Source organism: Rhinoderma darwinii, chromosome 3, assembly GCF_050947455.1.
Source record: "Rhinoderma darwinii isolate aRhiDar2 chromosome 3, aRhiDar2.hap1, whole genome shotgun sequence".
Lineage (NCBI taxonomy): Eukaryota > Metazoa > Chordata > Amphibia > Anura > Rhinodermatidae > Rhinoderma > Rhinoderma darwinii.
Window position 1 is genome coordinate 101,069,069 of NC_134689.1, and position 144,179 is coordinate 101,213,247.

Consider the following 144,179-nt stretch of genomic DNA (forward strand, 5'->3'; position numbering starts at 1 on the left):
TCCATTCCAGAATGCCGCCACCAGAGCTTCATTGCTCCACAACAGTTCTCCCGCCAGGGTGCGGAAGTGGATGGCGTACTCACTCATGGAGGTGTCTCCTTGGAGTAGTTTAATCAAGGCAGTCGCTGCAGATGAGGCCCGTCCAGGCTTCTCAAATACCATGCGAAAGGTCCAGAGAAAGGCTTGGAAGTCACGGGTCTCAGGTACTTGTCTCTCCCAGATAGGGTTCGCCCATGCAAGAGCCTTTCCGGTGAGGAGAGAGATGATGAATGCGAACCTTGCGCCGTCAGATGAAAATGTCCTGGAGCACATGCTGAAATGGATCTGGCACAGGTTCAAAAATCCACGACAGGAACCTGCATCTCCATCATAGCGGTCCGGAAGTGGCAAAGAAAAACACGGGTCGACACTGCCAGGAGGTGTAGTCTGAGGATCAACACTGCCAGGAGGTGTAGTAGGAGGAATGGCAGCTCGTGCCTCCTGCCGATGTGCGAGAATGTTCAAAGCCTGGAGGAGTTGGTCCTGTCGAGACCGGAGGTCTAGCATATCCGCCCGCATCTCTTCTGACGTCGTCTTGGTCTTGGATCGACCAGCGGGGTCCATGGCCTGAGCTTACTGTCACGTAGGGTTCATGGACCCACTGGGCCGTACCGCCTTGGCGGTAAAGCAGCTGGCCAACAGGACGCAGGTAAAAGTCTATAGTTCGTATAGGGTACCTGTGGCAGCTCAGACAGTAGCAAGGCTGGCTTGGCTGGAACTTGGCAGCAGGTGAACGTCAGGCGTGGAGAAGCAGGACAGGCGTGGTATATGCACAGCACGGCTACAGCTCAACACGGCACTAGATCAGGATACAAGTATAGGATACAGGAAGACTGGGAGCAGGAAACACTAGGGAGCCATATACAAGACAGACTAGGAATACACAACAAAGCTCAGGCGTGGGAGGATGGGCTGGAACCTTCTTATAGCCCAGGGTACTCTGGACCAATTAGCTCAATCACAAACATGCTTGGGCTCTGGCTTCTCAAGTCTGGACTGAGCTCGTGACCGCACCCTGGTGGTCACTGTGGAGCAGGACGGCCGTATATGCAAACATCTCTTGAGAGAAGGGCGTCGACTGGATGGAAGGATTTTGTGGTCAGCGACCACAGACATTACAGAGGGCACCATTTCAATTTTCGCTTCAGGCAGCAGAAAAGCTAGAATCGGCCCTGCGGACAGTGGTGAACACAAGCGCCAACATTACCATAATTGCCATCTCCTAGTGTTTGAAACCACATCTTTCCGAGATTTCTGGGTACTCTGCAATGATGGGAAGGAGCACTGCAGAAATGAAATATAGTGCTTGTTGGCCGAGCCACAGCTAATCAGCTCTAGACTTGTTTTCTGCACTGATGCCTCGCTCATTAGCACACGTCTCCGCGCTGCAGATGAAAAGGAGAATCAGTACCTGCCCAGTCTGCATGCACAAATCAAACCTAACGCTGGTTGGCTGAGCATCAGCCAATCAGTGATGGGCTTGCTCTTTCTACTGCCCCCTGAGCACAAATATGCATTTGTGTGAGTTTTGTGTCTACTTCTAAAGTATTAGTGGCATTTGTGTGCGTTTTGTTTTCAGTGTGAGTGTTATGTGTGGTATAGGTCTAGTGTGTAAGTGTTATGTGAGGTATGTGTTTAGCATTTGTGTGGTGTGTGCGCTATGTGTCCAGTGTAAGTAGTGCGTGCGGTATGTGTCTAGTGTCTGGTACGTGTCTAGTGTGTGAGTGGTATGTGTCTAGCATGTGAGTGGCGTGTGCAGTATCTGTGCCGAGTGCGAGTAGTGCGTGTTCAACATGTGTCATTGGTGTGGCTTGACAACGTGCGGTATATGTCTTAGGTGTTAGTGGCGAGAGTGGAGGATATATCCTAGATGTGATTGGTGCATGTGTGGCATATATCCTAGGTGTGAGTGGGGGATGTGTTCTAGGTGTAAGAGTTGTGCACACGCACACCTAAGGACACATCTACACGCATCTGTCCTAGGTGTGAGTGGTGTGCGTGCGCATGAGTCCTAGATGTGAGTTGTGTGCGTGCACATGTGTCCTAGGTGTGAGTGGCACGAATGCAGCATGTGTCCAGCTTCTGGGTTGCATCTGTGCATCATGTGTCCAGCATGTTAGTGTGTGTGTGTGTGTGTGTGTGTGTGTGAGTGTGAGTGTGTGTGTGTGTGTGTGTGTGTGTGTGTGTGTATGTGGCTGAAAATAAAATATAAATCATACTATTTAGTTATAGTATGGTGATATTTTAGCATTGTATAATGGTATAATTTGCAATCTTTATACGTCAGTATTAGGCCGCAAAAGAGCAGTAAGATGTTCCGAGCCTCCACTCTCTTCTCGCCTTGTGTACAGACACTATATCTGTCACTCTAGTCCCTTGCAAAAATAAAATGTTGGCTTCAACACAGCCTAGAAAATTAAAGGCCATAAATCTGGCCGTATCTGACTTACTGCTGGAAACATTAATACTTGCCAGCATCAACAGAGTGGGTACCACCATAATAAGTAATTGAATTAGACAGCAGTTTTCTTACCACCCCCTGTAGGGACATCAACGTTTGTGGGCTCTTCTTCTATACCACGCTTAAGGCAACTTGACTAATCCATATCTGGAGATGTAAATCCCTCCCCCTGCACTTGGGGTACCCCTGCCCCCCGACTACCTTCATGTAATGATGCTGTTACCACCTCCCCCAGAGTGGGGGAATGGCCAGCACCGACACCGTACCCCCATCCACCTCCCCTCCAAAGAGGAAGAGATATAATGGGAAGCCCGGTATCGGCTCAAGAGTACTACCAGACAACCCTTCTTTTGGTATCTGGCCGGCTCTTACAGCACCCTTTTTCTTTTTCTATTGCCATCTGCCACTACCCTCGCCCGAACTTTCCTCACACAAGGTGCTTTAGGAGATGGCTTCCCTTTCATTAACTAGTCTCCTGATCTCATCCTCCAAGTCGCTATGCAATGGGGCCTCAGCTGATACATTAGCCTCCTGGAGGGCAACAGTCTGAACCCCCTTTACAGAGGGCCCCCCCTGCTCGCTCTCCCAATGGTGACGTTCCTGCCTCCTTAATTTGGAAGGAGACAGGGTCTTTTCCCCCACCTTCCTCAGTCCTCCCACCAGAGGGACCAACTCCACCGTTAACGGCAGAGCAAATTCTACCTGAGGATCCTAACTAGGTTGGCAAAAGTACATGCATAATGAATGAAGGGGTGTCCTAGGTCACCACACAGGTTATACCAAATGACCCCACAAGGTGCGGCAAGATGGCCCTGGACCTTTTTGCTGTCCCTGGTAGAAGACCAGGGTCCTATCGCTCCCCAGTAATGCTGAGGAGAGAATGCGTGTAGCTGTGTCCCCCTGAACGTTCAGTTTTACCGAAAAAGTCCAGGCACCAAACCAAATACCATGTTCATCACGGTTCTTCTGCGGCATCCCCATGATCACACCATACCTTTCTATCCATGCCATTATGTCAACACAAGTGAACGACTCATTGGATGTTAGGACAGTCACCCTCTTGATGACATTTTGATGGGATACCGCAGAAACCACAAAACCCTGCCACTCAGGCAGTACCCACGCTAACTCATAGCGAGACAAATAGAGGGACACGTCTCACTGCTAGCCCACCATCTTAGGGCCACATTCCTACGGGACACTCCAGGTCCTCTTGTTAGAGGGGACCCTGTCACCTGTCACCTCCCCTGCTCTCGGAAGGCAGCAAGTTTATGCCTCTGCGTCCAGAAGGACAAGTCAATCTGCTCACCCCCTACAGTGATAGTACTCTCACCCTTTCTTATAACCATTGCAGCTCATTGTTCGCAGCATCCAGTCCCGAAGTCATATTACTAAGACCCGTGGTCGCTTCAGCGTAGCTACTCACTCCACCCCCAAGACTTTTTTCTCCTTCCGGGAGAGTTGAAGGCTCTATTTCCGTTTAAGGCCCCACTTCTCAGGTTCTGAGAACAAGCGAGTGGGTATAATTATGTCCCGGCTCCAGGACGGCCCCCAAAAATGGGCCTTCTCCTTGGCTCCTGACGCCTCTGAACTTTCCTCTGTTGACCTTTTCTTTTCTGCTCTCGGGCTCATCTATGACGAGACTGACAAGACTGCCTTTGCCGAGAGTCAGCTGGTGACCTTACGTCAGGGTAAGAGACCCGTTGAGGAGTACTGTTCTGACTTTAGGAAGTGGTGTGTAGCTTCTCGGTGGTATGACCCTGCCTTGAGGAGCAAGTTTAGATTGGGTCTGTCGAACGCCCTGAAAGACCTATTAATTAACTATCCCTCTTCTGACTCTCTTGATCAGGTTATGGCTTTAGTGGTACGTCTTGAGCGACGTCTCAGGTAACGACGACAGGAAAGTTTTTGTGCCTTCTCCTCTGGCTCCCACATGATGGCTCCCGAGGTTCCGTTGCTTCGTTCTTCCACGGAAAACTCGGATGAACCAATGCAACTCGGGGCCTTCGTGTCTCCCCAACAACGTAGAGACCTCCGCAGGAAGATTGGTCTCTGCTTCTACTGTGGGGATGACAAGCATCAAGTGAACAACTGTCCTAGGCGTAAGAATACTCCAGCCAGAAAACTTCTGCGCCAAAGTTACCATCGGGGAGGTCGCTTGGGCGCACAGGTATTTCCCGTAAATATGAAACATAATAAGGTCTTGCTTCCCTTTCAGGTTTCGTTTGAGGGTAGGTCTGCCACCGGCAGTGCCTTCGTGGATTCAGGGTCTTCTGATAATATTATGTCTGTGGAATTTGCTATGTCTCTAGCTATGCCATTGATTGATTTGCATAAACTTGTCCCGGTAGTGGGTATCGACTCCACTCCACTTGCTAATGGTTATTTTACGCAGCATACCCCTGTTTTTGAACTAATTGTTGGCTCCATTCATTTGGAGCAGTGCTCTGTACTGGTGATGCAGGGATTATCGTCCGATTTGGTTTTAGGCCTTCCCTGGTTGCAGATGCATAATCCCACGTTTAACTGGAATACTGGGGATCTTACCAAATGGGGTAATGAATGCATGACATCATGTTTTTCTGTTAATTTTATCTCTCTTCCTGATGAGGTGAACACTCTACCTGAGTTTATTCAGGACTTCGCTGATATTTTTTCTAAAAAGGCCTCCGAAGTGTTACCTCCTCATAGAGAATTCGATTGCACAATCGATTTGGTACCAGGAGCTAAGCTCCATAAGGGTAGGATATTTAATCTCTCTTGTCCAGAACGTGAAGCCATGAGAGAGTATATCCAGGAATGCCTGGCCTAGGGTTACATTCGCCCCTCTACTTCTCCGGTAGGTGCTGGCTTCTTCTTCGTAGGGAAGAAGGATGGTGGTCTTAGGCCGTGCATTCACTACCGAAACTTGAATAAGGTCACTGTAAGGAACCAGTATCCCCTTCCTTTGATTCCTGATTTCTACAATCAGGTTCAGGTGGCCCAATGGTTCTCTAAGTTTGATCTTCGGGGGGCTTATCCGAGTCAGAGAAGGGGATGAGTGGAAGACTGCGTTTAACATGCCCGAAGGTCATTTTGAATACCTCGTCATGCCCTTTTGGTTGTGTAATGCTCCCGCGGTCTTCCAGAATTTCATAAATGAGATTTTAAGAGACTACCTGGGGGGAATTCTTGTAGTGTACCTTGATGACATACTTGTGTTTTCCAAGGACTGGTACTCCCACATTGAGCATGTCAGGAAGGTGCTCCAGGCCCTTCGGGAAAACAAACTATTTGCTACATCCGAAAAATGTGTGTTTGGGGTGCAGGAGATACCATTTTTGGGTCAAATCCTCACTCCTAAAAAATTCCGCATGGACCCTGCCAAAGTTCAGGCTGTGGCTGAATGGGTCCAACCTGCCTCCCTGAAGGCGTTACAGTGCTTTCTGGGGTTTGCTAATTATTACAGGAGATTTATTGCTAACTTCTCGGTCATCGCTAAGCCTCTTACGGATCTTACTCGCAAAGGTGCTGATCTCCTCTACTGGCCTCCGGAGGCGGTCCAGGCTTTTGAGATTCTTAAAAGGAATGTGTTGCCAGCAAAACATATTTTTTTTTTTTAGTTAAACAATTAGGGTATGTTCACACGGCCTATTTACGGACGTAAATCGGGCGTTTTTGCCCCGAATTACGCCCGAAAATAGCGCCTCAATAGCGCTGACAAACATCTGCCCATTGAAAGCAATGGGCAGACGTTTGTCTGTTCACACGAGGCGTAAATTTACGCGCCGCTGTCAAATGACGGCGCGCAAATAGACGCCCGCGTCAAAGAAGTGACCTGTCACTTCTTTGGCCGTAATTGGAGCCGCTATTCATTGACTCCAATGAATAGCATCGCTAATTACGGCCGTAATTGACGCGGCGTTCAAGCGCCTGCACATGCCGGTACGGCTGAAATTACGGGGATGTTTTCAGGCTGAAACATCCCCGTAATTTCAGCCGTTACGGACCCCCGCCGTGTGAACATACCCTTAATGTGTAGGTGATTAAACAGTGTTCTAATTTTTTTATTTTTTTCACGAGTCAGGAAATATTATAAATTGGATTCCATTTATAATATTTCCCAGCACTGGTCACTAGATGGAGCAATTCCCAAAATTGCAGCATTGCATGTGGTAAAGCAACCACATTGCTTTATGCTGCAAAATTGGGAAAAAATCCCTCGCTCTAGTGAGCTCTCAGAATCCCCCCCTCCTTTATCCTGGCTAGTGCCGGCAGAAACGAGGGGTTTGAACGGTCTAACCTCCTACACTGTGTGTCGCCATTTTTTGAGCTAACACACAGTGTAGAAGGTTTACATACACTAGTAAAACACACTGAAACACGAACATACATAGAAATCACTTACCTGCTCCAGTCGCCGCCGCTGCCTCCGGTCCGTCCGCTCCGTCTGCTGCTGCTGCTCCATGTGCACAAGTCCGGAAGCCGCGACCGGAAGTAGTAATCTTACTGCCCGGCCGCGACTTCCGGTTCACAGGAAAATGGCGCCGGACGGCGCGCATTTCAAATCGGACTGTGTGGGAGCGGCGCATGCGCCATTCCCACACACACGGCGTACACCATAGTGGATGGAACGGGCCCCGTTCGCAGTCCCTATGGGACTGGAGCTGCCGTATTCCATGTCTGTATGTGTCGTTAATCGACACATACAGAAATGGAAAAAAAAAATGGCAGCCCCCATAGGGAAGAAAAAGTGTAAAAATAGAAAAAAGTAACACACAAACACACAAATAAATATAAAAGTTTTTAATAAAACCCTAACATAAAACTGATATATAAAAAAATATGTTGGTGACACTGTTCCTTTAAGAAGTGATTTATCTTTGCCCCAGTGCTCATTCAGCCTAACCAAATGGAGCCATTCATCGTGGAGGTTGACGCCTCCGAGGTGGGAGTGGGTGCTGTTTTGTCCCAGGGTACCAGGTCTCTCACCCATCTCCGTCCCTGTGCCTACTTCTCCAGGAAGTTCTCGCCCACTGAGAGTAACTATGACGTGGACAACCGCAAACTCTTAGCCATTAAATGGGCATTTGAAGATTGGCGCCACTTTTTGGAAGGGGCTAGGCACCAGGTAATGGTCATTACCGACCACAAGAATCTAGTTTTTCCTAGAATCTGCCCGGAGGCTAAACCCGAGACAAGCTCGATGGGCGTTTTTTTTTTACCAGATTCAACTTTGTGGTCACCTATAGGGCTGGGTCTAAAAATATTAAAGCTGATGCACTATCGCGTAGCTTCATGGCCAGCCCTCCTTCGGAGGGAGATCCTGCTTGTGTTTTGCCCCCAGGTATAATAATATACTCTGTTGATTCTGACTTAGTCTCTGAAATTGCGGCTGATCAAGGTTCAGCTCCCGAGAACCTTCCTGAGAACAAGCTGTTTGTTCCCCTGCAATTCCGGCTAAGGGTACTCAGGGAAATTCATGACTCTGCACTATCTGGCCATCCAGACATCCTGGGTACCAAGCACCTCATCGCTAGAAACTATTGGTGGCCTGGGTTGCCTAAAGACGTTAAGGCCTACGTCGCCGCTTGTGAAATTTGTGCTAGGTCCAAGACTCCCAGGTCCTGACCAGCGGGCTTACTATGTTCTTTGCCCATTCCCCAGAGACCTTGGACCCATATCTCCATGGATTTTATCACCGATCTGCCTCCATCTCAAGGCAAGTCGGTGGTGTGGGTTGTAGTAGACCACTTCAGTAAGATGTGCCACTTTGTGCCCCTCAAGAAACTACCCAATGCCAAGACGTTAGCTACCTTGTTTGTCAAACACATCCTGCGTCTCCATGGGGTTCCTGTCAATATTGTTTCTGACAGAGGGGTACAATTTTTTTCATTGTTTTGGAGAGCTTTCTGTAAAAAGTTGGAGATTGCTCTGTCCTTCTCCTCGGCCTTCCATCCTGAAACTAATGGCCAAACTGAGAGGACTAATCAGTCTCTAGAACAATATTTAAGGTGTTTTATCTCTGACTGTCAATATGATTGGGTCTCCTTCATTCCTCTTGCCGAATTTTCGCTTAATAACCGTCAGGGGTCAGGGTCAGTAACTCTTCAGGGGTCTCCCCGTTTTTCTGTAATTTTGGGTTTAATCCACTGTTCTCCTGGTGGTTCCAACAATCCCGAGGTAGATGTCGTTCATCGGGAACTGTGCACAGTCTGGGCCCAGGTTCAGAAGAATCTAGAGGCGTCCCAGAGCATACAAAAGGCTCAGGAAGATAGAAGAAGTTCTGCTAACCCCTTGTTTGTGGTCGGGGATCTGGTGTGGCTGCCTTCCAAAAATTTGCGCCTTAAAATTCCGTCCAAAAAATTTGCTCCCCGGTATATAGGGCCATACAAGTTCATTGAGGTCCTTAAATCTGTCTCCTTCCGGCTGGAGTTACCCCCGTCTTTTCAAATACACTACGTGTTTCATGCCTCCCTCCTGAAACGCTGCTTCCCGTCCTTTGTTACCTCGAGGAAACCTCCGGTCCCTGTTCTCACCCTTGAAGGGGTAGAATTCGAGGTGGCCAAGATTGTGGACAGTAGGATGGTCCAAGGCTTCCTCCAGTACCTGGTCCATTGGAGAGGATACGGGCCTGAGGAGAGGACTTGGGTACCCGCCCGGGATGTTCACGCTGGGGTATTGCTCAGGAGGTTCCATCTTCGGTTCCCAAATAAGCCAGGTCCACCTAGGAAGGGTCCAGTGGCCCCTCATAAAAGGGGGGTACTGTAAAGGATCTGCCAGACACAGCTTCTGTGTCGACGCCCGTCGTTAATCAGTCTGCACCTGCTCCTAGGTCTGATAGAGTGACTCGATCTGCTACCACTCAGGCTGGTAAGCTTAGGAGTGGGAGAACCTATCACAGCCTGGCCAGACGGTTCTAGCTCCCGCCCTCGGTCTATTTATACCTTCATTTCCTGCTTGTATTTGCCTGTGATTCTTTCTTGTTTCCTGGCTCTGCAGTTCCTGCTATAACTATTGACCTCTGCTTCATATCGACCCTGGCTTTACTGACTACGCTCCTGCTCTGCGTTTGGTACCTCGTACACTCCTGGTTTGACTCGGCTCGTTCACTACTCTTGTTGCTCACGGTGTTGCCGTGGGAAACTGCCCCATTTCCCTTAGCTTCTGTGTACCCTTGTCTGTTTGTCTGTCATGTACATATTGAGCGTAGGGACCATCGTTCAGTTGTACGCCGTCGCCTAGGATGGGCCGTGCATGTAGGCAGGGACTGAGTGGCGGGTAGATTAGGGCTCACATGTCCATTTCCCTACCCCGACATTACACTTTGCTTGCATGATGACTCTTGCCTCGCAAGGACCTCCACTTGCGTCCTTCTGCTTCCTCCCTGGCATTGGAGACTTGCCCTGGGACCCCACTCTCCCCGTGAAAGGTGTGGGGACCCTAGAACCAGCACTGTTGCTGGGATCCAGCAAGTGCCTCACACAGAAATACCAGCAGCACAGAGCTCACTCCAGGCATGGCCAATCCCTGCACACGATGGAAACAGACTGCAACCAACAGTGGGCCTTCCCACCCTGGTAATTCTAGCCTGCTGCTGCTGCTTTGTTGTATCTGGCTGGTTATGAAAAATGGGGGGGGACCCCACGTAATTTTTTTAAATAAATAATTTGAAAAAATGATAACTAGCCAGATACAACATAGCAGCAGCAGGCTAGCATTACCAGGGTGGAAAGTGCCAAGGTTTCTGGCATTTCCCATTCTAATAATACCTACATGCGGCCGCCCCGGTGCCCGACCATCAGTACAGATGGTCGAGTACTGGATCGCACCCGGCTCTTCCCGGTACTCCTGGTGGCGGTGGGTATCGGGGTAATAAAGTGGGTTAGTGCTAGCCTTTTCACCGGCTAACATTAAGCCCCGCATTTCGTAATGGACGCTGTCAATCAGCCAGCGGCCATTACTAAGGCGATAGTAATAAAGTTTAAAAAATACAAGGACATAAAAACAATATTTTATTGAAATAAAAAACATAATCATCATTAACCATTTTATTAAAAATAAAAAAAGCAGTCATCTAAGTAATCCTCGAATCCGAAGTAGTCCTACAACTGAACCTGTGAAAAAACACAAACACAAATTTTTTTTAGTAACACAAAAAAGCAAACCAATCATTATTTTACCTTTCCTGGGTCCAGTGCTGGAGCTGCAATGTCAGCCCTTCCAAGCCTATCATATGTAATAAATTTTGCTGAGCCACGGTATCTAATCCTATCCATAGCTATAGGGTCTTAGTGCTGTAGATATGCTGTCTCCCCTGATGTTTTAACCACTTCCCGTCGCAGCCATTTTTCAGATTTTCATTTTCGTTTTTTCCTCCCCACCTTCCAAAAGCCATAACTTTTTTATTTTTCCGTCGATATAGTCCTATGAGGGCTTGATTTTTGCGGGACGAGTTGTAGTCTTTTTTAGCACAATTTATTGTGCCATATAATGTACTAGGAAACGTTAAAAAATTATTTGTGGGGTAGAAAATGAAAATAACAGTGATTCCTCCATTGTTTTTTGCGCTTAGTTTTTACGGAATTCACTGCGCAATTAAAACAGGTTTTTTTTTTTACTTTTAATATTATTATATTTTTTTTACATAAAAAAACCTTTGTTTTACAAATTTTTACTGTTTTTATTAGTCCCCCTAGGGGACTTCAACCAGCGATCGTTAGATCGCTTGCACTATATACTGCCATACTAATGTATTTCAGTATATCATGATGCCAGAGGCAGGGCTTAATAGGATCACAGGCGCCCAGGCAGCCATAGAGACCATCGCCACCCTGCGATTGCATTGCGGGGGGCGCGATGAGCTTTCAGAGGGGGTCGCCTCCCTCTTTCTAAGGATTTAAATTCCGCGGTCGCCATTGACCACGGCATTTAACGAGCTAAACAAGCGGGATCGTGCTTGAGCGTGATCCCGTTCGTTACTCTGAAGTATCGGCTGTAACATACAGCCGTCACCCACATCGTATGGAGCGGGTTCACTCCGTGAGCCCGTTCCATACTTCCCCTACCTGACTATGACGTGTGGATACGTCAAATGTCGGGAAGGGGTTAAAATCCTAGCGACCCCCCTGGCTGCTAGTCATCGTTGGTTCACTTAGGAGACCCAGCTGAAAGCTACGGGCCGTCGGCCATGAGAAGAAGTTTGGGGGGCAAAAATAACTATTGCATCAGGGCCCATTGTCTATGGGTATGTTGACCCACTAGGCCGCACCACCATAGCGGGGAGGCAGCTGGCCAACCAACAGGGCACCCAATCAATACAAAGTCTCGCTCTAGGGTAACTTAATAGTCCAGAACGTGGCCGAGGCTTTAGAATGGATGGAGGTGGGTGCAGCAAGTCACGCCAGATGTGGCGGATGACTGCAGGTGCAACAGGTTGCACCAGACGTGGCAAATAACACTGGACGTGGCAGATGACACTAGACATGGCAGATGACACTAGATGTGGCAGATGACAGCAGGTGCAGTAGGACACAACTCCAACACTAACAGGCTCAGGGAACAAGGACAAGACACGGGATACAGGTAATAAGGCACGGGTAACAACAGGAACAGGATGACACTAAGGGACCATTTGCAAGACTGAAATGGGAATACTAACAATGCTCAATCAATGAGCAAAGGGACAGGGCCCTTCTTATAGTCCAGGGAATCATGGTCTTGTTGATGATGATGATTCCCATGTGCGCGTGCTGGCCCTTTAAGGCTGGGCACGAGCGTGCGTGCGCACCCTACGGGACACAGAGGACCGGATCAGAAGAGAGCGCTGGCGTCTCCTGGGAAGGAGATGCCAGCCAGTGCTCACAGATCCATGGCTGCGGCCGCCGGGGTGTGAGTAAACCCGATGGTCCGTGGCCATGGACACTACACCCATTAGCTACGCCCCTGCACCCAGGCCCACCCAGCCTCCAGCCGCTGCCTCCCTCTCCACGGTGACCTAGGGATGTAATGTGATGCCAACGTTGTGCCTGTAAAGGATTTGCCTACCACACAACTTCTGTGTCGACGCCCGTGGTTAATCAGCCTGCATCTGTGCCTAGGTCGGCTAGATTGACTCGATCTGCTACCACTCAGGCTGGTAGGCTGAGTAGTGGGAGAACCTATCACAGCCTGGCCAGACGGTTCTAGCTCCCGCCCTTGGTCTATGTATACCTTCATTTGCTGCTTGTCCTTTGCCTGTGATTCTCTCTGGTTCCTGGCTCTACTGATCCTTCTTCTTACTATTGACCTGCTTCATATCGACCCTGGCTTGATTGACTACTATTCTTCTGCTCTGCTTTTGTTACCACGTACTCTCCTGGTTTGACTCGGCTCGTTCACTACTCCTATTGCTCACGGTGTTTCCGTGGGCAACTGCCCCACTTCCCTCTCTTCTGTGTACCATGTCTTGTGTTGTCTGTCGTGCACATATTGAGTGTAGGCACCGTCACCTAGTTGTACGCCGTCTCCTAGGACGGGCCATGCAAGTAGGCAGGGACTGGGTTGCGAGTAGATTAGGGCTCACTTGTCCGTCTCCCTACCCCGTCATTACATAATCACAGGCCCAAATACCTTTTCTACCCTGGTCCCTGACACACTATGGACCCCATTGTGGCCCTGGCTCAGCAACTGCAGGGTCTCTCCCTACAGGTCCAAGACCTGGCTCAGAGGTGCAACCAGCGTGATGCTACCCTGGTAGTGCCCCCACCTCACCTCTTGAACCCCACCTCAAGTTGCCTGACCGGTTCTCAGGGGACCGGAAGACTTTTTTCTCCTTCCGGGAGAGTTGTAGACTCTATTTCCGTTTAAGGCCCCACTCCTCAGGTTCTGAGACCAGCGAGTGGGTATAATTATGTCTCGGCTCCAGGACGGCCCCCCAGGAATGGGCCTTCTTCTTGGCTCCTGACGTCCCTGAACTTTCGTCTGTTGATTTTTTTTTCTGCTCTCGGGCTCATCTATGACGAGACTGACAAGACTGCCTTTGCCCAAAGTCAGCTGGTAACCTTACGTCAGGGTAAGAGACCCGTTGAGGAGTACTGTTCTGACTTTAGGAAGGGGTGTGTAGCTTCTCGGTGGAATGATCCTGCCCTGAGGTGCCAGTTTAGATTGGGTCTGTCGTACGCCCTGAAAGACCTGTTAGTTAGTTATCCCTCTTCGGACTCTCTAGATCAGGTTATGGCTTTAGCGGTACGTCTTGAACGATGTCTCAGGGAACGACGACTCAAATGTTTTTGTGCCTTCTCCTCTGACTACCTGTCCCGGTAGTGGGTATCGACTCCACTCCACTTGCTAATGGTTATGTTACACAGCATACCCCTGTATTTGAACTCATGGTTGGCTCCATGCATTTGGAGCAGTGTTCAGTGTTGGTGATGCAGGGATTATCGTCCGATTTGGTTTTAGGCCTTCCTTGGTTGCAGATGCATAATCCCACGTTTAACTGGAATACAGGGAGTCTTAACAAATGGGGTAATGAATGCATGACTTCCTGTTTTTCTATTAACAGGTTCCCCACCGCTGGCCGTAAATATACGGCCAGCGGTCAGGGTCTCTAAAGTCCGGCGTATAGTATATATACGGCCGCGCTTCAGAGACTGTGCACGCGCGATCGCGTGCACACAGCTCTATGCCCTGGCTGTTGCTAACAGCCATGGGCACTGGGCAGAATGTCAGGGGTCAATCTTTTGGCCCCTGAACATGTGATCGCTGTGACAACCAATCACAGCGATCACATGCATTTCTGCATAGAAAACAGTGTGCACGCGATCGCGTGCACACAGCCCTGTGCCCTCGCTGTTACCAACAGCTCTGGGCACTGGGCAGAGTATCAGGGACCAATCTGATGGTCCCTGAACATGTGGTCGCTGTGACAACCAATCACAGCGATCACATGCATTCCTGCTTATAAAACAGTGTGCACGCGATCGCGTGCACACAGCCCTGTGCCCACGCTGTTACCAACAGCTCTGGGCACTGGGCAGAGTATCAGGGACCAATCTGATGGTCCCTGATCATGTGGTCGCTGTGAAAACCTATCACAGCGACCACATTTGTTTTATTTTGACTTTTCTGGCAGTAAATCTCCTGCCTCTTTTCTTCTCCTCAAACATTGTTTCAGTTTGAGGAGAAGAAGAGACTCGGGAGAATTGCTGCCAGAAGAATACAGTGAAAAAAAATACAGTTACACTAAAACATTCTCTGTATAGATAGATTTCTATCTATCTATACAATCTATCTATCCATCTATCTTTTTTTCTATCTATCTACCTTTCTTTCTTTTATTCTATTAGAATAGGCAGGTAGGGAGTATATAATTATATATATATCCACATATATATATAATATATATAGCAATAGCGGTTTATTTTTTTGTTAGCGGTAGTGTAGATATATATAGCAGTTAGTTTGTGTGTTTTATAAAAAAAAAAAAATAATTTGTTTAGTTAGTGTTAGTGTTAGTTACGTTATGGCGAGGAAGTTGTTTAGCGCCGAGGAGGCATACGCCATGCTGTGGTCTGAGTCGGAGACCGCATCAGAGATGGCGTCCGAGATGGAACCTGTTTTAGGTAGTGACGATGACAGCGTCACTTCAGGTTCATCTTCAGGGGACGTTGTCCCTGATGCAGTCGAAACTGCAGAACATGAAAGCGCAGGGCCAAGTAGTGCTGTAGCACGGGACAGCCTGGTCCCTCCAGTCCAGGCTCTTGTATGGGCACCTGCCCCATCTTTTGGGCCTAGAATCCACGGATTTACGGCCACTCCTGGCATAACCGTGGACAATACAAATTTTGTCCAAATGGATTACTTCCATTTATTTATAACGGACGACATCCTAAATCAGATTGTCCACGAAACAAATTTATATGCCACGCAATATATAAGGCAGAAACCTTCATCCACCCATGCCAGAGATTGGACGCCCACCAATTTGCAGGAATTAAAAATTTTTTTGGGGCTCACCCTAAATATGGGTATTGTCAAAAAGCCCTCCATTAGGTCTTACTGGTCAACAAGACCCGCCCAAGCCACCCCAGTATATTCTGCAGTAATGCCCAGGTCTCGTTATGAGACAATAATGAGGTTCCTCCACTTCAATGACAACGCACAGGCCCCCCCAAGTACCGATGCAAACCGGGATCGGTTGTTCAAAATAAGACCGCTAATAAATTAACTGAATAATTTATTTCTGCAACTCTACACCCCTGAGCAGAATGTAAGTGTGGACGAATCCCTCCTCAACTTTCATGGCAGACTTAGCTTTCGCCAATATCTACCTTCCAAAAGGGCAAGATATGGCGTTAAGCTCTACAAATTGTGTGAAAGCGGGTCAGGATATACCACCGCCTTCAGGATTTATGAAGGGCGGGACCGCACAATAAATGTTCCTGGATGCCCCCCTGATCTTTCCACCAGCAGTAAGATTGTGTGGGAGATAATGCAGCCTCTGCTTCACAAGGGGTACCACCTGTACTGTGATAATTTTTATTCGAGTGTGCCCCTGTTTAGGCATTTGCATGCTGCAAGGACTGGGGCATGTGGTACCATGCGCAAAAACAGAATTGGTTTTCCACAGCAATTAGTGGGGAAGCGCATGGTAAAGGGGGACTCCTGTGCTTATGCATCTGAAGAATTGCTGGCGGTCAAGTTCAGGGATCGCAAAGATGTGTATGTGCTAAGCACGATTCATACCGCAGGAACAGTGGCAGTGAGGGAAAGAGGGGCAACATCGGACAAGCACAAACCAGTGAGCGTGTCCGAATATAACAAGTACATGGGGGGGGGGGGTGGATTTAAGCGACCAGGTTTTACAGCCCTATTTAGTAAAACGCAAAACTAAAACCTGGTACAAAAAGGTGGCCATTTATTTGTTACAGGTGGCAATCCACAACTCATTTGTGCTCTACAAAAAAAACAGAGACAGAGACACATACCTGGATTTCCAGGAAAAAAATATTGAAGGCCTCATTTTTGATGTTCAGGACACCCGAGAATGCCCCCAGTCTGAGGATGTCACGCGACTGACTGAAAGACACTTCATCAGTCGGATTCCCCCAACACCAACCAGAAGCAACCCTCAGAAAAAGTGCCGCGTCTGCAGAAAAGACGGGCACCGCAAAGATTCCCGATATTTCTGTCCCTCATGTCCCTCGCAACCAGGCCTGTGCATTGAGCCATGTTTTAAAAAATACCACACTGTTCTGCATTATTAGATTTTAGTTAATTTGTTGAAAATATATTTGCCCTACATTACGTTTTTATTTTTCCCCTGATTTTACTCCAAGGGTGAGGGAGGGAATGGGTGGGGGGTGGATGTCTTGTTTGATGTTTTCTAAAGTTCATCTGCTGGAGAGCTCCATTTGCATTAACCTGAAATTTCTTATTTTAGAAAACCCCAAAAAATAAATTCCCATTATACCCCTAGATGAATATTTTGGGATCTCTGCTTCAAGAGCAGATATTTTGGAAGTGTTATAGAAACTCTGTTGAGTTTTGTAAAACCAGCTTTGAAAAAAAGCGATTTGTGAAATAATCTTCTTCTATCCTCCGCCCTCCTACATCTCTATGTGATAAATAAGGCCACATATTTGGTATCCCCGTGCACGGGAGAAGTGGCAGAATGTGAACGGAGATTAATTTTGACCGTGGTCTATACCGTGTGTGAAAAATGCTGGTATAAACTGACGCATTTGCTAAAAAATTGCTAATTTTATTTTGATCCATCTTATTCAAGAAACTTTCAGAAGAAAACTGGACTGTCTAAAAATATGATAAACCCCTTGAAGGAAACCTTGTGGGGTCTACTTGTGTGAATGAAGTCATTTATGGGGTGTTTCTAATGTTTCAGCAGCATTACGCCCCCCAGAAAACAGTATGCGGCTATAAAATCAAGTGCAGAATTCCTGGACCGAAAAGGCCAAAAAGCCTCCTTTTATGCCAAGCCCTGGCACATGCCCGCACAGCGAATAAGGCACACATATTTGGTATCCCCATGCACGGGAGAAGTGGAAGAACGTGAAAGGAGATGAATTTTGGCCGTGGTCTATACCGTGTGTGAAAAATACTAGCCTAAACTGACGCATTTGCTAAAAAAGTGCTGATTTTATTTTGTTCCATCTTATTCAAGAAACTTTCAGAAGAAAACTGGACTTGCTAAAAATATGATAAACCCCTTGAAGGAAACCTTGTGGGGTCTACTTGTGTGAATGAAGTCATTTATGGGGTGTTTCTAATGTTTCAGCAGCATTAGGCCCCCCAGAAAACAGTATGCGGCTCTAAAATCAAATGCAAAATTCCTGGACCGAAAAGGCCAAAAAGCCTCCTTTTATGCCAAGCCCTGGCACATGCCCGCACAGCGAATAAGGCACACATATTTGGTATCCCCATGCACGGGAGAAGTGGAAGAACGTGAAAGGAGATGAATTTTGGCCGTGGTCTATACCGTGTGTGAAAAATACTAGCCTAAACTGACGCATTTGCTAAAAAAGTGCTGATTTTATTTTGTTCCATCTTATTCAAGAAACTTTCAGAAGAAAACTGGACTTGCTAAAAATATGATAAACCCCTTGAAGGAAACCTTGTGGGGTCTACTTGTGTGAATGAAGTCATTTATGGGGTGTTTCTGTCAGGGATCATTACTATGTATATTGTCTGAAAAATATTATCCTCACATATATGTATATACATTTCAGTTCTTTGTGTAATATACTGATATATATAACAAGTTCTTTGTTCATGTCGGACACACCTATGGAAGACACCGCCCCCTGGAATGCAAAGAGGAGTGTGCAGAAGAATGTATAGCAAAAGTTACAGCAGAAGAGCCAATGGAATTCAAGCAAGTCACACATCTATAGGGAGGGGCATGTGTCTTCTCTGTGTGTGTTGCTTTGTTCTGAATAAAGGGCAGTTCCTCCTGGCTGACATTGAAGCTGTACCTCAGACATTTGTGTGGTGTACTTCTTTCCAGGCATGCCTTCAGCTTTCAATTTACAGAGGTGGTTATTCGGTGTGAAATACAGACCTGACATTTGGTGCCGAAGCCGGGACCTCACTCGAGGAAAAATCAAAATCCGGACAGTCGACAATCACAGGGTGAAACAGAGGACTCAAAGTTGCCCACTGAAGGAATTTGATCACCTCCGCAATAACACGGTAAGCGAATTGATTTTATAAATCTTCGTCTTATCTGTGTTAGTGGGCAGTCTTGTAGCGATCTGTAGAACCCTTTTGTTGATTTCCTGGATTATCTCAGGCGACAGAGGTGATATTTTCCGCTGTGAGGTTGAAAACCTGTGAGACCCTAGTCGCGCCCGACTAACCATCCTCTGGGTAGTTAGGGACTAGATAAAGTTATATAACATGACCAGAGAGCTGCAGACTGTGGAATTTTTATATTTCCAGCGAGGCCAGAGAGTCTAAATAGATAAAGTTATATAACACGACCAGAGAGCTGCAGACTGTGGAATTTTTATATTTCCAGCGAGGCCAGAGAGTCTAAATAGATAAAGTTATATAACATGACCAGAGAGCTGCAGACTGTGGAATTTTTATATTTCCAGCGAGGCCAGAGAGTCTAATTGAATATTTTTGAGAGTCTAATTAAAGATTTTTATAATTCTAGTGAGATGTAATGATAAATACATTGCAGACTAGAGATTATGCTATTTCGGCGAGACTTAGCGTTGGAGACTGTGAAATTATATTATTTCCTGCCAGACCAAGAGTTGCAGATCGAAAATTGTTATATAAATTACGTGTATAATATAGACTGTTAGAATGGATGGTTTACGGTCCATATTCAAATCTCCAGGATCGTGCGTAAAATGAAGAAATTGATGGAAGTGTGTGGGATCCATAGAGGAGGGCGGCTCCAAGCCGCAGATTGGGCAAAAGGTATTCTGGAGAACAAAGGGAAGTTGGAAGGTAGAAAGTTGATGGAAAGTGCTTTAGAGGGATTTGCAGAAGAGGAAGTTAGGAATAAGAAAGGTATTGTATGTTGTATGTATTAGAAAACACGACCAGCCGACGCCCGGTAATGGCGTCCGTACCTCATGTTGAGTGTGTCCTCATTGTGGGTGGGAAACCACCCCCCCTTCACAGCTGCGCACTGTGTTTCCAATGGGAGAGGCTGCCCCCCCCCTGCCCCTGATGTGGCCACGCCCGGCCCAACCAAATCAGTATGAAATAATCACCTTGTTAATTTTGTCATTTGTAGTGTTTTTTTCTATTTACAGAAGTTCCAGTCTAGTTCACAGATGAAGCAACACGTCATCATAATATAGAGATGGTGGCCGACAGATTGTATGGTTAAACATTAACGTAGATAATTCCTATACAATGGTGTGATGAATGATTGCAGATACGTATGTTGTTTTGCCGGCATTGAAAGTGTTAAGATTGTGAGAAGCTGTGAGTTTGTGACCCCCCCTCCCTCCCCTCTAAAGTGTGCTGTGTTTGGGAGGAGGAGGAGGAGGAGGGGGGGCTGACTGGGTGCAGTCTGCAGGGCTGATGAGACAAAGGGATTTCAATATGCACTGCTGAGATATATATATATATATGTAATGTGTACAAACCGAAATAAATTTCTTCTCTTTTGCGCATGCGCTGTTGTTGATAAAAGTTACGATATTTATGTGTTATGATGTGATCAGATTTCATGTGTTTTGATGTTAATTCAGATGTATTAAACTACAGATACTGTGAGACACGGGGTTTTGAAAATGTATGTGCCCCCACCGTTCCCTATATATATATACAGTTTATTGGTTTGCAGTAATTAATGTTATCAGAGATAATATTTTTTTTTGTTTTATTGAATAACTAACTACAATTGTTTTGTTTTTGATTTCACACATGAGTTATGTCATTGTAAAGATCAAATGTATTTTCGTCAGGAAAAAGTCATTTTTGTTTCAGGCTGTTGCACATTACAGGGGGTTAAATTAGTGTTATGTTGAGATGTAGTTTTGAACTCTGCTACATCACTCTCGCAGAGTCCACAAAGGGGGGAAGGGTGAAGGAACTGATCAGGTACAATTTTGGTTTGTTTTGAGTTAATTAATTTGGTTTCAGAAGATCTAAAAATGTGTAAGAGACCCCAATGAGTAATCCAGATTAAATGTGTATGAGAGTAACCTACATTTTGAGGTTTGTGTAGATGGTTGTGTAAGAGACCATCCCCCTCCAGCAAAGTTACACAGGAGGCAGAGGTGACATCACTCACACAAGTCTTTATGGATTTAGATGAGGGAGAAGGCAAAACAAAAATTGTCTGGACATTGTTAATTTGATGTAAAGTTTTTAGGAATGTTTTCTTTTTATTTGTTTTTGTATTAATCAAGTATTTGCAGAACCTGATAAAAGTGAGATTCTCAAAGTGCTCGTGATTATCAGATGAGTGTGGAGAAGTGTATAACATTTGGTTTTATTTTAGAGAATGAAGACGCCACCCCTTTGAGATGTTCTATCTATATGTGACATGGGTTTTTAATGTAAATTTGTAATAAAGAGATATTTTATTATACAGTATGTACAAGCCGGGATACGAGGCACCAGGTAAATTACCCAGAAACCACTCTCACCTTCTTGTTCATCTCAAGGAGCGGAGCTGGAGGTGCTCGCTGAGGCTTGTAACCTGGCAGAAGGTAAGACGGCCGACATTTACATTGACTCTAGGTACGCTTTTGGCATCGCCCACAATTATGGGCCCATTGGTAGTAGGAACTTTATTGGATCATCGGGTAAGCCAATTGAGAGAGCGAGAGAAGACAGACCTGACAAAAAGAGTATGTGCGGCCAGGTGTCAGTAAATTGGCTTATCCCTGGATACAATAATGCCACCACTAGGTTTGTAGCAGCCGGCATGATGTGCGCACGGCATGACATAGGTAAAACAGCAAAGGTACCTGTGAAAAGTGCAGCCCGGCCAGATTACCCGTCCCAGCGACTGCAGAACATACAACTACCCGAGGTAGAAGTGTATGACAAAGTGCTCATGTGTGTAGACCTGTTCTCGGTGGGCCTGAAGCCCGGCCTGTATTTTCCCCACTACAGACGTTGTGTGTAAGTGACAGGGGAACAATGTTATCCCAAGTATTGAACTGGTGTTTGTACAATGATAAGATGTCAGCAGTTCTCTAGACATTGTCCCAAAGTTAGTTTGTTTAATAACTGTATTTAAAAAGTTTAGTGGGAATATTAAATATTGAGGTTAAGTTTTATGTAAAGTTCTGGACCAGCCTTAGCATTGGACTATTAGAGTCATGCGTCAGATAAAAGGTACAGAAGTGGGATATTCCCATTAGAAAACATTTTTATTTATTTATTTTTATTTTTGTTGTGAAAGGGAAATTTTAGAGCAGAGAATTCTGTGCAGTGTATATGTGTATGTATAGATATGTATATAAAGAAAGAGAATCAGTTTGTAAGTTTTAGTTACTGACCAGTGTGAACGTTTAATGTAAAGATGTAATTTGTTAATGTTTTTCTTCAATTGAATTATCTGATTAAGATCAATTAATGTTTATGCAATGAAAAAGCTTGTTCTCCACAGGAAGTGTCCAACTGGGAGCGGAAGGCGGGAGAACCAGATTCTAACAGAATGTGAACGGATAAAGGAAGGTGAACGGTGGCACCCAATTCACTCTTGATGGCACTTGTTTTGATGGTGTATGACCTCACATATGCCCCAAGACTGCAAGGATCGATTTGGTAAGATCTAATTGGTATGTCCCAGGTTTTACAGCTGTCGCTGCTAAATTCTGTTAGAGCTGTTTGATTTGCCTACAGAACAGTCCTGGCAGACCGGTGCCAACCTTATCATACCCGCCTCCCACGAAGAGAACCGACCTTGAGAGGCCTTCCCAGGTAGAACGAACCAGGTTAGAGTAAGAAAAATAGGTTTAAGACGCTTGTCAGATAAACATGTGGAATCTGTGTATCTTTCTGTGAGGTGGAGATGTTCCAGGCAATCAGCTGAGATCAAGGTACAAATCCTGCTGAAAGGGTATCACCAAGTCCAAATGAAATGTAACCAATAATTACACATCTTCTAGGTGCCCTGTCCATTGGAACAGAGAAGTTTTTCCTTATATAAAGGTTTTTGATGTCATTTAAGGGCCTGACATTATTGTATGTACTTAGAACAACGTTTATAGTGTATGCGGATGATGTTATCACCAGATTAGTATTTATTTTAACAATTGACAAGAGTTGGGGGTCCCCAGCAAGTGCCAGTAAATATGAACTAAAAGACTTTTAACACGATGAACTTAATCACTGAGATGCGGCAGGCACAGCCTGAGCCAGTACAACGCGTTTATCATGAACTGACGGCAGTGTCACAATTCTAAGCGGCCGCCCAGACAAGTAACTTGCCAGAGGAAGAGTACAGATGCGGAGGGTTTGATAGTCACAATACAACTCCACTAATCCGCCTACGTGGGATCTCACCCCAGGCTCACAACATGAGGTGCTATGTACAGCCTGATGACGTAAACTAAAGGAGACGTGTCGGACAGATGAGAAGGACCAAACCAAGTCCTGATGACATCAGCAAAGTAAAGACCAAAGACCTGAGTGAATCCGTCAGCAGGATCAAGTGTTTTGATAAGTAAGTGACCAGGAGGGGGTAATAATAACTCCCCCACTGGACACCAACGTAGTCTGACTCCACAATTGTGTGGGTTACCCTGAGGGTGACAGTCAGTGAAGAGCAGAAGACAGGAGAAGAAGAAGACGATGGTGTACAGGACTGGCAATGAACTGATGGGACCCGAGACCTGAGGGTGATAGCATGAGATTGGTGATAGCATTATGTTATTAGCTGAGGCCCTATTGTTTATAATGTCTGAGGTTTATAATTATAATGTGTGTAAATATGCCACGGTGCTGCAAATTACAATCTGAGGAGTTTTATGTGAAGGTCACTGTGCTGCCCATGACCTGTCATATCTGCAGGGGTAAAGTCCCATTAGGACAGTAAGTGACAGTGCGACAATTATTACTGTTAATAAAAATGTAGACCGGATTAATATATATATATATATATATTACAACCAGCAGCGGTTTGTAGATTATATCAAGACAACCATCCTGTATCCAGAGGAGAATAGGGAAAATTAAGACCACTCCGACACCTTGGAAGTCCAGGTACAAAGGGGGGTTACTCATCAGGAGTAGCTCGTCTCAAGCTGGTGAAGAAATCCAAAACCCCTACCCGCCTGGTTCGAGTGGTCAGTGGTAGGTTGCTAGGCAAGACTCAGGGATAGAGTAATAATATTTTTAGGGGGGACTGTCAGGGATCATTACTATGTATATTGTCTGAAAAATATTATCCTCACATATATGTATATACATTTCAGTTCTTTGTGTAATATACTGATATATATAACAAGTTCTTTGTTCATGTCGGACACACCTATGGAAGACACCGCCCCCTGGAATGCAAAGAGGAGTGTGCAGAAGAATGTATAGCAAAAGTTACAGCAGAAGAGCCAATGGAATTCAAGCAAGTCACACATCTATAGGGAGGGGCATGTGTCTTCTCTGTGTGTGTTGCTTTGTTCTGAATAAAGGGCAGTTCCTCCTGGCTGACATTGAAGCTGTACCTCAGACATTTGTGTGGTGTACTTCTTTCCAGGCATGCCTTCAGCTTTCAATTTACAGAGGTGGTTATTCGGTGTGAAATACGGACCTGACATTTCTAATGTTTCAGCAGCATTAGGCCCCCCAGAAAACAGTATGCAGCTCTAAAATCAAATGCAAAATTCCTGGACCGAAAAGGCCAAAAAGCCTCCTTTTATGCCAAGCCCTGGCACATGCCCGCACAGCGAATAAGGCACACATATTTGGTATCCCCATGCACGGGAGAAGTGGAAGAACGTGAAAGGAGATGAATTTTGGCCGTGGTCTATACCGTGTGTGAAAAATACTAGCCTAAACTGACGCATTTGCTAAAAAAGTGCTGATTTTATTTTGTTCCATCTTATTCAAGAAACTTTCAGAAGAAAACTGGACTTGCTAAAAATATGATAAACCCCTTGAAGGAAACCTTGTGGGGTCTACTTGTGTGAATGAAGTCATTTATGGGGTGTTTCTAATGTTTCAGCAGCATTAGGCCCCCCAGAAAACAGTATGCGGCTCTAAAATCAAATGCTAAATTCCTGGACCGAAAAGGCCAAAAAGCCTCCTTTTATGCCAAGCCCTGGCACATGCCCGCACAGTGAATAAGGCACACATATTTGGTATCCCCATGCACGGGAGAAGTGGAAGAACGTGAAAGGAGATGAATTTTGTCCGTGGTCTATACCGTGTGTGAAAAATACTAGCCTAAACTGACGCATTTGCTAAAAAAGTGCTGATTTTATTTTGTTCCATCTTATTCAAGAAACTTTCAGAAGAAAACTGGACTTGCTAAAAATATGATAAACCCCTTGAAGGAAACCTTGTGGGGTCTACTTGTGTGAATGAAGTCATTTATGGGGTGTTTCTAATGTTTCAGCAGCATTAGGCCCCCCAGAAAACAGTATACGGCTATAAAATCAAATGCAAAATTCCTGGACCGAAAAGGCCAAAAAGCCTCCTTTTATGCCAAGCCCTGGCACATGCCCGCACAGTGAATAAGGCTCACATATTTGGTATCCCCATGCACGGGAGAAGTGGAAGAATGTGAAAGGAGATTAATTTTGGCCGTGGTTCATACCGTGTGTGAAAAATGCTAGCATAAACCGACGCAATTGTTAAATTCTTGCATTTTTTTCCAATTTTGCCCACTTTAGAGAAAAAAAAAAAAATGATATATACTGACAAATGCCACTAAAACAAAGCCCTATCTGTCCTTTAAAAAGAGTGTAAAATTCAAAGATGAACTTTATTCACCTGCTGAGTTATAGTCATCTAAAGAAGCGCATAGCAAAATTGTGAAATTTGCTCTGGTCATTTAGCTGTAAAACAGCCTAGTCCTTAACCGGTTAATTTGGTTTCTCTCGCTGAGGAGGTGAATACTCTACCTGAGTTTATTCAGGACTTCGCTGATGTTTTTTCTAAAAAAGCCTCCGAAGAGTTACCTCCTCATAGAGAGTATGATTGCGCAATCGATTTGGTACCAGGAGCTAAGCTCCCTAGAGGTTGGCGTTTTTAATCTCTCTTGTCCTGAACATGAAGCCATGAGAGAATATATCCAGGAAAGCCTGGCCATGGGTTACATTAGCCCCTCTACTTCTCCGGTAGGTGCTGGCTTCTTCTTCGTAGGGAAGAAGGATGGTGGTCTTAGGCCGTGCATTCACTACCGAAACCTGAATAAGGTCACTGTAAGGAACCAATATCCCCTTCCTTTGATTCCTGATCTATTCAATCAGGTTCAGGGGGCCCAATGGTTCTCCAAGTTTGATCTTCGGAGGGCTTATAACCTTATCCGAATCAGGGAAGGGGATGAGTGGAAGACTGCGTTTAACACGCCCGAAGGTCATTTTGAATACCTCGTCATGCCCTTTGGGTTGTGTAATGCTCCTGCGGTCTTCCAGAATTTCATAAATGAGGTTTTAAGAGACTACCTGGGGGTATTTCTTGTAGTGTACCTTGATGATATACTTGTGTTTTCCAAGGACTGGTCCTCCCACATTGGAAGGTGCTCCAGGCCCTTAGGGAAAACAAACTCTTTGCTAAAACTGAAAAATGTGTGTTTGGGGTGCAGGAGATACCATTTTTGGGTCAAATCCTCACTCCTAACGAATTCCGCATGGACCCTGCCAAGGTTCAGGCTGTGGCGGAATGGGTCCAACCTGCCTCCCTTAAGGCTTTACATTGCTTCTTGGGGTTCGCTAATTATTACAGAAGATTTATTGCTAACTTCTCGGTCATCGCTAAGCCTCTTACGGACCTTACTCGCAAGGGTGCTGATTTCCTCCACTGGCCTCCGGAGGCGGTTCAGGCTTTTGAGGTCCTAAAGAGGTCCTTTGTCTCTGCCCCAGTGCTGATTCAGCCTAACCAAATGGAGCCATTCATCGTGGAGGTAGACGCCTCCGAGGTGGGAGTGGGTGCTGTCTTGTCCCAGGGTACTAGGTCTCCCACCCATTTCCGTCTCTGTGCCTACTTCTCCAGGAAGTTCTCCCCCACTGAGAGTAACTATGACGTTGGCAACCGCAAACTCTAAGCCATTAAATGGGCATTTGAAGAGTGGCGCCACTTCCTGGAGGGGGCTAGGCACCAGGTAACGGTCCTTACCGACCACAAGAATCTGGTTTTCGTAGAATCTGCCCGGAGGCTAAACCCGAGACAAGCTCTATGGGCGTTGTTTTTTACTAGATTCAACTTTGTGGTCACCTATAGGGCTGGGTCTAAATATATTAAAGCTGATGCACTGTCGCGTAGCTTCATGGCCAGCCCTCCTCCTGAGGTGGATCCTGCTTGTGTTTTGCCCCCAGGTATAATCACATCCTCTGTTGATTTTTACTTAGGCTCCGAAATTGCAGCTGATCAAGGTTCAGCTCCCGAGAACCTTCCTGAGAACAAGCTGTTTGTTCCCCTGCAATTCCAGCTAAGGGTACTCAGGGAGAATCCTGACTTTGCACTATCTGGCCATCCTGGCATCATGGGTACCAAACACCTCATTTCTAGAACCTATTGGTGGCCTGGGTTGCTTAAAGACATTAAGGCCTACGTCGCCGATTGTGAAACTTATGCTAGGTCCAAGACTCCCAGGTCCCGACCAGCGGGCTTACTATGTTCTTTGCCCATTCCCCATATCTCCATTTATTTTATCACCGATCTGCCTCCATCCCATGGCAAGTCGGTGGTGTGGGTTGTAGTAGACAGCTTCAGCAAGATGACCCACTTTGTACCCCTCAAGAAACTACCCAATGCCAAGACGTTAGCTACCTTGTTTGTCAAACACATCCTGCGTCTCCATGGGGTTCCTGTCAATATTGTTTCTGACAGAGGGGTTCAAGTTGTTTCATTGTTTTGGAGAGCCTTCTGTAAGAAGTTGGAGATTGATTTTTCCTTCTCCTCGGCCTTCCATCCTGAAACTAATGGCCAAACTGAGAGGACTAATCAGTCTCTAGAACAATATTTAAGGTGTTTTATCTCTGACTGTCAAGATGATTGGGTCTCCTTCATTCCCCTCACCGAATTTTCCCTTAATAACCGGGTCAGTAACTCGTCAGGGGTCTCCCCCTTTTTCTATAATTTTGGGTTTAATCCACGGTTCTCCTCCGTTTCACCTGGTGGTTCCAACAATCCAGAGGTAGATGTCGTTCATCGGGAACTGTGCACAGTCTGGGCCCAGGTTCAGAAGAACCTTGAGGCATCCCAGAGCATCCAAAAGACTCAGGCAGATAAGAAACATTCTACTAACCCCTTGTTTGTGGTCGGGGATCTGGTGTGGCTGTCCTCCAAAAATTTGTGCCTTAAAGTCCCAAAAATGTGCTCCCCGGTATATAGGGCCGTACAAGATCATTGAGGTCCTTAACCCTGTCTCCTTCCGGCTGGAGTTACCCCCGTCCTTTCAGATACACAACGTGTTCCATGCCTCCCTCCTGAAAAGATGCTCCCCGTCCTTGGCTACCTCGAGGAAACCTCCGGTCCCCGTTCTCACTCCTGAAGGGGTAGAATTCGAGGTGGCCAAGATTGTGGACAGCAGGATGGTCCAAGACTCCCTCCAGTACCTGGTCCATTGGAGAGGATATGGGCCTGAGGATGATCACGCCGGGTTATTGCTCAGGAAGTTCCATCTTCGGTTCCCGAACAAGCCAGGTCCACCATGGAAGCGTCCAGTGGCCCCTCATAATAGGGGGGTTTACTGTAAAGGATTTGCCTGACACAGCTTCTGTGTCGACGCCCGTGGTTAATCAGCCTGCATCTGTGCCTAGGTTGGCTAGAGTGACTCGATCTACTACCACTCAGGCTGGTAGGCTGAGGAGTGGGAGAACCTATCACAGCCTGGCCAGCCGGTTCTAGCTCCCGCCCTTGGTCTATGTATACCTTCATTTGCTGCTTGTCCTTTGCCTGTGATTCTCTCTGGTTCCTGGCTCTACTGATCCTGCTACTTACTATTGACCTGTTTCATATCAACCCTGGCTTGATTGACTACTATTCTTCTGCTCTGCTTTTGTTACCACGTACTCTGCTGGTTTGACTCGACTCATTCACTACTCCTGTTGCTCACGGTGTTTCCGTGGGCAACTGCCCCACTTCCCTCTCTTCTGTGTACACTGTCTTGTGTTGTCTGTCATGCACATATTGAGTGTAGGGACCGTCGCCCAGTTGTACGACGTCGCCTAGGACGGGCCGTGCAAGTAGGCAGGGACTGGGTTGCGGGTAGATTAGGGCTCACTTGTCCGTCTCCCTACCCCGTCATTACTGTGACACTACGTAATACAAGTTTTTTTTAAAAAGCTAAGTGGGAGTCTTTAGGGCTCGCCACACTATTAAAATATGTTTGCTATGTGCTGCGCTTGCATGGAAGAAGAGACAGCTGACAAGGGTAGCCAATACATTCTGCTCTCAATAGCAAGATGTTGTGGACTGGTCGAGTGGTAAGTGATAACTAGCTCTAATATATGTATGTATGTATGTATGTATGTATGTGTGTGTGTGTGTGTGTGTATGTATATATATATATATATATATATATATATATATATATATATATATACATATTCACACACTGTACATAGTTGATGTTGTTCTTTATGATTAAAGGGAATGTGCCTATCGCAGGGCAGCATAAAGTATTGACAGACAACCTAATTTCAGGGGTCTGTCACTTGTCAATATAGTCTAGTTTTCATAAAATTACTGCTTACCAGTTGCAGCACAAGCTGAGCGCAGCTTTCTCTCTATTAGGGCATGTTCAGAGGTGGTGGAATTTTTCCGCTGACAATGTTGCTGCAAATTCGCAACGAATCTGTGGCAACATTTTCATATTTGACAGGTAATTCAGACGTTACGGATATCATAGCAGACATGCAGCAGATTTCAGCCTTTGCGTTACAAAGGCTGAAATCTGCAGTGAATTCTGCTGCCTCTCCGCAACAGAATGTGCATGCTGCGGAGTAAAAATTCTACACCACAGGCTAAATTCTGCACCGTTATTTTCTGCAACGTCTGGCCTAAGTTTCCTAAAAATGTATAAAGAATGGCTACTGCAGATTTCAAATGCGGACAGTACGTAGCGGAATTCAACAGCAATTCCACCACATCTGAATGTGCCCTTAATGTGCATAGAGAAGAAAGCTATCAACCAGCGGTGGGGGGTGGGATTAGCCTGCATATAATAAATATAGAGGACTCCAGAATTAGAGCGTGCACATCATTTAGAGGACTGCTGGCACTGAACCTGATAAATTGTGATTTTATGAAAACGACACCATATTGACAAGTGACATATCAATGAAATCAGGGGTTCAGGCAATACTTTATGCTGCCATACGTTAGAGCAGCATAAACCCGGTGACAGATTCCATTTAACCCCTTCCCGCTGCAGCCACTTTGGAATGCTTTTCCCTATCCAAGTGATTCTTAGAGTGTTTTCTCGTGAAAAATTGTACTTTATGTCAGAGGTAAAATTTGGTCAATAAATTCATTGCTTATTTGTAAAAAAAAACTAAATTTGGAGAAAATTAGCATTTTTCTAAATTTTAATGTATGTGCTTGTAAGGCAGGTAGTAATATCACACAAAATAGTTACTAGTTAACATTTCCCATATGTCTACATTGTTTTTTGAACATCCTTTTATTTTTCTAGGACGTTGCAAGGCTTAGAAATTTAGCAGCGATTTCTAAAATTTTCAAGAAAATTTCAAAAGGCTATTTTTATAGGGTCCAGTTAAGTTCTGAAGTGGTTTTGAGGGGCCCATATTATAATATGTGAATTGAATTAGCGTATATTCATTGGTAAACCATGAAATCCTCTAAGAGAAGACATCTATACAATTGAATTATAATAATCCTGATTTTCCTTTACAAATAATGCAATAATCTTGTGATACAACCGGCACCAGTTGTGGCTATTATTTAACAGTGTTGAGTTCTCCCACATTTGTTTGTGATCAGCCTCTAGTTGTGCTTTTATGTATTTTTTTTCTTATTAAAGTTTTTGAATATCTTTTACTTAGTGGAATAAAAATGATAGGCAGTGATATTTCATATATTTGCTGCTATTTTGTTGTCTCAAGGATAGCTATGTCTTTAATAACATCTAATATAACATCAAACAAATTTCCCCTTATAAAATTGGCACGCTAATATGTGAAACTGGGAACATTAATAATACACATAATAAAGCTATTTATAACATATGCCATACTGATATTCCTGATTTCTTCCTGGTTAGTTTCTCAGAAATGAAATATAGTAGTGATCACTTGGATAAATCTTCTGTAGTCTCAACAGAACCAGATTATTTTTTAAGGTTTCATCATTTTTCCTTAATTTAGCCAAGAACTGCATATTGAAAAGTCCTATTACCTATATTACCCCCATAAAAAAGGAAGGAGGGTGAAATTATTTTTAAATCAAATAATTCTGAAATAAATTAAATGGTCTCATAAAGACGACCCCTGCTCAATAGGAAAACAACTCCGACAGTTCATCACCCTGGGGCCGATTCCTGAAACCCCACCCCCTTGACCCGCTGTTATTTTTATTCAGTTTCACAATTAACTATTGCATCTTGTAGATTCAAATGAATGGTTGACTACATCATATATGAACGGGCCATGGTTGAGTTATGGCTTCCATAACTTGATTAGACAAAACCTTTAAATGCCTAGTATGCCTTTTTAGCCATTCAAGAAGCTTAACCAAGGGTTCCAATTCCCTATAAAATGCATATGATACAGTCAACAAGATTAAATCACGCTCCAAAAGAAAGTTGGTTATTATAAATCCAGTTATTCAGTAGCTATTTCCTAACCAAAAATAAAGCTTTTGCCAAAGGTAATTTCTGTTCTGTATCCCGAGTTAGAGCATAAATATTTCCCAAAACACAAAGACTAAGATTGATTATAACCACAATTGATTTTTTTTTCCAATTTGTATAGCATTTTTTTTTTCCAATTTGTATAGCATTTTACAGTATCTATTCCGCTTGGGGCATCCCCACAATAAATGTATCCACAAAGTATTTAATAAATCGGATCATTGGGACTTATTAGAAGCGTATGTCAAATAATAAGAAAAGCTAGGATAGCCTGCATGCATGCATGCGACACACTCCATTATAATCTGTGAGGAGTTAAAGGAAGAACTAAGAGAACATTATCAGTACAGCTACCAAAGACTCTACTATCAACAACCCATTGCATTGTATCCCATATATAAAAGCAATTGCTTTTATTTATCATGCCAGTATCAGTCACCTACAACTCCATACTCCATGAAGTGGCGCATGTCAGAGAAATTGTATTTAATTAATACCACGGTATTATGACAACAATTGGGATATGTGACAACTTTAATGTATGGAATCCGACATAAAAAAACCTTGCATGCCTCCGTATTAAATTGGAGGTTTACAAAAGGGTACCCTTCAAGGAGAATATTTTGTAATGTTTCATTGATTGTAAATAAAAAAAATAGTGACATGTACTGTTTGAAATGGTAAAGAGATATAAACCTACGTGACATCAGTCAATGATCACATGACGCCATGTTGACCAGTTCCATTCCTGAAATTAGAACAAAGTAGGAATAATAACTAGTGATTCCATTATAGAGATAGAAACATAAATAGTGCAAATTACTAGGTAAAACTGTTGGTTCAACACAACCAGTAAAAATACAATCTTTTACCTAATGATACTCAAGGGAAGTAGAAATTACACATTTATCTCACTGACAAATGGAAGTTTAAGTGCTTTATTCTGGAGTGTTTGTTTTTGTTTGCTGAGCATTCAGAGAGAAGATTGTAACGACAACATGAAATTAGGAAACCATAGAAAAGTACTGCCATATAAACCCATCAAATAATGATTAAGCAAAATGTATCAAAGAAATTCTTCAGGAACCAGAGCTATAGTTTTAGTTATAGTTTTAGTTGTTTGTTCTGACAATATTTATATCATATTTGGTCTACGTTGGTTAGCCTAAGTTGGTTGACACAATGTTTGATCCCTACATATACTATAAAGTATCCATAGGTTTGTATGGAGCAGATACTTATGTGAACAGTTGCACATATTTGCGTCTTTTTTGACAGTATACATTTTTATAGTTTTTAAGAAAGTACATTTATGTCCTCTGTATGTCTCAAAGATAGTATGAAACTTGCCTAAAAAAAATAAAAAGATCAAAAAAATATTACATGTATGTTGAACTGCTTTTTATGTAATGATATAGTACAACATTTAAGGATGATATGAACTGAAAGAATTAATTGCGTATATCATGATGAGAAAAGTACTTTAAAGAAGACCTCCAATGGAAACTCAACTTTGCCACATACCATCCCCCACCTGGTTGTCTGTCAAGCTCGGGACTTCTTTTATGTATATTGTACTCACTTCCCTGCAGTCTGACCTCCTGTTTGCTTCTGATCAGACTCTATCTTGGATTTTAGATTTCTCTCTAGTTTCGCTTCCTCTGTGCTATGCTATCAATCCTATGATTCCTCAGCACAGCATCACATAAGCAGATGGAGCCAGTACCAACTCTGCCTGCTGGGAGGATAGTCGGCTAATCCTTCCCTCAGTATTCTCCTATATAAGATAAGAGATGGAAAGTAAAGAGCCAGGGAGGCTGAATTGTGTTCTTCTCCGTTATAACTGTGTGACAAGAGTCTGTCACAGCAGTAACTGTGATAGGAGTTTGTATCCCCTGCGTCGGTGTGAAACAGTCCAAGCAATTTAGTCATACAGGAAGTTCTGGTGCCTGTATGAGTGACACATAAATCCCCATTAAACAACCAGGAAAAAGATGAGACATACAATAACTTAGGCACACGCAATATCTAAAAAAAAACAACTTATCTTTATTATTAAAAATTATTAATAGACAAATAAACCTTTAAAACATTTAAAAATACATGATAACTGGAAGAAATTAAGACTGATTATTATATACTAATCTCTAACATGTAACAATAAATAATAACCAATGACCCAAAGAGATCTAGTAGACAAATTGCAAACAAAGAAAGTAATAGTAGAACAATCTCCATTGTGAACCCTAAATGGGAGAAAATAAAGTGCAAAAAAAATCAAGGAACCTCTAAGTAGCAATTGTAAAAGTTATAATGAAGTAAGAAGAGATCACATGTGAAGCAGCCTGGTGTATATAAGTACTTCCGTAAGAATCCAATCCCATAAGGATTCATACTGCAGTACTTCTTTCAAAGGCTTGTTTGACTATAAATTGGGTTTAATAATTAGATATGTTTTTTCTGAGATATTGGGTGTGCACAAGTTATTGTATGTATTTATTCTTGATTGTTTAGATGGCATTTGGACACATATGTATCACCCCTTCTCTTATAATAACGGTGCCCACTTTTTAAATACAAACACAAATCCACATTGATGCAAGTAGAAAAAGCGTGTCACCAGAACCTGATTCAGACTGTTGTTATGCAACTGTTGCAGTGTGATATGCAGTGATAGAAGCAGCAAGATAAAGAACAAGTAAGAGACTGACACATGGAATACCTTAATGGAGCACCTGGTAAACTTTAGTTTTTGTTGGAGTTTTGCTTTAAAGCAACTGGACAGTCTATTGACTGAAAAGTTATTATGGGCCTCTTGTGCGGTTCCCCCTCTGGTGGGGGCTGAAAAATAAAAAAAATAAAAATAAGTGTGCACCTCCGTTACCCTGCAATGTCTCTTGCAAAGGCAGAATGAATGTATCAGTTCAACCCCTTCCCTACATATTTGCACTGAATCGAAGCACTAGTCTCAATGTCATATGCCATGACCGATGGATTAATCTACCAGCTGCTAGTGTGATCATAGGGAAAAAGGATGTCAGGACTGAATATAGAATACTTTTTTTCGCAGTAATCATGATAAATTAGTCAATCAATGTTAGTCATGTGACTAACATACTCAGTATGTACTGAGGAAGTAAGTTCTAGACTGGACCTGGATAAGGCTGTGGATGTGGTGTATCTAGACTTTTCAAAGGTGTTTGATACTGTGCTGCTTAAAAAAGTTGGTACATAAAATGAAAATGCTGGGACTGGGGGAAAATATGTGTAATTGGTTCAATAACTGGCTCAGTGATAGAAAACAAAGGGTGGTTATTAATGGAACATCCTCAGCGTGGGTCACAGCTACTAGTGGGGTTCCACAGGGGTCAGTATTGGGCCATCTTCTTTTTAATATGTTTATTAATGACCTTGAAGAGCAGGGGTGGGGACCCTTTTTTCTGCCAAATCCATTTAGATATTTATAACCTCATTCAAGGGCCATACAAAATTATCAACTTAATAATGCCCCCCCCCCATAGCTGCCCCCCACACAGTATAATGCCCCAATAGCTGCCCCACAGTATAATGCCCCTATAGCTGCCCCCACAGAATATTGCCACCCATAGCTGCCACATACATTATAATGCCCCCATACAGTATAATGCCCCATAGCTGTCCCATACAGTATGATGCCCCCCATGCAGTATAATGCCCCCATAGCTTCCCCATACAGTATAATGCCCCCATACAGTATAATGCCCCCCATAGCTGCCCAGTGCCCATACAGTATAATGCCCCATACAGTATAATGCCCCTATACAGTATAATGCCCCCATAGCTGCCCCATATACTATAATGACCCATACAGTATAATGCCTCAAATAGCTTCCCCATACAGTATAACGCCACCCATAGATGCCCCATACAGTATAATGCCCCCAAGCAGTATAATGCCCCCCATAGCTGCCCCATACAGTATAATGCCCCCCATACAGTATAATGCTCCCCTTAGCTGTCCCATACCCAGTATAATGCCCCCTCAGCAGCTACCATATATGAACCCCCCATAGGTATGTATCATACCAAAAGAATTGGAGCATGTAGCCAAAAGTATATAAGAATATATCAATATTATTACACAAATACGACAAACAATGTATTAAAAAAACTGATAAAGACAAGACTCTAGTACAGACAATGTGGTATTATGGAGCGAGACATAGAAAATGCTGGATAACATGTAAAAATAGAAAGGCTGTAATAAGTAACTGCAAAGTCTATTTTAGACCCAAAGGTGTTACATACTGATTAATTCTAATAACCTGTAAACATTTACGACTGGTGAAGGGGGAAAAAAAGAAAGTGTCAGTCCATGGAAATGACAGTCAAAAGGCAGCCTTACCCATAAAAGCAAAATGATTAAAACTATGTTCGTTCTCCCACAAAGACCCCAGGTATGTACCTAATAGAAAAACAATAACATAACTACTCACCTATCCCCGTTCCCACGAAGGTTCTCCTCCTCTGCACTGTGCTGTGAGTGAGTCGGCACAGACAGGCACGATGACGTCACTACATTGCGCCTGCCTGCGCCGAGCCGCTCATTGCACAGTGAATGCTGGATCAAGGCTCTTGCATTGAATCCAACTGAATGTGCATCCTGCGAACGCAGATTCAGTCGGAAGCGAGACCAGCACGGTCAGCGCTATGTGGCAACGGGGACCCTGCAGACTCCGCAGGCTTAGGGGCCTGCTACGCCACTGCCGGCCCGGGAGTGGACCAGTCCGGTCACCTGACCTCATGTCACTGACTCAGATCAGGTGACCGGACTGGTCCACTCTTGGGCTGGCACAGTCCAGTCACCCGACTTCACGTGACTGACTCAGGTCAGGTGACCGGTCTGACCTCACTCAGACCGCCGCTGCCGCCGCCATACTTGGCTCCTAAATGTGAGTGAGTAGGGCGGAATCATGGCGGCCGTCAGAGTGAGGTCAGGTCGGACCAAATGATCCCGCGGGCCGGATGTTGCCCATCCCTATAGCAGAGGGTTTACAGATTATTATTTCAGTATTCGCAGATGATTCTAAGCTCTGTAAAATAATCAAAATAGCATAGGATAATATAATGCTACAGAAGGATTTGAGGAAGCTGGAAGTTTGGGCAGAGAAATGGCACATGGACATAGTTTTTCCCTCTTACAAATCAATAGTCAGACAACACATGAAATATTGTGTACAATTTTGGACACCTGAGTATAAGAAGGACATGGCTGAACTAAAACGGGTGCAAAGAAGGGCGACTAAGGTAATTAAGGGAATGGGCGGATTGCAGAACCAAGAAAGGTTATTACACTTGGGGCTATTCAGTTTAGAAAAAAGACGGCTTAGGGCGATATAATTACAATGTACAAATATATAATTGGACAGTACAGAGATCTTTCTAATGATCTTTTTACACCTATGTCTGTAACAAGGACAAGGGGGCATCCCCTATGTCTAGAGGAAAGAAGGTTTCACCATCATAACAGACAGGGATTCATTACTGTAACATTACTGTAACAGCATTGAGAATATGGAACGGTCTGCCACAGGATGTTGTGATGGTTGATTCATTCAGCAAGTTCAAGAAGGGCCTTGATGCCTTTTAAGATTCTGGAGATGGGACATTGATCCAGTGATTTATTCTTATTGCCATATTTGGAGTCAGGGAGGAATTTCCCCCCTAATGAGGAAATTGGCATCCACTTCATGGGGTTTTTTGCCTTTCTCTGGATCAACACCGAAGGGTTATAGGTTGGACTTGATGGATCTGTGTCTTTCTTAACCTTATCAACTATGTAACTATTTAAAAATAACTCCATCTTCCACCACTCAGGATGGCAGGCTTAGGAGTGGGAGAGCCTATCACAGCCTGGCCAGACGGAGCTAGCTCCCGCCCACTGTCTATTTATACCTGCCTTTCCTGTTCCTCCTCTGCCTGTGATTCTGCTCTGCTTGTTTCCTGGGTCTGCTGCTGCTGCTTGATCTACTGATCCTCTGCTTGTTATTGACCTTGGCTTACTGACCACTCTCCTGCTCAGCGTTTTGTACCTCGTGCACTCCTGGTTTGACTCGGCTCGTTCACTACTCTCGTTGCTCACGGTGTCTCCGTGGGCAGCTGCCCCGTTTCCCTATCTTCTGTGTACCCTTGTCTGTTTGTCTGTCGTGCACTTACTGAGCGTAGGGACCGTCACCCAGTTGTACCCCATCGCCTAGGACGGGTCGTTGCAAGTAGGCAGGGACTGAGTGGCGGGTAGATTAGGGCTCACCTGTCTGTCTCCATACCCCGTCATTACACCCTGTTTACCAACTATCACTAATTAAAATAACAAATTTGTATTAGATATTTATAACAAGAGACAGACTACATGAAAATTCAAATTTCAGGTCCATTGCTGACAAAGATCAATTTGTCAAGACTCTATTAGGGAAAGGGAGCGCTGGCGACTGCAGTCCGCAGTACTCAAGTTCACAGTTAGATTCTAGGGAGTCAGCAAGACCATGCATTAAAATTCAAGAGGAGCCCCCCCAACATGTTTCGCTACAGATGTAGCGTCTTCAGGGGTATCGGGGCTAATGATAGCGCGCGGCGGAATTCCCACAGCTATATACAAAGGGAAGTATCTACACGTGTGCCCACAATCAACCGAGAGCCAATCAAAAACAGGATAGAGGACCGTGCCTCCACCCTGCTGACTGACAGTCAGTACTGCGAATCGCAGGCTCTACCTAGGCCACCAATGCACACTAGTATCGGCGCACAGGCGCAGTACAGAGTATACGGGAGACAGAATAAATCCACTGCGGTCTAGAGAGGATAAGCCTAGGTGCATGCGCACCACGATGGGTACACATGTCAATAGGGCCGAGTACGATCGCTGGACGGCTGTGTCAATCATATAGGAAACAGCGATATAAATGGGGGAGACATGTAAACAATATCAGGCGGAGAGACATGATCACCATCGCGTAGACCACACTCAAGGGGACCCACGCAATGTTATGATAAATGTCTATATAGCACCACCAGCAGGATAGCACTGGTAGTGATGAGGAGTTAGACTCCAATATAGTTTCATTAGCAGAAATGAAGGAAACCGCCGCGGAAGCCATAAATAGTAGTCTGAATAGGTACATAACAAAATAAATAATAAGTACAATTTAAGGCTTATAAGTAATAAGAAATGACAAAAGGATTGATTAGAGTCAATGTTAATTTAGTACTGATGCATCTTATAAAGTAATGTGCTCAAATCAAGGGCACGTAAATGTATGTACACCAGTCAAGGGATAATCAGGCTGGTAATTACAAGATGCTGGTATTAATATACAATAAATGACAGAGTAATAAACAATAATGGTTCACAGAAATGCCGCAAACGTGAACCCCTCGTTAATGCCCCTAGGATTAAGAGACCCCAATCGATGGATCCAGCGTGCCTTCTCCTGTAATAATTTGCGATCCAGATTTCCTGCTCTAGGGCCAAGTTTAATCTGGGTAATGCCCCAAAATTGTAATGCACGAACATCCCCATCATGTACAGAACGTACATGCCTAGAAAGTGGTGTATCCTCTTTATGGTTTATAGTACTCAAATGTTTAGCAATGGACCTGAAATTTTAATTTTCATGTAGTCTGTCTCTTGTTATAAATATCTAATAAAAATTTGTTTATTAATTAGTGATAGTTGGTAAACAGGGCTTTGGTTGCCGGCAGGCATTCCTTGCATTGAATTTTGACGTGCCCACCAACTATTGAGGTCCATCCCTTTAGTAATTGCCACTATATACAGCGGGCTCGATGAGGGGCAATATTTACAGAGGACTCTATGAGAGGCACTATATACAGGGGACTCTATAGGGAGCCTTATCTACAGGGGGCAATATCTACAGGGGGCACTATCTACAGGAAATTATACAGGGCCCTATCCACAGGGGGCACTATACGGGGGAATTTACAGGGGACACTATCTACAGGGGACTCTATAGGGGGCCTTGTCTACAGAGCCCTATCCACAGGGGACTCTACAGGGGGCACTATATACAGGGGACTCTACAGGGGGCACCATCTACAGGGGACTCTATTAGAGGGTCCTATCTACAGGGACCTTATATACAGGGGACTCTACAGGGCGAACTAGCTACATTAGACTCCACAGGGGGCACCATCTACAGGGGGCACTATGGGGCCCCTATCCACAGGGGGCACTATCTACAGGGGACACTATCTACAGGAAACTATACGGGGCCCTATCCACAGGGGGCATTATACGGGGGACTCTACAGGGGGCACTATCTACAGGGGACTCTATAGGGGACACCATCTACAGGGGGCACTATCTACAGGGGGCATTATTTACAGGGGACTCTATAGGGAGCCTTATCTACAGGGGGCACTATCTACATGGGACTCTACAGTGGGCACCATCTACAGGGGGAAATATCTACAGGAAACTCTATACGGGACCCTAACCACAGGGGGCACTATATGGGGGACTCTACAGGGGGCACTATCTACAGGGGACTCTATAGGGGGCCTTATCTACAGGGCCCTATCCACAGGGGACTCTACAGGGTGCAGTACATACAGGGAACTCTACTGGGAGCACCATCTAGAGGGGACACTATCTACAGGGGGCTTTATTTACAGGGGACTCTATAGGGGGCCCTATCTACAGGGGCCTATCCACAGTAGGCACTATCTTCAGTGGACTCTACAGGGGGTACTATCTACAGGGGACTCTATAGGAGGTCCTATCTACAGGGGCCCTTTCCACAGTGGGCACGATCTACAGGGGACTCTAGAGGGGGCACTATCTACAGGAGACTCCATTAGAGGGTCCTATCTACAGGAACCTTATATACAGGGGACTTTACAGGGGGCACTAGCTACATTAGACTCTACAGGGGCAACATCTACAGGGGGCACTATGGGGCCCCTATCCACAGGGGGCACTATCTACAGTGGACTCTATGGGGGCCCTATTTACAGGGAAGTTTACAGGGGGCTGTATCTACATGGGACCCTATCTACAGGGGACTACAGTGGGCACTATCTACATGGGACTCTATGGGGGCACTATATACATGGGACTCTATGGGGCACTATCTACAGGAGGTTCTATGGGGAGCACTATTTGCAGGAGGATCTATGGGGAACACTATATATGGAGGGCTCTATCATGGGCACTGTCTACAGAGGGCTCTAAGAGGGCACTATCTACAGGGAGCTCTACGAGGAGCACTATATACAGGGGGCTCTATCTATAGGCAACTCTATATGGGCCCTATCTACAAGGGACACCATCTACAGGGGGCACCATATACAGAGGGCACTATCTACAGGGGCCCCATCCACAGGGGCGACTACCTACAGGGGGCACTATTTACAGGGTACTCTATAGGGGGCCATATCTACAGGGACCCTATCTACAGGGGACTATACAGGGGCCACTATCAACAGGGGACTCTATCGGGGGCCCTATCTACAGAGGGCTCTATGAGGGGAACTATATACGGGAAGCTCTATCTACAGGGGACTCTATATGGGGACCTATCTACTGGGGTGCTATCTACAGGGGACTCTACAGGGTACAATATCTACAGGGGACTCTATAGGGGGCTCTATCTATAGAGGGCTCTACAAGGGGCTCTATTCACAAAGCGCTCTGTGAGAGGTACTATTTACAGGGGGCTCTATGAGGGGCACTATCTACTGGGGGCTCTATGAAGGGCACTATCCACAGGAGGAACTACTTACAGGGCACTCTATAGGAGGCCCTATCAACAGGGGGCACTATCTACAGGGGGTACCATCTACAAGGGGCACTATCTACAGGGAAGTCAATAGGGGACCCTATCTACAGGGGCCCTATCCACAGGGGACTCTACAGGGGGAACTATCTACAGGGGACTCTACAATGGGCATTATCTAAAGGAGCCACTAAACAGGTGACACTTTATACAGGGGACTCTATAGGGTGCCCAATTGACAGGGGGCACTATTTACAGAGGATTTTACAGGGGGCACTATCTACAGGGGACTCTATAGGGGGCCTATATACAGGGGGCACTATCTACAGGGGACTCTATATGGGGCCATATCTACAGGGTGCACTATCTACAGGGGACTCTACAGGGCACACTTTTTACAGCCTGTAGACTACAGGGGGCACTATTTACAGGGTGCACTATCTACATGGGACTGTGTGTGGGCACTATCTACAGGAGGCTAATATGGGGAGCACTATCTACAGGAGGCTCTATGGCAAGCACTATCTAAAGGGGGCTCTATGAGGGACACTATCTACAGGGGGCTCTGTGAGAGGCACAATCTACATGGGGCTCTGTGAGGGGCACGATCTACAGGGGGCAATTTTTAGTGGCACTATCTACAGGGGGCACTGTGTGTGGTACTTTACAGTGTTTAACACAATTTTATTTATGGGCACAGTGTGTGGCACTATTATATTCAGGGGCACAGTGTATGGTACAATTATATTCAGGGGCACAGTGTATGGTACTATTATTTTCAGGGGCACTGTGTGTAGCACTATTACATCCAGGGGCAGTTTTTGATAGTATTATATTTAGGGGCATAGATTGTGGAACCATGAGAATTTTATCTTCATTTATAGGTGTGAAAATGTTGGAAAAGTGAGCAGCCGAAGATGTCTGAGCAGCAACCTCAGCAGAAATGGGCTGTGGACAGAAGGCGTCATCATGGAGGTCTGGACCGGATGGAAAAGAAAAGAGATAAAGAACAACTCCAAACTGAGAAGACGTCACCTGTGAGTCTATAGATGTAAATTGTCACAGCGCGGGTGTGAACCCACTGGGCCATACCGCGTAGCAGGATAGCAGCTGGCCAAACAGGTATACGCAATGTCTATAGTTCTGGAAAGGGTACCTGAGTCAGCGTAGAAAGTAGTCGTGGTTTCAGGGGCATACAGGGCACTGGAAGCAGGAACGGGAGGGAGCACTGGGAACTGGAAGACACTAGGAGACCATTTGCAGAGACAAACTAAGGTAACACAACAACACTAAGGCAATGATTGGAAGGGCATAGTCCTTTTTATAGTCCAGAGACAGGAGCCAGTACCAAGATGCGGAAGGGAGTGCCAGCTTCTCGCAGGAGGGAGATGCCATCCGGCACTCACTCGTCCACAGCCGCGGCTGTCAGGGGGTAAGTCAGGACGATGGTCAGCGGCTATAGACATTACATAAATGTTGATTATACCTGTGACTGATTAGTACTGTAGTCACTGTATGATCTGCAGCGAGATGAGTTCTTTTTTTGTGAAACAGCAACTCCCAGCATATCCTTACCATTGTTCAGGCCTTACTGGGAGCTGTAGTTTTATGTCGTACAAACGTATATGGCAGGGGTTAAACTGAATTTGCAAATGATTGCTGTACTGAGCTATATTTGTGCTTGTGCTGATTGTATGTGTCCTGAGCTTAATTCTGATGCTGTATTTATGTACTGAGCTTGGTTCTGGTGCTTATTTTCCTACTGATCTCTGTTCTGGTGCTGTATATATGTACTGAGCTTTGTTCTGGTATTGTATTTATGTACGGAGCTCGGTTCTGGTGCTGTATATATGTATGAGCTTGGTTCTGGTGCTGTATATATATATGTATGAGCTTGGTTCTGGTGCTGTATATATGTACTGAGCTTGGTTCTGGGGCTGTATTTATGTATTGAGCTTGGTTCTGGTATTGTATATACGTACGGAGCTTTTTTCTGGTGCTGTATATATGTACTGATCTTTTTTCTGGTGCTGTATATATGTACTGAGCTTGGTTCTGGTGTTGTATTAATGTACTGAGCTTTGTTCTGGTGCTGTATTTATGTACTGAGCTTGGTTCTTGTGCTGTATTTATGTACTGAGCTCTGTTCTGGTGCTGTCTTTATGCACTCAGCTCTGTTCTGGTGCTGTATATATGTATGGAGCTTTGTTCTGGTGCTGTATTTATGTACTGGGCTTTGTTCCGGTGCTGTATTTATGCACTGAGCTGTGTTCTGGTGCTGTATATATGTACTGAGCTTTGTTCTGATGCTGTATATATGCACTGAGCTTTGTTCTGGCTCTGTATTCATGTACTGAGTTTGGTTCTGGTGCTGTATATATGCACAGAGCTCTGTTCTAGTGCCGTATACATGTACCGAGCTTGGTTCTAGTGCTGTATTTATGTACTGAGACTTGTTCTGGTGATGTATTTATGTACTGAGCATTGTTGTGGTGCCGTGTGTGTATATATATACACACATACATACACACACACACATACACACACACATATATACTGAGCTTGGTCCTGGTGCTATATATACACAGTGGCGTAGCTATAGGGGCCGCAGCGGTCACAATTGCGACAGGGTCCCGAAGTAAGGGAGGCCAACGACCCCCCCCGCACCACATCTATTAAATGTTACTATAGTAATTGGAGTCTATGTAGTAAACTACATGGGCCCATTACTATAGTAACAGAACAGTATATTTACCCTCCTCGTTCCCTGCGCAGCGGAGGCCTTGATGTCTTTGACGTCATGACATCACAACAGCACGACGCTCTGCTGCGCCCATAGCTGAAGAGGAGGGTAAGTATAATGCTACTGTTTGCTGGGGTCCTGTATTTAAGCATACCATGTGGTAGGCTTAGATACCGGGCCCATCATACAGGATCACACATGGGCCCTGGATCTAAGTTTACCACATAGTCGGCTTAGATATATGACCCATGTGTAGTCCTGTATCTAATCCTATCACATAGTAGGCTTAGATACAGGGCCCCAGTAGACAGTAAGCTTATACTGACAAAACAGATAAAAACAAGGACATTTATGCAAAAACACCGAAAAAGGCCATACTTACAAATGGACACAGCCAGGTCAGAAACGCTGATGAAGACGAGTGAGGAGGTGCTTTAAATAATGATAGCCACTCCCACTAGTCTTGAGGGGAGTGGTATGTGGTGCATGGGATGTGTAGTAAGAAATAATAAATGAATAGTGTATGTGCAAGTGTAATAATGTAAGTGAAATATAGGGGGCAGTAATGAGTAAAGTGCCTAAAAAATAAATGAATAATGGGATGCAAGTGTGTGAAACATGGAGGGATAGTGTGTAAGTCATGAGGCGCAACTGTATAACCTTACTATCTGCTGGGACCCTGCATCTAAGCCTACCACATGTGATAGCCTACATGTAAGCCTACATGATCACACCCGGCTCTTCTTGGTACCCCTGGTCATGGTGGGTACCGGGGTTATTATGGGGGTAACATGGCTAACATTAAGCCCCACATTAGCAATGGACACTGACAATCAGCCCCAAGTCATTACTAAGGCAGATGTAATAAAGTTTAAAAAAATGCAAGGACATAGAAAAAATATTTTATTGAAATAAAAAAAAAAAAAAACACACAATCATCGTTACGATTTTTTTGAAAGTAAGGAAATCTGTCATCTAAGTAATCCTCGAATACAACGTAGTCCAACAACCGAACCTGTAATAAAACACAAACAAACCAAAAATTTGTAACACATAAAAAACCACAGCAATTATCATAATTAGCTTTCCTGGGTCCAGTGCTGGAGCCACAATGTCAGCGAGCTGGGCCCTATATCTAAGCCTATCATATGCGAAAAAGTCTGCTGAGCCACTGCATCTAATTCTATCCATAGCAATAGGGTCGTAGTGCTATAGATATGCTGCGTCCCCTGACGTTTTAAGAACTCAGCGACTCACCTGGCTCCTAATGATACATCGTTGGATCACTAAGAAGACCTAGCGATGCAGCTGAAAGCTGCAGTACATCGGCCATGAGAAGTAGTTGGGGAGGGTGGCCCGAGAACTATGTTGGCCCATGAGTCATTAGCTACGACCCTGTGTATATATGAACTGAGCTTGGTTCTGGTAATGTATACATGTACTTAGTACTTATATGCAGCGCCAGAAACAAGCTAAGCCTGGTTCTGGCACAGTATCTGTGCATTAGATGGGAGATTTGTTACTACTTACTGCGCACGCTCCACTGTCATCCACCCTTCTACCTAACTGAATGGGCTGAGCACGCTTGAATGTGCGCATATAGGTCTATATGTAATGGGTGAGTTTCATATAATGTGTGGGTAGGTTGGTATGTACGCTTACGTAATTATATACAAAGTGTGGCAATCCAGTTAAACATTCTGAACTGGGATTTTGTTTCATTAGAGTCCCCTTTAATATAGGGTGTACTTGGAATATTGTAATCATTTCATTTGATTATTAGAATCATTTTCCATAGCGTGAAACACCGCAAAATACAGCGACCCCCCTGGCATGTATGTATTTGACGGCAAAACAGAGAACCTGTTGTTAAACATTTTAATCCCACCCCTGCTATTACTAACCAATGCATACCAGGAATCCACCAGAAGATATGTCCTGGTTAGCATTTTTTATTTTTCTATAACACCCCACAAGAACTGCTGTTTGAGATGCTCTGACCCAGTTGTCAAGACTGCAACAATTTTGTCCCTGTCAAATTCACTCAGATCTTTATGATTGCCCATTTTCCAGCTTTCAAAAAATCAACTTCAAGAAATTACTGTTCACTTACTACCTAAAATATACCACACCTTGACAGTTGCCATTGTCACGAGATGATCAATGTTATTCACTTAACCTGTCAATGCTTTTTTTAAGCATATATATTTTTTTTCGTTTTAGTGGAACAAACAAAATACAGAAAATAAAGTATAAAGTACAAAAATCACATGGAATTGTGAGCATACATATGCAACACAGTTTGTTGCTGATATTGTTGAAAATTGCCCTACACGAGTTATGCGGTTATATCCCATTCCAATGGAGGAAGTTTCAAGACCTCTCAAATTTTCTTGATTGTACCACTCTGTGTATCTGAATGGATGAACCAGTTCTTCTATCTCCTGCCTGGAATAGTGAACTTCAATAAACTTCTTCCACTTTTCAAAGAATTTGACTACGCCCTTGTCTCTATGTCTCTCAGTTTCTATGCTATCCACTCCAAAGTTTTAATTGACAAATGATAGCTGCCATGTCCAGAGTTTCTCGTTTTAACCTTTGGTAGAAGAGATATCTAAGAGCTACTATCAATAATGTATGGACCATTTGGGGTACTTCTTAGTTCCTGGACGTTCTATCCTTTGGGGTATAATCTGGTGTAAAAGTAATGAATGTGAGGTTAAAGGGGGGAGATTCCCTAATGTGAGTGGCTGTAGTTAGTAACCAATTGCACCTAGCTTCTAGTACATATTCACTCCCACACACCATGCCACAGATTAATGAGAGAGGTTTTACATATTGGCATGCTGTGATCCTATCCGCAGATTTTGGTGATTGCCTTATGATAAAACCATACAAAGTAGATTGCATACATTTTAAATTTGTTTCCCTCCTTGCTCTGCAATGTCATGATCTTATGTCCACCATATTTATATAGTGTGTAGACAGAGTTGTCTTGTGCAGGGTTTGGCCCAGTGTATCATCCAATGTGTATGTATTTGTACTTGAGTAAGTTAAGCGCTCTATGCAAAAGGAGTGGACCTGCATGATATATAAAAAGTGATCGTCCGTTAGAGAGATCTTATTTTTAATTACCCCTAGGATAGCCATCGTTTCCCTTCTATGTTCATTAGATCTCTTGCTACCATGATACCCTTCTCCTGCCACGTTTTAGACCTACCAGTCCTGCATTCCTGGTGTAGTTCAGGATTGTTACCGTATGGGCATGTGTTTTCAGAGCGCGAATGGGAGTTTAACAATATTTGGGATTGCCTTCCATGTTACAATGGTGTCCCTTAGTAGTGTAAAGAGTTTAACTAAGGTGGAAGAATAACATTGTCTGCAAAAAGAACTAATTTTCGGTTCCCGTTCCCACAGAAATAACTTCAAATACGTCTGAATCCTCCTGGTGTCTTGCTAAAGGTTTTCAGGTTTTTATGGCCAGATCAAATAGGAGATGGGACAGTGGGTAACCCTGGCAAGTCCCCTGGTAAGTACGAAAGGTGCAGACAGGAATCCTAATGTGTGTGTATTCTGACATTCGGGGCCTGATATACTTCTGTCAAGAATGTTCAGAAAGGGCCCATGTTTACTCCCTGTTAATTGTTTTAATGTTATGGCTGATTATTCCATATATATATATTTCTAATATTTATTATATTTCAAACACTGGATCCGCTGACATTAAATAAAAATGGTTTATTGGAACTACTAAAAATTGAAAGGGTAAAGTCAAGTTACGCTTGCTACTCAGTCTATTAAGATTGAGTAGCCATTCAAATGCATATTAGACGGTTCACTAAACCTAATGTCCACCTTATTGCCTATTGTTATGTATTGTAATGCAGTTCACTATTCCATGTCAGGAGCCATTTTGCATTGGGGAGAGTCTTTTCTTCAATGGGGTTATTAATACGAAGCCCACAAAATGTCTGCTTATATATATTTGCATACATATGTCTAAATTATATTAGTAGTTGATCTTTTAGGGATAAGGTCATCCATTCTATTTTAGAGAATAGAGGGGGGTGGTAATTTATATTTTACTCAATCAGGTAAAAACAGAATTGATTTTATGGTCTTAATCAATCAAGAAATTAGCAAATCCGTTGTAATGAATGGTATTGTAATATGATAAGACAATGAAAACTTTACACTGTAGTTGTTGGTCTATGTTTATAGGGATAGTAGCTGATTTATAATAATTTATAATTAGGTACTAAAGTCATTTTAAATCAGTTTAAGGAATTTTCTTTAAAATACGTTGTAATCCATTATTATGGGTTTTTTTTTGTTCTTTTTTGCTGTGCCGTTTAGTAGCAAACAATAACATCAATTATCTGACAGAAACAAATGAACAAAGGGCTACCTGTCTGTTTGCCTATTACATTATACCTCTTATTTTATTTTCCAGGTAAGGAGAATTTGATTGGTTGGAAAATTCAATTTTTACAAATTATAGTGATTTTATTTAGAACATTTTCCTGTCATTTCATGGGTTTATTTAATGAAGTCAGAAGTTGAAGACTTACAGATTTTCAAACAATAGGGTACAACTAGTAGACCAAAGAAATGACACTCCCTTGGAACGGGAAGAAATGACATGCTGAATAATAAGGATACATGAATTGACCAGTCACACAGTGATATTATTGAAGCAGTCGCCACTAATGCCAGTTTCTAACATTAACATTTAACCCCTTACTTTCTGACAGAGCGCTATTTTTCAAATCTGACATGTATCACATTCAGGGCCGATTCTAGCTTTTCTGCTGCCCGAGGCGAAAATTAAAATGACGCCTCTACCATAAAAATCCTAAGTAGGATATCCTATTAGCCAACTGCTATTTGATCCCTCAGACTTGTAAATCTAAACCAAAATTTAAACTTTTTGAGGCCCCATGCACACGACCGTAGATTTAGTCCGTAATTACAGACCCATTCATTTCTATGGTTGACGGACACCTTCCCAAATATTTGCATTAAGGTTTCCGTGCCGTAGACTGGTTCCGCAAAAGATAGGACATGTCCTATTTTTTGCTTTTTACGGACCGTGCTCCCATACTTAATATGGGAGCACGGCCCGCAAATGCAGGTGGCTGTCTGCCGCCGTCAGCGGACAGCCTTGCCCGTAATCACTGACCGTGATTACAGGAACTGTCGTGCGCATGGGGCCTGAGAGTTAATAAATGTTTCTGCCAGCGGGAAGTGATATAAAATAAAAAAAATCAAACAATACTCACCTTTTAACTCCCCCACTGCTTCAGCACTAATGGTCCCTGCCACTCTTGCAGCAATTATGTCACATTCATCATTCATGTGACCACTGCAGCCAATCACAGGCCTCAATGGTCACATGCTATACATGAAGGCATCACTACTGAGGCCTGTGATTGTCTGCAGCGGCGGTCACAAACAATAAACGAGACATCATTGCTGCAGGAGTGGAGGGTATAACCAGAGCATTGATGCTGGAGCAGCAGCAGAATTTAAAAGGTGAGCAATCTGCCTTTTTTTTTTTTTTTTAATAATATTTACTACAGGTACTGAATTTTTTTTTAAATCTCATACAACTTCTTTAGAAAATGCATGTGCCTCACCCACACAAGACACATGCCGCACACACGACTCACTCTTGACACATACTGCACACGCACACGCACACATCCACCACTTACACGCTGGTCACATTCACGCACTCATGCTGAATACATGCAAGTGTCATCTGCTGATGTCACCCAATTATTACATACACTGTAGTAAATATTTATCAGATTTCTTTTGACCAGCGATAACCCAATGCAGGCAGGAGTAGAGTGACATGTCCTGTTGAGATAAAGCTTCATCTTCAGTTTGGTAGCTCCACCCACTTATGTTGCTAAGCTCCGTTCCTTTTTGGCACCGTGCGTTCTGAGCCTCTGCCCACTACCGAGGGCAGAAAGGTCCGCTCCCTCATGTCCCTGTGCAGCTGCTCTAACCCATTTTCTCAATCCTCCTTTTACCTGATGCATTCCCTGCCGCTGACTTAAAATTAGGATTTTCCTGCAGCTCCATTGATTGAGTGACTCCAGCAGCTGTTGGAGTCACGATCTTAATTTTCAGAGTTAGCGGCAGGGACTGCATCAGGGAAAAGGAGGTTTGGGTAAATAGTGCAGAGCAGCAGAAAACCATGTGCCTTTGCTGCACTTAGAAGGGGGCATTTGCCGCTGTGCCACCCAATCTAAAACACTGCACGTTGCCGCCTGAGGTGAGATGCTCATCTCGCCTCATGGCCGAAACGGCCCTGATCACGTTATGTGGTAATAACTTGAGTGGTTTTACTTATCCAAGTGATTCAACGACTGTTTTTTCGTGACACATTGTACTTTATGTTAGTGACAAATTTTGGTCAATACATTCTGTGTATATTTGTAAAAAAAACACCAAAATATATAGAACATTTTGCAATAGAGATCATAGCACACAAAATAGTTAATAATTAACATTTGTCATATGTCTACTTTATGTTGGCATCATTTTTAAATGTCCTTTTATTTTTTTTAGGACATCAGAAGGCTTATAGGTTTAGTAGCAATTTAACACATTTTCAAGAAAATTTCCAAAACAAATTTTTTAGGGACCAAATCAGTTCTTAAGTGGTTTTAAAGTACATACATATTAGAAACCATAAACACATTTTAAAAATTGCAACCCTCGAAGTATTAAATTCAGCATTTAGGAAACTGTATTAACCGTTTATGTGTTTCCCAGGTGTTAAAGCAAAGAAATGTAAAAATGTCACTCTTTTTGCAGATTACAGAAATGTAATAAAAAATTTTCTGTAACATAACAAGTGTTAACAGCGAAGTGCAACTTAATCTTTATTACCCTGAGCCTGCCATTTTTGTTTGGAAATATCATATAATAATGGGGTAAATAAATAATTCAAAGGTGTATGGTATTCTTGAAGCAATCTTTTATTCACATGGCAGTGTCTGCACATTTTTTGGGACCTTCCCTTGTACAATACGGGTGCCCTTGCTTCCAACAGACCTGCTTGGACCCTTCCCTTCCTGGTTACCATATATTAGGGCCTTAATAACTACCTCTTGAAACTGAAAGAATGTTCCCCTTTGGCCTGCAGGATGTTTTTAATCTCTGCATTACAAGACCCATAACTTTTCTATTTTTCCATCGACTTAGCAGTGCGAGGGCTTTTTTGCGTGATGGGCTGTAGTTTATATGGTACCATTTAAGTGGGAACATGCAACTTCTTGAGTACTTTTTATTTCATGTTTTATAAGTAGAGGTGACCAAAAACCAGCATTGTGGCATTGTTTTTTAGTAATTTGTATTATGGCGTTCACCGCGTGGTATAAATGACATGTTTACTTTATTTGGCAGGTCAATTCGATTTCGGCGATACAAATTGTATATATTCTTTTTATATTTTGGCTACTTTTACACACTAAAAACACTTTAAAAAAAATCATGTTTTTCTGCCGCCATATTCTAAGAGCCTTAACTTTTTTTTTAGTTGAATGATACAGTTTTTTTTGCTGGTTGTAATAGCGTAGTAGACTATGCTATTCTATCGAAAGGCAGCCAATTAAAAAAACATAAGTTAAACGTATAAATTTTTTAACATGGTAGCATATGTCTGACAAACATTACTGTATGCACTGTAATTAAATGCACTGTATGTCAATTTCTGTTGCAGATTATTTTTAGATTTTTTGCAGATATTCTCCATTGACCTAAATGGGGGAAGTAAAAATCTGCAATAAATTCTGCAAGAAATATATAGTTATATTTATTTTACTGCGGATTAGCTGCATATATGCAGCTAAATCCGTAGGTGGGGTACAGGAAATTACAACACAAGAAATGTTTCCATTTTCTGGCAGTAGTATGAGTGATTTTAGCAGCCACAGCTACAGCACCAGCATGCCCTACAGCAATAAACAAGCCCTGCAACAGCACAAGCGGAACTATAGCGCATAAACACCAGCATCCAGCAGCTGCAGCCCAGGCACAGGAACCATGTCATGGAGCAGTGACATAGGCATCAGTGTGTCACTGTCTGGTCATGTGTTTATCAGTGGCGTAACTACTGCTATAGCAGCCGTAGCGGCTGCTACGGGGCCCGCAGCATGAGGGGGCCCGTGCCACCCGCCGGCACGGCCCCCCCCCCATGGCCGGAGGCTCTGCTAGCAGCTGCTATGGCTGCTACAGTGCAACGCCACTAAAGGGGTTGTTCCTACAAAAGACATGCACCCGCACAGGATAGGGGATAGATGTGTGATCGCTGGGACGCCCAGCGATAAGGAGAACGGGGGACCGAAATTCCCCCGAAGTTCTCCATGACAAACCTCGGACTTCTGGGGTCTGTCTGCAGATCCATAGAAATGACTTGCGCATCGGTCGCGCTTGTGCGCATGCGTGACCAGCACCACTTTCATTTTTATTGAACTGCGCAGACGCCGGAAGTCCGAGGTTTGTCATGCACTCTGTATGGCGTTATCTACAGCGGGGGCTGTATGGCGTTATCTACAGGGGGCTGTGTATGGTGCTATCTATAGGGGCGCTGTGGGGTGGAATCTATAGGGAGGCACTATCTACAAGGGTGGGTTGTGTGATACCCAGCGGAGGGGGAGGGCCCAGTCAAAAGTTTGCTATGGGGCCCAGTCTTTCCTAGTTACGCCCCTGGTATGGTATAATATATATATATATATATATATATACACATACATACATACACACACAGGCGGATTAAGTAGACCATAGGCTCTGGGCTGTTATCCAAACTTGGGCCCCCCTTCTCCACCGCTGCCCTGTAACTATTGTGAACACTTCCTTTTTGTCCAGACATTAACAAATGGGTGTTACTATTCCCCTTGTCAAAAGGCTGTGTCCCCACATACTGACAGTCTCCAACCATCGCACCGTGTAGGGACACATTCTCTTGACAAGGGGAATAGTAACACTTATTTGTCTATCAGTCCTGGACTGCACAAAGACTTTGTGAAATACAAGGATTTCCTATAATAAATAAGTCAGTAGAGATGACAGATTGTCTATAAATCTAGTGACTCACAGGTGACTACGTCGTTTTTTTCCTCTTTTCTTCTCCATCCAATCCAGACTTTATGACGACTTTTCCCGGCCATGACCCATTTCTGCAGAATTTTCCACTCCGATGTCTTTGGCTCCTCACTTTTCCAACATTTCCACACCTATAAACAAAGATAATATTATCATGGTGCCACACACTGTGCCCCTAAATATAATAGCAGCAAACACTGCGCCCCTGAATAAAATAGTACAAACACTGTGTCCCTAAATATTATAGCACCATAGACTGCGCCCCTGAATACAATTGTGTCAACACTGTAGATAGCACCACACACCGCCCCCTGTAAATAGCGTCACATAGCCCTCCCCCTCTTTTATATAATGCTACACAGCAATCCTCCTTAGATATAGTGATACACAGCGCTCTCTTCTATATAGTGCTATACTACAATCCCCCCTTGTATATAGTGCTACACAGCGTCTCCCCCCCCCCTTGGACCTGCAGCTCTTGTAATTGCTCAGTATAATGTCCCATATAGCTGCCCCTACAGTATAATGCCCTTCATAGCTGCGACACGGTATAATGCCTCCATAGCTGCGACACGGTATAATACCCCCATAGCTGCGACACGGTATAATGCCCCCATAGCTGCGACACGGTATAATGCCCCCATAGCTGCGACACGGTATAATGTCCCCATAGCTGCGACACGGTATAATGCCACCATAGCTGCGACACAGTATAATGCCCCCATAGCTGTGACAGTATAATGCCCCCATAGCTGTGACACAGTATAATGACGTCACTACATCGCGCCTGCCTGCACCGAGCCGCTCACGGCAGAGTGAATGCCGGAGCGAGGCTCCAGCATTCAACCCAACTGAATCTGCGTCCTGCCAACGCAGATTCAGTTGGAAGCGGGACAGCGAGGCAGCTAGCAGCGCTGCATAGTTTTTTAAGATTGTGTGCGGTATATTATTTTATATATATACTATTATGTTTTTTTTTGTCAGAACTTTATTCTATAACAATGTTTCATGTCCTAATTTATATTATTGGTATTATGTTTTCCAGGTAGAGGCCAATCCTGTCTTATGGGACCACACTGTGAAGAGCTATACTGACTGCTGTCAGAAAACGTGGAGTGCAGTGAGCTGGTCACTGTATCTGCTAAGGTTTGTTGAAGTATGTAGAAGTATGACGAGACAAATTTTTTTGCCTCCTCCAAGGAAACACAGTTGGGGGAATATATTAGGACTGGTGTTTTAAATGCCAGTCTTAAACTAATTTACGTCAGAATGCACAACTCTTAATATGTTTGACCCATTTTTGGCTGTCCGTGTGACAGAAATGCAAATCTACGCCTGCTATGAGCAGTTGTATATTTGCGCTCTAATTTACGCTAGTTTCTGCTTTCTAAAATTATGATCTAACATTCTGGCTGAGACCCTGCCCCTTCGGCTAAACCCGGTCCCCTTTTATCTTCACTTTCGGAAAGTGAGGATAAAAGTGAAAAGTCACAAATTTTAGTGCCACTTTGCTATGCGTTGGGGAAGTGGGGGAATATATAAAAATGTGGGGGGAATATACCAAAAAGTTTATGCCAGTGTTCTGGTGTAACAAATTTGCAGAATTTGGCGCACGCCATAGTAACGCTAAAATGTGCAACTTTTTATATAAATCTGCTACGTAGAAGCTTTTAAAATTTAGCCTTAATTTTGGTAATTTTCCAACAGGAAATTTTGCTGCCCGAGGCTACCAATCACAGCTTTCATTTCCAGATCTGTGAAAACTGTATTTTACTTGATTGTTACGAGTAAAAAGTTAAGTATTTCTATAGAAGGATTTCTGTAAATTGAGGCTAAACATATATAAAAAGGGAATTATTTTTTACCTTACATTACAGATCAGAAAGCAATGCATGAGCAAGCAAGTCTGAGCTAGCCACACTACTTGAGGACCTACAGCTCAGGGGGATGAACCCACAGCCACCCACAAGCTCCACTGCAGAACCTGAAAGAGACAAGGAACAACAGAAAGGCTATCATCCTCCAGGGTCACTACTTGATCTGTGGTCCCCAAAGCACCAAGCCTAACACCCCCTTCCCTCACAGTCCCTACCCGCATGGTCTTTTCACGCCGGGGGACTCGTAGACCCCTACCACCCAGGGACAGAGACCCAAATGTTGAATCAGAGACTGTCCATGAAACGGAGGGTAGAGGTTGAAGATCACTGTGATTTTATTGGCTATTCCTTGGCAAGATGCATTCGCGACCTGCCACAAAATTGACAATTTAAATTTATCACAGTGGTCTCCGCCCTCTTGGATGCCTATACGTCGCCGAGGCCTCTAGCTGACGTGGCCAACATTATTGGTACCATCCAACACCAGCCCTTCCTCCTTGGGCTGCATAGATAGAGGTGGTTGGTTTTTGGAGGGGTGGATTTCTATAATATTGTTTGAAAAAAAAAAAAATCTAAAGTAAATTTTTTCTATAAAACAACGTGTTGTGTTTTTTTTAATTCAAAATATAAAATACATTTAAAAAATATATTTTTGAAATTATACCATTTTTTTTAAAATAAAATATAACTTAACTATACCATCATAAGTGTGCTAAACTATTATTTTACCTTAAGCATAATGAAGATTTCTTTGCTTTTTGAAGCCAATCTGAATCCTTTATTTTATGAAGCTGGAGAATGTCTATCACTGGTAAATCTAGTCCTATGTTTAATGACCAGTGAATTAAGCTGACACAGTTACAGTATGTTACTTCACTGTGCCGAAGACTGTAGTAAGACATAGCTCAGTAAGCCTATAATAATAATAATAATAATAATAATAATAATCTTTATATAGCGCCAACATATTCCGCAGCACTTTTCAATTCAGGGGGTACATTGTACAGACAATATCAGACATTACATAGGGACAAACCTAATTTATAATTCAAACAAGAGGAGTGAGGACCGTGCTCACAAGAGCTTACAATCCCAGGAGGGAGATGCCGCCCAGAACATCAGAGGGTAAGTCAGGATGACGGCCCGCGGCCATAGACGTTACAGTATCCCCCCCCTCTTACGGGGCTCTTGGGACCAGAGAGGGAGAGAAACTTCTTCACGAGAGCAGGAGCATTGATGTTTTCCTCTGGCTCCCAAGACCTGTCCTCTGGGCCAAATCCCCTCCAATCCACCAAATAAAACATTCTTCCTCCTACTCTCTTGGTGTCCAAGATCTCCCTCACCTCGAATGTCCATGACGAGCCGCTATGAGTCTTTGAGTAGCGGTTCAGGACCACAGACTTCAGCAGGGAGACATGGAAGGAGTTTGGGATCTTGAGGGTGGGAGGCAGCCAAAGCTTGTATGAGACAGGATTTATCTGCAGCAGAATCTCGAAGGGTCCGAGGAACCTGGGAGCAAACTTGCAAGATGGCAAGCCGGATATTCTTGGAAGACAGCCAGACCATAGTACCTGGAAGAAACTGGTGTCTTCTAGTGTCTGCTTTTCTCTTCATGCGGTCGACCGCCAGCAGAATAGAAGATCGGGTCTGCTGCCATAGCTGCAGAAAGTAGAGTCAGCTGCAGGCACCTGGGACATAGTGGAAACAGGAAGAGGTATTCGTGGATGTTGGCAATGAAGAATGGGCTGGAGGTGGTGGACTCACTAGTATGATTGTTGTAAGAAAACTCAGCCCAAGGAAGCAGCTGCACCCAGTCATCATGCTGCCTGGAGATAAAGTGCCGCAGATAGTTCTCCATAATCCGATTAACCCTCTCGACTTGACCATTGGACTGGGGATGGTAGGCCGAAGAAAAGTCCAACTTCACACCGAGGAGACTGCAGAGGGCTCTCCAGAATTTCGAGGTGAACTGAACCCCTCGATCCGAGACAATATGCAGAGGCAAGCCGTGCAGATGGAAGATGTGTTGGATGAAGAGGTCGGCCAGTCGCGAAGCAGAAGGCAGTCAGTGGAACAAAATGAGCCAATGGAGAATCGATCCACCACCACCCAGACCACACTGCCTCCAGCAGAGAGAGGCAGGTCCGTGACAAAGTCCATAGCAATATGTTGCCATGGGGCATCGGGCACAGGCAGAGGCTGGAGCAGACCAGCTGGACTGGAGTGGGCAACTTTATTTGCTGCGCACACCGTGCAGGAGGAGACAAAGTCCGTGACGTTCTTGGGCAGAATGGGCCAGCAGAACGGATGGGCAATTAGATCTCCGGTCTTACGGGCACCCGCGTGACCTGCCAGCTTAGAACAGCGAAGGATTCTTCCTCTGTCAGCCAGACGTACAAAGGTCCTCCCCGGTGGAAGGTCTCTAACTTGCAGACAGCTGACAGAGATTATCCAGGAAGGGTCAATGATATTCTGTGGGTCTCCAGTGTCTTCTGTCTCAAATGACCTAGACAAGGCATCGGCCCTCACATTCTTGTCGGCAGGGCGGTAGTGGAGCTCAAACTTGAACAGAGCAAAGAACAGCAACCACCTGGCCTGACGAGGGTTCAGCCGTTGGGCCGTCTGGAGATAGGTGAGGTTCTTGTGGTCCGTGAAGACCAGGATTGAATGAGCTGCACCCTCTAGTAGGTGTCTCCACTCCTGCAGAGCCAGCTTGATGGCCAGTAACTCCCTATCCCCAATCGAGTAGTTGCGCTCTGCGGGAGAAAAAAAAAAAGCTTAGAGTAGTAGCCACATACCAAAGTCTTGTCTTTGGAGCCTCTCTGGAACAGAAGTGCGCCAGCACCAACAGATGAGGTGTCCACCTTCAACGAAATCTGTAAGGACACATCAGGATGATGAAGGATTGAGGCTGACGTGAAGGCCTTCTTTAAGCTCTTGAACGTGGCCTCTGCTTCTGGAGTTCACACGTTGGCATTCATGCCCTTTTTGGTGAGGGTAGAGATAGGAGTTGTCAGTGAGGAGAAATTGGGGATGAACAGCCGGTAGAAGTTGGCGAATCCCAGGAAGCGTTGTATGGCCCTTAAGCCTTGAGGGCGTGGCCATTCCAAGACAGCCTTTACCTTTTCAGGATCCATTTTGAGGCCCTGGTCGGAGATGATGTAGCCCAGGAAGGGCAGAGACTTTCTCTCGAACACGCATTTCTCCAGTTTTGCATATAGGTGATTCTCCCTTAACCGAAGCAAAACTTGGCGGACATGTCTCTGATGAGTCGCTGGATTTGGGGGAAAAAAAAATCAAAATGTCAGAGATACACCACAACACAGACAGAGGAGATCACAGAAAATGTAATTGACGAACTCTTGAAAGACTACATGGGTGTTACACAGGCCGAAGGGCATAACCAGGTATTCGTAGTGCCCATCACGTGTATTAAATGCCGTCTTCCACTCGTCACCCTGACAAATCCGGATTAGATTGTAGGCCCCCTGCAGTTCTAGTTTGAAAAAATGTTCTGCTCCCCAAACAGTTCAGAAATTAAAGGCAATGGGTATCTGTTCTTTAACGTGATCTGGTTGAGACCCCGGTAGTCAATGCAGGGTCGGAGGGATCAGTCTTTCTTTTTAACAAAGAAAAACCCGGCTCCGGCCTGAGATGAGGATTTGCGTATGAAGCCCCTCTCTAGATTTTCCTTGATATAGGCAGACATCGACTGGGTTACAGGTAAGGAGAGAGGGTATAATCGCTCGTCCATGGCCGCGGCCGTCAGAGGGTATGTCAGGACGACGGTCCGCGGCCATAGACGTTACAGCTGCATGAGCCAGTCACCAGCCAGTATCTGTATATGACAGACATGAAGTGCATTAGGGTGCAAGGGGTGTGGGGGATACTGCTGAATGAGGAGGCCAAGTTCTCATGTAAAAGGGGGGCCAGGGAAAGTAGTCAGATTAGGGAATGTTATAGGCCTGTCTAAAAAGATGTGTTTTCACAGCATGTTTGAAACTGTGAATGTTGGGAATTATTCTGATTGTCTGGGGTAACGCATTCCAGAGGACTGGTGCAGCACGAGAAAAATCTTGGAGACGGGAGTGGGAGGTTCGGCTTAGGGTGGATGTTAATCTAAGGTCGTTTGCAGAACATAGAGTGCGAATAGGGTGGTAGACAGAGATAAGGGAGGAGATGTAAGGTGGTGCAGAACTGTGGAGAGCTTTCTGGGTGAGAGTAATACATTTGAATTTAATTCTGAAGGGTATGGGCAACCAGTACGGTGACTGGCACAGAGTAGAGGCATTGGTGTAGCGGTTGGTCAGATAGATGAGCCTGGCTGCCGAATTAAGGATAGATTGGAGAGGGGAGAGTTTAGTGAGTGGAAGACCGATTAGTAATGAGTTACAGTAATCAAGATGAGAGTGAATCAGAGCAACAATGAGAGTTTTGACTGTTTCCACAGTAACGAAAGGGCGGATTCTGGAGATGTTTTTGAGGTAAAAGGGACAGGAGTGTGTAAGTGATTGGATGTGTGAAGTAAAGGAAATATCGGACCGTGGGCATGCTGCCTGGGAGTTATGGTAGACCCAAAAACTGAGATGGAGACATCAGGTTTAGGTAGGTTAGTAGATTGCGGGAACACAAGGAGCTCAGTTTTAGAATGATTCAGTTTCAGATAGAGAGAGGACATGATGTTAGAGAAAACGGACAGACAATCACTGGTGCTTTGTATTAGAGCAGATGAGAAGAGGCATGTAATTGGGTGTCAGTGTAGAGATGGAACTGGAAGCCAAATCTGCTGATAGTTTGGTAAAAAAAAGCCCAGTTGTCTATTAAGAAACTAATTAGCATAAATCTAAAATTGTGCAGAACTTGCTCAAAATTGATCGTTTTTCAAAATAAAACCCACTGTTATCTACATTACAGTGGCGATCAGATTATGTAGGAGATAGGGCACTTATAATCTAGTGACAGAGCCTCATTAAGCATGCTTCAGAATGGCTTTCTGTGCCTAAGCTAGGCCTCACTACAGCTTAAGGCCCAGTGTAGTAAAGTACCTTACTAAGTTACATACATACATAGTTAGTACGGCTGAAAAAAGACACATGTCCATCAAGTTCAACCAAGGGACGGGAAAAGGGAAGGAAAAATTTCTATACATAGGAGCTAATACTTTTTTGTTCTAGGAAATTATCTAAGCCTTTTTTAAAGCCATCTACTGTCCCTGCTGTGACCAGCTCCTGCAGTAGGCTATTCCATAGATTCACAGTAAAGAAGGCTTGTCGCCTCTGCAGGTTGAACCTTTTTTTTCTCCAGACGGAGGGAGTGCCCCCTTGTTTTTTGAGGGGGTTTTACATGGAACAGGATTTCACCATATTTTTTGTATGTGCTATTAATATATTTATATAAGTTAATCATGTCCCCCCTTAGTCGTCTTTTTTCAAGCCTAAATAGGTTTAATTCTTTTAATCTTTCCTCATAACTTAGATTCTCCATGCCCCTAATTAGCTGCGTTGCTCTTCTTTGTATTTTTTCCAACTCCAGGGCATCCTTTCTATGAACTGGAGCCCAGAACTGAACTGCATATTCTAGATGAGGCCTCACTAATGCTTTGTAAAGTGGCAATATTACATCCCTGTCCCGTGAGTCCATGCCTCTTTTAATACACGACAATATCCTGCTGGCCTTTGAAGCAGCTGATTGACACTGCATGCTGTTATTTAGTTTATGATTTACAAGTACACCCAGATCCTTCTCAACAAGTGAATCCGCCAGTGTAGCTCCCCCTAGGACATATGATGCATGCAGGTTGTTGGTACCCAGATGCATAACTTTACATTTAGCTACATTAAACTTCATCTGCCAAGTGGACGCCCAAACACTTAGTTTGTTTAAATCCGCTTGCAATTCATGAACATCTTCCATAGACTGAACTATATTACATAGCTTGGTGTCATCTGCAAAAATAGAAATAGTGCTATTAATCCCATCCTCTATATCATTAATAAATAAGTTGAATAATAGTGGTCCCAGCACTGAAGCCTGGGGTACACCACTTATTACTGGGGACCATTCAGAGTAGGAATCATTGACCACAACTCTGGATACGGTCCTTGAGCCAATTCTCAATCCAATTACAAACTATATTTTCTAAACCTATAGTCCTTAATTTACCCATTAGGCGTCTATGGGGGACAGTGTCAAATGCCTTTGCAAAGTCCAAAAACACTAAATCCACAGCGGCCCCTCTGTCTAGGCTTCTGCTTACAGATTAGGTTAGTTTGACAACTTCTGTCCTTAGTAAAACCGTGCTGGCTGTCACTTATAATGCTATTTATTGTCACATAATCCTGTATATAGTCCCTCAAACATTTTCCCCACGATTGATGTTAAGCTTACTGGTCTATAATTACCCAGGGAAGACCTAGAGCCCTTTTTGAAAATAGGCACCACATTTGCCCTGCGCCAGTCCCTTGGCACTATACCAGTCACTAGAGATTCTCTGAATATTATGAAAAGGGGGACAGAAATAACTGAACTAAGCTCTTTAAGAATTCTAGGGTGTAACCCATCTGGTCCCGGGGCCTTGTGCACATTTATTTTATTTAATTTAGCTTGGACCATATCTACATTCATCCAATTCAGTAGACAAACTGATATTTTAACAGCACTGGCTACATCAGCTGCTCTTTCTTCAGTTGTATATACAGAGCTAAAGAACCCATTTAGTAACTCTGCCTTCTCTTGATCCCCTGTGACCAACTCCCCATTACCATTATCTAGGGGTCCTACATGTTCAGACCTTGGCTTTTTAGCATTTATATACTTGAAGAATTTTTTGGGATTTGTTTTACTATCCTTGGCCACCTGCCTTTCATTTTGTATTTTTGCTAATTTTATTACCTTTTTACAGATTTTATTAAGCTCTTTATATTTTACAAAGGCTGCAGATGTACCCTCAGATTTGTATTTTTTAAATGCCCTTTTTTTGTCATGTATTGCCCCTTTCACAGAAGGTGTAAGCCATGTGGGATTTAATTTGAGTCGTTTATACTTGTTACCTATAGGAATAAATTTTGCACTATAATAACGCAAAGTAGATTTGAAAATCTCCCATTTATCATTTGTCCCATTATATGACATTAGTTCTTCCCAGTCTATTCCCTGAATTGCAGCCCTCATCCTGGGGAATTTGGCTTTCTTAAAATTAAATGTTTTTGCCCTCCCAGACTGCGTTTGTTTTTTACAGTATAGGTAAAATGTAACTATATTGTGATCACTGTTACTGAGGTTTTCACGAACATTGACATTCCCAATAAGATCTGCATTATTAGAAATGACCAGATCCAACAGAGCTTCACCTCTAGTCGGGTCTTCCACAAACTGGCCCATAAAATTTTCCTGCAACAGGTTGAGGAAATGGCTCCCCTTTGCAGTTGAAGCTGAACCATGACACCAATTAATATCCCGGAAATTAAAATCTCCCATTATCACTACAGTACCCGCCTGTGCAGCCCGCTCCATCTGTTTATATAGCTGACCTTCCATCTCCTCAGTTATATTGGGGGGGTCTATAGATTACACCAAAATTAATTTTTTCAGTGTTTACCTCCCTTTCTAGTTCCACACACAAGGTTTCAACCTCCTCACAATCTTCACCCACTATTGTCTCTTTCACACTCGCCTTCATATCTTTTCTCACATACAGAGATACACCACCGCCTTTCCTATTTGTCCTGTCTTTCCGAAACAGTGTAAAACCCTGTAGATTTACAGCCCAGTCATGTGAAGAGTCCAGCCATGTTTCAGCAACACCAACTATATCTATATTTTCTTCCAGTATCAAGGCCTCCAGCTCCCCCATTTTGCTTGCTAGACTTCTGGAATTTGTGAACATACACTTTAACTTGCCTGTCAGTTTTTCACTTTTATCAGAAATGTGATTTGACATTATTTGGGCATTTTTATTTACACTGCCGTTCTGTAACGAAAGGATCTACTTATCTTGTTGCCTAGTCCTCTCCCCACATTCTGTTTCTCCCCCCACCAATATAGTCTGACCCCTCTCTAACCTGGCTACCCCTTTTTTTTCTACATTGACCTCCCTCCTCAGCCCTAGTTTAAATACTCCACCACCACAGCTAAAATTCTCTCCCCCAGCACAGCGGACCCCCTTCCATTTAGGTGCAAATCATCTGCAGAATACAGTTTGTACCCCAATGAAAAGTCAGCCCAGTGCTCTAGGAACCCAAAGCCTTCTCCTCTACACCAAGACTTCAGCCATGCATTTAACTCCCTGAGCTCCCGCTGTCTGTCCTGTGATGCGCATGGCACAGGCAGTATTCCTGAGAATACAACCTTGGAGGTCCTTCCCTTCAGCTTGTAGCCTAGTTCTTTAAAATTATTCTTAAGGTTCCTCCACCTACCATTTATTCTGTCGTTGGTACCGACATGGACCACGACAGCTGGATCATCACCAGCCCCTCCCAGCAATTTGTCCACCCGTTCCACCACATGCCGGACCCTGGCACCAGGGAGACAGCAAACCATTCGGTTGAGGTGGTCTTGGCGACAAATTATTCTATCCGTCTTGCTGATTATAGAATCCACTACGACTATCAATTGTCTTGGCTTACCTGCATTACCATCCCGCCGACTACTAGATGGGCTGTTCTCCCGGCTGTTAGGGAGATCAGTATCCACTAGTGCTGCCATTTCTGAGACCGACACCCTCGCATCATCACCCAACTTGGCAATTTTGGTTGGAATGTCAGAAACCGGATCGGCCTTCCTTGTCTTTGACCCCTTTCTACTGCCCCTAACTACATTAACCCAGCTACTTACCTGATCCTGCTCACCCATGTCTTCACCCTCCAGTTCTAACCCACTAACTGCGTGCTCCGTGAGCAGCATGCTCCGCTCAAGATTGTCTATCCTCCTCAGTGTTGTATTTTGCTCCTCCAGATCTCTAATACGAGCTTCCAGGTGACCAACATGCTCACATCTGCCACAGAGGTATTCACCCTGGAACTCCGGCTCCAGTCGTGCATACATATGGCAATCTGTGCACTGAAGAAAACCTCCAATCTTGCTATCCATTATCCCAGTTACAAAAAAACAGCGAACAGTTGTTAATGTAAAAAGAAAAAGAAGAAGAGTACTTACTGGGGCTTAACTCCTCTTTTCAACTCTGGTTTTTGGAACTCCACTTGATATACAAACCACTTGTTTTTTCAAGCCCACAGAGCAGGCTCCACAGAGTACTAAGTTAATATTTCTGCTCCTGAAACGTTGTAGGGCTTATCTTGGTCACAGAAAGCATTATAGAAGCATGCTTAATTTAATCATTCATCAAAAAGATTGCCTGTGCCAAAACTAGGCCTCAATAGGATTTTGGGAAAGTTTAACAACTGACTAATAATCAATTGCCAACTCATTAACAAAAGTGCCTTAGGCCTTATTCACACGATTGTGTTAAACATCCATGTGACGGCCGTTGAAACAACGGCCTTCACATGGACCTATCTAATTCAATGTGGCCGTTCACATGGCCATTGTTACAAAGGACCGTGTGAAGGGTCCGTGAGAAAATAGGACATGTCCTATTTTTTCATACTTCACGCATCCCTCCATAGATTCTAATCTATGGGGGATGTGTGATATCGCATCCCGCAGCTTAGAGCGCAGACGTACCTCGGAAGTGGAAAAACACCAGTTTTTCATGTCCGAGATGTTCAATGCCCAGGTGAATCTAGCCTTAGGGTAGGTACCCTAGTGTAAGCTAATTTTGACATCTGATAAATAAGTCACCTAATTTGATTAGTTGAATATGTATTTAATGAAGTGTATATTTTCAAAACAGAAATTCTGCTTTGATCTTCATCGTGTGCCGCCAATGAGGATCCGTGCACTGTCCGGGCTCTGACATAGGATCGGTGAGCTGGAGGATTCCTCCCCCATCAACTTATAATTTCAAAAGTAATTAATATAAGACACCAAGACACCAACACATTTTATACCATTATTTAACTCGCATGGCGAACGCCGTAAAATGTAAAGAATTTAAGACGCCAAAAGCACTGTTTTTTTGTCACCTTAGCTCTCGAAAAAAATTTAATAAAAAGTGCTCAAAAAGTTGTGTGTTCTAAAAAATGGTGCCAATAAAAATGACAGCTCGTCCCGCAAAAAAATAAGCCCTCACACCTCTCAATTTGACCAAAAATTCAAAAAGTTATGCCTCACGGAATATAGTGAAACAAAATAATTTTTGTTTTAAGAAATAGTTTTTACTTTGTAAAAAGTAGTAAAATATATCAAAATAACTATATAAATTCAGTATCACCGTAATCGCATTGAGTCGCAGAAGAAAATTACAGTTGTCGTTTTTACTGCATGGTGAAAGCTGGAAAAACGAAACCCCAAAAACAATGGTGGAATTGCAGTTTTTTCCAATTTCAGCCAGCAAAGAATTTTATTTTCAGTTGCCCAGTACATTAAATGGTACTTTAAATGGTGTCAATAGAAACTACAACTCCTCCGCAAGAAATAAGCACTCACACCACTCTATTGACGGGAAAAAAAGTTACGCCTCTTGGAAATCGGGGAGGGAAAAATACTAAAAAGAAAATGCAAAAAATGGATCAGTCCGAAAAGAGTTAATTAATTTCTAATAAAAAACATTTATGACCACATGTGGAATATTGCCATACTCGGGAGAAATTGCTTTACAGATGTTGGGCAGCTTTTTCTCCTTTATCCCTTGTGAAAATGAAAAAATACAATGTTTTAGTGGAAATAATGTTGATATGCATTTTCACGGCCTAATTCTAATACATTCTGCAAAAGAGCTGTAGGGTCTAAATGCTCACTATACCCCTATATAGATTCCTTAAGTGGTGTAGTTTCACAAATGGGGTCACTTTTGGGGTGTTTCCACTGTTTTGGTCCCTCAGAGGCTTTGCGACATGGCACCCGAAAACCATTTCAGCTAAATTTGAGATCCAAAAACCAAATAGCTTTCCTTCCATTCTGAGCCCTGCTGTGGGTCCAAACAGCAGTTTATTACCACATATGGCATATTGCCATAATCGGGATAAATTGCTTTACAAATGTTGCAGTGTTTTTTCTCCTTTATTCCTTATAAAAATTAAACATTTCAAAATTTTTTCCTGAATAAGATTTTCATCTTCCAATGAATTCAGCAAATAAACTGTGGGGTCAAAATGCTAACTATACCCCTAGATAAATTCTTTGAGGGGTCTAGTTTCCAAAATGGGTTCACTTTTTTTTTTTACTGTTTTGGCACCACAAAACCTTTTCAAACCTGACATGGTGCCTTAAATATATTCTCAAAAAAAGGAGGCCCCAAAAACGACTAGGTGCTTCTTTGCTTCTGAGGCCGGTGTTTCAGTACCACAGTAGGGCCACATGTGGGATGCTTCTAAAAACTGCAGAATCTGGGCAATAAGCATTGAATTGCATTTCTCTGGTAAAACCTTCTATGTTACAGAAAAAAAAATGATTTACATATGAATTTTGGCAAAAAATAAATAAATTGCCTAGTACCGTGTCAGCCTGAATCAATATGCAATGTTAAATACTTGTGTCAAAAAAGACAAGAGTCATAAAGGTATCCTGCCTACTATACTTTTGTCTTTTTTGACACAAAAGTACTTTGCTTTAATTCCTGTGAAACACCTAAAGGGTTTAAACACTTTCTAAATGTTGTTTTGAATAATTTGAGGGGTGCAGTTTTCAAAATGGGGTGATTTATGGGGTCTTTCTAATATATAAGGCCCTCAACGCCACTTCTGAACTGGTCCCTGAAAAAATAGCCTTTTGAAATTTTCTTGAAGATTTGAGAAATTGCTGCGAAAGTTCTAAGCCTTGTAACATCGCAGAAAAGTAAAAGGACGTTAAAAAAACAATGCAAACATAAAGTAAACATATGATATAAGTGAAATAGTAACTATTTTGTGTGGTATTACTATACTGTCTTACAAGCAGATACATTTAAATTTACAAAAATGCTAATTTTCTCTATAACTTGGTGTTTTTCACAAATAAATATTGAATTTATTGACCACATTTTTCACCAACATAAAGTACAATTCGTCACGAGAAAACAATCTCAGAATCTCTTGGATAGGTAAAAGCATTTCCAAGTTATTACCACATAATGTAACACGTCAGATTTTAAAAAAAATAAAAAAATAGCCCAAAACAGGCTCAGTCCTGAAGCGGTTAAAAGAGTTGTTTGATGAAAATAAAAAAAAAATACTGTTTTTCTTTCATTAAATGAATAAACTTTGTAATATACTTTCTTTTCCAAACCTGCACAGATCGCATAAACCCGGAATTTAGGAGCAACCGTTTTTGTGGTGATGCACCAACACAGGCCTCCTCTCTACATTTCGATGACGCAGATGAAGCAGCTGGCTGCCTAGCTCAATTCAACAGCTAAGTCGGCTCCCTCCTCCACGGATGATTCAGAGACCGAGAAGGGGGCTGGCTTATCTGATGAATTGAGCGCTGCATTTTTTTTATGGCATTTTTGTGGTGTTTGGTGAAATCTTTGCATCACATGATCTTTCAATCACATAACTTGCAATACCTAAAAAAAAAATGCAGATAGTAAAAGACACTATTTTGAAAAACGCCACAAAAAACAAAAAAAATAACGCATGTTTAATTTTCCTAAAAATATTTGAGTTTTTTTAAATGCTTATAATTCCCCAAATTTTCTGCACTAAAAGTGTGTGTGATAGAAGTCTAAGGCCTCTTGCCCACTTCAGTTTTTTCCTTCAGGCCTCATTCACACGACAGTGAAAAACGGCCGTGTGATGGCCGTCCTTTTAACGGCTTTCACATGGCAGTTTTCAGAACAATTATATTCTATGGGTGCATTCACACGGCCGTTTTTTTAACGGCTTGTGAATAATGGCCGTCAAAAAATAGGACAAGTCCTATTTTTGGCCGTTTTAACGGCCTGACGGCCCCCATAGAAGTCAATGGATCCGTTTTTAACGGCTGTCAATACATGGAACAACCGTTAAAAACGGATCTGTTACATGGGGATGGGCAAGGGAACTACTAGTTCCCTTGCTGGCTATCGTTGGCATACTCACGTTTGCGGCGCTTCTTCAGGTGTGGTCACTCGTCTGGTCACTCGGGTTTGAAGGCGCCTCGATGACGTCATCGCCCCGTAGCGCTGCCTTGCCAGATCCCGTGCAGACGAGTGACCATACCCGAAGAAGACAAGAGACGGCGCTGCTCTCGTGAGTATGTGGCACCATCTACAGTTAGGCTGGTGTGGCACCATCTACAGGGAGGCTGGTGTGGCACCATATACAGGGAGGCTGGTGTGGCACCATCTACAGGGAGGCTGGTGTGGCACCATATACAGGGAGGCTGGTGTGGCACCATATACAGGGAGGCTGGTGTGGCACCATCTACAGGGAGGCTGGTGTGGCACCATCTACAGGGAGGCTGGTGTGGCACCATATACAGGGAGGCTGGTGTGGCACCATATACAGGGAGGCTGGTGTGGCACCATATACAGGGAGGCTGGTGTGGCACCATATACAGGGAGGCTGGTGTGGCACCATATACAGGGAGGCTGGTGTGGCACCATATACAGGGAGGCTGGTGTGGCACCATATACAGGGAGGCTGGTGTGGCACCATATACAGGGAGGCTGGTGTGGCACCATATACAGGGAGGCTGGTGTGGCACCATATACAGGGAGGCGCGTGGCACCATATACAGGGAGGCGCGTGGCACCATATACAGGGAGGCTGCAAATAGTGTCTAGGTGAACATGTGACCTTCCTTTGGTTGTTTTCAGGGGGTTGGGACAAAAAAAGCATGACCAATGAAATTCATCAGTTTTTTTAACGGCCATGAAAAACTGATGCAAAATGGATGTCAAACGGCCATTAAAAATGGACAGATGGACTTGAAATGGATGAAAATTTAGAGACAAACTGATGCATAATGGCCATGAAAAACTGACAGTTGATCAGTTTTAAATGGACATTTGTTTTCACTGTCGTGTGAATAAGGCCTTAGGGTGAGATCCGTTTTTGTCACTGATAGCACCCTGAACCCATTCATTTCAATGGCCCCATGCACACTTCAGTTATTTAAACAGATCCGTTGTTCCGTTCCGTGCAAAGTAGAGCATGTCCTACTTTGCTCAGTGATTCAGTGACCGTGTGGCCCATAGAAGTCAATGGGTCAGTGAAAAAAACGGATGGCACACGGAAGGCTTCCGTGTGCCGTCCGTTTTTGACAGATCCGTTGCCATAGCAACGGCTGGGTGAGCAAAAGTTCAGACTCACAGACTACAGTAAACATTCATTCCTGAAGATAGGCTCATATTTTCACTCCAAAACACCCAAAAAGCCAAAGCAAGCCAAGCAGAGTAATCTCAAACTGTTCTCTATGCTCTGAAAGCTGCAGAAAACAGCACCAAAAACTTCTTGTAACCTTTCTATGGGTGTTTCCTGGGACATGTGACAAGTTGAAATGAAGTTCACATCCGTCTTTTAAACAGAAAAACGGAAGCAAAACGTCCGTGTAAAACGGAAACAAAAACGGACAAACGGATCCGTCAAAAACGGCCGAGAAAACGGTGATGGAAGTGTGCATGAGGCCTAAGGGTTTGTTCATACGTGGCCGATTTGCTGTGGATATGAAATGCGGATTCCGCATTACAAATGCGCAGCAATTTGCCATGAAATACAAGTGGATGGGGTTTTTAAGACCCCATCCACATGTAGCAGAAAAAAAATCTACACTGAAAGTAGAACATGCTGGGAATTTTAAAAATGCTGCTCAAACCTGCTGCTAAATCCGGAAAACAAAATGTCCATATTTCATATGCAGATTTTAACGCAGATCTGTTGCGGTTTTTGGCATGCATTGTCCACCATATATTAGCATACCCTTATGGTGCTGTGAAATGCAGCAGATTTTTCAGCAGAAATTTCTGCGACCAAAAATGAGTTCCATTCATCTAAATTTGGCACATTTTACTCTAATGCTCTTTATATTAAGTCTGGCAGGACGGGGGTTAAGGGGTTCCCATTCCCCATTTAGGTGCGGGTCCCAGAGTTGGGTCCGGCTCCTATCATGCATTTGTGGCGTATACACATATATATATATATTGTAAGGGAATTAGGTAGCCGGACAGTCGTCTCCTGGGGTAGACGGGCACTCGGTATCAAACACGCCAGTAAATTTCAGTCCACACAACAAAGATGTGGTACTACTGGCCTCAGCCAGTTTTATTTACAGGTTGTACTTGAAATAAAAAGAAAACAAATAAAAGTAAACTCTATGCCTGTCCGGCACTAACTATGCAGTCAGGTATCCTAACTAACAGTGCAGGCCTAATGCCTGGCACCATAAACCATGCAGACCATACAACCTGTTATGAATGCAGTCGGTTTGCTCTCACAAGCGCCTCTCACAAGCCTGAGAGAGAGAGAGTGACTGAACTGCAGCCTTTTTAAAGGGCTATCACACCTGACCCCTGATTAATAGCTAGACAGCCCAAGACCAGGACTGTGTGGATGGAGTGGGGCCCCACCCATCTCTCCCCACTCCAACAACCAGGCCCTTTTCCAGGTTTTAGACAAAACCTATTGCAGAGGGAGAACCACATTCTCTGCTGAATTTATTCCCTGGTTGTTTTCAGATAGTAGAAGACAGAAATCTTGGGGAAATATAGACCCCATCCACAACCTGTCCACATGGTCTGTCACAATATATATATATATATATATATATATATATATATATATATATATATATATATATAAAATGTGTGAGTTGGGTATACCACTTTAACCCTTTCAAGACCGAGCTCATTTTGACCTTCATGACCAGCCACATTTTCTCAAATCTGACATGTGTCAATTTATGTGTTAATAACTCTGGAATCTGGAATGCTTTTGCCTATCCAAGCGATTCTGAGATTGTTTTCTCGTGACATATTGTACTTTATGTTAGTGGAAAAATTTGTTCAATAAATTCATTGCTTATTTGTGAAAAACACCAAAATTTTGAGAAAATTTGCAAAAATTATGATTTTTCTCATTTTAAATGTATCTGCTTGTAAAACAGATAGTAATACCACAAAAAATAGTTACTATTTTACATATTCCATATGTCTACTTTGTATTTGCATTGTTTTTTGAACATTATTTTATTTTTCTAGGACGTTACACGGCTTAGAACTTTAGCAGCAATTTCTCACATTTTCAAGAAAATTTCAAAAGGCTATTTTTACAGGGATCAGTTCAGTTCTGAAGTGGCTTTGAGGGCCTTATGTACTAGATAGACCCCATAAATCACCCCATATTAAAAACTGCACCCCTCAAAGTATTCAAAACAGCATTCAGAAAGTTTCTTAACCCTTTAGGCGCTTCACAGGAATTAAAGTAAAGTAGAGGTGAAATTTACAAATTTTATTTTTTTTGCTGAAATTCATTTGTAATACATTTTTTTCTGTAAGACAGAAGGTTTTACCCGAAAAATGCAACTCAATATTTATTCACCAGATTCTGCAGTTTTTAGAAATATCCCACATGTGGCTCTAGTGTAATAATGGACTGAAACACTGGCCTCAGAAGCAAAGGAGCACCTAGTGGATTTTGGGGCCTCCTTTTTTTAGAATATATTTTAGGCACCATGTCAGGTTTGAAGAGGTCTTGTGGTGCCAAAACAGTGGAAATCCCCCAAAAGTGAGACGGTTTTGGAAACTACACACCTCAAGGAATTTATCTAGGGGTATAGTTAGCATATTGACCCCACAGGTCCTTTGCTATATTTATTGGAGTTTGTCTGTGAAAGTGAAAATCTACTTTTTTTCTGAAAAAATATAATAAAAAATAATATTTGCAAGGAATAAAGATTAAAAAGCACCCCAAAACTTGTAAAGCTACTTCTCCCGATTACGCCAATACCCCATATGTGGTACTAAACTGCTGTTTGGACCCACGGCAGAGCTCAGAAGGGAAGGAGCGCCATTTGGATTTTGAAGCGCAGATTTTGCTGGATTGTTTTTCAGTGCCATGTCATGTTTGTAACGCCCTGGAGTAAGCAAAACAGTGGAATCCCCCCAAAACTGACCCCATTTTGAAGACTACACCCCTCAAGGAATTGTTCTAGGGGTATAGTTAGCATTTTGACTCACAGTTTTTTTGCTGAATTTAGTGGAATTAGGCCGTGAAAATGAAAATCTACTTTTTTTCTGAAAAAACATAGAAATGTTGAATTTTTACAATGAATAAAGTAGAAAAATCACCCCAAAATTTGTAAAGCATTTTGTCCTGATTACAGCAATATGCCATATGTGGTAATAAACTGCTGTTTGGACCCACGGCAGGACTCAGGAGGGAAGGAACAATATTTGGCTTTTGGAGCTCAAATTTAGCTGGAATGGTTTTTGGGTGTCATGTCGCATATGCAAAGCCCCTGAGGTACCAAAACAGTGGAAACCTCCCAAAAGTCCCTTTAGGTGACTGAAACGAGCGATCATTAGGTCGCTGGTACAATACACTGCAATACTTATGTATTGCAGTATAATGTCATTTTACAGGCTCCTGTAACAGCGGGATCGCTGTTCCTGTCCATTAGTCCCGGGTGTCAGCTGTAATACACAGTCGTGGTCGTGGTCGGTGAAGGTGTTAATGCGCAGCAGATGGTGCAAAGTGAAAATTAAAATTTTCCACTGATATGCCATTTTAAGGCACAATATATTGTGCCCAGTTTGTGCCACTGAACACAAATACCTCATACAATGTTGAGCGGGTTCTCCCGGATATAAAATATCATATATGTGGACGTAAGCTGGTGCTTGGACACGCTGTGGGGCTCAGAATGGAGGGAACGCCATTTGGCTTTTGGAGCACAGATTTTGCTTGGTAACCCCCTTTTAGGCCCCATGCACATGACAGTAAAAACGCCCGTAATTACGGGCCCATAGACTTCTATTGGCCACGGGTACCTTTCCATTTGCGTACGGGAAGGTTCCCGGGCCGTTGAAAAATATAGAAGATGCCCTATTTCAGGCCGTAATTATGAAATCTATGGAGCTCCTGTAATTACGGATCGCTACGTGTGTGCACCTGTAATTACGGGAGCGTTGCTAGGCGACGTCAGGGGATTTCAATATTTGAATAAAAAAAAGCAGAGAAAATGGCATCTGAGCGATCATGTGATATAATTTCCAGCCCCTTTCTTTTTCGAGTCCGTAAGTACGGGTGGAATACGGATGACAACGGACCTGTATTTACGGGCACAGGTCCGTAAATACGGGTTAAATACGGGTTAAAAACATGTGACAACGGACCTGTAAATACAGGTAAAATACGGGTAAAAAAGGTGTGACAGCGGACCCGTATTTACGGCCAGCATTTACGGGAGGGAGAAAATACGGTCGTGTGCATGGGGACTTAGGAAATACTCTGGGCATAACTGATACACTGTTTTATGCCTAGTACAGGGCCTGAGGAGTGGTGTGTGACACAGGAATTCTCTCTTTGGAGTTCTTTGTGCCCCTGTTTAACCCCTTCCCGTCACAGCCATTTTTGGAATTTTCACTTTTGTTTTTTTCACCCCCCGTTCCAAAAGCCATAATTTTTTTATTTTTTCTGTCAATATAGCCATATAAGGGCAATTTTTTTTTGCGTGACGAGTTGTAGATTTTTACAGTACCATTTATTTTACTGTATAATGTTGTGGGAAACTGTAAAATTCTTTGTGAAGTGGAATGGGAAAAAACAGCGATTTTTGGGGGTTTTATTTTTACAGCGTTCCCCATGCGGTAAAAATAGCATGTTAACGTTAGTCTGCAGGTCAATATGATTACAGCGATACCAAATTTATATAGTTTTTTTTATGTTTAAATAATTTTTCAATGAAAAAAAGTGATTGTTAAAAATACAATTTGTGTTTTGTCGCCATTTTCTGATAGTTATAAATTTATTTTTTTCCGCCGATTGAACAATATGAGGGCTTAATTTTTGCAGGACGAGCTGTATTATCTATTGGTACCATTTTGGAGTTCTTTTTTATCACATTTTATTGATTTTTTTTGTGGAAGATGAAGTGACAAAAAAACTGCGATTATGGAATGAATTTTTTTTTACGACATTCATCGTGCGGGTTAAATAATGTTATACTGTAATAGTTTAGACTATTACAGATGCGGCAATACCAGTTATGTAACAACCCATCAGCGGTCAGCGATCACATTTACGGGGAGGCAATCTGAGACAGAGGGATCTCCCCCTCTGTCAAACGACTTAAATGCCGCAGTCGCTACTGAGCGAGGCAATTAAGGGGTTAAAGGGACAGGAATGGAGGTTTCTCCAATCCTAGCCATCACAGTGGGAGCCCGGCTGTCATTCACACCCGGTCTCCCGCGGTGATTGTGCGGGCTGTTGACCGCGGCATCTAAGCGGTTAAACTAGTGGAATCCCGTCGTTACACTGAAGAGTCGGCTGTTACATACAGCTGACAAGCATGCTCTATGGAGTGGACTCAGCCCGTGAGGCCGCTGAATACTCCCCCACCCGACCTCAGCCGTATATATATGGTGGATGTAGGGAATGAGTTAATGCAATGCCCCCTCAGATCCTGCCCTGGACAATAAACAGTGTATCAGTTTTGCCGATAGTGTTCCTTAAATGGGTTGTCCCATCAGGACAACTCATGTCCATATGCCCTATAAGAAAGTACGGATAACATAGAGGGATGCCCACCATCTCTATGTGCCAGAACGGCGAGACGCTTATGCATTGCATGGAATGAATAGCTGTCATGTAATGCGACATTTCCCTTGCAGTGCCCCCCCCCCAGTAATAACAGCTGATTGCCCCTTTAAATGTTGATAAATATTATTTTTAAGGATATGCAATAGCTTAAGGTCTTGGTGTCTCAAAACATAATTGTATGTCAATTTTAGTCGCCCCCAGTAATCCAGCTAGGGCTTCCAATAGTTTTTTATAAGCTTCTTAATTATTGATGAAAATTGAACTCCCTTAGATTGACTGACAATACTTTTACCACTACCTACAAACCCAATGTTAATTTATTTAGGCATTTTACTGTATCTTGTTTGTTCAAGATTATTTATTATTCTTCCTCTAATTCCATTTAATTTTTTCTCTTCTTGCATATTTTATCATTTGCTTCGCAAAAATGTCATCCTTAAAAATGTAATTAAATGATGGTATAATGTGAAAATAATAAACACTGTGATTTGCGAAGTTCATATTTCAAAGTTAAATTGGCCAGGTGATTCATTTTCCTTTGAAGTTAATCACAAAGTGATGTTTTGGACCCTCCTTTGTGTATATATTCATGCTAAGAGTTCTTCCCAGTGTTAGCGCCATTCATTGAAGCTAATGAGAGGTTATATGATGATGGTATTAAGATGCTTATGTTACTTTTTATTGTAGTCACACGTTAATTATTCAAATTTTTGTGATTTAAACACACTCCGACATTAGCTCCACAAAGGTTTCAAGATTGTATAATAATGCTGCCATTTATATACCTTTGTTGTTAAGGTTAATACCTGTGACTATTAAAGTTTTAACTACTATAAGTAAAGTCCTGCCTTTCATGTGGTGGATATGTACTGCAGAAGAGGAGCATGATGTGACTAAATACTACTGAAAGTAACACCCCATGGAAGCTCTTCGCTGTGTTACTGGACAGAACTCTGATGCAATGACTGCATGGGCACTTTGATATTAATCGACAATGGTTTTAGGATCATAGTCAAATGGAAATCAGCTCTGTGCAGTCTAGGTGTATTAAAGGGAATGTATCATGTATTTTATTTTAGTCCCATAAATTAAAGTCTGCAGAAGAGAAATAATGTGGTTATAGTCAGGGCTGGCCTTAGATTGGATGTTGCCCTGTGCGGGACTCTCTATTGCTGCCGTCCACAAATTTAAAAAAATAACCACATATATACTATACTGTACATATATATATATATATATATATATACATACACACACAAACACACACATACAGTATATATATATATATATACACACCCACACAAACACATATACACACACATACCTATATACATACGTACACACACACACACACACACACACCCACACACACACACACACACACACATACATATACACACACACACACACACATATATATACACATATATATATCTCCACACAGGCACATATATACACAGTACAGATAATGTAGATGATACCTGCAGTCCTATGTAACACCACAGATAACACATAGTGATAACTCTCTGAGTACAGATAATGTAGATGTTACCTGCAGTCCTATGTACCACCACAGAAAACACAGTGATAGCTCTCTAAGTACAGATAATGCAGTAAATGTTATCTGCAGTCCTATGTAACACCACAGGTAACACACAGTGATAACTCTCTAACTACAGATAATGAAGTAGATGTTACCTGCAGTCCTATGCACCACCACAGATAACACACAGTGACAACTCTCTGAGTACAGATAATGTAGTAGTGTTACCTGCAGTCCTATGTACCACCACAGATAACACAGTGATAGCTCTCTAAGTACAGATAATGCAGTAGATATTACCTGCAGTCCTATGTAACACCACAGATAACACACAGTGATAACTCACTGAGTACAGATAATGTATATGTTACCTGCAGTCCTATGTACCACCACAGATAACACACAGTGATAGCTCTCTAAGTACAGATAATGCAGTAGATGTTACCTGCAGTCCTATGTAACACCAAAGATAACACACAGTGATAACTCTCTCAGTACAGATAATGCAGTAGATGTTACCTGCAGTCCTTTGTGCCACCACAGATAACACACAGTGATAACTCTCTAATAACAGATAATGTAGTGGTGTTACCTGCGGTAATATGTAACACCACAGATAACACAGTGATAGCTCTCTAAGTACAGATAATGTAGTAGATGTTACCTGCAGTCCTATGTAACTGTAATGTCGGGGTAGGGAGACAGACAGGTGAGCCCTAATCCACCCGCCACTCAGTCCCTGCCTACTTGCACGGCCCATCTTAGGTGACGGCGTACAACTGGGCGACGGTCCCTACGCTCAATAAGTGCACAACAGACAAACAGACAAGGGTACACAGAAGATAAGGGAAATGGGGCAGTTGCCCACGGCAACACCATGAGCAACAAGAGTAGTGAACGAGCTGAGTCAAACCAGGAGTGTACAAGGGTACCAAATGCAGAGCAGGAGTGTAGTCAGTGAAGCCAGGGTCAAATATGAAGCAGATGTCAATAGTACTAGCAGGAACAGCAGAGCAAGGAAACAAGACAGAATCACAGGCAAAGGAGAGAAGGAAATGAAGGTATAAATAGACCGAGGGCGGGAGCTAGCTCCGTCTGGCCAGGCTGTGATAGGTTCTCCCACTCCTCAGCTTACCAGCCTGAGTGGTAGCAGAGCGAGTCACTCTATCAGACCTAGGAGCAGATGCAGACTGATTAACCACGGGCGTCGACACAGAAGCTTTGTCTGGCAGATCCTTTACAGTACACCCCCCTTTTATGAGGGGCCACTGGACCCTTCCTAGGTGGACCTGGCTTATTGGGGAACCGAAGATGGAACCTCCTGAGCAATACCCCAGCGTGAACATCCCGGGCGGGTACACAAGTCCTCTCCTCAGGCCCGTACCCTCTCCAATGGACCAGGTACTGGAGGGAGCCTTGGACCATCCTGCTGTCCACAATCTTGGCAACTTCAAATTCTACCCCTTCAGGGGTGAGAACAGGGACCACAGGTTTCCTCGAGGTAGCCAAGGACGGGGAGAAGCGTTTCAGGAGGGAGGCATGAAACACCACGTGTATTCGAAAATACGGGGATAACTTCAGCCGGAAGGAGACAGGGTTAAAGACCCCAATGACCTTGTACGGCCCTATATACCGGGGAGCAAATTTTTGGGACGAAACTTTAAGACGCAAATTTTTGAAGACAGCCACACCAGATTCCCGACCACAAACAAGGGGTTAGCAGAACGTCTTCTATCTGCCTAAGTCTTTTGTATGCTCTGGGACGCCTCTAGGTTCTTCTGAACCTGAGCCCAGACTGTGCACAGTTCCCGATGAACTACATCTACCTCGGGATTGTTGGAACTACCAGGTGAAACGGAGGAGAACCGCGGATTAAACCCAAAATTACAGAAAAAGGGGGAGACCCCAGACGAGTTACTGACCCGGTTATTAAGGGAAAATTCGGCGAGGGGAAAGAAGGAGACCCAATCATATTGACAGTCGGAGATAAAACACCTTAAATATTGTTCTAGAGACGGATTAGTCCTCTCAGTTTGGCCATTAGTTTCAGGATGGAAGGCCGAGGAGAAGGACAGATCAACCTCCAACTTTTTACAGAAAGCTCTCCAAAACAATGAAACAAATTGTACCCCTCTGTCAGAAACAATATTGACAGGAACCCCATGGAGACACAGGATGTGTTTGACAAACAAGGTAGCTAACGTCTTGGCATTGGGCAGTTTCTTGAGGGGCACAAAGTGGCACATCTTACTGAAGCGGTCTACTACAACCCACACCCCCGACTTGCCTTGAGATGGAGGCAGATCGGTGATAAAATCCATGGAGATATGGGTCCAATGTCTCTGGAGAATGGGAAAAGAACATAGTAAGCCTGCTAGTCGGGACATGGGAGTCTTGGACCTAGCACAAATTTCACAAGCGGCGACGTAGGCCTTAACGTCTTTAGGCAACCCAGGCCACCAATAGTTTCTAGCAATAAGGTACTTGGTACCCAGGATGCCTGGATGGCCAGATAGTGCAGAGTCATGATTTTCCCTGAGTACCCTCCGCTGGAATTGCAGGGGAAAAAACAGCTTGTTCTCAGGAAGGTTCTTGGGAGCTGAACCTTGATCAGCCGCAATTTCGGAGACTAAGTCAGAATCAACAGAGGATACCTGGGGGCAAAACACAAGCAGGATCTTCCTCCGGAGGAGGGCTGGCCATGAAGCTACGCGACAGTGCATCAGCCTTAATATTTTTAGACCCAGCCCTATAGGTGACCACAAAGTTGAATCTAGTAAAAAACAACGCCAATCGAGCTTGTCTCGGGTGTAGCTTCCGGGCAGATTCTAGGAAAACCAGATTCTTGTGGTTGGTAAGGACAGTTACCTGGTGCCTAGCCCCCTCCAAGAAGTGTCGCCACTCTTCAAATGCCCATTTAATGGCTAAGAGTTTGCGGTTGCCCACGTCATAGTTACTCTCAGTGGGCGAGAACTTCCTGGAGAAGTAGGCACAGGGATGGAGATGGGTGAGGGACCTGGTACACTGGGACAAGACAGCACCCACTCCCACCTCGGAGGCGTCAACCTCTACGATGAATGGCTCCATTTGGTTAGGCTGAATCAGCATTGGGGCAGATATAAAGGACTTCTTAACCCCTTAAGGACGCAGCCTAGTTTGGGCCTTAAGGCTCAGAGCCCATTTTTCAAATCTGACATATTTCACTTTATGTGGTAATAACGTCGGAATGCTTAAACCTATCCAAGCGATTTTGAGATTGTTTTCTCGTGACACTTTGGGCTTCATGTTCGTGGTAAAATTTGGTCGATATATTCAGTCTTTATTTGTGAAAAATTGCAAAATTTAGAGAAAATTTACAAAAAATAGAATTTTTCAGAATTTAAATGCATCTGCTTGAAAAACAGACGGTTATACCACCCAAAATAGTTACTAGTTCACATTTTCCATATGTCTACTTTAGATTGGCATCGTTTTTTGAACATTATTTTATTTTTCTTGGACGTTACAAGGCTTAGAACTTTAGCAGCAATTTCTCATTTTCTTAAGAAAATTTCAAAAGCCTTTTTTTGAAGGTACCAGTTCAGTTCTGAAGTGAATTTGAGGGGCCTATGTATTAGAAACCCCCATTTTAAAAACTAGACCCCTCAAAGTATTCAAAACAGCATATAGAACGTTTTTTAACCCTTCAGGCATTTCACAGGAATTAAAGCAAAGTGGAAATGAAATTTGCAAATTTCATTTTTTCTGCTGAATTTCAATTTTATTAAAAAAATTTCTGTAACAGAGAAGGTTTTACCAGAGAAATACTACTAAATATGTATTGTCCAGATTCTGCAGTTTTTAGAAATGTCCCACATGTGGCTCTAGTGCGCTCGTGGACTAAAACACAAGCCCTAGAAGCAAAGAAGCACCTAGTGCATTTTGAGGCCTCTTTTTTATTAGAATATATTTTAGGCAGAATGCCAGGTTTGAAGAGGTGTTGAGGTATCAAAACAATGGAAACCCACCAGAAGTGACCCCATTTTGGAAATTACACCACTCAAGGAATTCATTTATGGTTTTTGTTATCATTTTGACCGCACAGCTTTTTCACAGCACCTATTTGAATTGGGCTGTGAAATGAAAAAAATGATATTTTTTCCAATAAGATGTCATTTTTGATCAAAATTTCTTATTTTCACAGGGAACAACATACCCCATTTTGTTGCCCAATTTGTCCTTAGTGCGGCAATACCCCATTTGTGGTGATAAACTGCCGTTTGGGCCCATGGGAGGGCTCAGAAGGAAAGGACCACCATTTGGCCTACTGGAGCTTTTCTGGTGCTAAGTCATGTATGCAGAATCCCCTGAGGTACCAGTACAGTTGAAACCCCCGAGAAGTGACCCCATTTTAAAAACTACACCCCTTAAGACATTCATCTAGAGGTGTAGTGAGCATTTTGAACCCACAGGCACTGTGTAAAAGATAATGCGCAGCAGATGGTGCAGTGTGAGATTTGCAATTATATATATATATATATATATATATATATATATATATATATATATATATATATATATATATATGCCATTTCAGTGTCCAATATATTGTGCCCAGCATGCGCCACCGGAGATATACACCCCTTAAATTGTAATGTGGGTTCTCCTGGGTACGGCAATACCCTACATGTGGCTGTTATCAGCTGCCTGGGCATACGGCAGGGCTCAGAAGGGAAAGATGAGGGGGGTAAGCTGTGCGGAGTGCATCAGGGTAAATTAAAAATCAAGGGATGTATGATACATTTTAAAACAATCTTTTATACAGAGCCCTGGTTTTTCGGGACACGTGTCACATTGGTATATTGTTTTCTTCCTTATCCCCCTTATATAGCAGACTCTGCACCTCTTTTGACTCTTTCCCTTTCCACCAGTTTGGGGAACTTCTCCTGGAAAGTGTTGCCCTGGTACGATGCGTGTGGCCTCGCTTCCAGAAGTACTGGGTGCCCCCCGCTTCCTGGTCCCTAAAGATTAGATCTTGAAATTCCAGGAAAGTTCCCGTCTGGCCTGCACATCGACGTAGCACGTACGCATTGTACAAAGCCATCTGTATGATGTGCCCGGCCAGCTTCTTATACCACACCGCATGGCGCTGTAGGGCTTCAGGACTTGATTTGACAAGTCCATCCCTCCCATGTATCTATTGTAGTCCAGGATGCAGTCTCGTTTGGGGGTGGCCTTTCCTTCATATATCCTAAATCTGTAGGTATACCTGGATGCACTCTCGCACAGCTTATACATCTTCACGCCATACCTTGCCCTCTTACCCGGCAGGTACTGGCGGAATTGAACCCTCCCTTTAAAATGTACCAGGGACTCATCAATAGAAATACACGTCTCGGTGGTGTACGCTTGGGAAAACCGGGCACTGAAACGGTCTAATAGGGGTCTCCGTTTATACAAACGGTCAAAACTGGGGCCATCTCGGGGTGGGCACGGCTCATTATCAGTATAATGTAAGAAGCGAAGTATTGCCTCATTTATTTATTTTTTTAGGTTCCAGTTCAGTTCTGAAGTTGCTTTGAGGGGCCCATATATTAGAAACCCCTATCAAACACCCCATTTTAGAAACTAGACCCCTCAAAGTATTCACAACAGCATTTAGAAAGTTTATGAACCCTTTAGGTGTTTCACAGAAATTTAGAGCAAAGTAGAGGTGAAATTTACATTTTTTTTTTGGTCAGAAAATCTTCTTTATACCATTTTTTTTATAACACAAAAGGATTTATCAGAGAAACGCAACTTAATACGTATTGCCCAGATTCTGCAGTTTTGAGAAATATCCCACATGTGGCCCTAGTGCTGTAATGGACTGAAGCACCGGCCTCCGAAGCAAAGGAGCACCTAGTGGATTTTGAGCCCTCTTTTTTATTAGGCACCATGTCCGGTTTGAAGAGGTCTTGTGGTGCCAAAACATTGGAAAACCCCCAAAAGTGACCCCAATTTGGAAACTAGACCCCTTGAGGAATCCATTGCAGTTTTCATGTCATGCATGCGGCTTTTTGATCAGTTTTTATTCTATTTTTAGGTGGCGCGGTGACTAAAAAACAGCAATTCTACTATTGTTTTTTTATTCTATTTTTTTTACAGCGTTCACCGTGCGCTATAAATGACATTCACTTTATTCTGCGGGGCGATACGATTACGGCGATACCATATGTTTATAGTTTTTTTTTTTGTCTTATGGCGTTTGCACAATAAAATACGTTTTGTAAAAAATCACTCACTTTTTGTGTTACCTTATTCTAAGAGCCAGAACGTTTTTATTTTTCAATCAATAAAGCCGTGTGAGGACTTGTTTTTTTGCATAACAAACTGTAGTTTCGATCAGTACCATTTTTAGGTACATGCAACTTTTTGATCTCTTTTTATTCCATTTTTTGGGAGGTGAAGTGACCAAACAATTGTTATTGTGGTACGGTTTATTATTATTTTTTTTTACGGCGTTCACCGTGCGGGATAAATAACAAAATAATTTTGTAGTTCAGGCCGTTACGGACGCGGCGATACCAATTATGTATAGTTTATTTGTTTGTTTATATATTTTTATTAATAATAAACGACTGATAATGGAAAAGGGGGGATTTTTACTTTTAATACTTTTAAAACTTTTATTTTCTTATTTTTACACAACTTTTTTTAACTTTTTTTTTACTTTATTACTTTGTCCCACTGGGGGACTTGAGGGCAGGAGGCCCTGATCGCTATTCTAATACACTGCACTACATGCGTAGTGCAGTGTATTAGAATGGTCAGCTACTCACTGACAGCAAGCATAGTAAGTCCTGACGTTGTCAGGACCCACTAGGCTTCCGTCTATGGCATAGCCGGACGCCATTGTTTGGTGTCCGGTTGCCATAGTCACCATCACCGGCCGCTATCGTGTAGCAGGCCGGCGATGGTGGATTAACCCCTAAGAAGCCGCGATCGCTATTGAACGCGGCTTCTGAGGGGTTAATCGGCGGGGGAGCTCCGCGATCGGTCCCGGCACATTGAGCAGTGATAGTCTGCTGTCGGAAACAGCAGCTATCACAGCTCATGAACGCGCCCCGCGCGAACGGCGCCGTGTTTACTCCATGACATACTATTATGTCATGGAGCGCGAACGATGCACTTACCATGACATAATAGTATGTCCTGGAGCGTTAAGGGGTTAAGGACCTCAAAAGCCAGGACCACCTCCGGAGGCCAGTGGAGGAGATCAGCACCTTTGTGAGTAAGATCCGTAAAAGGCTTAGCGATGATTGAGAAGTTAGCAATAAATCTCCTGTAATAATTAGCAAACCCCAGGAAGCACTGTAACGCCTACAGGGAGGCAGGTTGGACCCATTCAGCCACAGCCTGAACCTTGGCAGGGTCCATGCGGAATTCATTAGGAGTGAGGATTTGACCCAAAAATGGTATCTCTTGCACCCCAAACACACATTTTTTGGATTTAGCAAAGAGTTTGTTTTCCCAAAGGGCCTGGAGCACCTTCCTGACATGCTCAATGTGGGAGGACAACTCCTTGGAAAACACAAGTATGTCATCAAGGTACACTACAAGAAATACCCCCAGGTAGTCTCTTAAAATCTCATTTATGATATTCTGGAAGACCGCGGGAGCATTACACAACCCAAAGGGCATGACGAGGTATTCAAAATGACCTTCGGGTGTGTTAAACGCAGTCTTCCACTCATCCCCTTCTCTGATTCGGATAAGGTTATAAGCCCCCCGTAGATCAAACTTAGAGAACCATTGGGCCCCCTGAACCTGATTGAAGAGATCAGGAATCAAACGAAGGGGATACTGGTTCCTTACAGTGACCTTAATCAAGTTTCGGTAATCGATGCACGGCCTAAGACCACCATCCTGCTTCCCTACGAAGAAGAAGCCAGCACCTACCGGAGAAGTAGAGGGGCGAATGTAACCCTTGGCCAGGCTTTCCTGGATATATTCTCTCATGGCCTCACGTTCGGGACAAGAAAGATTAAAAATCCTACCCTTAGGGAGCTTAGCTCCTGGTACCAAATTGATAGCGCAATCGTATTCCCTATGAGGAGGTAACACTTCGGAGGCCTTTTTAGAAAAAACATCAGCGAAGTCCTGAATAAACTCAGGTAGAGTGTTCACCTCCTCAGGGAGAGAAATAAAATTAACAGAAAAACATGACGTCATGCATTCATTACCCCATTTGGTAAGATCCCCAGTATTCCAGTTAAACGTGGGATTATGCATCTGCAACCAGGGAAGGCCTAAAACCAAATCGGACGATAATCCCTGAATCACCAGTACAGAGCAATGCTCCAAATGAATGGAGCCAACAATAAGTTCAAATACAGGGGTATGCAGCGTGAAATAACCATTAGCAAGTGGAGTGGAGTTGATACCCACTACCTGGACAGATTTAGGCAAATCAATCAATGGCATAGCTGGAGACATAGCAAATTCCACAGACATAATATTAGCAGAAGACCCTGAATCCACGAAGGCACTGCCGGTGGCAGACCTACCCTCAAAAGAGACCTGAAAGGGAAGCAAGATCTTATTAGGTTTCATATTTACGGGAAATACCTGTGCGTCCAAGCGACCTCCCCGATGGTCACTTAGGCGCGGAAGTTTTCCGGCTGCTTATTCTTACTCCTAGGACAGTTGTTCACTTGATGCTTGTCATCCCCACAGTAGAAGCAGAGACCATTCTTCCTGCGGAACTCTCTACGTTGTTGGGGAGACACGGAGGCCCCGAGTTGCATAAGTTCATCCGAGTTTTCCGTGGAAGAACGAAGCAACGGCACAAAAATGTTCAAGTCGTCATTCCCTGAGACGTCGGTCAAGACGTACCGCTAAAGCCATAACCTGATCTAGAGAGTCAGAAGAGGGATAGCTAACTAATAGGTCTTTCAGGGCATTCGACAGACCCAATCTAAACTGGCACCTCAAGGCAGGGTCATTCCACCAAAAAGCTACGCACCACTTCCTAAAGTCAGAACAGTACTCCTCAACGGGTCTCTTACCCTGACATAAGATCACCAGCTGACTCTCGGCAAAGGCAGTCTTGTCAGTTTCGTCATAGATGAGCCCGAGAGGAGAAAAAAAAAGGTCAACAGAGGAAAGTTCAGGGGCGTCAGGAGTCAAGGAGAAGGCCCATTTTTGGGGGCCGTCCTGGAGCCGGGACATAATTATACCCACTCGCTGGCTCTCAGAACCTGAGGAGTGGGGTCTTAATTGGAAATAGAGCCTACAACTCTCCCGAAAGGAGAAACAATTCTTCTGGTCCCCTGAGAACCGGTCAGGCAACTTGAGATGGGGTTCAAGAGGTGAGGTGTAGGGCACTACCTGGTTAGCATCACGCTGGTTGCACCTCTGAGCCAGGGCTTGGACCTGTAGGGAGAGACCCTGCATTTGCTGAGCAAGGGTCTCAAGGGGGTCCATAGTTGTGTAGGAACCAGGATAGAAAAGGTATATTGGCCTGTGATTATGTAATGTCGGGGTAGTGAGACAGACAGGTAAGCCCTAATCTACCCGCCACTCAGTCCCTGTCTACTTGCACGGCCCGTCCTAGGCGACGGCGTACAACTGGGCGATGGTCCCTACGCTTAATAAGTGCACGACAGACAAACAGACAAGGGTACACAGAAGCTAAGGGAAATGGGGCAGTTGCCCACGGCAACACCGTGAGCCACAAAAGTAGTGAACGAGCCGAGTCAAACTAGGAGTGTACAAGGTACCAAACGTAGAGCAGGAGCGTAGTCAGTGAAGCCAGGGTCAAATATGAAGCAGAGGTCAATAGTACTAGCAGGAACAGCAGAGCCAGGAAACAAGACAGAATCACAGGCAAAGGAGAGCAGGAAATGAAGGTATAAATAGACCGAGGGCGGGAGCTAGCTCCGTCTGGCCAGGCTGTGATAGGTTCTCCCACTCCTCAGCTTACCAGCCTGAGTGGTAGCAGAGCGAGTCACTCTATCAGACCTAGGAGCAGGTGCAGACTGATTAACCACGGGCGTCGACACAGAAGCTGTGTCAGGCAGATCCTTTACAGTAACACTACAGATAACACAGTGATAACTTTCTGAGTACAGATAATGCAGTAGTGTTACCTGCAGTCCTATGTAACACCACAGATAACACACTGTGATAACTCTCTGATTACAGATAATGTAGATGTTACCTGCAGTCCTATGTACCACCACAGATAACACACAGTGATAGCTCTCTAAGTACAGATAATGCAGTAGATGTTACCTGCAGTCCTATGTAACACCACAGATAACACAGTGATAACTCTCGGAGTACAGATAATGCAGTAGATGTTACCTGCAGTCCCATGTAACACCACAGATAACACAGTGATAACTCTCTGATTACAGATAATGTAGTAGATTTTACCTGCAGTCGGATGTAACACCACAGATAAAACACATTGATAACTCTCTGAGTACAGATAATGTAGATGTTACCTGCAGTCCTATGTAACACCAAAGATAATTTTTTGTACCCAAAAACTGCGCAGGAACAAAAATATAAATTTATCTGCATAAAACAAGGCCTCATATAGCCACATCAATGGAAAAAAAAAGTTATGGCTGCTGAAAGGCAGGGAGGCAAAAACAAAAAAAATAACAGCTTTTCGGGCCTGGCCTTTAAGGGGTTAATGTGTTAATACGATTCCAAAATAAATCTGTTCACCCATTGTCAATTACAAATCTGTAAGCATGTGTCTACATAAACATTATCATTTTACTTTACTGTGAAAACATCATAGATATAATATTTGTGTCTTAAAGAGGCTCTGTCACCAGATTTTGCAACCCCTATCTGCTATAGCAGCAGATAGGCGCTGCAATGTAGATTACAGTAACGTTTTTATTTTTAAAAAACGAGCATTTTTGGCCAAGTTATGACCATTTTTGTAGTTATGCAAATGAGGCTTGCAAAAGTCCAAGTGGGTGTGTTTAAAAGTAAAAGTCCAACTGGGCGTGTATTATGTGCGTACATCGGGGCGTTTTTAATACTTTTACATGCTGGGCGTTCTGATGAGAAGTATCATCCACTTCTGTTCAGAACGCCCAGCTTCTGGCAGTGCAGACACAGCCGTGTTCTCGAGAGATCACGCTGTGTCGTCACTCACAGGTCCTGCATCGTGTCAGACAAGCGAGGACACCGGCACCAGAGGCTTCAGTTGATTCTGCAGCAGCATCGGCGTTGGCAGGTAAGTCGATGTAGCTACTTACCTGCAAACGCTGATGCTGCTGCAGAATCAACTGTAGCCTCTGGTGCCGGTGTCCTCGCTCGTCTGACACGATGCAGGACCTGTGAGTGACGTCACAGCGTGATCTCTTGAGAACACGGCTGTGTCTGCACTGCCAGAAGCTGGGCGTTCTGAAGAAAAGTGGATGATACTTCTCATCAGAACGCCCAGCTAGTAAAAGTATTAAAAACGCCCCGATGTACGCACATAATACACGCCCACTTGGACTTTTACTTTTAAACACACCCACTTGGACTTTTGCAAGCCTCATTTGCATAACTACAAAAATGGTCATAACTTGGCCAAAAATGCTCGTTTTTTAAAAATAAAAACGTTACTGTAATCTACATTGCAGCGCCTATCTGCTGCAATAGCAGATAGGGGTTGCAAAATCTGGTGACAGAGCCTCTTTAATGTGAGATACGACTATGCAAAAATGTTTTTCCCATCGAGGAAGTCAAAAAGATTTTTTAGAATAAAAAAAAAGGTAACAATAATTATATGCATAAATCACAGCAGTAGTAGAGTCATTTCTTAATGTCAGAAGGAAGATTGCACAGGATACCTACATATAATAACTTGTATCGGACATCCCTTAAATCGAATCATAATATGTTCCTTATTAACCCCTTAAGAACTGACCTATTTTGGGACCTTAGGACCGATTTTTATTTTTTTTTCATTTTTTGCCACATTTTAAGGGCTATACATTTTTTTTATTTTGCCATCTTAATGTATGAGGAGTTTTTTTTTTTAAGTACTTTTGCATTATAAAAGCATGTTTTATGAAAAACAAAGTCATTTTTGTGTCGGCTTTAATGGCACTATTAATAAAGAGTGTGTGTCACTGTATACTTTTCTCATTGAAAAACAATATGAGACACATAATGACAAATGAGAACTAAGGTGATATATCTTGAAGGTCTTCAGGCAACGAAAAAACAGGATAGCAATAACCTGAAGAATTTTCAGTAAAACAACTAATGATTCGAACATGTTATAAATGATAACTTATAATGGTGATAGACTGTGCTATTCCATATAAAATTACTCATCATAACTTTTTGTGTGAAAAGCTCCCACAGTCTACATACATGTTGACAGCATCTTAAAGTTGTCTGTGCTTTAAGTGTGAATGAGTCACTTGCTGTTCTTCGTAGGTTTTTTTTTCTTCTAAAAGATGTCTGCAGTTGCCTTAGGGATGGCAGCCATTTTGCTGTAGTCTGCACTCTGCCTAGAAACTGTTCTGTTTAGAGAGGCATTCAGGCAATGATTGAAGGAGACTTCGGAGAGCATGATTTCTGATAGAGCAGGCTGATGGTTTACATCCTGAGGCAGTCAGACTTGAGCTTTCCTTCATCCTTATGATCATAGGAGCCCTGCAATCAGGAGGGTGACAGCCTGAGAATTTCAGAACACTGGTCCAAAAACAAAGCATTATCTCTAGTTGGCCATACTCCGTAAAACCTGTTTACTGATATTCGTTCAACCAACAGTTATTTGACCTCAATTTAGAATACAGGGGCTGCAACACTGCTTTTCCCTGCACAGCTAGCCACCTGCTGTGCAGGAACCTGAAACACAGCATCATTTAAGCGAATGAGCCTGTGCTACAGTTCTCTGTACAGCCAATGGCAGGTAGCGGCAAGGGTTCCAGCAGTTGGGAAAACCCCTTTAAAGCGGATCATCATTCTATGGTCTCCTTTATACGAGCAGTATATTTTTGGGGAAAGGTCTGCTGCCCTATTTGTCCAAATGGCACAAAAAAAGTCCACTGTATTCACGAGAGAGCACTTCTCTCTATAACTCCTGCAGCCCCCTCACTAGTGCATGTATGCATACCTCCCAACTTTTAAGTGTTGCAATAGGGGAACAACCGATGTGGGGCCAGCCGTGCGTCACAGCAATTTTTTTCCTTTTAAGTCACGCCTCTAACCTCGACCAATCCGCGCCATACACACCCGGTTCAGTCCACACAGTATCATGCTGCCATAGTGCCTCCCCACAGTATAATGCCCCAATTAGAACCCTCACACAGCATAATACCACTATAGCTGCCCCCCAGAGTATAATGCCACTATAGCTGCCCCCACACAGTATAATGCCAAATAGCTGCCCCTGCACACTAAAATGCTCCCATACAGTATAATGCCCCATAGATGCACCCATACAGTATAAAGCTAACACATATGTATGCCGCCATACAGTATAATGCCCACACAGATGCCCACCATACAGTCATTACCCATAACTGTCTCAATACATAATAGTTTCCCCCATAGCTGCCCCATACAGCATAATGCCCCAATTGCTGCCTACATACAGTATAATGCCCACACAGATGCCCCTATACAGTATAATGCTCCATAGTGCCATAATGCCCTATGGATTGTGCCCACATGGTACCAGTGCCTACATACCACCACAGTGCCCACATATAATGTACCTTTGCCCATATATAAAATGCCAGTGCCAAATAGTTGCACAGTGACCATGTAGCACTATGTAGATAGTGTCACAGTGCCCACATAGTGCCACAGTGCCCACATATCAAGTGACAGTGCCCACATATAATGTGCCAGTGCCCATGTAGATGTTGCCCATATAGTGCCACACCCCCCCCCCCCTTGAAGATAGTGCCACCCTTTCTTTCCTCTCCAGGAGGAGTCGTCACTGTCCATATATATGGATAGTGATGCCAGGAGCTTCTTCAGAAGGGGAATCCCCGTCCAGAGTGTCAGAAATGCTCAGACTGGGGATTCCTCTTCATGATATCACTGTCAATATTTGGACAGTGATGTTAGGGGCTTTAAAGAGGCTCTGTCACCAGATTTTGCAACCCCTATCTGCTATTGCAGCAGATAGGCGCTGCAATGTAGATTACAGTAACGTTTTTATTTTTAAAAAACGAGCATTTTTGGCCAAGTTATGACCATTTTTGTAGTTATGCAAATGAGGCTTGCAAAAGTACAACTGGGCGTGTTTACAGTAAAAGTCCAACTGGGCGTGTATTATGTGCGTACATCGGGGCGTTTTTACTTCTTTTACTAGCTGGGCGTTCTGACGAGAAGTATCATCCACTTCTCTTCAGAACGCCCAGCTTCTGGGAGTGCACAGACACAGCGTGTTCTCGAGAGATCACGCTGTGTCGTCACTCACTTCCTGCCCCAGGTCCTGCATCGTGTCGGACGAGCGAGGACACATCGGCACCAGAGGCTACAGTTGATTCTGTAGCAGCATCAGCGTTTGCAGGTAAGTAGCTACATCGACTTACCTGCAAACGCCGATGCTGCTGCAGAATCAACTGTAGCCTCTGGTGCCGATGTGTCCTCGCTCGTCCGACACGATGCAGGACCTGTGAGTGACGTCACAGCGTGATCTCTCGAGAACACGCTGTGTCCGTGCACTGCCAGAAGCTGGGCGTTCTGAAGAGAAGTGGACGATACTTCTCGTCAGAATGCCCAGCTAGTAAAAGAAGTAAACACGCCCAGATGTAACACACATAATACACGCCCAGTTGGACTTTTACTTTAAACACGCCCAGTTGGACTTTTGCAAGCCTCATTTGCATAAATACAAAAAATGGTCATAACTTGGCCAAAAATGCTCGTTGTTTAAAAATAAAAACGTTACTGTAATCTACATTGCAGCGCCTATCTGCTGCAATAGCAGATAGGGGTTGCAAAATCTGGTGACAGAGCCTCTTTAAGTTGTCGTAATTCCCGGCCATAGCATCGGCAACGCTCTCGCTTGGGATTCTGCTCCTGGAGGAGCCACTGACGCCACTGTCCATATATGGAAAGTGATGTCAAGGGCTTTCACAAGACAGGAGTCCCCGGCCAGAATGCTTGCACTGCTCTTGCCCAGGACTCAACCGTTGAATGCTGGAGCAGGGAGCTGACGGTTCCCTGCTTCAGCATTGGATTCAACTGTATCTGTGTCCTGAGATCGCAGGAAACCAGGACATATCACCAGCCACCCGGGACAACGGGACACCGCTGGGAGTATGGGACTGTCCCGCTGAATCCGGGATGGTTGGGCGGTATGATGTATGCACAGTGGATGTCAGTCACTGGTGAGAGGGGCATGAAAAGGCACAGGAAGCATTCCACCCATAAATACAGGAGACTTATAACTATGAGACCACTGTATTCTTTGTTAGCTGCTATTTGCCAAAATATTTGCAATATTTTCTTGAGTTATTTAGACTAATAGCTCGGTGGACTTGTCTCCGTAATATACTACCCTTAAACAGGAGAGCATAGTAATTGAACAGATCTTCTTTAAAGGGGTTCTCACAAATATAAAATTAGTTTATGAAGCGAATTGGCCTATTCAGACAAGCGTTATTCATGCCTGTGTGCTCCCTGAGTATAGAACAGAGAGAACATTAATTAAACACTGACTCCTGAAAGTCAATGGGCCAGTTCACATGTTTGATTTTTCACACACACCAACCAAAATTGCAGCATGAACTACTTTGGTGTAATTCTCGCCATTTAAGTCAATTGGACAGCACACGGATGCCAGCAAACTGTAATAAACTCTGGGTTATATTTTTAAGATTGCGAGTGGTAGGAATGAGCTATAGTACAGTCCCCTTGCTCATCCAAGCACGTGTACTTACATTGAGATTTATGGAAGCAGACTCATCCTTGCAGCCACTTCAGGGAATAGTTCAGACATTCTTGTTTCAACTGATTTTTGTGAGTAGAAAAGTGTCCAAAAAATTTGATAAATCTGTCGGAACAATACGGCAAAACACAAACATTTGTGTGCATCGGAAAAACTGGTGCAGGGGCCGTATAAATACAGTGTTCGGCCTAAGCGGTATATTTTCCATGTACAGTATTTATGTAAGAAATTTCGTAAATGAAATGATAAATCGGTCCCATTGTGCACTGTGACTGTCCATCGTGCTGAGGCTGCACACAAAGGCATTGTGGGACACATTTGGCCCAAGGGCCAGGTTGTAAATTCATGGCATAGTACAAAATTACATTTTAGGAAATTCTTCTATTTACAGTGTCATAAAAATCCCACTACTGTGTAGTTTGAAAGTCACCGGCATGTTTTCGAATAAAGAACATTTTATTCACTGTAGATGGAATTGCCGGCTTTTTCCGTGGTTCTATGTGCTCGGTCTGGTAAGCCATAGTTGTGCACTTCTAGAAGGGGAAAATGCTGCAGCTAGAGAAAACATTGGTTGTTATTACTGTATAGCGCAACCTACTAGGGCAGTAAATTAACTCAACCTTTGCCTTGTTGAATCAAAAAACTGAAGATACTGTACGAAGAGCCTTGTTTCCAGTATTTGTAAAGATCTGACGAGAAGCTATAGAAACCACGGGAATTGCCCTGGGGCATCCGTTTGCAGGTGACTTAAGATAAAAGACAATGCTGGAAGCCGTTCGCCCCCTGCTTTGCCATATCAATGACACACTGCTTACAACTTTCTGTAGTGGCATGCAGCAAATCACATCATGTTTTGTAGCTTGCAATTTAATAGCTTGATAAAATAAGAGAATCATGGAAGAAGTTAAAGAAAATATTCTCTTGCTAAACTAAATTATGGGTATTTCCACCACAATGTCAACACTAGGGGCAGAATTCTATTTGTAGAGTAAATCTGCAGTCACATTTTATATACAAATTGTGACTATGTAGTTTGTAGCTTATGTTTTTCTTCCAGTGGCGTAACTACCACTATAGCAGCCGTAGCAGCTGCTACGGGGCCCGCGGCATGAGGGGGCCCGTGTCGCCCGCCGTCATGGGCCCCCACCATGGCTGGAGGCTCCGCTAGCAGCCGCTATGGCTGCTACAGCGCAACGCCACTTAACACTATGGCAGAGCAGGGAGTTATCTCCCCGCTCTGCCATTAAACAAAATACATATATCCCCTCTCCACAGGATAGGGGATACATGTGTGATCGCTGGCAGGGATAGGGAGAACGGGGGACTGAAAGTCCCCTGAAGTTCTCCATCACAAACCACGGACTTCCGGGGTCTGTGTCGGCAGCTCCGTAGAAATGAATGGAGCGCCAGTCGCGCTTGTACGCATGCGTGACCAGCGCTCCTTTCATTTTTATTGAGCTGCCGACACAGACCCCGGAAGTCAGAGGTTAGTCATGGAGAACTTCAGGGGACGTTCGGTCCCCCGTTCTCCCTATCGCTGCCAGCGATCACACATGTATCCCCTATCCTGTGGATAGGGGATACATGTCTTTTAGTAGGACACACTGTAGGTCAGACTTTTTTGGGAGGGGGGACGCTGTATGGCGTTCCCTACAGGGGGGGGCTGTATGGCGTTCTCTACAGGGGGGGCTGTATGGCGTTCTCTACAGGGGGGCTGTATGGCGTTAGCGCCATACAGCCCCCTCTGTAGATAACGCCATACAGCCCCCCCTGTAGATAACGCCATACAGCCCCCCTGTAGAGAACGCCATACGGCCCCCCTGTAGAGAACGCCATACAGCCCCCCCTGTAGAGAACACCATACAGCCCCCCCTGTAGAGAACGCCATACAGCCCCCCTTGTAGATATCTACAGGGGGGGGCTGTAAAAAAGGCACTATCTACAAGGGGGGGGTTGTGTGACACCCAGGGGAGGGGGGGCCCCAGTCAAAAGTTTGCTATGGAGCCCAGTCTTTCCTAGTTACGCCCCTGTTTTCTTCCTTGTTTGAATGGACTTTTGTGCTATCTACAAACCCTTTACGTGTCTTGGTTCAAATATATTTTTCTTTCCTACAGCTTTATATTGAAAGATGATCAGTAAGTATTAAATTAGAATGTAAATGAGTATTCCACCCAAAAGTGATCTTCTACCATGACATTAAAACAAGTTAGAAGATTACAATGGTGGAGTCCATGAGTTACGACTTTCATCGAGCAGCGAAATTCATTCAGAAAATCTCTGATGCAACACTCAACTTGTGTACAACTTTAACCTAAAATGTAAAGCAGAAAAACAAAGGCATTTCATATTATATTCCAAAATTGTTTTGCTGCCAGAGCTTTTTGTCTTGGCAGATTTGGGGATAGCAGCAAAAACATCCTAATATCCTGTTGGATACTGTCATGAAACTCTAAAGTGCTGCTAAGGCTCCGTTCACATCACGTTATGTGAACACATTTGGCATATGCATTGGGAAAGCTCCTGGCCCATACTTTGAATGTAGCAATAAGCACCCATTCACCCAGAGTGTTGTTTTGGCCTTCGTTGCGGTATTATGTGTCGACATACTTTTTTTATTACTGTATAGGAAAACGCAGAAGCTTTGACATGATGTGGACAGAGCCTAAGAGATCTACCATCACTAGAAAATGGTAAGTTTCCAGGCCTTTTAGCCATCCACAATACAGAGAAACACAAAGCATGATTAGGCTTCTAGTGCATGTCGCCAGCCCTAGAATAAAGTGCTCGGACCTGGGAAATTCAAATTTACCTCCTACTCAGAAGTCACTTCTAGTGACTGCATTCCACATGGAAACCTGATGACTTGACCACTTTGGCTTGTCCTCAACCTACTCCAACCTTGAACAGAACATGTAATTTAAGGAGTGACCAAACTTTTGCATACAACTGTGTATATTCGTGGAAGAAGTAAAATTCATAGTCAGAAGTATATTCACAGTTAAAATTGCCCTTGGCACATGGTATAAGTTCACTAAATTAGCAACTGTTTCCCAAGCATGCTTATGTCCTATTACCAAACATTGTTTTCTTTGCTGCTCTAGGCATGTGCCTAGTTTGCTCATAATAAATACAGCTCTGTTTAGTTATCTTCTTACATTCATTGGCTGTCATTGCATTTCACTATTAAAAAGGCTATTAAAATAAATAGTTATTCCTTGAAAAGGAACAGGCATATGATCTAATGTTTGCTGCTTTAACTAAGGTCTAATCGAAGCTCTACCATTTAACCCCTTAGTGACCACTAATACACCTTTTTACGTCGGTCACTAATGGGCTTTAGGCTAGGCTGACGCCTTTTCACGTCAGCCTAGTCTAAGTCCTGCACGGGTCTCCCGTGCAGGCTGGAGCCGGGGCTCAGCTGTCTGATGACAGCTGAGCTCCTGCTCCAACGCCCGCGATCGAAGTTTACTTCGATCGCGGCCGTTTAACCCGTTAAATTCCGCCGTCAATAGCGACCGCGGCATTTAACTTTGTTTACAGAGGGAGTGAGCTCCCTCTGTCACCCATCGGCGGCCCGCGAATGAAATCGCGGGTCTCCGATGGGGTGTCATGGCAGCCGGGGGCTTGATAAAAGCCCCCAGGTCTGCCCTGGACATATTCCTGTTAGGACGCGCCGGAGGCACGTCCTAACAGATTGGCTGTCAGATTTACACTGACAGGCAATAATGCTCTGGTATACGAAGTATACCAGAGCATTATAGCAGCGATCGGAACATCGCACAGTAAAGTCCCCTAGTGGGACTAATAAAATAAGTCATCAAAGTGAAATAAAGATTATTAATAAAAAGTACAGTAAAAAAATAAATAAAACCATTTTTTTCCATAAAAAGTGGTTTTATTTAGTAAAAGTGTAAAAAAAAAAAAAAATACACATATGTGGTATCGCCGCGACCGTAATGACTCCATTAATAAAGTTAATATGTAATTTAAACCGCAAAGTGAACACCGTAAAAAAAAAACGCAAAAAACCATGGCGAAATGGCAATTTTTTCCCATTGCCCCCCAAAAAAGTCATAATAAAAATGAATCAATAAGTCCCATGCACCCCAAAACAGTACCATTCAAAACTACGTCTTGTCCCGCAGAAAATAAGCCCAAAAAATCACTACATTGATGGAAAAATAAAAAAATTACGGCTCTTGGAAAGCGACGATGCAAAAACAAATAATTTTAGTTCAAAAGTGTTTTTATTGTGCAAAAGTCGTAAAACGTAAAAAAACCTCTACATATGTGGTATCGCCGTAATCGTACCGACCCATAGAATAAAGGTAACATGTTATTTACGTCGCATAGTGAACGGCGTCAATTTAAAAACGCATAGAACAATGGCGGAATTTCAGTTTATTTTATAATCCCCCCAAAAGGGTTAATAAAAGTTAATATAAAAATTATATGTACCCAAAAATGGTGCTATTAAAAAGCACAACTAATCCCGCAAAAAACAAGTCCTCATACAGCTATGTAGACGAAAAAATAAGAACGTTATAGCTCTTTGAATGCGACTATAGAAAAACGAATAAAATAGCTTGGTCATTAGGGCCTAAAATGGGCTGGTCACTAAGGGGTTAAACTAAAATAAAATAATAAAAAGCAATTTTGTAATACAGTCTTATTAATGGAATTGTAACTGGCAGGCTGCTTTCAGATGCTTGTAATATCGGTGCGTTTAAGCGTTTGTATTATGGTCGAAACACCCGTACCTCCCATTGTCCAATTGGACCAAACAAATCACCATAAGATCCTATGGTGATCTAAGTCTGGTTTAGTAGAACTTCTGGAGGTCGGGGTATTGCGGCTATAATATGGATGTTAAAATGCACCTGCATTACAGTCATCTGAAAGAGGCTTTAGCTGTAAGAAGGACTTGCACTTTCTGGACATTCTCCGCTCTCTCCAAGCTGATTCACCTCTAATATTGACCCTACATTTGTACATGTGCCTGGTTTATTTATATGTTCTCCACAGTTCTCTCTAGATTGGGTTAACCGATTTAATTAATTCACACAGGTATTAGTATCTTAAAGGGGTTCCCCTCTTTGGAAATCCTTACTTGTTAGAAGGGCCCCTTGACAGTAAGCCAATCACAATATGTGCCCCTGCTGGGGCCCCCAGCGATCAGCCACTCTGGCCAAAAGATAAGGATCTTGAACAGGGACCCCCCTCTATTAACTCAAGATTCCCTAATAGGGTATATGAAAATGGATTTTCTAAAGTAGACAAACTCATTAAAGTCTTCCTCTTATTAAAGATATTCTTGATCCCATGAGGCGTTATGCTTGTGCACTGGACACAGCTGCCTATCTCGGATGGGGTAATTGTCTGTAGACAAATTCCTCTTTACTGGCAGAATAGGAGCCCCATCGAAGAGGCCTATTATTTTGATTTTTATATGAGCATGTTTACCTTGGAGGAGCCACTAAAAAAAACAATCTTCTCCTGGTGAACTTCTACAGGTACCTTATGCCTATTTTTTTAAAGTGATATCTATGCTGTTGCTGGAGAACCCCATAACTAGATTCCAAAGAAATCCTTATTTCTATAGAGTCCTGGTTGGAAATCATTGATAAACAGATATTTACTGTATGAAACTGTGTATAAAGCAAGGCTAAAAACAAATATGTGTGAAATATGTGTGAAATATGGCTGGATTCACACATCGCATATTTGTTTCTGATTTTTTTGCAGATTTTTTAGCTAAAGCCAGAAGTGGTTTCAAAAAGAATGAGAAATATATAGGAAAAACATATACTTCTCCTTCCGCCTTGATCCACTTCTGGCTTTAGTTAAAAAAAATCTGCATCAAAATCCGCAACAGATACGCGATGTATGAATTCAGCCTAAAAATCATGTCATGTGTTGGGCTTTGGCTTTAAGGAAACAAATCAATGGGCAATAGAGAAAAAGGTTATAAAAGCTATTAATTAACTAATACTTGGCGGAGACTGTTTGACTCTAATCCCACCTGTTCCTTTTCTAAAGCTCATTCTCCATAAAGTATTGATATTCCTGCTGTGTGGCTCGAGGTCTTTCCCAGCTTGATATGGAGGCTCCACAATAAAACAATTGAACCAAGGCTTGATGTGACATTATGTAGCCCAGGGTCATGAAACCACCATTCCCAAACCCAGATATCTTCGTTAGTTTCTTCTTAAGCCATTGTTTCGAATACATTGTAGGGTGGGTCCATAAATCTTTGTCATGAAGAGAACTTTTTGCACTTCAGTCTGAGGCTTCTCTGCAAGAGTAAGAATTAAACAGACCAGAATGTGTCTGACAGGCTCCATTTGAAAATTTATACTGTATATTGACATCAACAAACGTCTTATTATATTGTACTGACCTCTTTGTTTACCCTTTGCGGTCAAAGCGTTCCCTTGTGAACAATACTAGGGTTAACAATGTAAATCAAACATGATTTAATATTTTGGGGTCAGCTGTAGAGAAATAACAGAAAGCAGCCAATCAATATTCTGTATATTCTGTATATCAGTAATTTATCTGACGCATGTCAAATTGGTATATACGGTAAGTATAAGTAAAATACACACAAATCCATTGTGTACTGCACACATTTTCATTTTATAAAACAAATTCTGAATCCCGAATATATGACAGCTAGATAATAAGTGGTTAATCCCTTAGGCTGGATTCATACACAGCGTTATGCTGCATTTTTGTATGTTTTTTGTGGCGTTTTTAATGGTGTTTTTTGCAGCAATATTTGTTGCTTTTCTTAGTGCGGCCAGATGTTACATTAAAGTCTTTAATAAAATATAAATCGCACTACACACAACTGTGTTTTAATTTGTGTCATTTTTGAGGAAATTTTGTGGTCAGTTGCATTTTTTTCCAAATGCAGCATGCTTTGGATATTGCTTTTTTTTCCAGAAGCTTCTCTAGAGGACTTCAAAAACGCCAGGAAAAAAGCATGTACAAAATTAAACCAAATGAAAAATGACACCAACAATGACACTAAAAACCACCATAAAAAACGCATGTTACATTTTAACAACGATAGCTTTTTTTTTTATGCAGTTGAAATTGCATAATTGAAAATTGCAAATTGAAAAATTCTGTGTGTGAAGGACGTCTCATTTTGGCTTTGAGGACAAACCATATTTTCCCATTTTTACCTCACTGCATTCTGGGAGCTAAAACTTTTTTATTCTTTCATTGACGTTGCGGTCTAAGGCTCTGTTCACATCTGCGTTGGGGTCCATTTCTGATGTTCCAGCGGAACTTTCCATCAGAATGGGACCCTGAACAGACACAAACTGACAGGAACGGAAACCAGAGGTTTCCGATTCCATCACCATTGATTTCAATAGTGATGTATCCGGTGCCTGTGGTTTCCGGCGTAGTCTACTTGTTTCTTCTATTTTGGATTGTATTTTTTTATATAATATTTTGGTACATAACACTCACCAATTATTTCACTGTTCTCTGGATACTTTGAGTTATGTTTTACATTTATTGTATTGTTTGTAATGATTAAGGGGATATATAATATATATATATGGTCTTTTTTCTTTTTTGCATGCATTTTTTTTTACAAATTATTCAATAAAAATGTATTTACATTTTTATTTGTCCCACAAGAGGGATTTTACGTTACAATTTTTTCTTTGTAATGTGTTGGAACTCCTATGTATTCCAATGCATTACTGCCTGTTCATGTATAATGCACAGGCAGCAGTTACAGTATCCCTCAGGCTAGCACTAACAGGGGATCACATAGGACAACCCTGGGCACTTATGTTAGCCCCAGGTATGTCCGTTAAATTCGTCAGCTCGTCAGCAAATGCCCTCCCTTGTGATGCTGAAATCCCTATTGATTGTGGCATTACAAGGGTTAGACTGCTATTATTGCATTCTTCTTCAACCCCTCATGCGATCACACAGGCACATTGGTCGCGCGATCACAGTGCTGTAAGGGCACATTCAGACATGGCAGAATTGCTGTGGAATTCCACTGCGGACAGTCCGCAGTGGAAATCCTTTGCAGACAGTTTATCCATTGGTTTCCTCACCTTTTTAGTAATCTTCGTGCAGACGTTGCGGAAAACTCAGCTGCGGACCATAGGCTGTGGTGCGGAATTTTCAGTCCGTAGCATGCACTGTCTGTTGCGGAGAAGAAGCTGAATGCAAAAACTGAAATCTGTGGCAAGTCCGCTGTGTTTTCTGCAACGTCTGAATTACCTGTCAAATGTGCAAATGTTGGTGCAGATTCGTTGCGTAATTGCCCCAAATCTGCACCAACATTTGCAGCGGAAAAATTCTGCCACGTCTGAACATGCCCTTAATGTGTTGGATGTAAACAAAGGGTTGAAGTGGTACAATCTGAATAGCATTATTAATATTAAATAACTACATATTTACAGGTAAATTACATTTACAAGGTAATCGTGTGCTTGGTAAAATAGATTTGATAACAATGAGCCACATTTATTAAAAAACAGTTAATCAAAAATGTCACAGAAAATCTGACCCTCCCAATAGCAACCAATAAAAGTGCAGCCTTCATTTTTTCCAGAGCAGATTAGGATACTAACGGCACCGGACAGACCCTATTCACTTATAATGTCTGCCATGATTTCCATTGTTTTGAAGCCAAGAATGGCGCTGCATATTTAGTTATTTTTGCTGTCAAATCTGCCAGAACTGCTGACAAAGGCTCTGAACCTCCGATAGCAGTGTGAACAGAATCTAAGGTTTTAAATAATACAATAGTCAAGTGATTATAAAAGTGCGTTATGGTCCTTCAGTCGTTACTAAAATTAGTCATTAGTGATAAAAAAAATTTTTATTGCGTTTTGCACATTGCCAAATTTCCTATTACCTTTCAGCCTGTGCGAAATACAGCTCATTTGTTCATCTCTGGTAGCCACAGTTGATATCATTGCGTACCTGTAAACTGGTGGTGGCGGTATTAGTAATGTTAATGCCCCTCGTAACAACATTTATAAGGCATATTCCTTGCGCTCATGATGACTGGCACTTAGCAAGCGTGACACCCGATAAAAACAACCCTCATCATTTCTATCATCATAGAATTCTTAACTGATACTAAAATCAGAGAAATCCAGTGTAAATCCAGCCTTAGCCACTGATCCACATTCATGGCATTTTCCTGTGTTTTATTGTTATTACTCAGCTTATAATGTGTAATGAACTTTAGATGTCTATTTAAGCTATAAAGCTGTCAGCCACACATTATTTAGGAAATGTCGCTCTTACAACGGAATAATCTAGGTCAAGAATTATTCTGTAGATATAAAAGTCATTCATATATTGGATCTATTTACACTTTCAGAATGTTTGCCTATACTGTGATATGTTCCTCATCTAGTACATGATTCTTCTCATGCAATAAGAGACCGTAAGTGAATACAACATTGTTTTGATCATAGAACTTTAAAGAACTTGTTTCTACACAGAGATCAAACCGTCTTCCAGGAGAAGGTAATTAAAATGCTGTTAAAAAAGAGATGGACAGGTAATGAGAGGAACAAACAAGCTCGGCTACTGCTGGGATATAACTCATCCATTATGTGGCCTTGTCAACTACAATAAAGGCCTGATCCCAGGGAACATCCCCGAAGCTGAACAAACAAAAATATTTCTTATGAGCCTAAAATACCATGACTGTAGTACTTCAGAAATGTTCAATGAGTGGTGTGCAGCACTATAATAGACTTCTTATGAAACTATCCCCCTAGGGCTTGTTGGGTCTGTTTGTTTTTATCAAAAACTACAGTGTAGCCAGGAAAGGGGGTAAGGGTGATGTGTAAAGGTTACCGACCCTCTAAGCCAGATCCCTTTATTCTGCTGTGGGTTTGGAGACATTTTCATTATCATCACATAGATAGAAATTAAGTTAATGACAATCAGTTGGTTTTACCAGACAGTTCTTCTTTTGTTCCTCCGTGACAAAAGTGAGGTCATCTTTTCAATATACAAGTGTGCGTGAGGCCTCTATATGTGACTGTTTATGCAGTGGTATACGGATAGGCTTCTTTCATTGATCTCTTTACTTCCTGTTGGCAGATTACATTCATCTGATTATTATTCTTTATGAACATATGTTACTTTATGTTTTATGTAACTAATAATTGAGGTTCTCAAGAAAAAAAAAACAGCTGTTTTTGCTACTAAGCTCTTGTTGATTGCCGGCTTTTCTTCACTCCGTTAAACTGTAAAAAAAAGTTAAAATGTAACGTAGTTATTAATAAATATAACATAATTTCTACTATTTATTAGAGTTGTTTGGAAAAGAGCTGCTTCATCTATAGAAGGAAGGTGGCCAAAGTCAGAAAAACTTTTGATATGCATAAGATGCTACATTGTTGCACGACTTTAATAAATATATATTTGCCAATAGCCATGCACGGTCGGACTGACCCAGTAGAGTACCAGAGGATTCAATAATGACACATAATGGGCCAACAGATGACAACCCGATTTGGAGATGACTTTCGGGTCAATCACTTCCCACCCGGATCTTTTTTAAGATTTGATTTATAAACAACTTATTTGACCTCAATGATGATATGGGTATGGCTCTCGACACCCTCAGCATGATCAGCCCTTCTGAATTTTAAATGGGGCCTCAAGCAGATATATGGACATGGGTTGTCAGAAGTTTTTAAACGTTTAGTTACCCTTTAAAAACATGAAAATATACATGTAATCGTATAAAAATATAGAACACTGTGGTAGTGTACATACTAATATAGTACCTTAGCCAACAGCATTATTCCTAATCGTTCACATGCAAAGAACATCATACATAGATTATTTGTTGTCTCCAGTGAATCATGTGTTTTTCCTGTAGCAAAGGGATTATACATCAGACAAATAAATAAGGAAAATCAACAAAGGGACAGGGACAGGGAATCTGATGCTGACATCTTAATAACTGCCTGAAAGCAAATTTCACCCCATGTAGTTCAAAGTAGATAATAATGACTGTCTCTAAAGAAAAGTATTCCCTGTGCATGATAATAAAAGGGATGACAAGCCCTAGGAAAAAGCCCACCACAGGGGTCCTTACAACATAGACGGGCCCATCTTTCCTGTCCCATTCATTGTATAGACATAAGACAAGAAGAGGCAAATTTCACATGACTGTTTGGGCATTTGCAGATGTGGCGGATACGATGCAGATTTAACGTCAGGAATTGAGGGTGTAAAATCTGCAGTGTATTACAGTAGCAGCAAAGTAGATTTTAAGGGTTCGTCAACACGGGATGGAAAATTTCACCAAAAATACGCCTGACATGCGGATTTTGCTGCAAATTTTGTTGTGATTTTCACCACAAATGTCACCCCTCTCTTTGAAACGAGTGAAATCTGCAGTGAAAATATGCAACATCAGTCATCCACTTTGCTGATACTGTAATACGCTGCAAATTTACTGCCCGCAAGTCCGGATGGAAAATTCACACACCGTATTCACCATGTGAACGTGAACATACTCTAAAAAATCTCATCAACATCAAGTGAATTTATGTTGTGTATGTTTACAGCAGATTTCACTCCTTTTAATGAGAGGAGTGAAATTTGCAGTGAAAATTGCTACAAAATCTGTAGCAAAATTCACGTCTAAAATGCAAATTTTGCGGCATTTCCTGCTGGATTTTCTGGGCCCTATGGACATACCCTTAAGCAGGCCATAGTTAAAGAATTCTTCCCAGTTTTATGTAATAATTCAGAAACATAACAGCAGGTTTATGCTTAGCTCATATTTTAAAACCAATTTCTTTAAAACCTGCACTGTCCCCATAAGAAATTAACAACCGCACAGAAAAAAAATCACGACGTACAGTATGTTCACACATGGAATTAAAGCTCACCAGTAAGAACATTTAGGGAAAGTTCACACATAGCAGATTTGTTACAGATATTTCTGCAGCTGAAAATCGGTTCAATACGTTGTAATGGGGATGTTTTGGTTGGGTTCACACGTGGCGGAATTTCACTTAAATTCCGCTGCGGACACTCCGCAGCGTTAATCCGCAGCGGAGCCGTTTGTCCATTGACTTACACTTTAATTTAGCAGTGTTCGTTTAGACGAGGCGTAAAATTCCGCTGCGGAGCATAGGCTGCGGAGCGGAATTTGGTGTCCACAGCATGCTCTGTCTGTTGCGGAGCAGTGGCGGACTCATGGCGGAATTTCTCCATTGACTTCAATGGAGATTCTAATTTCCGCAATGAAGTTCGCAGCTGTCATGCACATGTTATGTGTGCTGCGGATCCGTCTTGCTTTTTTAACTTGACATTTCTTCATTCTGGCTGGACCTATGTATTTCTAGGTCTACAGCCAGACTGAGGAAGTCAATGGGGCTCCCGTAATGACGGGAGCGTTGCTAGGAGACGTCAGTAAATAGTCACTGTCCAGGGTGCTGAAAGAGTTAAGCGATCGGCAGTAACTGTTTCTGCACCCGGGACAGTGACTACCGATCCCAATATACAGCAACCTGTAAAAAAAATAGAAGTTCCTACTTACCGAGAACTCCCTGCTTCTGTCTCCAGTCCGGCCTCCCAGGATGACGTTTCAGTCTAAGTGACGGCTGCAGCCAATCACAGGCTGCAGCGGTCACATGGACTGCCGCGTCATCCAGGGAGATCGGCCTGGATGCCGAAGGAGGGACAGGTCACCAAGACAACGGGCGGTAAGTATGAATTTCTTTGACTTTCACAAGGGAAAGTGCTGTCCCTTCTCTCTATCCTGCACTGATAGGGAGAAGGGAAGTACTTTTACCGCAGTCCGCAGCAGCTAGTCCGCATCAATTTACTGCACATTTTGTGCAGATCCGCAGCAGAATCTGCAACGCAGATTCTGTGCGGCATTGATGCGGACAGTTGCGGAGGAAATCCGCCACGTGTGGTCATGCCCTTTATCAGAATGTGTATTCATTTTTGGAAAGCCTTTTCAGATGTAGGGGACGTATTTTGAGTCGCAGAAATTTCTGTAACAAATATGCTGCTGATCTCTCAGCTTGATTTCTGTTTGTTAGAATGAATTGTTCTTTATTAATAAATGTATATAGCATTGCTCGTTGTCAATCCTGTTGTATTATTTTGATTAAATTATCTGAGTATCGATGCCCCTTCACTTAATGACCAATGATTACAAATTGATCTTCTTCCAGTTTTTTTTTGTGTGTGCAGACAGTAACGTCAACTATATCTATAGTGTATATCCACTGTCCATCTTTAAACACCATTTTACAGTTCACATAAAGAATGAATCTACATAAAGATGTAGGGATTTTAAGTACATACCTTGTAATACTTATCCTGTACTGATCCTGAGTTAAAGGATGAATTACAGTTTTGAGCTGCATTTACAATTCTGCAGACTTCAGAGGCAGTGTTCCCTATAAGGTGCCGGCTATCGCGGCTGCGCACCTTCCACAGTCCGCCCGCTCACTAAACTTTAAAGCCTGTGCACTGTCACGGGCGGCGGGTGGATGCAGTGGCGTCACTAGCTCTGGTGCTAGTGACAGCCACATTCACTTGTATGTGAGTCCTCAGGACGCACATACAAATGAATACTATGGGCTGCAGGTCATGTTAGGCCTGCAGCCTATAGGGCGCTAGGAGTCGCGTAGGCCAGGGTAATGATGTCACATGTGTCCCGCCGGAGAGGCAGTGTATCGCTCCGTCTGTCGCTGGAACGGGGCAAGGTAAGTATAATCTTTTTTTTTTTTTTTTAAGGAACTGTGTGGCAGTATATACAGTGGGAGGGGGGCTGTGTAGTGCTATATATTCACAAGGGGAAGAAGGGGGCTGTGTAGCACTATATACAAGGGGAGGGGAGCTGTGTAGCACTATATACACAAGGAGAGGAGAGGGGCTGTGTAGCGCTATATACAGGGGGAGGGGCTGTGTAGTGCTATATATACACATGGGGAAGAAGTGGGCTGTGTAGCACTATATACAAGGGTAGGGGGGCTGTGTAGCACTATATACACAAGGGCAAGAGGGGGGCATTGCTGCGTAGCACTATATACAGGAGGGCTGTGTGGCACTATCTACAGGGGGTCTGTGTGGCACTATCTACAGGGGGGTCTGTGTGCCACTATCTACACGGGGGGTCTGTCTGGCACTATTTACAGGGGGTCTGTGTGGCACTATCTACAGGGGAGTCTGTGTGGCACTATCTACAGGGGGGTCTGTGTTCCACTATCTACAGGGGGGGTCTGTGTGGCACTATCTACAAGTGGGCCTGTGTGGCACTATCTACAGGGGGGTCTGTGTGGCACTATCTACAGGGGGGGTCTGTGTGGCACTATCTACAGGGGTCTATGTGGCACTATAGGGGGAGCTGCGTGGCAGTATCTACAGGGGGGGTCTGTGTGTCGCACTATCTGCAGGGGGCTGCGTATGGCACTATCTGCAGGGGGCTGTATGTGTTGCTATCTAGAGGGGGTGACTATCTACAGAGGGATGTGTGTGATGCTATCTACGGGGGGGGCTGTGTGTGTCGCTATCTACAGTGGGGGGTGAAGCTGTCTACAGGGGGATGTGTGTGGCGCTATCTACAGGGGCTGTGTGGCACTCTCTACAGGGGTACTGTGGCACTATTTACAGGGTGTGTGTGTGCGTCGCTATCTACAGACGGTCTGTGTGGCGGTATCTATAGGGGCAGCGGTGTAATGAAGGATTCTTTCATTGATGCCTATAATTGGTGTTTACAACTATCTATTTTACTGCTGGACTTGTAATATTATAGTATTTAAAAAAGTAAATTAAATTCTAATTCAAAATAAGTTTTCTTATTCTCTTATTTAGTCGCTATATTAGCGTTTACTGGGTGTATTACTTTTGGTCATCAGATCGCCCACCATTGATGGAGACTCGCCCTGCTCCCTAACTGCCCCGCTCAGGCACTGCCAAGACTTAGAGCGAACATTGTTCAGAGCTGAAATCCCCACCATCCCTTTGCTTGTTCAATGTTTGCATAGAGGTTGCTCTGGTGATTTGAATTCTGCGACATATAGTTTTTGAAATAAGCAATGTAGAAATAATCTCATGTAGGAAAAGCTATCTGTCCCACTACATTAACCCCTTAACCTCTTTCCATCCTGCGCTGGAAATGTATGGCGCGGGTGGGTGGCCCTTAACACAAGCTGCCATATATTTACGGTGCTCACATGGGCCTATGCCATTAGCAGGTTTCAATGGTAACAAGCAATGCAAAAGACAAGAATCGGTGCAAGCTCTGATCCTTACATTTTCACCCCTTAGATGTCGCGGTCGACAGAGACCGCAGCATCTACACAGCTAGACAGAGGGAGGGGGCTTAAAATAGCCCATCAATGTTTGATTGATGGGGTGCAACCTGTGGGACTTTCGTTCATCAACACAATAAATGTACGGGCAGGTGGCTGTATCTGGTACTGCAGTACATCACCATTTATGACGTACCCCTTTAATGCAATTTGTAACACATATTACAATGGTTTTCCACCATTCTCTGAATAAATCTGGATTAACTAAGTATATTTTTACTGTTAAACTTAATGGACACGTGTTGTTGTTTTTTCTTCAAAAGTTAGTTTGCAGACCAATTTGTCTTGTATTAATAGAAATATATAACAGCCTTTTCTCACCGCAATAACTTTCTATGCTCTGTCTTGGTAGCTTTAGACTTTTTGAGAACATTATAGTAAATAATAAATTTATATGGTTTAATAATAGTGGGAAATATTGCTGCAACAAAGACAGGGAAATCCATGTTTCCCAGTCTTTAGAGCAAAAAAAATATTTGCTTTGATCAGTCAGCCCAGTGAATGCATATTCATTGCTCTATTGTACAATGGCAACTATTAGCCCCCTTTTCTTTGTGATACTATTATACCTCATGGACCCTAGTTTACCATGACATGCTGAGTTTACCATACCAACAAAAGGGATGTAGCTCTAATCTAAGACAAATAATGTCCTTAAGCACAATACACAGTCCGTTAGATCATTAGTACTCCATTATATAGACAGCACTTTGTTCTATTCCAATTGTAATTAGTATTACCATGTAAATGAGGCTTTGACTGCCGAGAACATTCATTGAACCATCTTAGTACCAGGAAACATTTTATGACCACTAAATGGCGCATATGCTAAAGTAGAAACATTATTGTTGTGTAAACTAGCCGCAAACTAAATAGTAAGAATCAAAAAGTTCTACAGATGGGATCCGGTATGATAACTACAACAATATTTTAAGCCCATAAATTTTTCCTTCAAAATCAATTGTTCTGTGCAAAATGTTCACCACCAAATTACAGAGCACGTTTTCTGTTAATAAAAGTAAGATTTATTTTATTACAAATATGAAAACTGGCAATGCTGAATTTACATCTGGTATTATGATTCAGTAACTTATTCCGAAATCATTGGGTAACCCTGAGGCCTAATTCCATAGTCCTCAACACAATATCTGAAAACAATAATGTTATACAATCTGTTGTTAGTTTAACAGTCTAAGTGTTGGTATGAAAACCACATAGTTGCTGTCTGGGGTACGACCTCTTACAACAGATTTACAGGTTTTATCAAAGACATATTTAGAAAGTGTTTTGTTTAGTGATTTGTCCTGTCACCAAACAATAGGATTATGTGTTAACGTATAGACACGGCGTAAATGATAATCGGCAAGGTCAAGTTTTTGGAAATGTTTTTGAAAAGTCAGAGAGTAAGGGCATTCCATTCACAATGTGGCTTATGTAAAGTCATAATATGTAACTCCAGAGCTCTGGTCCATAAACTACAACTGTGCCCAATACATGGTATGTCACATGTGTTGTTTATGACGTCACATTATATATATATATATATATATATATATATATATATTATAAAAATGCAGTCTTTGTTTGTTTAGTGGAATAACTTGGTCTTGTGTGATTACATAATTGTTTATATGGTATGGTATAACACTGGGCACTGCCCACTGATAGCACTGCTGTTCTTGAATGCATTAAAATAAATGTCCACCTTATATCATCATGTTGTTTTTAGTTTAAAAAAAATCTGTGCCGTTTAATTACTAAATATATATTTATATCAGTTGGAGTTTCTTTTTTCTTATTCAAGCTCAAAATCCCCTGTATAGCCATAGATTAAAATTTTAACATGCTGGCTACCTGCAGCCACCACTAGAGGGAGCTTACTGAATACTGCACTGTCTTATTAGTGATTTTACTGGATAATAGCATGCACTTATCTCCTAAGCTCCCTCTAGTGGTGGCTCTGGGCTATGCAAGGGATTTGAATCTGTAAAAAAAAAACCCAGCTCTGACCGATATAGAGATATATTAGGAATTCATCATCAGCACACAATTTTGATTACAAATAAATAAATTAAATGGTATATAAGGGTGCACATTCATTTTAAAGATCATGGAGTTACCCCAGGGTTAGAACCCCCCCCCCCCCCGTTGAGACTCCTCTCGGCCCATGTATTAATGTATTAAACAATCTGACATAAAAATGACAAAAATATATGGGAAAATATGAAATTCAAAAAGAGTTTCATACTTATCAACTTAACATAATCACCCCTTCCCCTTCCCAAAACCAACAGGAAATTATTTTCTACAGAATCACTGCTGCCCCCTGCAGTCAGTGTTGAAAAGTGTATATGAAAAAGTTGCCATCCATCCGATTTGATGTCTGTGGATCACTATTTCTATCAAAATGTACGATACGAATCCCTTTAACACCAAGTTTAAATTGAGACAAATGCTTTAAATGGTCTGCAGAATTTCCTCTGGATCAATCCCAGTCACTTCTGACTAAAATCTCTTGTTGGAATCTCAGAAACATGCTCTTCTACATACTAAAAAGCACACGATAAATCATTTTTTCCTAGTTACGTCCTTTAGCACAGAAAACAAAAACACTTATCTGCATTTATATTTTGCATCTTGGAGAAAAAAGTGCTGAGAAAAAGTATGGACCCCATCCAAATATCCCGCTGAATAATTCTTGAATGTACGTAATATTAGACAATCATTATAAGTAAAACATATTCATGCATGTTGGTAGTGGTATGGCAGAAAGCCACACCATTGCCTTAATAGAAATTGTGTTACGGCTACGGCTTTGGACATGGTTGTGGGGTTTTTAGAGTTTTTTTCAAAGTTATTTCAAAGTTTATTTTTTTCTATTATTGTTATGTAGCTTTTTATTTTTATTAATGTTTTACTTTAAAAAAATTGATTTGTGGCACATTAATATTTTCATTTTTTTTTACACTAAATATTTCCCAACCTGTAGCTGCATGTTTACTGTCCCTTAACTGCTGTCGCAAGAATGGGTTAGAAAGGGTACAAATAACTGAAGCTTCTAGAGAACATTTTCAAAAATGGCTTAAGGACCCACTTTGTTACTTTCCTGTGTATTTTTGTTGTGTTTCTATCGTATTGTTGATTTATTAACACTGACCGTAGCTAAGGCAAGGGGGGGTGCTGCCACAGCATGTGTCGCAGGTGCTGGGTGCCAAGTAGGGTGCCTACAAGTCACACTGCCCTGGCCTAGGGCAGCGAACCAAATCTTTGCCCCAGGTTAAAGGAAAGCCTAGCTACAAACTAGGGCTAGAGAGATATGACGTTTTTTGTGTGTTTCTCTGCGATCTTTTGTGACTTCCTTGACGAGTTATTACTTGGATTACACAATAACCAAAATACTCTTGAACACTTTAATATGAAAAATTGAAATCCATTTACATGTATACTGTAAGTAACTAGACATGTCAGAGTAGATAAGAAATGAAGATAAGTTGACATTTGTGAACTGGAAATGATTGGGTATTTTAGTGCTGCTGGTGTACAAGGTGTGCACGTCTTTTCCTTACTACGTGGAATGTAGAAGAGCAAGATGTTAATTGTCTTGGTTGAGAGTAGAAGACAGTTTATCTGTATTGTAGAAGATCTCTACTGTCACAATAGAACTCAAGTTCAGGTTTACCTATGCTGGCAGACAAATTATTTCCCTGTGTCCCCTACTCTTCAATGTTATTATTTAGCTGTCACTGTATTTTATTATTTATAGGGGCACATCTTGTTTTTTCTTTCTTGTTTTATTAGGGTGATTAGTTATTCATTCTGAAAAAAGTATCTAAAACAAACAGAAAAAATGGAATTTGGTGATAAACCTTTTCCAGGAACACGTATGCAGCGCTCTGCAATGAAGTTTGTTATTTTCAGTGACACCAAGAGCAGATCTCAGGGACTACTGCTACAGGTGGTAATGCACAACCGCATAAAGATAGCACATCGAACTGCTTGGGGACCATGAGAAGGGGGTGGTAGATCCGGCTAAGGCTTTGTTCACATCTGCATTGGAGGCTCCGTTAGGTCTGGCTATTGTTTCCGGTAAAACTACAGATACCGCAACGGAAAGCCAACGAAACCCATTAAAGTCAATGGGTTCTGTCGGCCGCCGGTGGTGTCTGTGGTGCAACGGAACCGTCGCTTCCAGTATTCCCGTGTTCTTCTCCTCTGACAAATCAGAACAGAAGAATGACCCGATGCAGGTGTCAACACAACTTAACTCTATAAATCTATCCCCTATCTTAGAAAGACAGGAATAACACCAGACAAGTGAAAAGACCAGATGGTCAATACAAAAATGGTTGGCTGGTATATCAACAAGCATCTGACCCTTCTGCTCAACAAAGGTGGGGTGTGATAACAAACTAGCAAGACCCGGGGGCCAAACAGCTTCCCATTTGCTCTATATAGACCCCTCTGCTGATACAGTATGTCCAGTGACCCTTTGAAGGAGGAATTTGAATAATCGGAGGAATTTATTAAACAATCTAAGGCTGTTGTAGAAAAGTTGCATTTTACATTTTGTGACATCCAGTTTTGTGCTGCCTTTGTCACTTTTAAAAAAGTGTCCGGGGTTTTGCAGGAGGGTGTGTGGCCACATATAGCCTGACAAACGGTCACCAGAACTTGACGTAAATTATAGCAAAAATCTATGCCAGCTTGTAGATGGCACAGATTTGAATTTCTGGGGCACAAGTGGCCATGCACCTCTTTATAAATTTGGTGTATCTTACTTGATCGTTTTTCATATTAAAGGGGTTGTCCACTACCAGACAACTGAACCAACACCCAAACCCTGATCAGCTGCTCTGGTGGCCGGCGGCCAACAGATGTTAGGACACATTATACAATGTACGGAACCGGAAGCAGTTGGCTCCATACATTGCATAGTGGCCGTGCTGCCGAACTGCAGCTCTGCTCCTATTCACTTGAATAGGAGCAGAGCTGCAGTACTGCAGCTCGGCCGCTATTCCATGACTGGAGCCATCTGCTTCCGGCATGGACATCCGGTGCCTGGTGGCAGCTGTAGCGACTTAACGGTGCGGAGTCCGGTGTCGGACCTCCACAGATCATGTGCTGATGATCTATCCGGTTGATAGATCATCAGTTGTCCGGTAGTGGAAAACCCCTTTAAGACTGGCGTATAAAATATGATGGGAGATTTTTAAGACAAAATAGTGTATGCCCTATAACCAAATAAAGGGGCTAGAAGCCCATTTTTACTAGATCAGTTATTAGGATTGGTCAGCAGATTGGATTAACTGATTCGTACGTAAATTGGAAAACTGGAAATACACTCTAAGAGGACTGCTCTACTCCCATCACAGAAACATTATTCACATATAACACAAATTTAGAGATAAATATCTCAATAAAAATCACCAAATAATTAAATAATATCCTACCCTGCTATCTTCTCATCCCACAGTATAACTCTAAAAGGAATGTGCTTCTATGCATATAAAAAGAGATAAATAAATATTCCTGGATTTAAAAAAGAATAATAAGAAAAAGAAAATAAATTATAAATAACACAGAAGCATTTGATATACTTACCATTTCCTGTGTCTGTTTGTATTTTGTTACTATCCTGCCCATAGCACTTTATTCAGAAAATGACTGGTGAATTATAAATGACAAGCTCCCTCTTGTGGCCATTAGTAATATGACAATTTTATAGATTTTTTTTTAAATGTGCCATGTTTTTACATAATATTTTATATTCAGTGTGTTTCTGTTATATGTTTCATTAGTTCTTAGCATATGCAACAAAACGTACCATATGAAAGGGATTAAACGATTTTATGGTGAAACTTTTAAACTTCTTGTGTTTTTCATTTACCAGTCATTATTGAAAGAAATCATCTCTTGGCCGGTCTTGCGCTGCTAATTACCGACCTGTTTCTAATCTACCCTTCATCTCTAAACTCCTAGAATGCATGATCTACTTTCGCCTGATCTGCTTTTCTCTCTACACAGCTCCTATTGGACAAACCATCAGCAGATTTGGCTTCCAGTACCATCTCTACGCTGATGACACATAGTTATATACCTTTTTCAGTGACATCACCTCTGCTCCAATACACAACACCAGACATTGTCCCTCCGCTGTCTATAACATCATGTCCTCTCTTTATCTGAAACTAAATCTTTCTAAAACTGAGCTCCTTGTGCTCCCACCATCTACTAACCTCTCTAAACCTGATGTCTCCATCTCTGTGTGTGGCACTACCATCACTCCTAAGCAGCACGCCCGGTGTCTTGGGGTTACTTTTGACTCCGATCTTTCTTTTACTCCTCATTTTCAATCACTTGCACGCTCCTCTCACTTTCACCTCAAAAAAATCTCCAGAATCCGCTCATTTCTTACTCTGGAAATAGCCAAAACTCTCATTGTCGCTTGAATTCATTCTCTGTAACTCATTACTAATTGGTCTTCCCTTACTAACTTTCTGACCAACTGCTTCACCAATGCCTCTACCCTGTGCCTATCGCTGGACTGGTTGCCCATTCACTTTAGAATAAAATTTATACTTATTGCTCTCACCCCAAAACTCTCCACAGTGCTGCACCTCCTTAAATCTCCTCTGTCTACCACCCTACTCGCTATCTACGTTCTGTCAAAGATCTTAGACTAACATCCTCCATAATTCGAACCTCCCACTTCCTAATACCGATCACATCTAAGTTCATGAACTTAGATGTAATCAGTATTAGGGTTACCCTGTGTGTTATAGGCACACAGGAGCCACTGTCAGTTGAGCCGTTGGTCCAGCTGATTGACGGATTTGCACTATGAAGCTTCTATGCACAAGGCATACATCGACATGGCATCACAAAAAATAAAGAACATGTGTGATCTGTGTCGTTTGGATTCAACCCGGGGCTTCGGCCTTAATCGGGCAATTACTGCAGCCATAGCGGAAATGCAACTGTCTTGATGGACAATTTACGTCTTCAGCACTTAATGTTTCTTTGCCTATCTTGGATTTGCCGGTTACCATACCGATTGCTGGGAAGACAGCACGTTCACAATCAACCTACAGACTAAAACCGTCAGTGGAACTTATTGGCTCATCACCTACAATCCACGCTTTACGGCGATAAGTATACGATCTAAATGACTAATGCTTTGTTTGTAAAAATGCATTGACTATTTGCAGTTGGTTCTGTATTTTTTGCTTACTTTTAGCTATTGTGTCAACATAGCTGTAACCACACTACGGACCCAATGTGGTTTTACCATCACTTTTTTGCCAATCTTGCAATAGATTCTGCCCTTGAATAAGTGATATTATTAATTTTACATCTGCGGCTGATATCTTTGATGTCCACGTGGTATTAAACCAGATAGGCTGGTTGCCTTTATTCCCCGCTGCCATAGGGGATCTGTGTCTGTTTGATTCTATTATTCACATGGTTTACATATATGCTCAATTTACCTATTTGAAGTTATAATTAGATAAATTCATGTGTAGCAGTTTATCTGCATAATACTGTATATGCTCCATAAGTGACTTAGTTACTTGTGCTATGTGAGTTATAGTTTATTTCACCCAGCCGGGCTTGTGATGTTTATGTCTTTTTATTATTTTTTGGATGCAGGATCACATATGGTGTTAGTTTTATTTGCAAAATATAATTTAAAAACAGAAATCTTTTTGATATTTTTATATGAATGCTGAGCCGAGTGCCTATTTGCACCAGGGTTTTCCATTAATTTTATTCTTCCCCTACCCTGTCCCATCCCTCTTCCCAATCCTCTTTTTCCTTCCCTCCCTCCCCTCTCCTGTTTTTTGTTTTTGAGAAATTGTTACTCCCTGGTTGGCACCGTACTGAGCTCAAGCAGATCCAGTAGTGATCTGATATTCCTTTCTATTTTTAATGAATGTCAAGTTGAAAAATGTATATTAACACAACTTATAGAATTAATTAAAAAAAGGCTACAAAGATTAACATAGCTTTTAAGTGTCTCAGAACCAGATTACTTCATTCAGCGGTATCCCCCACACTCCTTTCACCCCAATGCACTTTATACCTGTCATACACAGACACTGGCTGGTGACCGGCTCATGCAGCTTTAGGCTATGTTCACACAGTTTTTTTGCAGGCGGAATTTCTGCTTTGAGGCCGATTTTCCTCTCCCTGCACGCTGATTTTTGCGGCGTATTTCGCTGTGTTTTTTGCCTGCGGCCATTGAGCGCCGCAGACATGAAACGCCGCAAAATACGCTATGTCTGCCTCCCATTGATGTCAATTAGAGGTCAGAGGCATAAACGCCCGAAGATAGGGCATGTCCCTTCTTTCTCGCGGGAAAAAGACGCCTCTGCCTCCCATTGAAATCAATGGGAGGCATTTTCGGGCCGTTTTTGATGAGTTTTGCTGCTCGGTTTCCACGTCAAATAACTCGTCAAAAAACTCTGCGTGAACATTGCCTTATGTGTACTGCCCTATGTTTAGAAAAAGAACCATTGGACCATTGAACAAAACAGGCACTTTTATTAACTCATAGATTGTAAGCTCTTGCGAGCGAGGGCCCTCACTCTTCTTGTTTGAATTCTCTACAATATATTATTTTTTATGTAGATGCTCCCCCTGAATTGTAAAGTACTGTGGAATATGTTGGCGCTATATAAATAAAGATTCCTATTATTATTTTGAAATATTCCCTTTGGGACTGTTAGGCTGGGTTCACAAGGAGTTTTTTGCAGGCAGATTTTGCTCTGCCTGCATGCCGATTTTCACGACGTTTTGCGCTCGCGGCCATTGATGGGAGGCATTTTCGGCCATTTTTTGGCGCATTTCCCGACCCGGTTTCCTCATCAAAAATGTAAAAAAACTCAGTGTGAACTGACCCTAAGGGCAGATTTACACGAACATGATATACGTCCGTGCAACGCGCGTGATTTTCACGCGCCTCACACGGACCTATATTAGTCTATGAGGCCGTGCAGACTGTCCGTGAGTTTCACGCAGCGGGTGTCCGCTGCGTGAAACGCACGACATGTCCTATATTTCTGCGCTGCTCGTGCATCACACACCCATTGAAGTCAATGGGTGCATGAAAATCACGCGCACCACACGGAAGCACTTCCGTGGGACGCGAGTGATTCGCGCAATAGCAGTAAGAAGTATGATTGAAAACAGAAAAGCACCACATGCTTTTCTGTTTACAAAAATACAAACAGAGTGTCATAATGATGGCAACTGCGCAAAAATCACGCAGCCACGCATCATATGGTGATGACACACGGAGCTGTTAAGTGCCTTTTGCACGTGCAAAACGGCACGTTTTTTGCGCGCGCAAAATGCACACGCTCGTGTAAATCCGGCCTTATTGTTTGACATACAAAAATATAATACAATTATCATGGAAATCAAAGCAGGAAATTAAACTATCACCATGTCAGAAAGACACACAATATTATATCGCCTTTAATGACTCGCTGTTTCTATATCAGCAACATCCATTCATAGAATTGATGAAAGGTCCCAGCAGTGGAAACCCCAAATCAAATCGATATACCATAAAGTTTATTGTGGGAGAACCCTTAGAAGTAATTATTATGTATAAGTGAAGCAAAAGTAGCCACAGTAAAAATAAAAAAATTGCTTCCAGTTTGTAAATAGTGACTATTTTTGTCATCTGAATGTTACAACATTATTACATTATTACAGCTGTCTTTGCTTAGGCTGAATTGAATGGAAACCCTAAGGCCCCATGAAAATTATCGTATTTTTCGGCTGCATTTTTGCGGATAAATTGCGGACCCAGTCTTTTCTATTGCCCCATGCACACGACTGTGTTTTACACTGATCGGTGCATGGGCCGCAAATCCGGACCGCAAAAACTCAGGACAAGTCATTCTATAGTCCGGATTTGCGAATTCACTGATACTGGTGAATTGTTGTGGATCCGTGAGTCCAGATGACACACGGATGAACAACAAGGGTTTTTTTGCGGTCTGATAGACCATAACGGAATTGTGGTTTTGCGGACCGGCCTACAGTATGTGTTGTGTGTGCTAGATAACAGGTTGAGTTACCCAGTTCTCTAAAAGTTTTCCAGCACATGACTTATGACTGTAAGTCCTGTCCCAGCTTACTATAAGAATAGCAGCTCTGGAGCACAAACTGCTACTCTAAGGGCATTCCCCCGCGTTGCAGATTCTGCGGCGGATCTGCCCAAAATGTGCAGTAAATTGATGCGGACTAGCTGCTGCGGACTGCGGGAAAAGTGCTTCCCTTCTCTGTATCAGTGCAGGATAGAGAGAAGGGACAGTACTTTCCCTAGTGAAAGTAAACGAATTTCATACTTACCGGCCGTTGTCTTGGTGACGCGTCCCTCTTTCGGCATCCAGCCCGACCTCCCTGGATGACGCGGCAGTCCATGTGACCGCTGCAGCCTGTGATTGGCTGCAGCCGTCACTTAGACTGAAACGTCATCCTGGGAAGCCGGACTGGAGACAGAAGCAGGGAGTTCTCGGTAAGTATGAACTTCTATTTTTTTACAGGTTGCTGTATATTGGGATCGGTAGTCACTGTCCAGGGGGCAGAAACAGTTACTGCCGATCGCGTAACTCTTTCAGCACCCTGGACAGTGACTATTTACTGACGTCTCCTAGCAACGCTCCCGTATTTACGGGAGCCCCATTGACTTCCTCAGTCTGGCTGTAGACCTAGAAATACATAGGTCCAGCCAGAATGAAGAAATGTCATGTCCAAAAAGCAAGACGCATCCGCACCACACATAACATGTGCATGACAGCTGCGGACTTCATTGCGGAATTTAGAATCTCCATTGAAGTCAATGGAGAAATTCTGCCATGAGTCCGCAACCAGTCCGCCACTGGTCCGCAACAGACAGAGCATGCTGCGGACACCAAATTCCGCTCCGCAGCCTATGCTCCGCAGCGGAATTTTACGCATCGTCTAAACGAACACTTCTAAATCGAAGTGGAAGTCAATGGAGAAACGGCTCCGCTGCGGATTAACGCTGCGGAGTGTCCGCAGCGGAATTCAAGTGAAATTCCGCCACGTGTGAACCCAGCCTAATAGGTGAAAGTCTGTTCAGACTAAGCTTATGTTCACAGCAGGCCATTTTTTATGTTCATGTTGTAATTTTTTGTAACCAAAAAATGGGTGTCAAAACTATTCTATTTGGATGGGGACAAAATTGGTTGCAACACCTCTGTCGTCAAATATTGTGACTATTGACATTGTTTGTGGGGAACAAGAAAATGTTGGATGCAAGAATTGCACAGAAGATGATTATTTTCCACATGTTTTGGGTTGTGTTCCTCATGTTCTGCAGGAATTATTTTATTGCTGTCTCACATTTGTAATACATTTCAATACTAAAATAAATTGTTCATAAATTATTAAACTGCCACAAACCTTACAAAATAAATGTTGAGCTTGACCCCACTTGTGCGTGATCAAATCAAGATGAATGTACGACGCCACTGCAGCCTGAAAGATAACCATTCACACATGATGACATTTTCCATCTTCAGATACAGAAAAATTATCATATATATTTTTTGAGAGAAAAATACTCGGCCTGGTATCTCCATGTTCATAGGCATGCTCATATGAGCTAACACAGTGGAGTGTGTGTTCTCTGCCTTAAAACTACAGTTCTTCTACAGATAAGTGCACGGAACCCTACATGACTGTACCCAAAGACTAGTTGAAAAACGTCCCTCTTCTTCTCATGAGCGTAACTAGGAAAGACTGGGCCCCATAGCAAACTTTTGACTGTCCTTGCTAACTTTTAAAATAAAAGGTGGGGGGGGGGGGGAGTGAATATAGCCTCTTTTGTTATGTTACAGCTATCTCTGCATGCATCCTGCTCCCTGCCTATTATATGAGATCTCATTAATATATATCTATGGTAAATCTATATTAATGGGATTTCATAAAATACGAGGGGGCCCTTGGGGGGTAGATCATCTACCCCTTTCCCTCTGTAAAAAGTGCCCCACACAGTGCCCCCTGTATATAGTGTCACAACACACTGTATAGTGCCACACACAGTCCCCCTTGTAGATAGTACCACACATCCTTGTAGATATTGCCACTCACAGCCCACTGTAGATATTGCCACACACAGCCCCCTGTAGATAATGCCACACACAGCCATCTGTAGATAGTGCCACACACAGGCCCCCAGACAGATAGTGCCCCATACCCCCATGTAGATAGTGCCATATACTCCCCTGCAGATAGTGTCACAACCCCCCCATGTAGATAGAGCCACACACACCCCTTGCAGATAGTGCCACATACCACCCTTTGTAGATAGTGCCACATACCCCCCTTCTAGATTGTACCACATACCCCCCTTGTAGATGCTGCCACACACAACCCCCTGTAAATAATGTCACACACACCCTTGTAGATAGTGCAACACACACCCCCTTCTAGATAGTGGCACCACCCCATTCTAGATTGTGCCACACACCCCTCTTGTAGATAGTGCCCCACCCCCCTTGTAGATAGTGACACCCCCAGCCTTGTAGATAGTGCCACACCAATCCTCTGTGGATAATGTCACGCAGCCCCCTGTAGATCGTGCTACACCACCCCTTGTATAGAAACTGTCAACACACCCCTTGTAGATAGTGCCAAACACCCCTTGTAGATAGTGCCACACACCCCCCTTGTAGGCAGTCCTACACCCCACTTGTTGATAGTGCTAAAAAAAACTTGTAGATAGTGCCACACACACCTTTGTAAATAGTGCTACACATCCCCTTGTAGATAGTGCTACACACATCCCTTGTAGATGCCGCACACCAACCATGTAGATATTGCCAAACACTCCCGTGTAGATAGTGCAACCCCAGTCACTGTAGATACTGCCAAACTGCCCGTGTAGATAGTGCCACATACCCCCTGTAGATAGTGCCATATACCGCCTTGTAGATAGTGCCACACCCGTTACCATCTTGTAAGCACTGTCCACCAAACAAATAAAGAAAACTTACACTTACCTAGCCCCGTTCCCATGACAAACAGACTTAGTCCTACAGTCTATGAGACACAGATGGAAAACCTTGCATAGGCTGGTGATATCCAGTGAAGTCATTGCGCCAGCCTATGCAGGGATCCTATCCCAGCATCTTATAGGCTGCAGGTCTAACGTGGCCTGTAGCCTAGTGAATGGCAAAGCAGGAAGCTCATAGCCTCCTGGTCCGCCATAGTATTCAATTCTATGTACATCCTGAGGACGCAGATACAATTGAATGTGGCAGTCGCCCGGGGATCCAGAGCCTGGACACTCGTTGCTAGTGACAACACTGAGGGGGCCCGTGCTGCTTGACACGCCACATAAATGTTCTTTAAAAGAACATTTATGTACCGGGCTAGGCAGCACGGGTCCCCTCATGCCACAGGCCCCGAAGCAACTGCTGTGACTGCTATAGCGAAAGTCTGCCACTGATAGGGGGCATGTCCATTTTGCTCTGGGCCGGCCGTGCCCCCTGCCCTAGGGGACCCATAGCAATTTCGTGGTCTGCCTCCATTGGAGGTACACCACTGCTTCTTCATCACATTATAGAAGCAACATTCGTCTATTTGAAGAAGCTATTGATTAATATTTTTCTATATTATATCTTGTGGTCACCCCTAACTACACTCATGTACACAATGTAATAGCCTGTGATATTTTAGGAGGGACAGTTTCATGTAATGGCCTTATAAGCCTTCCATTAGTACTAAAAACAGGTCTTTTTAGTTAGTGTCAATTTTGTAACCTTATTCCGGATTTACAATTGATAGTCTACTGTGTTACTAGCATTGTGTTACAATACTAGTGCAATGCTAGATATAAAGGGGTTCAATCTCTTTTTGTTTGATAATGATGAGCTGGTCACAGGGTGTCCAGCTGATGGAACCCCGTCGATCCCTTATCTATGAGTAATGGCTCTCATGAGCTAGAAACGCGTCAGAGGGGACGGACGTTTTATGTTTTCTGTCCACTTTAAGCTGGTCAGCCTTCCGCTGGCTATCTAAATAAATAAAGAAGATTTATTTTTCAAATTCCACAAGGAGTGCTGATCTTTTCCTCCTGAATGTTGTTCCTATAGCGTGGAGATCGCTGTCTTCTTCGTGCACCTGGGAGGGTGAGCTGACATTTCCATTTATTTATAACCCCATCGATCAGATGTAATCTGTGGAGAAACCAGGTAGAAAGTATCCAATTTCTCTACAGCATCAACACTAGGGAAATGTTACACTATTCCCATTGAAATTGGACTGTTCGTGTGAGGCACGGATGTGCTGTGTCCTCCAGAATGAGAAACACTCTTTGTAGCCTCTTTCCACTCTGACTAATAGATGAGGGTCCTAAATGTGGGACCTAATGTACCTGAATTTAGTCAAAATGAGTATTAACTCAGAATCAGTTTTCTAAATAAGACAACCCCTCTAAAGTGTTATTTGATAGCTTTAAATGTACACCGCTGGCAAAAGCTGCCTACTTAAGGGCCTAAGGGGGTGATGCATTGTACAGGGATAAAAAAAACCAAGAAAAAACAGAGAGAATTGCGTTGCCATGCACTGCCCCTCACGACCTGCACTATACATAACACAGTGGTTTTGCCCAGAGTGTTTCTATAAGTTCTCCTCACCCTTACCATATAGGTTAATTTGTCATAATTCATAGAGCCTCTACTGATGAAGGTAAGAAATCTGAAACAGCTCTCTGCAAGTATTTAGCTGTATGCAGGTTGGTATAAGTGGCTTTGTCTATGCTATACACTGGTATGTGCAGCACGTATACTATGTGTGAGTGGTGCATGTGCAATTTGTGTCCAGCGTGTAAATGGCATTTACGCTGTGTGTCCTATGTTTGAGTGGTTGAAGCTGCCTTACAATTAGTTCATGCAGCCTGAGGGACATGATGCAAACACGTCTGGGATTGGAAGGGCAGTATAAAGTGTGTCAAGGACAGAACTTGAGAAATAAGGGGGCTGACAGGACTAAATACAGAATGAGAATAGTCATAACACAAAGTGGAAATTCAGACTTTATTGCCTATAAATCAGCAATGAAGACAGCACACTCGACTAAACAGGGTTTTACTCTTGGAGATTATCGTGCAGACGAGCATTCATATAACGCTTGTTGCCGATAATTTCCCTGTGTAAACAGTGCAGCGATCAAACGCTCAATCATCTGCTGATCGTATTGTTTTAAAAAAGGACAATATTATCGTTGTCGGCAGCACATCTCCCTGTTTAAATAAGGAGACGCGCAGCCGACATGATAATAATGTATGGGGATGAGCGATCGGAGTAACGACTGCTCGTCCCCATCCATAGCTCCGTGTGACAGGAGCAAAAGGGCGCCGATCAACGATGTCTTGTTGATCGGCGCTCGCCGCACCTACCGACTGTCGGCCGGTGTAAAAGTCCCTTAACATAAAGAGGAGATGATGTTAGGTCTTTATTTTTCTCAGAATATTATTTTAAAAGCTTTTTGTTATTTTAAGTCTTTGTCATTTTAACCTTAAAGGCTATGACCTTCAAGTTGAAGTTTCTTGACACTGTGTATTTAATGAGTCAAAAGTCAAGATAAAGATGGCTACATCTGTATCTCAAAAAGTAACAATAATTTTTAATAAAATGTATTTAGAAAGTTGCACAAAACACACTGATACACATTTTGATTAAGAAAACAATTTCAAAGGTGTACATAGCCTTTAAATGTTATCTTTTAACATGTAAGATTTACATAGTACTGTCAGAATAAGAGGATAGTCACCAACTCTGATCAGTACTCAGTGAAACACTAAAACTTGACTATAATCTCCAATGTCAAAATAAGTCAAACTATGAGATTAGAATTATGACAATCTGGCGTGGAACTTTTTTTTTTTACACATTTATGGAGATTTCCAAACTATCAGGTGCTGAATTAATGTCATTTTACTCTACAATGAAAAATCTTTATTAACATAAAACGATTCAAGTTTTAGAAGTTCTAGAAACGAATCCAACAGATGAACTAAAACTGCCATTCTGACTTTTTAATCAGTTTACATACCTTTAGATATTCTTCTACCTTCAGCTCAGCTAGGCAATCCTTTTTTTCCTCAAAATTAATTGTGATAACTGGAATAAGAAATAAATACACCCACCGTTAAGCATTACCTGTTCCACTGAGTATAAATATGTATTTTTGCACCTACAGCCATGTCAGCAAAGCTAGTTGTGAAAAAAACACTTATTACTAAGTAGATGCCAAATTCTATGATTTATCATCTGTTTAAACTCTGAAGAATATAAATTTTCACTACACTGTAATTTTGGATTCCTTTTATGTTGCTTTTACTGGAATCCAGCCATTTTATGCCATTTTCATGTTGCATGGCTAAATTCATGAAATGTCTCTTGTGTCACCTTATGTATAATGTTTTCTTAGCAAGTCATAAAGGTTATGGACAGATGACCGTGTTATCTCATTTTCTAGGTCTATGTGCACATGCTTGTGTAAGTGATTACTCAAGAAAAGTAGACTCCAGAAGAAAGTGACTAATTATTAATATGAGAAAGGTGTTCGTAGATATCCAAGCAGTAAGCAAATATAGTTACTGTACGCTATAACTTGATATGGTTTCTACAACCCTGGTATTCTTCTCCAAAACAAGTAATATTATAAAATAAATCTTTTTGAATGCTACTCTAGATAACAAAACTGGGTATAGTAGGGAGCCAGGAGGTGTTGTGGATACAACTTATAACACTTTAAATACTCAAAACCATTGAATTATATGTATTATACGGTTTAATTTCCATGCTTCCGTAATTCTGCCACCTCTGGATTGGAGCTGGAAAGCTTGACATCTAGAGAACATCAGTGGTTGTTATGTTCTAGCCATGTGGCTCCCACAATCTAGATACAAATCTGAGGGACTTAGGCCCCATGTACACAACCGGGCCCGTAATCACGATCTGTGATTTTGGGGAAGGCAAGCGTGGGCCGCCGTCTGCATTTGAGGGCCATGCTGCCATTATAAAGTATGGGAGCATGGTCCGTAAAATAAAAAAATAGGACATGTCCTATTTTCCTTAAATAGAAAGGAAGGTCTCTGTCGGCCATAGAAATGAATGGGTCTGCAATTACGGATTAAATCTACGGTCGTGTGCATGGGGCCTTACTGAGATGTTCTACATAGAACATTTGCTTATTCTACACTAGTGACCTGGTTTGTTAGACCTACTTCTATTTTTGACCCCATGGAACTTCGCTTTATTTCATACAGTAGATACTTATTTGACCTCTGGTGTCTACTTGACTTCTCTTCAGGCTGACCCTTGGTACTTTGCTGTAGTTATCTCATTGAGGTTTTGAATTATGGCCTGTTATGTTCCTGATATTAACATATAGGGTATGTGTAATGGCAGGGGGTAGGGAGACGGACAAGTGAGCCCTAATCTACCCGCCACTCTGTCCCTGCCTACTTGCAACGACCCGCCCTAGGCGACGGGGTACAACTGGGTGGCGGTCCCTGCGCTCAGTAAGTGCACGACAAACACGACAAACATTCAAAGGAACACAAGCAAGGAAAAGGGGTCGTTGCCCACGGCAACACCGTGAGCAACCAGAGTGGTGAACGAGCCGAGTCAAGCCAGGAGTGTGCGAGGTACAAAACGAAAAGCAGAAGAGTAGTCGGTAAGCCAGGGTCTGTATGGAGCAGGATCAAAAATAGCAGGAGCTGTAGCTTGGCCAGGAAACCACAAAGAAAGAAACACAAGCAATAACAAGCACCGAGGGACAGGAAGTGCAGGCTTAAATAGACCGAGGGCGGGAGCTAGCTGAGTCTGGCCAGGTTACGATAGGCTCTCCCACTCCTAAGCCTGCCAGCCTGAATGGTGGAAGCAGGAGTCAGTCTCAGGGATGTATTCTCAGGTGCTGACTGATTAGTTCTGGGAGTTAACCCCGAAGCTGTGCCTGGCAGATCCTTTACAGTACCCCCCCTTTTATGAGGGGCCACCGGACCCTTTCTAAGTGGACCTGGCTTACTGGGGAAACGCAGGTGGAACCTCCTGACCAATACCCCAGCGTGAACATCTCGGGCGGGTACCCAAGTCCTTTCCTCGGGCCCGTATCCTCTCCAATGAACCAGGTACTGGAGGGAGCCTTGGACCATCTTGCTGTCCACAATCCTGGCCACCTCGAATTCCACCCCCTCCGGGGTGAGGATGGGAACAGGAGGTCTCCTCGAGGGAGCCAAGGACGGGGAGCAGCTTTTGAGGAGGGAGGCATGAAACACGTCGTGTATCCGAAAAGACGGGGGTAACTCCAGCCGGAAGGAGACAGGATTGAGGACTTCAATGACCTCATACGGCCCAATAAACCGGGGAGCAAACTTCTTGGACGGAACCTTGAGACGCAAGTTCCTAGACGACAACCACACCAGATCCCCGACCATAAACAGGGGGTTAGCAGAACATTTTTTATCAGCCTGAGTTTTTTGTACGCTCTGGGACACCTCTAGGTTTTTCTGAACCTGGGCCCAGACTGTGTACAGTTCCCGATGAACGACCTCTACCTCGGGATTGTTGGAACTACCAGGTGAAACGGAGGAGAACCGTGGATTAAACCCAAAATTACAAAAAAAAGGAGAGACCCCTGACGAGTTACTGACCCGGTTATTAAGGGAAAATTCGGCGAGGGGAATGAAAGAGACCCAATCAAATTGACAGTCAGAGACAAAACACCTTAAGTATTGTTCTAGAGATTGATTAGTCCTCTCCGTTTGGCCATTGGTTTCAGGATGGAAGGCAGAGGAGAAGGAAAGATCAATCCCCAACTTCATACAGAAGGCTCTCCAAAACAATGAAACAAATTGTACCCCTCTATCAGAAACAATATTGACAGGGACCCCATGGAGACGCAGGATGTGTTTGACAAACAAGGTAGCCAACGTTTTGGCGTTGGGTAGTTTCTTGAGGGGCACAAAGTGGCACATCTTACTGAAGCGGTCCACCACCACCCACACCACCGACTTGCCTTGGGATGGAGGCAAATCGGTGATAAAATCCATGGAGATATGTGTCCAAGGTCTCTGGGGAATGGGCAACGAACGCAGTAATCCCGCTGGTCGGGACCTGGGAGTCTTGGACCTAGCACAAACCTCACAAGCGGCGACGTAGGCCTTAACGTCTTTAGGCAACCCAGGCCACCAATAATTTCTGGTAATGAGGTGTTTGGTACCCAGGGTGCCTGGATGGCCAGATAGTGCGGAGTCATGATTTTCCCTGAGTACCCTTAGCCGGAATTGCAGGGGAACAAACAGCTTGTTCTCAGGAAGGTTCCCGGGAGCTGCACCTTGATCAGCAGCAATATCAGAGACTAAATCAGAATCGATCGAGGAAATGATTATACCTGGAGGCAAAATACAAGCAGGATCTTCCTCCGAAGGAGGGCTGGCCATGAAGCTACGCGACAGTGCATCAGCCTTAATATTTTTAGACCCAGCCCTATAGGTAACCCAAAAATTGAATCTGGTAAAAAATAACGCCCATCGAGCTTGTCTCGGGTTTAGCCTCCGGGCAGATTCTAGGAAAACCAGATTCTTGTGGTCGGTAAGGACCGTTACCTGGTGCCTAGCCCCCTCCAGGAAGTGGCGCCACTCTTCAAATGCCCATTTAATGGCTAAGAGTTCGCGGTTGCCAATATCATAGTTACTTTCAGTTGGCGAAAACTTCCTGGAGAAGTAGGCACAGGGGCGGAGATGGGTGAGGGACCTGGTACCCTGGGACAAGACAGCCCCCACTCCCACCTCAGATGCGTCAACTTCCACGATAAATGGCTCCATTTGGTTGGGCTGAACCAGCACCGGGGCCGAGACAAAGCACTTCTTAAGGACCTCAAAAGCCTGGACAGCCTCAGGAGGCCAGTGGAGGAGATCAGCACCTTTGCGAGTGAGGTCCGTAAGGGGCTTAGCGATGACCGAGAAGTTAGCAATAAATCTCCTGTAATAATTAGCGAACCCCAAAAAACACTGTAACGCCTTCAGGGAGGCAGGTTGGACCCATTCTGCCACAGCCTGAACCTTGGCGGGGTCCATGCGAAATTCATGAGGAGTGAGGATTTGACCCAAAAATGGAATCTCCTGTACCCCAAACACACATTTTTCGGTTTTGGCAAACAGTTTATTTTCCCGAAGGACCTGGAGCACCTTCCTGACATGCTCAATGTGGGAGGACCAGTCCTTGGAAAACACCAGTATGTCATCAAGGTACACTACCAGAAAAATCCCCAGGTAATTTCTCAAAATCTCATTTATGAAATTCTGGAAGACCGCAGGGGCATTACACAACCCAAAGGGCATGACGAGGTATTCGAAATGGCCTTCGGGCGTGTTAAACGCAGTCTTCCACTCATCCCCCTCTTTGATGCGAATAAGGTTATACGCCCCCCGTAGATCCAATTTAGAAAACCACTGGGCCCCCTGAACCTGATTAAAGAGATCAGGAATCAAAGGAAGGGGATACTGGTTCCTTACCGTGACCTTATTCAGGCTACGGTAGTCAATGCATGGCCTAAGACCACCATCCTTCTTCCCCACGAAGAAGAAGCCAGCACCTACCGGAGAAGAAGAGGGACGAATGTAACCCTTGGCCAGGGATTTCTGGATATACACTCTCATAGCTTCACGTTCGGGACAAGAAAGATTAAATATCCTACCCTTAGGAAGCTTAGCTGCTGGTACCAATTCGATAGCGCAATCGTATTCTCTATGAGGAGGTAACACTTCGGAGGCCTCCCTAGAGAAAACATCAGCGAAGTCCTGAACAAACTCGGGTAGCGTATTCGCCTCCTTAGGGGGAGAAATAGAATTAACAGAAAAACATGACGTACAACATTCATTACCCCATTTGGTTAGCTCCCCAGTATTCCAGTCAAACGTAGGATTATGCAACTGCAACCAGGGAAGACCTAGAACCAAATCGTACGATAATCCCTGCATCAACGGTACAGAGCATTGCTCCAAATGCATGGAGCCAACAAGGAGTTCAAAAACAGGGGTATGCTGTGTAAAATAACCATTAGCAAGAGGAGTGGAGTCGATACCCACTACCGGGACAGGTTTAGGCAAATCAATCAGAGGCATAGCAAGGGACATAGCAAATTCCACAGACATGATATTAGTAGAGGACCCTGAATCCACGAAGGCACTGCCGGTAGCAGACCTACCACCAAAAGAGACCTGAAAGGGAAGCAAGATCTTAGTACGTTTCATATTTACGGGAAATACCTGTGCGCCCAAGTGACCTCCCCGATGATCACTTAGACGCGGAAGTTTTCTGGCTGCAATCTTACGCTTAGGACAGTTGTTCACTTGATGCTTGTCGTCCCCACAGTAGAAGCAGAGACCATTCTTCCTGCGGAATTCTCTACGTTGTTGGGGGGACACGGAGGCCCCGAGTTGCATAGGTATCTCTGAATCTTTCGGGGAGGAACGAAGCAACGGAGCTTCGAGAGGCATCATGGGGGAGACGGAGGAGAAAACACATAAACGTTCACGTTGTCGTTCCCTGAGACGTCGGTCAAGTCGTATCGCTAAAGCCATAACCTGGTCTAGGGAGTCAGAAGAGGGATAGCTAACTAGCAGGTCTTTCAGGGCATTCGACAGACCCAACCTAAACTGGCACCTTAAGGCAGGGTCATTCCACCGAGAAGCTACGCACCACTTCCGAAAGTCAGAGCAATACTCCTCAACAGGTCTCTTACCCTGACTTAAGGTCACCAGCTGACTCTCGGCAAAGGCAGTCCTGTCAGTCTCGTCATAAATAAGTCCGAGAGCAGAAAAGAAACAATCAACGGAGGAAAGTTCAGGGGTGTCAGGAGCCAAGGAAAAGGCCCACTCTTGGGGCCCTTCCTGGAGCCGGGACATAATTATACCCACCCGCTGGCTCTCAGAACCTGAGGAATGAGGCTTTAAACGAAAGTAAAGCCTACAACTCTCCCGAAAGGAGAGAAAAGCCCTCCGGTCCCCTGAGAACCGGTCGGGCAACTTGAGGTGGGGTTCAAGAGGTGCGGTGAGGGGAACTACTAGGGTAGCATCAGGCTGGTTGACCCTCTGAGCCAGGGCCTGGACCTATAGTGAGAGACCCTGCATTTGCTGAGCCAGGGTCTCACGGGGATCCATAGTGGTGTCAGGGACCAGGGGTAGACTAGGTATGGGCTTGTTATTATGTAATGGCAGGGGGTAGGGAGACGGACAAGTGAGCCCTAATCTACCCGCCACTCTGTCCCTGCCTACTTGCAACGACCCGCCCTAGGCGACGGGGTACAACTGGGCGGCGGTCCCTGCGCTCAGTAAGTGCACGACAAACACGACAAACATTCAAAGGAACACAAGCAAGGAAAAGGGGCCGTTGCCCACGGCAACACCGTGAGCAACCAGAGTGGTGAACGAGCCGAGTCAAGCCAGGAGTGTGCGAGGTACAAAACGAAAAGCAGAAGAGTAGTCGGTAAGCCAGGGTCTGTATGGAGCAGGATCAAAAATAGCAGGAGCTGTAGCTTGGCCAGGAAACCACAAGGAAAGAAACACAACCAATAACAAGCACCGAGGGACAGGAAGTGCAGGCTTAAATAGACCGAGGGCGGGAGCTAGCTGAGTCTGGCCAGTTTACGATAGGCTCTCCCACTCCTAAGCCTGCCAGCCTGAATGGTGGAAGCAGGAGTCAGTCTCAGGGATGTATTCTCAGGTGCTGACTGATTAGTTCTGGGAGTTAACCCCGAAGCTGTGCCTGGCAGATCCTTTACAGTATGTTCACACGTACACGTCCGAAATGGCTGAAATCACGGAGCTGTTTTCAGGAGAAAACAGCTCCGCAATTTCAGACCTAATGGCAAGTGCAGGCGTTTTTCGCTGCGTCCATTACAGACGTAATTGGAGCTGTTTTTCCATGGTGTCAATGGAAAACGGCTCCAATTACGTTTCAAAAAGTGACAGGCACTTCTTTGACGCGACCGTACATCGTAAAGCCCATTCAAATAAATGGGCAGATGTTTGCTGCCGCTTGAGCCGTATTTTCGGACGTAATTCGGGGCTAAAACGCCCGAATTATGTCCGTAAATAGTGTGTGTGAACCCAGCCATACTCTGTTCACTTCAACTCAGATCTTTGTTTGACTGCTTTCTTTGAATCCAGGCGTATATTTGATGCTCCTGATCCAAGTAACTCATTACGATTGGTTATGTCCCTACTAATATCATTCCTTGGGGGAAAAAAAATATTTGTATGTGTCAGCTATGAGCTTCATGTTATCATACTTAGTGATTCAAAGAGAAGAAGAAGGTTAAGTATTATGCAATCGCTTTCTTATGCAAACATGTCTGTGACAGTGAACCAATGATTTCTGTTTTCCTATATTGTAGTTATTGGAGAAAATCTGGGTAAGTGTTTTAAAAGTAAAATTTATAATACTGTATGTATGTCATGATGGGTGTGTGGACCCACTGGGCCATACCGCCGTAGTGGGATAGCAGCTGGCCAAACAGGATACCAAGTCAAAGTCAATAGTTTGAATAAGGGTACCTGTGGCAATACAGACAGTAGCTATGGCAGGCTCGGATGGGACCTTGGCAGCAGGCAGACACCAGGCGTGGTGAAATACAGCAGGCGTAGTATACAACACAACATGACTCCAACTCCCTACGGTACAGGAACAAGGTAGCACGGGATACAGGATACAGGTAGCAGGAACAGGAACACTGGGAACTGGAAAACACTAAGGGACAATTTGCAAAGACTAACACGGGTAACAGGGGCGTAACTAGGGAAGACTGGGCCCCATAGCAAACTTTTGACTGGGGCCCCCCCCCTCCCGGTAACCAACGGCGCCACAACTCCCGCCTTCCCGACAATGAACACTTATCAGTTCTACGGGCCCACTGCCTTCGGGGCCAGGTCGCAATTGTGACTACTGCGACCTCTATAGCTACACTGCGACACTGGGCTGCAATATACAGCTGACACCTGCTGAGTATGGGGGCGCTCAGCCCGTTCCATACTTCCCCATGATGGCTGCTACGTACATTTACGTGGCATGTCATTAGGGTGTTAAAGGGGTCCTCTGGACATTTCTTATTGATGGTCTATCTTTATGATAGGTTATCAATATTAGATCGGCGGGGGTCCAACTCCCAGAACACCCGCCGATCAGCTTTTTTGGAGGGGCCGTAGAACTCGTCGCCTTGGCCTCTTCAGTGTTTACCAGGCACAACGCCGTACACATCGGTAGCAGCTGCGCCTGGGATTGCAGCTCAGTCCCGTTCACTTGAATGCGATCCCAGGCACAGTCGCCCCGTGTGTGTGTGTATGGTGTTGTGCTTGTTAACTGGGAAAAGTCAGACGAACGCTATGGTCCCATCAATCACGGACCCCCACTGATCTGATATTGATGGTCTATCCTAAGGATGGGCCATCAATATAAAATGCCCAGAGGACCCCTTTCTTTAATGTAATGTAATGTGTGTGAAGTTTGAAGTTATATAACTTGGCAGAGGGCAGGGCCAGGCAGGCATCAGTATATGTGTTAGGATATGTTCACACGACAGCGTCCGTAACGGCTGAAATTACGGGGATGTTTTCAGGAAGAAACACCCCCGTAATTTCAGCCGTAACGGCATGTGCAGGCGCTTGAACGCCGCGTCCATTACGGGCGTAATTGGCGCTGCTATTCATTGGAGTCAATGAATAACGGCTCCAATTACGCCCCAAGAAGTGACAGGTCACTTCTTTGACGCGGGCCTCTATTTACGCGCCGTCATTTGACAGCGGCGCGTAAATATACGCCTCGTGTGAACAGACAAACGTCTGCCCATTGCTTTCAATGGGCAGATGTTTGTCAACGCTATTGAGGCGCTTTTTTCGGACGTAATTCAGGGCAAAAAAGGCCGTATTACGTCCGTAATTAGTGTGTGTGCACATACCCTGAGGGGGAATTCACTGAGTTTTTCAGCATGCTTTTTGACGCGGAAAAACGTGTAAAAAAACAGACGGAAACGGATGTCTCTTTTCCAGCGAGCGAGCTAAAACCGCTCACGGGAACAAGCGACTTGCCCCTATCTCCGTGCGTTTACGTCTCTGACCTCCCATTGACAATAAGAGGCAGAGAAATTTGCCTGCGGCGCTCAATGTCCGCCGCCAAAAAACGCAGCCAAAAATACGGCAAACGGCGTGCAGGCATGTGAAAATCTGACTCAAAATTACAGAAGGAATTTTTAGGCAGATTTTTCTGTCTGCAAAAAAATCTGTGTGAACAGGACCTTAAGGCTTCAGTATAGGTGTTAGGGGGAAAGTGCCACCCATTGAAAACCATGAAATTTTTCCTGCGAGCAGTAAAAAACGCCTGCGGGTAAAAGAAGCGTTAGGCTATGTTCACACTGAGTTTTTTGCAGGAAGAATATCTGCCTCAAAATTCCGTTTGGAAGTTTGAGGCAGATTTTCCTCTGCCTGCACGCCGATTTTTGCCCGCGGCCATTGAGCGCCGCGGACATAAAACACCGCGAAATACGCTTTCTCTGCCTCCCATTGAAGTCAATGGGAGGTCAGAGGTGTTAACGCCCGAAGATAGGGCATGTCGCTTCTTTTTCCCGCGAGGCAGTTTTACTGCTCGCGGGAAAAAGACGCCGACGCCTCCCATGCATTTTTTGCTGCGTTTTTCTGTCCACGGCCCGATGGCCGAAAAACGTCACAAAAAAACGCAACGAAAAACGTGGGAAGTGTTCAAAATATGCCTCAAAATTCCGGAAGGAATTATGAGGCAGATTTTTCTACCTAAAAACTTTTCCCTTCTCCCATGAACTTTTTTATTTTATGTACCTGTCCTCTGCAGTCTGCACGTCCTCCGTCCGTCCTCTGATTGTCCTCCGCCCGTCCTATGGGATGCTAGTTCTCCGGCAGTCCTGGCTCCTGACTGTACTGTCCTCCGCCCGATGTCTCGCGCCATTCGTTTAGCTCCGCCCCCTGTCCTCTCCCCTGCCTGAGCGCTCCTCCTACCACGTATCGCCGTCCTATTCCATAGTGTGTGGAGGAGGAGTCGGACTATCAGTGGAGTGCACAGTGAATATCACCGGGCCCCCGGCCCCCCCCCCCCACGGCTGTCACCGGGCCCCCCCCCCCGGATGCCTAGTGTAACGTTAGGGACGGGATGCTACTAGTAGGCATTAGGGGGCCCGTGCCTCCATGCCTGGCACATAATGTAATGTGCCTAACTGTCAAGGCGACACGGGCCCCCCCATGCCCCGGGCCCCGTAGCAGCTGCTACTGCTGCTACTGTGGTAGTTACGCCACTGACGGGTAAACAGTATAGTCCAGGGTGATCAAGGGAGCAATCTGTGCTCTGGCCCATTAAGGCCAGGAATAAGCTTGAGCGCGCATGCTAGTTGTCACTGCAGGACAGGACGGCCGCATCTGATGGCATCTCTGGGGAGGAAGACGTCTGCAGGATGATAGGAGTCTGCGGTCTGCGACCGCAGACGTTACAATGTATGTGTTGAATTTTCACAATTAAAAACATTTTACTATAGAAACAAATTTTTATTTAAAATAACAACCAGTGCTATGATAACATAGAACATAACAGTACCATTGGACTGAATTATAATGTGAACATAAAATAACTAATTGTGCAAAACATTATCAGTTTACTATGTTTTTTTTAAAATTCCTATTATTTTTTTAATTATGTTTAAGGGTACCTATAGTTAACATTTGTTTTCAATAAATCAGTAGTACATGTGAACACATGTAGCTTTGTAACATATCTTATTAGGGGAAAGTGGCATCTGTGGGGTCTTTTTTTTCCCTGACTGCAGTTTCTCCGTAAATGTTCTGAAATCTCTGCAGTACCTACATGATTTTTCAGCAGTAACATATGAAAATAGAAAGGGAAGAGGGGGATGCTGCTGCAATTTCTCTCTCAGTGTCCCAGTGAAACTTCATGAGGGGGATAGGGGAGGGGGACGCATCTGGTTTAAAGTGCGGTGCTCAGCAGTAACTTAACAGTCATTGAGAGCAGAAATGTGCATTTTCAGAAACCATGTACAGGAAAGGAAAAAATTCAACATCTGCAGGATAGATACTACATTTCTGACTGCACAACGTTAAATATACATCTACAGCAGCCTAAGAAGTGCTTGTAACAATAGGCCTGCTTAAAGTTCAAGATCTTAATCACTTTGATTTTAACATCATATCACTCAAAAAAATTAAAACTTTACTGTAACGTCTGCGGTCACAGACCGCAGCCTCCTATCATCCTGCAGACGTCTTCCTCCCCAGAGATGCCAGATGATTGCTCCCAGATCACCCTGGACTATAAGAAGGGCCCTGCTGCTTCCTGCATTGCCTGAGCGTTGTTTGTACCTACCCGTGTCTGTCTCTGCAAATGGTCTCTTGAGTGTTTTCCAGTTCCAGTGTTCCCGTTCCTGCTACCTGTACCCTGCATCCCATGCTATCTTGTTCCAGTGCCGTGTAGAGTTGGAGTCGTGTTGTGCTGTATACTACGCCTGTCTTGTTACACTACGCCTGGTGTCTGCCTGCTGCCAAGGTCCCATCTGAGCCTATCCTGCTACTGTCTGAAGTTACCACAGGTACACCTATACGATCTATAGACTTTGACTTGTATCCTGTTGGACAGCTGCCATACCGTCAAGGCGGTACAGCCCAGTGGGTCCACAATACCCACAGATCGTGACATTTACTAATCCATTTCATTCAAACTATTTATTACCAACTATTCACAACAGTAGCAATTGGCAACTAGCACCTTTTGGTAAGATGTCTAGCTTTGATTTTGAGGCAGCACAGTCGGTCAAGTTATTTTCCAAACAAAATCTTTATGAAAAACATGCAAAGAACGTTTGAGGAAATGTCATGCAATTTCAATCAGCTGCTTCTAAGGCCAATATGATACTGTCATGTGTTAAACAGGCATGGATTAGCGGGACAGGGACATATTTACAACTTTGGAAAGCACTAGTGTGGCCTCATCTTGAATATACAGTTCAGTTCTGGGCATTAGTTCATAGAAAGGATGCCCTGGAGTTGGAAACATTTAAAAAAAGAGCAACTAAACGAATAAAGGTATGTTCACACGCTTAACAAAAAAACGTCTGAAAAATACGGAGCTGATTTCAGAAAACAGCCTCTGATTTTCAGGCATTTTTGAAGCTGAGAATGAAATTTGGAGCTTCTTTTGAGACGTTTTTTGCGGCGATTTTTGAGGCGTTTTTCATAGTGTTCAATGGAAAATCAGCTCCAAAAAACGCCTCAAGAAGTGACAATCTACTTCTTTTTACGGAGCGTCTTTTTACGCTTTGTTTTTTGACAGCAAAGTGTAAAATAAAGGCTTGTGGGAACAGAACAACGGAATTCCCATTGAAAGCAATGGGCAGATGTTTGTAGGCGTATTAGGGGCGTTTTTTTCAGGCGTAATTCGAGGCGTAAAACGCCTCCATTACGTCTGAAAATAGGTCATGTGAACCCAGCCTAAGGGGCATGGAGAAACTTAGTTATAAGAAAAGATTAAAATAATTAAATATAATTAGTCTAGAAAAAAAAGAAATGAATGGGTATATAAATAACCCGCACATAAAATATGGTAAAAAGCCGTTCTATGTAAAATCCCCTAAAAAAAGACAGGGGTGTACTCCCTCCATCTGGAGAAAAAAAGGAACTGTAGATGGCTTTAAAAAAAGCTTAGATCATTTCTTGGAACAATAAAAACAAATAGAGCCTATGTCACTGAATAGAATTTTTGCTTGAATATTGATCCAGTCTTATTGCCACTTGGGATCAAGAGGGAAAGTTTTCCTTCACAAGGCAGATTGGTTTATGCTTTATGGATTTTTTTTTTCTTTTACCTCCCTCTGGATTAATGGGAGTAAAACAAAGTAGTTTACCTATATCTTCTCCCTTTCTCCCATCCCCTGGTTGAACTTGATGGACACATGTCTTTTTTCAACTGTGCTATGTAACTATGTATTAATAAAACATGAAGATTTAAAAGACTTTAAAATGTTGAGTCCATCATAAAGTGGCACTTTACAAACCTGAACATATATTTGAGACGGCTCTCAAGAGCCGTATGGACATCAACAGCCTCGTGAGCCCAGAATTATATGGTACTTCATTGATACGGTTCTTAAAGGGGATGTTTTGTCAAATCATCAGCTGATTGCTATAGGCACAGATCGAAAGCCCCCCTTCCTGCAATCACTTGTTATCAAAAGACATCCCCTTTACAGTGAACAAGATAAATTGTCGCAAATACTATGGGTAGATGAGCCTCAATCCATCCATTATGACACTTCATTCTAAAAAATCGCTAAGGTGTTCACTTTTCAAGCCTAGAATAATTTCCAAATAAGTGGAAACATTACATGGTAAGATAAGATATAAAGTATTTTGCAGAAATTTTTGGGAGAATATTTATACTCTAAGAAATTCATGACCAAACACAAACAGTACTAGCATTCAGTGAGCATATCATTGGGATAACCTAGAACAAACAAAGTATAGGAGCTGTACCGTAGCATGAAATGTGGGTGCTATCCTCAAGGGAAACTTGACATGAGACCCCAAACAAGTACAACCACAATCCAAAAGAAGAGGCAGCACAACAGTGGTATAAAAATGTTGGGTGAATAAATTTTGGATTTTTATACCACTAGAGTGCTGCCTCTTCTTTTGGATTGTGATTGGGATAACCTATGTATATTGAACGATGTACAAAGCTGGTAGAGAAGGATGAGAATCAAAAGCAACTACCAGATTTTGGAGAAGGGTTCTAGAAATTTAAAATTAAAGAAGCTAGGAATAAGTTTAAATGTTAAGTATTTTAGGTTAGAGTTGATCTATTGTGGTCAGTTTCACAGAGCAGATGTGCCAGTTGTGGTAGCGCCATCGGCAATCCTGCCTTTGTACTCTGCAGGAGAACATGACGCCAATGACTTGAGGGGTATATATCTTGTGTGTGTTTATAGCAGTGTATGAACTGGAGAAGGGGGAGGGGTGTTGTGAGAAGTAATGTTTAATATTCAAATAAAATCCATTTTTATTTTCCGAGGTGCAAGGTCAAAAAATGTGAGAAAAGAGTGAGTGAATGCTCTAGTAAATGCATTGTAAAAATATAGTTGGAATGTTGATTTTATGTAAAATGTGCTAGCAGTTGACAGTGTGGGAAATCACTATCCCAAGAGAATGCTTAGGCAGATAAGATACTGTACATGATAATATAAGCTATTTCACATAATTAACAACAGCAGCTTGTCTTTTTTTGTATTATGAAGAACATTTTGGGAGTGCTATATCATTGCTATTTACGCTTTAAAGAGAACCTTTCACCTCCCCAAACATGTGCAGCTGAGTGCAGCAAGTTATAGGAAAGGCTTCACAAACCCTGTCTCACGTAAAATTATTTTTCTAACTTCCTCCGTTATTTACATATCGGTGCTGTTATATTTGGCGCCCGATATGTAAATAAGCCCCTGAACAGTCAATGGGGCGTTTCTAACTAACTAAAAGGCAAGGGGGCGTGATGTCTCCACTCTGACACTGTCCAATTAGCTGGGGACAGTGTCAGGGTGGCTTGCGCTGTGTTCCCTTCCGCGAGAACACACACAGACTTGGTGTTTGTGCTGCAGATAGCGAGCGCGCGCCCTCACGCATGCGCGCACGGCCGTTCACTCGCACGTCGACTTCACCACTCCCGCCGCCACAGAACGAGAAGAGACTAGGAGGAGAAGCAGAGACTAGGAGAAGAAGCAGAGATGAGGGGAAGAAGGAGACGAGGAGGAGATCTACTACTGGCCGTGTGCGCACCCGTGAACGTGCGCGCCACCGCTATTTGCAGCACAACCACCAAGTCTGTGTGTGTTCTCGCGGGAGAGAATACAGCGCTAGCCATCCTGACACTGTCCACAGCTGATTTGACTGTGTCAGAGCGGAGACATCACTCCCCCTTGCCTTTTAGTTAGTTAGAAACGCCCCATTGACTGTTCAGGGGCTTATTTACATATCAGGCACCAAATATAACGGCACCGATACGTAAATAACGGAGGGAGTTAGAAAAATAATTTTACGTGAGACAGGGTTTGTGAAGCCTTTCCTATAACATGCTGCACTCAGCTGCACATGTTTGAGGAGGTGAAAGCTTCTCTTTAAATCCCATTAAATGGTCCATAACATATTTTCCTACTCTAAAATTTATTTTATAACATGTCCTTATTAAATTTGCCTTTTTTTACTTAATGTTTTCCATTAAGCCCTATTAGAATGTGCCAGACAATAGTCTGTAATGTCTGTATGACAAATGGACTTTTACTGTAGACTTGTCTTTCTTACCATAGTCACCTTATTACTTAAATTACATTGTATTTCATAGAGGTGAATGTCAATAGAAACGTGTGTGAATGTTCCACCTTTTTGATGCTTGTATGATGATCGTATGTACATGTGACATTGAACTGACTCTCTATAGAAGTCCTATCTTGCTCCTTTGTGAACTTGAAGTGTAATCCCCCTGCTGCTGATAGTTTATAAGTCAAACATTCCAGCCCATGCTTTACAAGAAAGCTTTAAGTGAATGCAGATGGGATTTTAGAAGTCACAGCACTGACGTGTATCCAAATAGTTGTCCTCATATTTAAAATTTCACCTCATTTATCGGGTTGGGTTTAACCCTGCTAAAGTCAGTTTTCCACCCTGCAGACTGTAATGTCCATCTGGGATGGAAAGTCTACAATAAATCAAACATAGCTCTGGCCTTTACATCAAATATTTGCCAAAAATAGTGTGAGTGAAACTGACATTTCAAGCAAAAACAGTTTATGAGGCTTGTTTTTGTTCATTGAGATAAATGTGTACTCTTAGATTATTAAATTAATGAAATTTCCTGTGCGAGATTGATAAAGTAACATGAAAATTATTTTATGCTATGATCTTTATCTAATTGTGTTATTTTGCCTAGTGAATTCTAAACTATGCAGATCTCTGCTGATAGCATTGTCTTCAAGGAATCGTCCAAGAAACGCATTGTAAAGTGTAATTTCTACTCACCGTAAATTCTCTTCTCTTTAGTCCAAGCAGCAGCACCAATTGGGATTTTATCCTCCTGGAAAATAGGACAGACAGTAACAATTAACTAATTATTTAATTAGGCACCCTATATAGGATGTCTGCCACTTAGCCACATTGTGTACTACCAAGTAATGACAAAATAAAACCTCAAAGCTTGCTGAACAATACATAACAACCTTTATTGAGCGAGAAAGCAGTGCTGCTGCTTGGACTAAAGGAAAGAGTTTACGGTTTGTAGAAATTACACTTTCCTTGACGTCCATAGAAGCAGCACCAATGGGGATTTAGCAATTAATCAACTTAGGGTGGGTTACTATTAACCGTGGACTCTAACACCACTCGACCAAAGGCTGCTTCCCCAGCTCTTCTGATGTCTAGTCTGTAATGATTTACAAACGTATGAAGTGTACTTCATGAGGCAGTCCTGCAGACCTGGTCCATTGGAACATGATTTCTCTCGGCCCAAGATATTGCATTTGCTCGAGTTGAATGGGCTCTAATCGGTCATGGGGCCTGAAGACCTGCTTGGTTATAGCAGTGGGTAATCGCTTCCCTTATCCATCTGGACAGGGTTGCCCCAGAGACATTCTGGCCTCTACTTCTGCCCTGGAAGGAGATAAAAAATATGATCCGACTTCCTAACCACTTTAGTGCGATTCAGAGGAGGGATTTGGGTAAAAGACAAGTTCAATCTGCTGGTTAATATTCTGTAGTGAAGGCACATTAGGGATGAAATTAGGTAGGGTTATGAGCATAATTCGGTCTTGTAGAAAAATTACATAAGGGTCAACAGCGCCCAATGCCTGGATCTCACTAACACGTTTCACTGACGTTATAGCCAACAGGAAACAGACCTCCAGAGCTAGATGTTTCAGGTCAATGTTCTGCAAGGGTTCAAAGGGGGATAACAAAGCCTGTCCAAGATAAGAGCAAGAATCCATTTTGGGACTGGATCGGAAATGGAAGGCCTGATTTTCTGGATGGTTTTGACAAACCTTTGTGTTAAGGGTTCACTTGACAATTTCTTCCCCAGAACTGCTGACAAGGCACAAATCTGCACTCTGATCGTGGCATATTTAAGGCCCCTGTAAAATCCATTTTGCAGAAAACTCAGGATATCTCGGATAGAAGGATGTTCTGAAGAGACCTCTTTGTTTCTGCACAAAAAAGCTGTCTTAATCCTTAGATAGATCTTGTTTGTATTTCTACCTCTGGACTGTAGGAGGGTATTAATGATCGCCTCGGACAAGCCGGATCCCCACAAAAGGGAGCTGTCGACATCCATGCCGTTAGATGGAGACGATCGAGGTGTGGACTGCATCGGCCGTTCTGTGTCACCAGGTGCAGAATCAGGGGTTGTCTCCAGAAGACTCCCAGCTCATGGTCTTCAATTGAGCAAACCAGGTCTCTTCGGCTTGTAGGGGGTAAATGGTAATTACCGAGACTTGTTCCCGTCTGATCTTCTGCAAGGCCTTTGGGGTCATAGCGACTGGTAGAAATACATAAGCAAGGTGAAACTCCCAAGGAATGGAGAGGGCATCTGGAACCCATGGTTTGTTGTTCCTGAATAGGGAATAAAACCGAGTCACCTTTGCATTGTGCCGTATGGCTATTAGATCCACTTGAGGCTGACCCCAGCATGCTGTAATCCTCTTGAAGATCATTGGATCCGGAGATCACTTTTCCAGTAAAGGAAGATCGCGACTCAATCTGTCCACTATGGTGATGTTGGTCCCTTTGATATGGACAGCTAAGAGTTGCCACTCGTAGGTCTCCACAGAAATCATGATCGGTTCCACTTCTAGAAGAAGGGCTATGGATCGTGTTCCTCCCTGGCAGTTTATATAGGAGACTGTGGTGAAATTGTCGGACTTTATCCTGATTTCTCTCCCCTGTATGACATGGTGAAAGTGTATCAGGGCCTTCTGAACTGCTCTCAACGCCCTGAGATTTGAGGACAAGAGTCTCTCTGTTGAAGACCAGGACCCTTTCACCATCTGACCTTGTATGTGAGCCCCCATCCTGTGAGGAACGCATCAGTCGAGATATCGACCCATACTAGGGGAACAAAGGAACTGCCGTTGTTGAGGCAGCGCCACCAACTCAGGGAATCTCTCATATCTCTGGTGACGATAACCAGTTTGTCTAGAGAGATAAGTCTCGATCTCATACACGCAGCATTTCCTGTTGCAAGGGACGCATCTGCCACTTTGCCCATTCTATTGTGTCGCTGGCCGCTGTCATAAGGCCTAAGACCTACATCATGACATGGATAGATACCCGTTAGAGCTGACTGAGATCTTTGGCAGCATCCTGGATCTTTCTCAGTCTGTCCGGAGGAGGAGATATCACCATCGAGTTGGTGTCCAAGATAAAACTGAGAAACAGTTTTGTCCACGAGGGAAGAATATGGGATTTCTCCCCATTTATGAGCCACACTAGAGACTGGATGAAGGTAAATATGGTGTGCAGATGTGTCTTCAAAATCTCTGCAGATCTGGCCTTCACTAGCCAGTCATCTAGGTAGGGAACAATTGTGATCCCTTTTTCTTTCAGACCAGCTACCACTGCGACAAAAATCTTTGTGAAGTTGTGCGGAGCTGATGAAATTCTGAACGGGAGCGAGGTGAACTGGAGAATACGCAGGTCCCCTTTTATCCACACAGCAATACGCAGAAAAATTATGTGGTCCAGATGGATAGGAACGTGCAGATATGCATCCTTCAAGTCTTTGATGGCAAGGAAATCTCCCTCGTCCAGAAGTACTAAGGAAGACCGAACTGTCTCCAATGGTTGTCTGTCTTGGGCACAAGAAACACCCGCGAGCAAACACCCCTTTCTATGTCGGGGGATGACACTTCTTCAAAGACCCTCATATCTATGAAGTCTTGAATTGACCTTTCTAGGAGGACTTGTTTTTTGGGGAAGAATTTGGGAGTGGAGAGAAAACCTGTCTGGAGGTCTGGAGGAAAATTCTATCCAATATCCCCATCTTTGCTGTTAAGCACCCAAAGATCCTTTATTGATGACTACCATAGGGAGTAGAAGAAGGATACTCTCCCTCCCACAGGAATCTTCTTGGTGTCAGAAATCCATCTTCTTCCCAGAAGATGGGTTGCCCCTTCCCCGACCTCTGGAACTTCTGTAGCCTGATCTCTGGACACCAGAAGATTAACTACCTCCTCTTCCCTGTTTACTGGATCTAAAATTCCTAAATGAGCCATGAAATCTAGACATCCCCTTACGTTTGCCTATCTGTGGAAGGGATTTCCAATTTTTGTCCGACAGGTTCTCCATCAAGGAGTCCAACTCTGGCCCAAAAAAGCCTATTAGGCTTATACTCCATGGCGCAGAGGGAATTCTTTGAGTGAGCATCTGCCCCCCACGGTTTAATTCAAAGAGCTCTTCTCCCAGCAGAGGAGAGAGCCATAGCACGAGATGCAAATCTCGCCTGCTGGATTGCTGCATCACACAAGAAATCAGATGCTAAAGAGACCTGCCTAAAAGATTTAACAATGTCATCTCTGGACACCCCATTGTCGATGACTTCCTCTATCTGGAGTAGCCATGACCGCAGGTTTTTAGCCACGACTGATGAAGATAGGGCTACCCTGGCTTGGGCAGAAGCCGAAAGGTACCCACGTTGGAAAGCACTATAAATGCGCCAATCCATGGGGTCATGGAAGTTTGATCCATTCTCACTCTGAACCACTTTGCACTTTTAGAGTTTTGCAGTGGCTACGTCCTCCTTGGGGGGCTCATCCCACTCCTTCTCTTGCTCTTCTTCAATGACAAACATGGTCTTAAATCTCTTATTTAAAATAGGACTCTTGTCAGGTGATTTCCATTCATTGGACATTAGGTTCTTTACTGAGTCCACCTTGAAAGCTCTGACTTTTTTGGGAAGAACATCATCCCCCACAATCTCAGTCTGAACCCGCTCACCCGATCTAATCGCCTTAGACAGACGAGACATCTTCTTCAATGGAAAGCGACTAATCTCCAGGTCGTCATCCGACTCTGAGGTCGGATTAACCTCAGCAATAATTTTGTATTCTTCCAAAAACAATAACTCCTGAGAAGGGGATCTGGTATCAAAAGCATAAGACTGTTCTATGAGAGCAATGTCAGAATAAATAAACATTAACCCCTTCCTGCAAATGGGCGTTACTGTACGTCCTTTTTAGCAGTGCCTTCCCGCAAAAGGGCATACAGTAACGCCCTGCATTCAAACTGTCACCATGTCACTTGACATGGTGACATCACAATGATTGTTGCTGTCCGTGACAGCTAACAATCACAGTTACCTGGCACGGGACCTATCAGAGCGATCCCGTGTTGGCGATCACTGTGGTTGGTCAGTCAAATATGACAGACCAATCACAGCTGTCAATGACGACATATTGCAGTTTCCCGGCTCTGAGAACCTCATTGCGTGTCAGATCTTCTCAGAGCCGGTCATCAGTGTAGTGTAGTCTAGTGTAGTGTACT

The 144,179-nt window shown here is 43.4% G+C and overlaps 1 long non-coding RNA gene across 1 annotated transcript; it reads right to left on the reverse strand.

Moving 5' to 3' along the window:
• Window positions 1-98,069: 98,069 nt before the first annotated feature.
• Window positions 98,070-102,254, reverse strand: LOC142751056 (uncharacterized). The gene is made up of 3 exons (XR_012882695.1): window positions 102,133-102,254; window positions 98,572-98,665; window positions 98,070-98,466 (listed from the first exon to the last, which is right to left on the reverse strand). It is a non-coding gene; the product is annotated as an uncharacterized LOC142751056 (long non-coding RNA).
• Between the last annotated feature and the right edge of the window lie 41,925 nt (window positions 102,255-144,179).